Below are 144,179 nucleotides of genomic sequence, written 5' to 3'. Positions count from 1 at the left end.
TGCAGTTGCATAATTTTTCTATTTTTATTATTATTATTTTCTATTTATATGTATGTTGCTATGTTGTTCTGCACTCATTAGCTCTTGGTTTTTAAATTCACAGCTCAGTTAAATTCTTTGAAAAGAAAGCCTTAGAACATCAGCTTTCCTGGAGCTCAGGCTCAAAGGAGAGTATGAACCCAAGACCAGCCAGCAGAACAGAGCCCAGGACTGGATTCCAGGCCAGAAGTCTGCAGTTCTGGATCGCTCTCTGCCTCTCTCAAACTCTTGACCAGCTCTTGAAGTATAATAGATGGCTTGGATACAGACAGCCCTTGCTCATAATTTCATAACAAAACCTCAAAGAGTTCTCTGTGCTACCTCTGAGGAGACAGACAAGCTCAGAGGTCTTGGAGGCTTTAACCAGATCAGTGCCTCCTTACTAAAGTAAAAATCTGGCTTGCAACAGACTCTTTGCAAAATAAATTTAAATAACAATCAACTCTTTAGTGTAAAGTTAAAGAGGAGAATGAGAGCCCTGCTCATCTCTGCTCAGTTCTCAGGGTCCCATTGTCATTAATTAGTAATTCCTTTCCTTCTTGTCTTCCTTCCCTGTGCCTCCTCCCTGCTACCTTCTCTTCCTTCCCACCCCCTCCCTTCCTCCCTCCTTCCTTTCTTCTTTCCTTCCTTCCTTCCTGTCTTCCTGCCTTCCTGCCTTTAGCATCACCTATTTGGGAATAGGTACAAGGTCTTTGGACTTTTAAAACAAAGAAAGTAAGATAATAGACTCTGTTCCAAAGGTAGGCATAGAACACACATTCAGGAAATAATTTTTAAATTGGGTGGGGAGGAGGTTTGAAAGAAAAAGTTTTTAGCTGTTTTGATACATTTGCTTTCCACAGTTTAGCAAAAGGGAGCTCTGCCCAGAGGAGAGTTATTCATGTTTAAATTTTTGTGTATATATAAAAGTAGAAAAGGTGGTTTTCAAAAGTTAAGCAGTATAAAGCTGTGTAAAGCAAAGAGTAAAAGTGGCCGTGCACATGCAAGGGGGAAAGAAAAGAAGTCAAAATATTTCACTTCCCAGAGTAACAGTGTGCACCTGCCCTTGGAGACGTGTTTGCATGCCTGCGGATTTGTGACGTATATGTAACAACATGCTGCATGAATTCTCTCCCTTAGTCTTGAATGGCTAAAGTTCCAAAGCCACACATGGTAAACACAGCCCCAGGGAGCTGCCCCAACTCCCTTCAGCCTTCTAAAAGTTTGGCCAGAAAGAGCCCTGACCCTCAGCCCTGATCCATTCTCCAGAAACAGAAGGTCAGGCTCATGGAAGGACAAAAGGAGTCATCCAGGTAGTGAATAAGATCATATCCTATTAGGGTGGGTTCTTAATCCAGCGTGACTGGTGTTCTCAGGAAAAGAGGAGACAGGACAGAAACACAGGGAAGTGATGGTTTCAGGGCTAGCCGCCCCAGGGTGTTGCTGCGCTGGCAGGCACATTTCAAGCTGAAAACGACAGAGACCCAGAAGACTCAGGAAAACCCTTTGGATTTCCTCCTAACTGCCTTAAAGAGTGTAAGACAGGAAGCCTGTGCCAGGAGGAGCTTTGAGACCCTGTTGTCCATGGGATTCTCCAGGCAAGAATATTGGAGTAAGGTTGCCATTTCCTCCTCCAGAGGATCTTCCCAACTCAGGGATTGAACCCACATCTCCTGAGTTTCTTGCATTGCAGACAGATTCTTTACCAACTGAGCCATCAGGGAAGCCCCCATAGACAACTACAGTAAAGTATTAATGTCAGGTGTGGGGGACAGAGAGGAACCTAGTGAAGCCCATTTGATCCAAGTCCTCTCCTCGCCTCATCGTCCTTGAAGGGCCCACAAACATTCATTTACATTAACTCTCTTTATCTTCCTGTGAATTGCTTTGTGAGTGTGAAAGTATTAGTTGCCCAGTTCAGTTCAGTTCAGTTCAGTCGTGTCTGACTCTTTGCGACCCCATGGACTGCAGCACACTAGGCTTCCCGGTCCATCATCAGCTCCCGGATCTTACTCAAACTCAGGTCCCTTGAGTCGGTGATGCCATCCAACCATCTCATCCTCTGTTGTCCCCTTCTCCTCCTGCCCTCAATCTTTCCTAGCATCAGGGTCTTTTCCAAAGTCAGTTGTTCTGACTCTTTCCAGAGTCACTTCTTACCATCAGGTGGCCAAAGTATTGGAGTTTCAGCCTCAGCATCAGTCCTTGCAACGTATATTCAGCACTGATTTCCTTTAGGATTGACTATCTTCTTGCAGTCCAAGGGACTCTCAAGAGTCTTCTCCAACACCACAGTTCAGAAGCATCAATTCTTTGGAACTCAGCTTTCTTTATAGTCTAACTCTCACATCCAAACATGACTACTGGAAAAACCATAGCTTTGACTAGACGGATCTTTGTTGGCAAATCTCTGCTTTTTAATATGGTGTCTAGGTTGGTCATAGCTTTTCTCCCAAGGAGCAAGCGTCTTTTAATTTCATGGCTGCAGTCACCATCTGCAGTTATTTTGGAGCCCAAGAACAGTAATGTCTCTCCCTGTTAGTTCTTCAGTCATGTCCAATTCTTTATGATCTGTAGCCTGCCAGGCTCCCTGTCCATGAAATTTTCCAAGCAAGAATACTGGAGTGGGTAGCCATTCCCTTCTCCAAGGGATCTACTTCTGTTGCAGGAAGGAAGCAATTCTGACTCCATGTTGAAAACTGTTTCTTTGACTTGCTTTTATTATTATAATTCTACTCCATGGCTTGCCTGGAGGACCCTGCCCCTCTGCTGACTGTAAACTGACGTGCTTTTGTTCAGTTCAAGGAGAGATAGTTTGTCCCTGTCACCTGTGAATAGAAGAGATTAACACACCCCTTCTGAAGGTTGGACAGTCCCTTGGAGATTTTTGCAAGAATGAAGACCCTTTCACTTTACTTCCCCACTGCATCTCCGCCTCCATTCTGCCTTCTGACTTTAGTTCCTATTTGCTACTTTCTCTCTAATCAATAAAAAATCTGGCATCCAGACCCCAATAAGATGGTTATTTTGAGGCACTAGTCTGCCATCTTCTTGGTCCGCTGGCTCCCCAATTAAAGTCTCTTCCTTGCCTCAACACCTCAGCTCTTGGATTAATTGGCCTGTCGTGTGGCGAGCAGAGTGAGCTTGTAATCAGTAACCCTCAGACCCCTTTCTCCTTAGTCCAGAAAATACACTTTGCTTTACCTTGCTGTCATGGAAGTTCTTCACAGTTATGCAAATTCCTCATGCATACATAATAAATTTTGTTTTTTTCCTATTAATCTGCCTTGTGTCATTTTTATTGCCAGCAAAAGAACAAAGAAGAGAAAGAGGGGAAGTTTGCCCTCCCCCACAAGAGAACGCCACATGGCGACCAAGGCCGAGAGTACAGTGATACATCTGCCAGTCAAGGAGGCCAAGAGGACCAGAAACTAAGAGAAAGGCATGCACAGATTCTCCCCTAGAACTTCACAGAGAGCATGGCCCTGATGACTCCCTGGTTTTAGACTTCTAGTAAATCTCTGTGGCTTTAAGCCACCTCGTTTGTGGTACTTTGTAAGAGCAGACTTGGAAAACTAACATAGAGGCCAACTGATGTGTGGTCAAGAAGGAGAAGAGGGGCTTCCCTGGTGGTCCAGTGGTTAAGACCACAGGCTTCTGACACAGGAGGCACAAGTTTGAACCCTGGTCAGGGTACTAAGATCCCACATGCTATAGGGTGTGGCCAAATAAATTTAAAAAATTAAGAGGGCATCAAAGTGTTAGTCACTCAGTCATGTCTGTCTCTTTGGGACCCCATGGACTATAGCCCACCAGCCTCCTCTGTCCAACGGATTTTCCAGGCAAGAATATTGGAGTGGGTTGCCATTTCCTTCTCCACAATCTTCCTAGCCCAGGGATCGAACCTGGGTCTCCTGCATTGCAGGCAGATTCTTCACTGTGTGAGTAACCAGGGAAGTCCCAAAGGACATCAAACACGTTGCCAAATTGCACTATTTAAAAAAAAAGAAGACAACAGAGGAATCAAATGTGATCTAGATATGCCTGGCTGGGATCAGGTATAGAGGCCAGAGGTTACTACTGGGTAGAAGCTAGTGCTATAAGCAGATAGGGTAGGGGGTCCCGGAAAGAGAATCAGGCAGGGCTTTTTTGACTTAAGAGAAGCCATTTTTTGGCGTAAGCCTCTTTGTGGTGTAAGCCTCACTGTAACACTTGTCCTTTAACATGTCTCAGTAACTAACCATCCTAATAGAATGAAAGAATGCAAGAACAAACCACTGTTTTCAGGCAAGAGAAGTAACAATAGCAAAGATATTTTTGCTATGTTAATCAAAGTCTTTAAAGACCCCCAGTTCTGTTTCAATGTTAAAGATCAATTGAAACCTAAGGCATGATGGTGCTGAAACTTTCCTGACCCTCAGTGACATCAATCAACTAAAGCTTGTACCCTATCGGCCTTTGCCCCAGCTCTATGCTGGAATCCCCTCTGCTCATTCCCCATCACGAACAAGCATACACCACACACTCCCCTTCATGAATGGGCATGTACTCTTAGCTCAAAACTTCCCCCAGTTTTGCTGTTTGGGAGGACACCACTTTGGGAAAGATCCTCAGTGTTCTTCTTGCTTGCTGCAAGGAATAAGTCCTTCCTTCTCCCAATTGATCTCTGGCGTGGCTGTCTTTTGGCTTAATATCCTCCAAGAAGTGAAGCCAGATTTCCTCACAGTACCCTGAACTGTAGTAATGGCTATAGAAGATATACAAGGAGGGGCGGTCAGGTTGGGGTAGGACGTGAGCAATGAGTTCGGTGTCTGACATAGTGTAAGTCATAGCCCCATGGTCCGCTATTTAGATATGCCCAGTCTGTGTTCAGGAGAAGCTAAACTATCGCAAAGAGCCTAGAAGTACAGGTAATAATGGGAACTGTCAAATTCATTTGAAAAGTGTCCATGTTCGACCTGGAACACCTTTGTTCAGTTAAATTGACAGACTTTGCTTTTTGGTAGAGACACAAATTTCTTGGCAGATTTATACCCTGAACTGGCCTGGTGGGTTCTGGGAGCTAGCTCTATTTCCCACCCAGCAAGGATCCCTACCTTGAGCTGATAACTCTCTAGAGCCGATGTGGGTCTGCGCGGGCTCTGTCTGCCTCCGGGTGACACGGGCAGCCCAGGGGCCCAGACTGTATGGGACCCACTGCAGGAGGAGCGGGAGGTGGGGAGCCGGGGGACCAGTCCCTGACCATGGGGGCAGCCCTGGCCGGGATGCCGAACGCTCAGAATCCCGTTTCACAGTGAGAAACCACAGTGGCCAACAGACAAAGGAGAATGAGAACTGAAATCACCTCCCAGTCGGTAAAAGCAGGTTTTTTTACAGAGGAGGAAAATCAGACACAGAGAAGTTCAGTGGTTTATTCAAGGTCACCAACAATCAGGTTTCGGAGCTGAAGCTGGAATGCATTCTTTTCATTACAGCATTTCTAAGGTCTCTTTCAGCCTTTAAAACCTATGCTTTATAAAAGCAGTTTATAAATAGAATGGGGGTGCTAGAAGTTTCTAAATAGCACCACACACCAAACACTGCTATTTAAAAGAGAGAACTAATTGGAATTCATCAATCTCACAATTCAGACGCCTCACATTAATTTTGTGCATTGGAGCAAAACTCGAATGGCAGATCATTTGAATGCAGGTCAGATAGATTGCATTTTCAGATCTTCCAGAACATTCAAAAGCTCTTTCAAGCATGTGGGATTTTCACTGATCTTCCCTAGGACACAGCAACGGGGCTGGTAAAGAAGAAAAAAATTCCCCAAGATGTCCCCAGCTCAAAAAGGAAGAACAACTGCAGTGATAGCACACATTTATAGATAGATAAAGCCATTGTCTAGAAATAGTGAAAAAATAGCAACTGATGACTCCGCTGGCTGATGGACTCACTGGGAAGGGGCTTCCCTCAGGTCACACCAAGCCAGGCTTCCGGAGCTGGACTTGGAGTGAATCAGAGAGATGAAGGGTGGGGTCTCGAGAGGACCAGGCTGAGAGGCTCTCACCTGCCAGCTGCCGCCTGCAGATGCAATCACAGGCCCAGACTCGGCTGTGGCTGGAAGCTGCCAGCTATAGAGCCAACAGAGAATCTTCCAGAGAACAGGAGACAGGAAGGCAATATGTCCCTCCCTGACCCCATCTCATTTCCTCTCTCACTCTTTTCTCCGTCTGGGGTCACCTAAATTTCCCCTCCAACCCTTTCCTTTGTCTCATTCTTATTCTTCCTTCTCTGCCCCTCTTTCCCGTTCTTTTCCCCCTTTACCATGCCTCTTCTCCTGGTCTTCTCCTCCATCGTCACACTCAGTCAGTCGTGTCTGACTCTTCGAAAGTCAATGGACTCCTGTAGCCCGCCAGGCTCCTCTATCCATGGGATTTTCCAGACAAGAATACTGGAGTGGGTTGCCATGCCCTCCTCCAGGGGATCTTCCCAACCCAGGGATTGAACCCATGTCTCTTGCATCTCCTGCATCGCCGGGTAGATTCTTTACCACTACACCATCTGAGAAGCCCATCCTCTACTCCAACCCTGGTCTATTACTGGGTGCATAGAAATGAAGTTGCTTTCAATCAGTATAAGTCAATAATGTCAATGTCTTAAAAAGACTAGCTTTATGAATAATAAGTGGGACCTGTCCTTCCCTCCCAAAAGGCTCTAGTGACTCCAAGTGATCACGGACAGAGCCACCAAGGGATCAGGGACCACCAGCCCTAAGAGGTCACGCCAGGCTCCAGAAAGAGCACCATCTTGGTCCCCTGGTTGCCTGGATGGCCAAGCGTCAGAATCTTCAGAAGTTACCAATATGGGTTCTATGCTCCATTCTTAACTGAGATGCTAAACTGGACATATACAGGAACTACCCCTTCCAGCACATAGAATAGGTAGAAATACTGGGTTAAAAAAAATACATCTATTGTTTTTGTTTAGTAACTAAGGTGTGTCCAGATCTTTGTGACCCCATGGAATGTAGCCTGCCAGACTCCTCTGACCATGGGATTTCCCAGGCAAAAATACTGGAGGGGGTTGACATTCCCTTTATATATATAATTTGCTATATAACATATGTATATGCTGGATAACACAACCAGATCCAAAAGAAAGAAATAAAATCTTGAGAACAAGACCTCTAAGGACATAGCTGTGGAAAGATGTTTGACTCAGGTAATCCTCAGATGTCTTGGGGGGAGTTATGTGTCTCAGAACTGTTGCTCTAGAGTTTTAGCCCCAAGCCCTTATGTAATAGGTGGCTAAAACTAGGCTCCTTCCATAAAGCCAAGTGTGAAAAAGCCAAGTGCCACCCCTGATGAGTGACCAGAAAATTCTACTGCAAAGTGATAAAGTTACTAGCATTTCTTCCAATCACTTTTGAGGCTGATCAACCCATAACTCTAATAATGGGCCCTCTCTGAAAGTTTTAACCTATTCAGATGACAGAACCAGAAGAATCTTGCAATGAAACCTACTTTAATTCTGTACTTTGCATTGCATGGGCTTCCCAGGTGGTTCAGTAGTAAAGAGATGTAGGAAATGTGGGTTCCACCCCTGGGTTGGGAAGATCCCCTGGAGAAGGAAATGGTTACCCACTCCAGTATGGAAAATCCCATGGACCGAGGGGCCGGGTGGGCTACAGTCCGTAAGGTCGCAAAGAGTCGCAACTGAACACGGTGCGGCAACATACAGCAGTCAGCAAATAAGCAGTTAGAGAAAGAGGCGCATGGATGTCTCGAGCCATAGCCTTAGAATATCACCCAGGATCCATCGCTCTTTCATTTGCCCAGACCCGGTACCAGACACACGTCATATGTATCCAACAGGCACCCCTTATTGGGTTTTATGGATGTTAATTAAGAGCTTTATTGTTGGCAGGCCATTCAGAGACACTCCGCTGGAAAGAGGCAGCCTCACTGAGGTTGTAAATGTGTCTGAGCCTCCCACGGAGACTTAACGGAGCAGCAGCATGGTAGGATGACTCAGGCACATGTTGATTCTGCAGTGTGTCTGTGAAGCCAGGCCATCCAGGTCACTGAAATACGAATTTACAATGGGCTTTTCCATCCCCCCGGGTAGTAATGCCTTCATGGTAGAATTTGATGAGTTCGCTACATACTGTCACAAGATAAGCCAGCTCCTCTGAAGTAGGACATGGGGTCCTGGTTTCTAACCGCAAATGAGAAGAGGACAAGGAGGTTTGGCGACTTGCTCACCAAGAGCTGGGCTTGGGTCCAGGTTTCTGATTCACTACACCAGCAGCCCAGAGGGCTTTTCCTTCCAATGACCATGACCTTCTACTATCCTTCTCTTTATACGTTGACTTGAGCTATCCCACACTTGTTTTTTTATTGTAGTAAAATACACACAGCATATTCTAACCACCTTTAAATGTGCAGTGCAGTGACATTAAGTACATTTCCACTATTGTTCAACCAACAGCACCATCCACCTCCAGAACATTTTTCTCATCCCACACTGAAACTCTGTACCCGTTAAACAATAACCCTGCGTCGCCTCCTCTCCCAGTCCCTGTAACCGCTGCTCTACTCTGCATCTCCATGAATTTGATGATTCCAGGGGCCTCATGTAAAATCATACACTCTGTCCTTCTGCCTCTGGCTTATTTCACTTTGCATCATGTTTTCAGTTTCATCCATACAGAAGCAACGATCAGAATTTCCATCACTTGTTAAGGCCGAATAATATTCCATGGTATGCATAGACTACATTTTATTTATTGATCTGTTTAAGACGCCCTGGTCCGACAGGCACCCTACCACTTCCAGCTGTTTGCAGTGCCGCCCCCTAGTGGCCGTTACCACAATGGCGCTCCCACTTCCTACCCCAACTCTGCGGGGCATCTGGCCGTCCGGTGACTGCCCTAGTCTTTTGGGAACATCCACTGCCGGGTCCTAGCTCTTTCTGCTGCTGCTGCTAAGTCACTTAAGTCGTGTCCGACTCTTTCTAGACTTCGACAATTAACCAGGCCATGCCTCAGCCATACCTGATCCTGGCTGAACTATACAGCAAAGCCACCTCTCCTTACCGCCTGGTCCAAGCTCTTCTCAAGTCCTGTACGTAGTAAGTAAAATTAGCTATGTGCCAAGAAAACCCCATGAACAGAGGAGCCTCAAGGGTGGGGTCACAGAGAGCTAACACGACTGAGTACACACATGCATGCATGCATGTTCACTAGGATTTGTGAACTCCAATTCAGATGTAAAAGAATAATTCATGATTAGAGAGGAATTTCTCTTTCATTACTTGAGAAGCACTTTTGTCCTCAGTGTATATTTCCTCAGCTGGTCAAGAAACATTCATAATGAAGCCATCTTCAGCCTGATGAAAGTCACACTGTCCAGACGATAGAGACCAGGAGCCATAAACCCAGTGGCCGGATCTCACTCACTTCCCCTCCCTGAGGTCCACCGGGATTCCTGTGGGGACAGGCTACCCGGAGCCTCAATGCCCACCCAGCTCTCCCACTCCAGGACTCTCCCACTCCAGGACCCGCAAGGCAGCAGAGAAATGAAAGGCATCAGCTCTTCCTGCCTTCTGATACAGAGCAGCGCTGTGCAAAGAAACAGCCAGCCCCAAAGGAGTGCACATTTCCCCAGACACCTTCCATCACTGCACCAGGAAGGCATTCAGTGGACATCAGCTCATAGGCCAGGTCAATGCCAAGGACAATCAGCCGGGTTGGACTTTCCTTTTTTTTTTCTGTTCCTGCCCTTGAGCACAACTTGAAGGTACAGTGAGTTTCTCCTCATCCATCCCCATTCCCTGCCAGCAACCAGAACAAAACCACTCAGCCATTTCCTTGAAAACTGCACAGCCTGCAGAAAGGCCAAGTTCAGAAACCGCACCAGGGAACATTAGTTGTCACGCCACCTCACATGCTGTCTCAAGGATCTGTAACCTAATATGAGTCCCCATAATCTTCACATTTCATCTGACTTAGCAATACTCGGTGACAGATATGCATGTACAGATCACAGGGGAGCCCGTGATGCAAGCTCTGAGCACAGGTTGTTCCGATCCTATCTGAGAAATACCTAAGGGCGGGGGAGGTGGATCGAGGGGAGACTGTGTGATGATGCAGATCTTAAAAAAAATTCCAGAGACTGGCACACATATCAAATTACTCTGTAAAACACACCAAAAATAAAAAATGAAAAGAATGAGGTGTTCTACATCCCCAGTCCTGGATGAGGGGCTCCCAGCGGCATCAGGCACACAAATGCAGTACCCACTGCAGGCCCTCCGCCTGGTTCTGTAGAGAGGACTTCATACTGTTTGTAATAGGAGCCACCCCTACGTCCTCATCTCTGCTGAGCAGACATTTCCAGGACAGGAAAACAAATAATTATTATTTTGTTGTTGATGGTGGTGGTCATGCAGCTTGCAGAATCTCAGTTCTCCAGGAACTGAAGCCAGACCATGGCAGTGAAAGCTCAGAATCCTAACCACTAGGCCACCAGGGAACCCCCAAACAATTATCTCCCTAAAAAATTAAACCCTGAAAGCAAACGAAGGTGAGCAGGATGTGGTCCCAGAGCCCCCATCCCTGCCCTGCCCCCTACCACAGTTGTAAAGCACAATTCACTAATATCATTCCTACTGGAGAGGATTTGGGGCTGGGGATAACTAGGTCAACTCTGGACTCTATTTCCCCATGACCTTAAAGCAGTGGTCCCCAACCTTTTTGGCACCAGGGACCAGTAATGTGGAAGACAATGTTTCCACAGATGGAGGAGCGGGCGGATGGTTTGGGGATGATTCAAGCCGCATGAGATCTCAGAGGTTGCCTTAAAGCCACCTGCCTGTTGTTTAAGGACAGCCCAAACCTAGATAAACAAACCCCCTCCGAGCCAGCCAGGGCTCCCAGGCACCATCTCAGTGTCAGCGTTTTCCATGCATCAGACGGCAGAGCCAGCCACGTGGGGCTCAATGACTGAATGAGGCCAAGTAGGACTGAGGCAGAGTGAGCCCGTAACTCTGGTCAGTTGCAGGACATACGTCATTTCACAGCTCCAACAGAGGGCAGTGGGTATAGAAATATCTGCATCTTAAAATCCCACCCTAACATCTTTGAGGTCAACCCTGCTAGAGAAATGGAACAGTCTGTGAACTTAGGCTACAAAGGATTTACAAAGTTGTTGAAGTCTTTCTTATGAAACATGCACTTTCAGGGGTGCGATTATTTAATTCAGGAAATCTCCATTCAGTGCAAAACATCAGGTCAAGAATAAATATCCAAATGGGAAAACTCCACACCATAAAATAAATATCTAAGAGGCCAAGTAATGGTTAATGGGAGACCAGAAATTCCTAGAGGAAAGGAAACGAGGATGTGAAAGTCATCGTGAACCAATCAGCTCCCCGGAAGACAGCAAGTGTCCCCAAATTAAACAGAGATTCCCATGGCCCCAGTTAACCCACCTCCGAGGACCTGGTTTCTTTTAAGGAAACTCAGATTGAACGCAATTCACTCACAGTTACCTCGGGCTAGGCAAAGGGATGAGAGAGATGTCTGTTTAGAAGCATCCTCTAAACTCACCAATTCCCGAGGAATGGAATCATCCTAAGGGAAAGGGTAACAGCAATGCATTACTAAATTGTTTGCTTGGAAACACATTTCCTTTTCTAGCATTTCAGCATCTCACCCCTCAACAAAAACCTGTGCCTTTCCAGATCTTGATGATTTCCCTTCGCCTTGTGATAATATCCACCTTGCTTTGTATTGTATTTATTTACATGACTTCGTGTTACTTAATTCTGGTTCCGTTGTTTAGCCACCTTTTTCATTCTCCCTCACTTAAAAGCTCTGTGAAATGAAAGACTCAGAACCTGTTCTTTTTGAGTTCCATTGTCTGACCCTACAAATAGCAAGGGCGTTCAAAATATTCTCATTCAATATTGAAAATATAACACACTAAGAAATAAATCCTTGATGAAATCTCTGTTCTCAGTCATTACTGAAAAGATTCCTTTCAGATACAAAATCTTGAGAAAACTATGAAAAAATGTCCACTTCCATTTCACAGGACCTGGACTTCCTTCCACTTTACCATCACAGACTAATAAAAGTTAGGCTTGGTCAAGTCCCTGCGGGTAAGGTCAACTCCTTTTTTCATTGACCTTCTTAAAATGATGATTCTACCCACTAACATCCACTTTTTTCATTTCTGTTCTCGAACAAGCTTGGAACCCAGAGGTGCAGAATCTGTACTAGCCTTTGCATTTTATCTTTGCTCAGATGCCATTCTCTGAGTACACGGGGCCTTGAAAACCCAGTTTAAAAACCCCAATTACTCACAGCATCCACATCACTTGCCCTCCAACTGGGTGTGTTTTTCTCCCAGAATATTCTCATCCAAGCATAAATCCAAATATTTCTTCACTTAGCTGTAGTGGGCGTATTTTTTCTTTAAGTGATGGGAAATATACAAAATAAAGGGGAGGGACTTCTCTGGTGGTTCAGTGGTTAAGCATCTGCCTTGCAGTGCAGGGGACCGGGGTTCCATCCCTGGTCAGGAAACTAAGAACCTGCATGCTGCTCCACAACTAGAAAGCCTGCACCCTACGACTACTGAGCCTGCATGAGACACCCAAAGATCCTGTGTGCAGCCAAACAAATAAGTAAGCAAAAAAAGGGGGATCAACATATGCCAGGCTTCCCTGGGGGCTCAGATGATAAAGCATCCGCCTGCAATGCAGGAGACCAAGGTTCGACCCCTGGGTCGGGAAGATCCCCTGGAGTAGGGAGCAGCAACCCACTCCAGTGTCTTGCCTGGAGAATTCCATGGACAGAGGAGCCTGGTGGGCTACAGTCCATGGGGTCGCAAAGAGTCTGAGGCGACTAAGCGACAGTGAAATGAAAGACTCAGAACCTGTTCTTTTTGAGTTATGCCACGCCAAAGTATACTGCTTTGGTATAGGGATTATTTTGAACTGCAAACAAAATATTTACCAAAAAAAACAGGGCATAAATTCCTGTGTGAAGGTGTCTCCCGCCCTCTCCCAGACCGGAAAGAGAACAACCTTTATGAGACAGAGACAGTGCCTAGATGAGTCTGCGTGAACAAACCTTACAAAATAACCCTCATTTGCCATTCACTTCTGGAGGAGGAGATGGAAACCCGCTCCAGTATTCTTGCCTGGACAAGTTCAAGGACAGAAGAACCTGGGGGCTACAGTCCATGAGGTCTCAAAGGATCGGGCATGACTAAGCGACTCAGCACGCACACACTGTTAGCTTCCCGCGTGTATTTACCTTCCCACAAGTCACCATTCCCAGAAGCCCTAACTCTACCTCCTTCTTCGCTCCGTCCTTTCTCCACAATTTATCACCTTTGTTAAGATGGCATATAAGCCCTTCCCCCCAAGTATAACTCCTTTTTAGAAGGCTTCATTTTCTCTGGAGCCCTCATACTCATAAAATTGTGACGCCTTTGCTCTTGTTAATCTTTTGTCAGTTTAATATACAGGCCCCAGGTATAAACCTAAGAATATAGAGGAAAAGTGTTTTTTTTTTCCCCTATGCTACAGAAATAAGGTGAAAATTTTTATTTCTCATCCATGGATGGAATTCAGAATTTTGCATGTGTCACGATGAAGGAGCCATCATAATAAGAATGGGTTGAGGGAAGGAAAATAATGGCTTCAGGGTTTTCAGGAGATGAAAGTAGAACTTGTGAATGATATGTCCAAACTCTGGCCCCAGGGACTTTTCTGGTCCATGATGTCACCTCTTCATTGAATGGCTAGATCACCCCACTAAAAGGCTTCATTTTATAAGGTACAAATTATTGCTTTAATGAATTTAACCCAGAACACTTGAGTCAATACATATCTGATTTTAAATTCCCACAAAACCGTAGCTCATGCTGCCCGTTTAACATTTTGTCATTAGATTGACTTATCAGTACCTACACTCTCTCTTGTATCTTCAAGTACAAAGTGTTTCCCCCTCCTTCGGATCCCAGACACACATTTTGGAGAGTATTACAGAAATTCTATGAGTCACTCTAGACGACCTAAGGCAATGGTGGTACAACCATTGCCTTTCAGCCACACAGTGAAGCCTACGCCTTCCTGAGTGGTGGTCGAGAGGTGACATTTAATGAACTCTCTGAATGCTATGCGCCTGAACAGGACCTGGGCCAGGACACACCTCCTGGTTGGTCTGAGGGCCTGAATCCATTACCCGCCACTGGGGCCACAACCCTCTGCCAAGGAACAAGCAGCCTGGCTTCAGATGTTGCGTTGTCTGATGGGCCAGACACCTGGTTTCTGTACTCGTGTTTGTGGGATGGACAGGCCTACCCAGAAATCAGTCAAGATTAGCCTGACCATGGCAACTCAGCCTCAGCCTCACTGTAAACCAGGCATTGTTTCTCCAGAAAGAAAGACAGTTGATATAGTCATATAATGATCCTTATTTTTAAATTCAGTCTAAGTACAGTAAACTTATATTCAGGTTCCACTCTGTCAAAGGCACTGATCTAGGATCAGCAGGAATAAAGAAAAATCCTGGCATTCATCTAACATAAAATACAATCCCTGCCTTCCAGGAGTTTACAATCCACAGAGAATGAAACAACGTTGAAACTCATCTTCAGAGCACTGCATGGAAAACACACAGAGACACTGACGTGTTTCAAAATACATAAATGATGAAAAAAAAGCAGGGGGGAACAGGGCTGGGCCATCTTCAGATCCTTCAGAACTTGAAAATTAAATGCTGCCTTGTGCATGCTTGACCTCTAAAGCAATCCACATAGGATATACAAAGTTATCTATAGTTGCCAAGATTTAAGTCGTTTTTCCAAAATGGACTGATGAAGACAGAAGCAGGATTTTCCTGTAATGAAGGAGAGGTGAATGACAGGGTCAGTGTGCTGAACAGTCTGGAGCAATCACAGCATTTATTTCAGTTTCTAGGGCTATGTGAGTACTTGTGATGGATAGCAAAGCATAAACAACAGTCAAAAGGCAGAAATAGTAATTGCTCAGCTTATCATGCCAGGGACTGTCATATTCTTTACAATAAACAATATGGTTCAAAGGTTCACAAGGGTGAGAAGTCTGGCATGGGGCAATGTTTTCACTCCTCATCTTTTTTTGACAGTTACAAGAAATCTAGGGAAGGGATTTTCTTGTCTAATTGTTTCTAACCTTAAAGTTCATGGAGTTAGTCTTACTCAAGATTAGGATGCACTAGCAACATCCTGAGGAAAGGGTGCAGCACATTCCCTGGAACCACTGTCCAGGAGATGCGAACTCTCCGGCTTTATTTAGGCCATCAGAGGAAGGGCAGGGGGCAGAGCCAGTGCGGTCACAGCTCGGGGCAAGCGCTTTATGTCGCTTCCACCGGGAACAGGGCATGTCCATCCTGATGATGGAACGCAGTCTGACCGCGGACCACGAACTCAGCCCAAGTGCCGGCCAGGGGCCATGGGATCCCGAGGAGTTATAAATAACCCCTTCGAACTGCTTCCTGGTGATTTATTACTACTGAGTGTGAGAGTGTATTTCCCCGAAGATACCTGAAGTGAATGCAAAAATGGATTCCAGAAGCATGCATTTTGCTGAACTTGAAACATCAGAGAAATGATTTTAAAACCCAACCCCACCCCACCCCCCACCCAAAAGATAAATAAGATGATCATCAAGTTTTTACCTGTCTTAATGATTCTCACATGCTTTGATTTCGCAGGGATGTTGCAGGAAAATCAGATTTCTTCTGTTCAGAGACTCATCCGTCCCTGCTGTTCACTTCCCAGCAGCAGACCCTGTAATCGGATAAGCGGACCCCTTGAGAGGCTGCGGGCAGAGCGCTCAGCGCCCCGCAGCCACACGGGCAGCGGGCACCTGGCGCTCGGGGCGCCGCCCTTGCTGTCGGCACCGCGCAATACGGTCCAGGGCTCCCCCACCTCACCCCTGCCGCTCATCCACCCCTGACAGGCGCACCACCCTTGCTCAGAGTCCAGAAAGGGGTTCCCATCTCCTCCACCGTTCCCTATGTCTGAAATGGAAACATCGAAATGAAGTAACTTCTTTTACATAAAAACTCAAACTGTAATTAAGAACCTACCCCCTCCATCCCCATGTCTTATCCTCGGTGGAGACAGAGGCCAGCTGCTTACTACCTGTTGGAGGAAGTCCAAATACTTATCAGAACTTGCAATTATTTCCACTGTCCTCAGAATACCTCTACCTCTCCCGTGCTTGGATCTCTGCATGTCCAGTTCTACTGAGAGTCTCTGTTGGCTGTTAAGATCTTTGGCAGGTCAGGTAACCTCTCCGGGCCTCTGTGGTCCATGTGGGAGTAGGAGGGAACTGGACAGAGTGAGCTCAAGGTACCTGGCAACTCCACCTTGTTATGATTCAGTGACTCCCCCAGTCCTTACTGTTCCAAGGAGTATTTCTCAGTGCTTCGTTGAATACTGTTGAGTCACACTGGAATGGTAATTATGTGAGATTGGAGAACAATGATATCTCCTGAAATAAAGATTGGGCTGAGGAATGTGGATGAGGAGGCAATGAGGTGTGGGATGGGAAAGCTTCATCAGAGCAGGGAGATGGCATATCGGGGGCCAACAGACAAGATCAGGGCCAATTCTGGCCGCTTGATGAACGGCCAGCTGCAGTCAGAAATACGACTCTTCCCAGAAGAGCTACCTAGCGTTTGTTTGGCAGAAGCCATAGAGTGTTGATGCCAGTGGTTTGCACAAGGCCTCTGAGTGAGTCAGTACTGACGGTGGCGCTGACGAGCGTGGCCGCAGAAACTGACAATGTAAATGCTTGGGACCGACCGTTAGACTAATGAACCCCGGGACACATTCCAGAGGCTTGCTTTAGACACACATGAACATAATGTCTTCCTCAAAGTACACCCTGAAACGGGTCATCCGCAAAGCCTGCTATGAGGGGCTCATCAATGAGACATTCTGGGGTGGACCCACTCACTGTTAAAGGAGGCCACAGGAAGCTGCAGGCACCCCCAAGAAAAGGATTAAGCAAATTGCCAGGAGCTAAGCAAATCCAAAAGAAAGGACCGCACGCTTTGGAGATGTATTTTAAAACTATGGGCTCTGGCTTAGGGGAGCATTCACTACGGAGGGCCAGAAGGGCCTCTCACCCTCCTGTGTTCATAGGAGGGAAAGGACGGGTGAGACGGGAAGAGGGGTCTCCTGGGTCGGCCTCTCTAGAGCATCGTGCTGGACAGACAGGCAGCACTCAGGGTGCTGGAGGACATCTTCCAAGCTTAGTTCAGTTACGTTTCCAAAATCGTTTGACTTTAAAAATTGAAAACCAGTAACAGATATTGAGATATTCAAAATGTTCTTATTCAGTGGCTAAGTCATGTCCGACTGCAACCCCACGGACTGTAGCAAGCCAGTCTTTCTTCACTGTCTTCACTGTCTCCTGGAGTTTGCTCAAACTTATGTCCGTTGAGTCAGTGATGCTGTCTAACCATCTCATCCTCTGCCACTCTCTTCTCCTTTTGCCTTTAATCTTATATATTCAAAATATATAAATATTAATTTTAGTATTAAGTAGCGTGTAAGGCCCATAAAGATAGAAATGTGATTTTTATGTTACCGAAAATTTCCATCCAAAGAAAAGATTACGCTTTTACGCTTACCCCTTCAATTTTTCCAAGTCATGTCACATTTCATTTTGCCTTGTCTTATCATGCTATCTAAATAATTTTTTGTAATGGAAAAAATAAATAAATAAATAGTTTTTTTTGTTTCTTTTATTCTAATGGATAGAATAGCCTACATGTACTTGTTTACAGGTCTAAGATCGTCCAGATTATTAAACGTATTTTTAATCAATGTTCTCTAGTCACTATCTCCTGTCTTCCCTGTTCTAATTTGGGCCAACTGCTTTCTAGGCCTGATTAACAGCTGATAACTTGAAATGTCTTTCCATTTTATTCCTCAGACAGTTCTGGTCATTGCATTCAGTTTTCTTTTTCTATATCCCCAAGTCATTTCAGGAGGAGGACATAGAAGAAAATTTCTGAGACATCGGATAACTTACTTTGCCTTAATTCTGAAGTAACAGTTTGTTGGCTATTAAATGAGGCTCAATTTTCCCTGATAACTTTGAAGTCTTTCTCCACTGTCTTCTAGTATCAATAATATTCATATAAAGTAAGATGACAGTCTTCTAGGGCTCTTTTTGTGTTTTTTACTTTGTGTGGCCCTTTTTTTTTTTTTTTTTTTTTGGTAGATATTCTGGTAATTCTCTCTACAAGCTTTATATTAGGAATTTCAGATTTTCAACAGACTAGTAGTCAGCACTTGGTGAATATTTTCCATCTGAAACTTTTTTTTAGTTCAGGGAAATTATCTTTTCTAATTTATTTCATTACTCATTTTTGTTCTCTGAGCATGGATTAGTTACATATTAATAAGTTTCTAGATCTATCTGCCATCTCAGCTTTTGGATATTTTCCTTTTCAGTCATTCTGTACATTCTGAGCTATTTTCTCAACTTTATCTTCCAGATACTAATTTAGTTTTCAGTCAAACCAGTGATTCAGTTCTACTGAGTTTTAAAATGCATTTGGGGAATGTTTAATTTGTCGTTGCTTCTCTCCTGTTTTCTGCCTGCTCTTTTTTCATAGCAGCCTACCCTTTTGTCTGAATCCACTGTTGTCTCAGACCTCTCTGAAGATGCTAATTCAATTTTTTTTTGTCATTTTCCTTTTGTGTTTCTCCTGTGGTCCGTCACTTTTCACACATCTTGATATTTCTCTTTTACCAAATATTTGATGATCCCTGATTGGTCAGTAATATTTTTTAATAAAAAAGCATGCTGGCTGATTATTACAGGTAATTGGCAAAGTTATTCATTGCAGTTTGGAAGAACACTTTACCCATGAAACTCATCACTGAATGGGGACTAACTTTACACGTCTGAGTGTGAGGGGATCAGAGACAGGCTTCTTTTTAGGGTATGTGGACAGTCCAGGTTGTACCCTCATAACTATGAAAGTGACGAGAACTTCACCGTGGGAAGTGAAATTCTTTGGTGGATTTCACTGCTAGGTGGAGTTGCCTTTCCTTCCGCCTCCTCTGAGTTGCAAGCAAAGGGCCCGAGTTATCTCGGGCTCTGTGCCAACATCTCCCTTGATTTTTTATTTCAGTTCTGAGCAAACCCCACCCCCCACCCAAACCACCCCCCACACACACACACAAAGGCAGCACTCCGCTTGGGTGGAACTCTGTAGTGGGGTAGGCACAGACAAATATGGTACCCTTAGCTGGTATGAGATGGCTGGAGAAGGATAAGGTCTTATAATAAAACTCACCCACTTGGGACAGAACTGATGAGGAAAGGTCTAACAGGGGTGCTAAGACATTGTATCTAATGGATTGAAGAACTGAGAACCAAGGCAGTGGTGAGTTGAGGGAGAACAGCCTTTGGTCAAATCTGCATCCATGAGACTGCCATGTGAGCCCAGGGGAGCTTCTAGAGACCACAAGAGACCCAGAAGCAGGGAGATGGTCCCCAGGGTGTCTGTCGGCAGGAAGCAGGCACCTCCAGAAGGAAAATCCAGATCCTGGACAAGGCTGACTCCAAATTCCAGGGAGGAAAGATTCCCGGACAGAAAACCAGCATGTTGGGAGATGGGTATTCAGGCACCAGGAGCTAAGAGCTTCAGTTGTCAGAATTTGGACTGAAGATAGGACTTAGGTATTAGAAATAAGGATGAAGCTTGGGCCAGATCAACTACAAGAGTGAAGATGTAGATTCTTAGACACTGGAGCTACAGAATTTCTTCCTGCTGACACTCAGAATTGGTCCTAGACTTACCTGATCAAGGTCAAGGACCCTAGTCACAGAAGAGGGAAAGAGAGGAAAGGAGAGGGGGCAGAAGTTAGAAGCTAAGAACCAGGTGTAATCTGACACTACCACGTGACCTCAAAGGGACTTGTCATTTTCAGCATTTGTAAACAAGCCAACATATGCCAAATCCTACACAAAATGATACAGATTATTCTGTACGCCTGCCCCGATCCCCCATACATTGTGCAACCAATACACCGGGGCCCCAGGAAGCCCTCATTCCATCTTGCGACCCGTTCTGGGCACCCTCTGCACAGCCGGGCACTGGGCTGCGATCTGAGGCTTCAGAGGGGAGGAATTCCCGTCCCATCAGGAAGAGAGATGGGTGAACAGATAGTTTTGGTCAGCGTGGGAAGGACCGTACCAGAACTTGGGAAAGGGTTGGCTGCATAGATTGGGTTGCATGGCTGAGTGGAGTGAGGCAGGAGAGAGGAGGGAGGGGCAAAGTAGGACAGAGACACAGCGGGGAGACCCAGCACGACGTGTTCTACAAACCACTGAAGTGCGAAGTGATGGTTGCTCAGTTGTGTTCAAGCCTTTGTGACCCCGTGAACTGTAGCCCACCAGGCTCCGCTGTCCATGGGATTTTCCAGGCAAGAACACTGGTGTGGTTTGCCCTTCTCCAGGGGATCTTCCCCACCCAGGGATCAAACCCAGGTCTCCCCGTGTGGCAGGCAGATTCTTTACCATCTGAGCCACCACGGAAGCCGTAAGGACTTCATTTTTCTGAAACACCCAAGGTAAGCATGAAATGGCCAGAGATCATAGGGTATGGCGTCTGAGAGCCCTGGATTCAAGTCCTTCCTTTCCCCACATCATCTGTGGGACCTCGAATGTGCTACTTAATGTCCGTAAATCTCAGATTTCTCCTCTAAACATTGGGAGATTCAGGAAAAAAAAGCTAAGAGTATCACTGATACTCGGTAAAAAGTCTACGCTCCTAAGAGGATGAAGATAAGAATAAAGGACAATTCATGAAGAAGGTGACTGCTTGCTAAAATTGTTTAACATTTATTGTTTCCTTTAAGATTAGTAAAGTTTTTAAACTTTTCATTTTATACTAGGGTATAGTTAACAATTCTGTGATAGCTATAGGTAGACAGCAAAGAGACGCAGCCATACAGTATTCGAAAATTTTAAGTGTCCTGAGATACTACACTTTGAATTGGAATTGATTAGACTCCATAGTAGGAAAATATCAAACTCTCCTTGTTCTGAGTTTCTTCCAAAAGTAGTCATTATTTCATTTTCCTTTGTCCTCATAAAGATATATTTATTAGGGCCTATCATATATGGTTACTCTGACAAATCCCACATAAATTACATCATCAACATTCAAAACACCCTTGCATAATGAGGTACAGTCAATTACCAATGAGCCATGCCAGTGGCTGATGGGTGGAGAGACCATTTCTGCAATCTCCCCAAAGTTAGAGATTATGGTGATGTGTTTCCCTTTGGCTTTGTAGATTTTTTTTACCATATACTTGCAAATGAAAAAAAGAAACTAATTATCTGTGAATTTTTAAGAATTGAATCAAAATGATGAAACAATGAAAACACAACTTAGGAGGAGCCCAATGTTTGTGTGGCTTCCTTTGTATGCCTTCCTATTCGGAGATCTCTTCTTTGACTCCTCACTGAAAAGAGCATGCATCTTTTCACCAGTCGGTAAAAATACTGAGTACAGAGGATAAGCTATAGAGAGAATCTTCTGCTGAGTCAAGACTTGGCTGAAATGTATGCAGGGGTTCCTTTTCACCACACCGGACGACTGAATCTCCGCAGCCAGGCATCAGCTTCTGCGCTGGCCGAGGTCAGTGTTTAACAGTGATGGTTTTGACTTCAGTGAAGAATTCGTAAGAGTCTCTGGCCCCTTCTCTGCCCACCCCAGAACTCTTCATCCCCCCGAAAGGTAGGTTCAGCTCTCTAATGAGCCAGCAGTTGGTCCAGACCAAGCCTGACTGTAACCTCTTGGCCACCCGGTGGACACGCCCCACGTTGCCTGACCACACGGTGGCAGCCAGTCCATATTTAACGCCGTTGGCTCTTTGAATCACTTCCTCTTCACTATCAAAGGGGACGACACACGTCACCGGACCAAATATCTCTTCCTTCATGCAGCAGGACTCATCCTTAACATCTGTTATCACCGTGGGAAGCATGAAGTACCCTGCCTGATTCCTGGGGGGAAGGTTCAATTTATCCACTCCCTCGCCACACAGAATTTGGGCCCCTTCCAGGCGAGCTTTCTTGATGTAACTTCTGACCTGGGCAGATAAAAAAAACATAGTAACAACTTATCATTTGTCTTCACATAGCACAGAGAAAATTCAATATTTTTCAAGCACCTAGGAAAGACATATTGGAGTAGGAAATGGCAACCCACTCCAGCATTCTTGTTGGAGAATCCCACGGATGAAGGAGGCTGGCAGTCCATGGGGTCGCAAAGTCAAACACAACTGAGCATGCATGCACAGGAAAGACATATACGGTTATTCCCCCCACAAAATCTAAGGGTGATGATATTGTCACTCAGTTGCTAAGCCTGAGGGCAGAGAAGCCCTAACCATCATCTGGCCAGTCAGCCCTCACAGCTAAGAGCAGGAGAGTTGTGTATTTAATGTCTAAGTGCCAGGCATGTGGATAAGTGCTTTTAACACATTCTCACATAATTCTCTCAAAACTCTATTAGCTATATATTACTGTCCTCTATTTGCTGATGACATAAGTGAATCTCCTAAAGGGTACATAGTTCATACAGCTGATAAACAATAAAGCTAGAGTTCTCTTTCTCCTCCTCTCTTGCCCCTTTTGAAGCAGCACGCTCACGTTAATTAAAAGATGCCAAGAGGCAGCATTCTGTGTGAACAGGGTGTGTGCAGGTGAGTATCCAGAGGCCCGGCTGGATGCAGAGCCAGGACTTCCAGCAGCAATTCAAACAGTGCAAGGAGCGCTCTGCCTTCAGATGATCACGTCCAAGCAAAATCACACAATTCTCTCTTTGAAGCTTTTAGGATAATAAAATGTGAAGCGAAGTGTCGGTTTTCAAATTGCAAATTCATCGAATTTAGCATAGAAGGTGACTCACACGAAACTGAATTTCTTTTCTAGAGAAAATATCCCCAGATGACACAATGATATCTACACTCCTAGCCCAGAAAAACAGCCTTGTGACTGATAAAGGTGATACAAAATGGAATGAAATATTCCTCTAAGACCTTTCCTTGAGGGGAGAGAACAGAGAATAGTCAGCGCTTAGTCATTTTGGACATAAAAATCAAAGCCTGGAGGTTGGAAGAGTGGGCTTGGCAGCCTAGCAGTGCTCTGACCTCAGGTCCTTACCAGCTGAGGGATTCAAATGCTCTCGGCCGAGAGCCGAGATTCAACTGCTCTCGGTTTCCTCATCAGAAAAATGCCATTGACTGCGCCACCTCTTTCACAGGTTCTTGCAAAGACTAAATAAGATAATAAATGTAAAGTCCTTAGCATGATACCTGACACATAGTAAAACTTCTGAAGGTCAGATGCTGCTGTCTGTGTTGATGGTGGTGATGACAGTAGAATGCATAATCTGACATTCACAAGCTGTGAGACCTCAAGGATGTCCCCTACTATGTACATCAGCTTTCTTAACTGACAAAGGAGGACAGGAAGCTGGGTTTGGGGGAGAATGGAAGCATGTATATGTATGACTGAGTCCCTTCACTGCTCACCTGAAACTGTCACCACATTGCTAATTGGCTCTACCTCAATACAAAATGTTTTTGGTTTAAAAAAAAATAAAATAAAAGAGTGGACCTTAGTTAGACCCAAAGCTTGGCCTTCCTGGGGGATAAACCCATGAACTTCGTCTGTGCTTCCTCCAGCCTCACTGTCAACGTCCAGCACTCTCTCTCTAGTTTCTTGCATCTTTGGGAGGCTGACCTAGAGTCAGATTCTCCAGACAGTCAAGTAGGGGAGGATTCCAGAGAGTAAAAGCAAAAAGCACCCTGTGAAACAGACCAGGGAGACATTCCTGTATCCCCCGAGGATAAAATCACCTGCCATTCCCCTGCCTCCCCTGCCGTCCCTGGGAACCCACACCTGCACCTAGGAGCCCTTTGCCATATAGAGCACTCGTCACGTGCTCCAGTTGGATTCCTCTGTCACCGCCTCTCCATCTGTTGTGACAATCCCACAGAAATAGGGTGGACACAAAGATCCCGTGGCTAAGCTGGTTTGGAAAAGATAGAGATCTACTGCAGAAGAGGAGGGTTGGAACGCCAAGAGGGCAGCCGACCTGCCCTGGACTCACAGCCCCCAAAGCTTCCTGGTGAGAGGGGAGCAAACACGACCACCCGTGGAGCGTCTGCTGCCTCCTCGATCCCAGACCAAGGCTTGGCAGGCTGAACCGAGAAGAATCGCAGCCTGAAAAAGAGACACATATGCTTCCCGAGCTGCTTCGCCTGGCTCCCTCTCAAAGGGCAGAGACACACAGGGTCCCCTCACAAGACATGAGCTGTCAAAGCCCCCCTCCAGGGCTTCATGTGCCGAGAGACCCAGAGGGCAAAGCTGCGGCTCCTGGCATCCAGGCACACATGTTCTGGGCGGAGCAGTGAGGATGGCAGGGGTCCAGGGCCCCTCTGAACCTCAGCAGGATGGTTCTGAGACTTGGGGTGTGGTGGGGGGGTGACCACGAGCAGAGTTGAGAGATCTGCCCGTGGAACCACAAAACAAGGGGAACCCCACAGCCACCTGCACTTTTGCGTGCAAGAGGATAACGGAAATACCATCTGTATTGTTCTTCCCTAAAATATAAAAATAAATGGCTGAGGATGAATACTATTTTTAAGTTTTTAACTGTGAAAAAAAAATTTTTAACACCACAATATCTTCCAGTAGAACCTCAGAACTTTTTGAGGTGTGTGTGTGTGTATGTGTGTGTGTGAAGTCGCTCAGTCATGTCTGATTCTTTGCAACCCCATGAGGTACCCTCTTTTCAAGACGGATGTCTTAAAAGGGCAGTGTGGTTGAGCTTAGCACAACCAAACTTTAAGTGGCCCCCTCTTGACTGTCTGGTCATCATGAGGCATCATCCAAAGGGCGCCACAGAGTCAGACTCTGATGCTGGGAAAGACTGAGGGCAGGAGGAGAAGGGGGAAACAGGATGAGATGGCTGGACGGCATCACTGACACGACGGGCATGAGTTTGACAAGCTCCAGGAGTTGGTGATGGACAGGGGAGCCTGGTGTGCTGCAGCCCATGGGGTCGCAAAGAGTCGGACATGACTGAGCCATTGAACATCACAACAGCAGGGTCAGAAGCTGGCTTTGTTCACTCTTCTCCTCTGAATGGAACCAGGGCTCAGTAGACAAAGGTGAGGTAGTGTAGCTCACTCAGCCTGAGGCTGCTTGTTGTTGGAGAGGAGGGATGCCTGGAGGAGAACCTGTGGTGGAGTTCAGGAGGGTGTGGGGGTGGGGGGCTAAAGAGAGGGCAGGCCCCTTTGAGCCAGCAGGAATACACTGAGCATCGCAAATATTGCATTAACCCTCAGAGGAGCTACAATACGGGGAAACCCAGCAAGTCTCTATTTGGTCCGAGTTCACTATATGGAACAAAAGGGAGAAATAATCAGAATATGACCAAGAAAAGTCGTAACTACCAACAGGAGTCTGTGAATGGTGTCAGTTTCTCTCACACACACAAGACAGTTTGTGTGTGTGTGCATGCATGCGTGCACGTGCACACACATAGAGGGGCTACACATCATTCAACTGCTACAGGAAAGTCAAATGCTTTGATTTGCTTCACTGACGTACCTCCCCTCATTGGAGAACTTAATGGTTATGACAGCGCCTAGGATAGAAAAACAGTTTCTCTGCTGAGTTGATGAAGAGAGTTTTGAGTCTCCGGTGAGTTGGTGAATTGCACAGGGGACCTTAGATGGTGCCATGGCCTGAGCTTCCCTGATGGCTCAGTAAAGAATCCACCTGCAGTGTGGAAGCCCTGAGTTCAATCCCTGGGTTGGGAAGATCCCCTGAAGGAGGGCATCCAGCCCACTCCAGTATTGCTGCCTGGAGAATGCCATGGACAGAGGAACCTGGTGGGCTACAGTCCATGGAGGTGCAAAGAGCTGGACACAGCTGAGCAACTAAATACAGATGGCACACAGCCTGAGCTTAATGAAAGAAGCTCCTGGAAAGGTAATTTTGCTCCAGGAAGCAATTGGAAAGGGGCAAAAGTTACTTTTCACCACTTATTTGCATGTGTGGGTTTACAGCATGGACCCCTGAGTTCAGAACAGTCAGATGAGAGAGAACCCAGGGGCCTCTTACACCAGGTGACACCTCGCTTCACAAAAGTGGGACCGTCCACGGGTCCCCCAGGGGCACTCTGGGGACTGCCACCCGCAGGCCTGCCATCGTGGGGGTGCGTCTGACTGGAGGAAGACACAGCCATGCTGGCCAGCCTCCCTTTAAATCAATGACCGCATGCTTTGTTAGTGTGACCACAAGTCATCACAGCCCCGGGGGGAGCCCTTGGGGCTGCCTCGCTGACAATACAGTTACTTCAAGTCCATTTCTCTCTCTCTTGATCTCCTTGAAGACTGTCTCAGAACTTTTCCTCCTCCTTGAAACCTTCAACACCATCTCCCCTCCTCACTTTGCTTCCTATTTTACTGAGAAAACAAAAGAAGTAAGAAGAGACTGGGAAGATTGATGCTACATGTTCCTAACTGGGCGCATCTGCGCTTCAAAGTACCGTGAAAGTCACAGTTCACATTAGCAAGTCTGCTGAATCTGCGTAAATGCTCTGCCCCTCAGCGCTTAACCCATGGGGGTTATATCTCAAAACGAGACCTCTTAGCTCCAAAATTCTAGCACTTATTGTGGGAGTCTCATCAGGAAATGGAAACGATCTTAAAGACCCAAATTCCCCAAAGCACCCAGAGGACACCTTCTTCAATGGCTTCTCCCACGAAGACCCCTCAAGTCACCCCACCAGCTAAAGTCCACGTTGTGCAGACTGGATTCGCGCTCCCAGAATCCCGTGTGCTGTCACCCAGAGGCAGAACCTCACTGCCTGAGGACGGACTGGGAACACTTAACCTGTGGAAATACCTGCCACCCTCAGCCCACAACATTCTCGTCAGCTGGCCCTTATGCTTTGACATTTGCTTTCCTCCCTCCACGGACTGGCTCCATGGGAGTTAGACTCCACGCTGACTTCCCAAGTTTATTTATGTCATGTAGGCGCTGCTTTAACTTGACTGTATTTGTGTATCCATCTGTAACATTTTCAGACTCGGTACCCAGAGACAATTTCCCACAGATCATAATTTTTTAAAAAAAAGAATAGGGTAGTAATTTAACAGCATTTCAAAGATGGTGCTGCTATGCCTTGGCACTGAGTTTCTCTCCCCATAAGAATTCTTTCTGGACTCACAGATTTAAGAGGACAAATTCACGGTTGCCAAGGGGAAGGACCAGGGAAAGGGATAGTTGGGGAGTTTGGGGTGACCATGTACACTCTGCTGTATTTAAAACGGATAATCAACAAGGACCTGCTCTATAGATGGCCAACTGTTTGTGACTATCCCAGGGACTGTAGCCTGCCGGGCTTCCCTGTCCTTGGGGTTTTCCAGGCAAGAATACTGGAATGGGTTGCCACTTTCTCCTCCAGGGGATCTTCCTGACCCAGGGATCAAACCTGGGTCTCCCACAGTGCAGGCAGATTCCTTACCATCTGAGCCACCAGGGAAGCCCTGCACAGTACATGGAACATGGCTATATTTAAAGGAAAACTAACAAGGCCCTTCTGAACAGCACAGGGAACTCTGCTCAATGTCATATGGCAGCCTGGATGGCAGAGAGTTTGGGCGAGAATGATACATGGATATGTGTGGCTGAGTCACTCTGCTCTTCACCCAAAACTGTCACAACATTGTTAATTGGCTATACCCCAGTACAAAATTTTTTTTAAAAATTTAAGAATTCTTTCTGAAACTTACACAGAAGGTTTTACTTACTTTCTCCAGATGAGCTTTACTGATCAGAGCTCCCATGTCAGCCGATGGGTCAGAAGGAATACCAACTTTCCACTTTCTGGTCGCCTCTAAAAACCTCTTTAAAAATTCACTATAGATGCTCCTCTGGACAAAGATTCTGCTGGTACAGAGGCAGATTTCACCCTGCCAAGAATGACTCATGAGGACAAGGACGAGACAGGGGGCTCCACTCCATGGACGGATCACCCTGCACTTCTGAGTGTCCGCCACGATCCGGCACTGGGCTAGATAATGGGGAACAGTGGTAAACAAGACAAAGGCCCACCATCTGGAACACAGCGTCTTGTGGGGAACGCAATAAAGCTCAATAAATTATACAACTTCAGGCCACAACCAAAACAATACAGGAAAACTAAGCCGAGGACAAGAGTAGAAACGAGTGGGGAGGGAGAACTTTCACTCCCTTTTATTAAAGGGAGTCCTGGATGACACTGGTGAACAAGGAATGTTCGAACTGACCCTTGATTGATGCGAAGGAGCCAGATGGATAGAGGTACAGAATTCTCAGCAGTGAGTGTAGGGGACCTGCCAGAGAAATGAGCTTGGAGTGTGTGAGGAAAGCGAGGAAGGTGAGTGGGGCTGAGGGTGGGGGGTGGAGGCAGGGCTGGGGGTCAGAGCAACATGGGAGATACAGGCAGGAGGTGAGGAGCGAGGCAACATCATGCAGCATCTTGTAGGCTCACAGGCTCACAAGGACCTTGCATTTTATCCTCAGTATCATGAAAGGATCATGGACAGCTTTAAGCAGCAAGAAGAGGTGGTCGGGAGTTACATTTTTAAATGATCGTTCTGGCAGAGGTGTGGAGAACAGAACTGGAGAGGATTGAGAGTGGATTAGGAGGGCTTTTCAGACATGTGGGTGAGGGGAGGCACCTTGGACCAGGTGGAATCAATTGAGATGAGTGAAGGGGAAGGAGTCCACTGAGGTCAACAGATTCTTAAAGGGGCAAAGGGGACCCCAAAAGTGTAAAGAAACTGGCAAAGATGCTCTGAAGAAGATGCAGGATATACCTTAAAGACAGAACCAATAGGACCTACCGGTGGGTAAGGGAGGCTTAAGGAAAAGAGGAGGTTAGAACAAGGATGAGTCCCAGATTTCTGGCCCAAGCACACGGTGGATGATAGTCTCTTCTGCAGAATGGTAGACAAGGCAGGAAAATCAGAGATACTGCAGGGAAAGGAGAGGGAGGGAAATCAGAAGTCCTGCTTTGTTCAGGTGAAGTTTCAGATGACACTGGCCATCCAAACAGAGACACTGGGTGTTCCAGGGAGAGGCACCAACAGGTTTCTGAGTGAAAAGTCATCCTTACTATTATTTGAGCATAACATGTGACCGTCGACAAACCACATTCTGGACTTGTCAGTACTGTGTATGTGTGATGGCACCTGTACCCATAAACAAATATTTTCATCACACTGATACTGGATCTTCACAACAATTCTTCCAGTGACCGGGAAATACAAAGTTACTCGAGGCCCCTCCATGATTTCAAGGTAAGAAACCTGCTTGAGACTGATTCAAGTATTTATTTCTAAGTGTGTGAATGCATTTGAGGTACTTTTGGGTGAGGGCAGAGAATAAGGTTTCCAAGAGATAGGACTCTTGGACGGCAAGAAAAGACTGGGGAAATTATAAATAAACGAATAGAGAAGCCAGAAAGCAATCATTTGGCCCATGGCTGGTCCCCCATAAAAGATCTGAGAGCAAGAGGAGAAGAGGGTGACAGAGGATGAGAGGGTTGGATGGCATCACTGGCTCAATGGACATAAGTTTGAGCAAACTCCAGGAGATAGTGAAGGACAGGAAAGCCTGGATGGCATCATCGACTCAATGGACATGAGTTTGAGCAAACTCCAGGAGATGGTGAAGGACAGGGAAGTCCATGGGGTCACAAAGCGGGGGACCTGACTGAGCAACTGAATAGCTGGAGAAGAAGAGCTTGCTAAACAGGAGCTGTGATGCCACAATGCCTCCCAGTGACATTAAGATTGAACAGGCAGTCAAAAGGGTAACGCAACACAACCTTTCTTTCACTGAAAGAGCCCTGCATTGACCTACCCACCCCGGTTGTCACTGTGACGCCCCAGATGCAGTTTGGCAAGGCTGCTGAGTTAAAAACAAGCAAAAAAACAAAGGGGGAGGAAAAAACAGAGGACACACCTGGTTGGCAAAGCTGGACCTGACAGTCGTCGGGATGCACTCATCCAGGTTGGCATCTTCAAAGACGATGGCAGGGTTCTTGCCCCCCAACTCCAGCGAGAGCTTCTTGCAGTGGGGGGCACTCAGCTGTGTGATGCGCTCGGCAGTGGGCTGGCTCCCCGTGAAGGAGATGAGGGGTACGTCTGGGTGGGACACCAGGGCCTCGCCGACCCTGGGCCCTGTTCCAAAGACAACATTGACCACACCTGGCGGAACACCTGGATGGGAAGCAGGACCAGTTACAGCCATTCTTCTCAGCATGCCAAGGGCTCCAGCTTGCAGAGAGACTCTCCTTCAAAGTGTTTTGCTTGTTTGCTTTGTTTTGGGGTGGTGTTTTTGGCTCTTTTGGCAAAATGATTGCTGTCAATATTGTGTTAGTTTCTGTAGGTTGAATGGGGGTGGGAAGGGACGTTAATGGTTGTCTCTAGTACAACAAAAATCTTCACAACCCAGGTAATAACAATGGTGTGATCACTCACCTAGAGCCAGACATCTTGGAATGTGAAGTCAAGTGGCCCTTAGAAAGCATCACTATGAACAAAGCTAGTGGATGTGATGGAATTCCACTTGAGCTATTTCAAATCCTGAAAGATGATGCTGTGAAAGTGCTGCACTCAATATGTCAGCAAATTTGGAAAACTCAACAGTGGCCACAGGACTGGAAAAGGTCAGTTTTCATTCCAATCCCAAAGAAAGGCAATCCCAAAGAATGCTCTAACTACCGCACAATTACACTCATCTCACACGCTAGTAAAGAGATGCTCAAAATTCTCCAAGCCAGGCTTCAGTAATATGTGAAGCAAGAGCTTCCAGATGTTCAAGCTGGATTTAGAAAAGGCAGAGGAACCAGATATCAAATTGCTAACATCTGCTGGATCATAGAAAAAGCAAAAGAGTTCCAGAAAAACATCTATTTCTGCTTTATTGACTATGCCAAAACCTTCAACCGTGTGGATCAAAATAAACTGTGGAAAATTCTGAAAGAGATGGGAATACCAGACCACCTGACCTGCCTCTTGAGAAACCTATATGCAGGTCAAGAAGCAACAGTTAGAACTGGGCATGGAACAACAGACTGGTTCCAAATAGGAAAAGGACTACATCAAGACTGTATATTGTCACCCTGTTTATTTAACTTATATGCAGAGTACATCATGAGAAACACTGGGCTGGAAGAAGCATAAGCTGGAATCAAGATTGCCGGAAGAAATATCAATAACCTCAGATATGAAGATGACACCACCCTTATGGCAGAAAGTGAAGAGGAACTAAAAAACCTCTTGATGAAAGTGAAAGAAGAGAGTGAAAAAGTTGGCTTAAAGCTCAACATTCAGAAAACTAAGATCATGGCATCCAGTCCCATCACTTCATGGCAAATAGATGGGGAAACAGTGGAAACAGTGGCTGACTTTATTTTGGGGGGCTCCAAAATCACTGCAGATGGTGATTGCAGCCATGAAATTAAAAGACAGTTACTCCTTAGAAGGAAAGTTATGATCAACCTAGATAGCATATTAAAAAGCAGAGACATTACTTTGCCAACAAAGGTCTGTCTAGTCAAGGCTATGGTTTTACCAGAAGTCATGTATGGATGTGAGAGTTGGACTGTAAAGAAACCTGAGCACCAAAGAATTGATGCTTCTGAACTGTGGTGCTGGAGAAGACTCTTGAGAGCCCCTTGGACTGCAAGGAGATCCAACCAGTCCATCCTAAAGGAGATCAGTTCTGGGTGTTCATTGGAAGGACTGATGCTGAAGCTGAAACTCCAGTACTTTGGCCACCTGATGCAAACAGTTGACTCATTGGAAAAGACCCTGATGCTGGGAAAGATTGAGGGCAGGAGGAGAAGGGGACAACGGAAGATGTGATGGCTGGATGGCATCATCGACTCAATAGACATGAGTTTGAGTGAACTCCGGGAATTGGTGTTGGACAGGGAGGCCTGGCGTGCTGTGATTCATGGGGTCGCAAAGAGTCGGACACGACTGAGCGACTGAACTGAACTGAACTGAGTCAATAGCAAAGCAGAGACGACAGCATCCTCTCTGCCTGTATTATGCCCCCAGGTGGAATTTCTCTGGGTGCTTTGCCCTAGAAAATGCAGGGTTAAACGTCCTATGTAATTCATTCCAGAGTATTGACTAAGCCTCAGGGGCTGAGGATGCAGAGATACCCTCGGGCAGGTCAGGCCCTGTGAGACAGGAGAGCAAAGGTTAAGTGCAGGGTGTATTCACACTGCAGAAGCCAGAGAAGAGAGCGGCTACCTCCCTAGGAGAGAGAGGGAGGGTCCCCGGGGAAGGCAACTTTTGAGTTGAAAGTCCTGTTCCCCATGATCTGGATGCACCATCACCCTCTAAGACTGAGTATCCAAGAACACCCCCAAGTAGGTGCTCCAGGCTTTTCTATTACAAAAACTCACTGCCCTAAATCTGCATGTATTCATTATGTGTTTTATGGATTTTCCTGTTCATTGCACATCCCACTAGAAGGGGCACCAGCCAAGGGCAGACACGGGTCTGTGTTTTGCCCTCTGTTGTACCCTTGTGCCATGGCCTACTTTGCCAGATAGAATGAATATTCAATTTAAAAAAAAAATATTTTTTTGGCCATGCTATTGGTATATGGGATCTTAGTTTCTCAAACAGGGATCGAACTTAGCACCCACTGCATTTGACATGCAGGGTCTTAACCACCAGGCCGCCAGGGAAATCCCTAGAAAAATATTTTTAATGCATCAAATTTAAAATAGATCAATGAGAAAAGAAGATATAATGCTACATATATATGTTATTAAAATAATTTGAGCAATAATAAAAATAAAAATGTAAAGAGATGATACCAGTAAATGCTCACATTTATTGGGTGCTCACTGTGAATCAACTGTAACTATAAGTGTGTTACACCCTTTAGATCTCCCAATAGCTCTGTGAGGTCCATCATATTAATATCCTCACATCACCCATGAGAATACTGAGGCAAAGTGAGGTTAAATAAGAGCTTCCCAGGTGGTGCTAGTAGTAGAGAACCCACCTGCCAATGCAGGAGACATAAGAGACCCAGGTTTAATCCTGGGGTTAAATAACAACCAATAGGAGGCAAAACTAGGTGTTGGTTAGTAAGTAACCATTAAGTCAGTGAAGGTATGGATGTGCACCGTGTCCAATTCAGAAAAGGTTCCTGACTTTGGGAAGATTTAAGTGTTCAGAAAAAAAAAATCTATGTGCCATCGATTGCGTCCAGGAAACTCTTAGGGTTTGCCCAGAGGTAGCTGAGTATATTCCCTGTGTTTGCAGGTTTGAACAACAGAAGATGCAGAAATGCTCTTAGTAAGCTAACTGCTCTCTCGCTCCTCTCATTGTTCCCTTGCTCCGAGTTAGACATACTCTCTTGGATTAAAATCACCTCTTCAAGAATATGCTCTTAAGGTACACACGATAAGTCCTCACTGATGATCCATGATCACCAAGAAGCCCTTCCCTCAGAGCACAGGCTTCACCGTACCACCTCGAGGCCCTATCCAGGGGAGCCCCCAAGGAGGCCGTGGTCTGGCAGAGTCTCCCTCTGATGGCCCCACCTCTGCATTCAGCCTGCACACTTGTTTGAAATCCAGCTCAAGTGCATCCTGGATCATAAACACCATATGAGAACAGCTGGGCCATGGGTTGGGCCAAAAAGGAGGTGTGAGGGGGAGGTCCTGCCAGCTGATGATGGGGGAAACAGGGACAGAGTTTCCCATCATTCACGTCCTCGTGAGTCCTGCATCTCCATCGCTATCGAGCTTGTGGATATTTGCCTGGTATTCAAATGGTCAGTTGAGAGCCAGAGAATGTGGACTGTTGGCCTTTATGAATCCTGAAGGCAAAAAAATGGCTCAAATCACTTCTAATGCTTACTTTAGCATTTTTTAAAAGGGTGAGAGAAAACATAGAAATACCACATATTTATCATCACAGGAAAATGAGCTCATTTCAGCAGGCAGAGTGCCTTCTACACCACAGAATTTACATTTTGATTACATTTCCCTGAACTCCAATGTTAATACATTGAGTTAGGTGTCTAGTGGCTTGTATTTCTCAAAACCATTTTGCCATTTGATCCAGACATTAATGAAATTTTTCTAGAGACATTCACCCTTTACCCTTAAGAGATTCTGGTTATAAGGCAGGGAAGACAGTTTAATTGGCAAATAACAATTCACCAAAACTCAGAGTAGGTGGCCAAGAGAGAGCAAAGCGAAGGGAGGCCTGCCAGTGCCAGGATACGGCTGGATGGTGACAAGGAAAAATTTTAAGCTTAAATAGAGCAGAACAAAAATTAACAGGAAGGGCCAGAAACCTACCACCAGTGGCCACTTCAAGAATAAGGGCAAACATTTGGTGCACCCAAGATAAAAACAAATATTCTAAGACTTGCAAAGAGGTATTCATGGTGTACTTCAAAACATCTTAAATGATTTTTTATTTCAAAGGAAGTTCATCTTCCAAGTATGTTTGAACGCTCAGGACTAGAGGAGCTAGATCTTGCAATATCCAGACTGCATTAGCAGGTGGTTTTAGCTTTCTTACACAGCTGGAAGTTTCTCTTAGAGTGGTCTAAGCAGAATTAAGTAGATGAGGTTGACACCCCTATCCCAGTGGAGAAACTGAGGGCTCACGTCAGGTGTGATTGGGTCATCACACTCTCAGTGTGTGCTGGAGGAGGAGAGTTGGGCAAAAGCCAGCCCAGAGGGGGAGGGAGGGAAGGAGCATCTTGGTATAACAGGTTTATTCACCCATAGGAATAAGAGTGCAATGCTGTGCAAATAAATGGAAACATTAAACCCTCATGCAGACTGGGTTCTGGGTTATTTGAAAGGGGAGGGTGGTTAGACAAGAGCGATCCTCACAGATCAAGACGTAGCTGATTTTAAGACAGAGAAGCCTCCGGGATGCAGCTCTGTGGTCCCTCCCCACCTCCTCAGCATCCTCCCAACACAGGATGCAGCAGACCAGAGGCCCCGCTTCCGTCTCACATCAAGGAACCAGCGGGCGAGAGACAGGGAAGAAACCCCTTGGACCTTTGCAGATACTAGAGACTCAAGGGATAGAACACGGTCACCTTTGTAAGGAAAGGATGACATATTCTGGGACGCAAAGGAGGTAAGGATGTCCACTTCATCCTTACCAGTTTGGTAAGGATGTTTCCAGAGGTCCAGAGCAGCCATTGACGTCAATCCAGAGACCCAGGCTGGGCAGCCTCTTCCCTTCATAGGATAGGAGGCCCCATGAGTTTCCCTAAACAGGCAGCATCTAAGCTGTCATCTATACTCTGGAGTAAGGAACTGGCTCAGTTATCCTGGAAGCCAACACGTATGTTTTTGCTTTGAGAGCAAAGGTGTTCAGGACAGAGAGACAGGCTTTTAGCAACTTGCCCCCTCTATGGACGTGAGCGAGCTGGGAAGCACCTTCTCTGGGGGCTGGAAGGAAGCGGGCACAGCAGAGCCCGAGAGACGGCCTGCTCCCCTCCACCAGCTGCGGGTCATTCCAGCCCGGAGACGTGAGCTCCGAGCCTCGCAGTGAGGGGCTTCCTCGTGGGTTACAAGCTAGAGCCTCCTGCCTGTGACCTTCCAACCCTGGCCAGGTGTCGGCTCCACACTCCAGAATGAAGCCAGGAATGCACGTGGCCATTAAACCATCAGCAAGAGAAAGACAAGGAGCCACAGCGCATCATCGTCCGCGAGGTAGTGGGTCCCAACGCAGGGAAAACGAGGGGGTGTCTATTCAGCTCTGTTGAAAACGGGCTGCTTCTCCCAGGCATTCTGTACCTATGCAAATCAGAGTGGTATCTAGCAATATTTCCTTTTCATCAAGATCCACTCGTGGTGCCAAGGCAGGATTTAAAGTGATGGCTGGAGACACTGTCTGGGGCAGGCTGGGGGCGGATTCGGTAGGGCTCTCGTAGCCAGCCTCCCGGCCGCTCTCCCGCGCTCCGCCCGGCCGAGGAGCCCCGCAGGGAGCGCCGTCCCACAGCATCGCGTTCTGGGCAAGGATAAAGGCAGCGGCGGGAGCCAAAGCCCGCGGATCCGCTCAGAAGAGGGGATTTCACTTCTCAGAAGAGGTTAAGGAAGACAAATAACCAAAGATGTCCCTGGGATCTGCCGAGCAGATTTCTGTTCAGAACAACTTTTCAGATGTCCGTGGCCCCAGACATAGAGAAGCAATGTATGGACCCCAGGAGGGAAAGGGAGGGTGGGGTGCATCAGGGGGTTGGGACTGACTACACACCCTCAGTCTCGTCTGACTCTCTGGGACCCCGTGGACTGAAGCCTGCCAGGCTCCTCGGCCCATGGGGCTTCTCCAGGTACAAATACTGGAAAGTGTTGCCATTTCCCTCTCCAATGGAAACACCACTATGTGTAAAACAGATATAATGAGAACCTGCCGTACAGTACAAGGAGTCTACTCAGCGCCCTGCGGTGACCTAAACGGGAAGCAACTTTAAAACAGAGGAGACGTGTGGGTATGTATGTATAAGGCTTCCCTGATGGCTCAGAGGATAAAGCGTCTGCCTACAATGCAGCAGACTCGCGGTTGATCCCTGGGTCGGGAAGATCCTCTGGAGAAGGACGTGGCAACCCACTCCAGTGCTCTTGCCTGGAAAATCCCATGGACGGAGGGGCCTGGTGGGCTGCTATCCATGGGGTCGCACAGAGTCGGGCATGGTTGAGCGGCTTCCCTTTCACTATGTACACGTGTATCTGATTCACTTTTCTGTACAGTGAAACCAACATGACATTGCAAAGCGACTATACTCCCATAAATTTTTTTTTTCATTATCTTAAAAATGTCAGTAACCCTACAGTGGCTGAAGCCTACAAAACGTATATCTCCAAAGCCAATCATGTGCCTCTCCTCTGACACCCTAACGCTGATTACCTGCTTTCTCCAGGAGTCTGCACATCATCCACGCCGTCACGGAAGTCAGCTCGCTGGGCTTAGCTATCACTGTGTTGCCAGCCGCGATCGCTGGAGCGATCTTCCAGGTCAGCAGATAGAGGGGCAGATTCCAGGGACTGATCAGAGCCGCTAACAGAGGAGAAGAGAGGCATCGCCAGCAATGACATACCCTTCAGAGATGGGCCAGACCCGCTTTACTAATGAAAACTCCTTCATGCTACACCAAATGTCAGCTTGCTGTTCCAAAATCCCAATCGTGTGAAGAATTTCAATGCTTCAAAAAATTCCACAAAAGAATCTCCAGTCTTTTGTAGAATTTCTGTAGAATTTCAGAGAAATAAGTCTAAAATATATTACAGACAGCCATACCTTTAAAACTATAATCAATACACCTTACTCTTTTCTTGATGCCTCTCAATCATATTTATGAACAACAATATAAGTACCAGGGCTAAAATACTGTCACCTCTCCCCAAACAGTCTCAGAATGTGATCAGTTTTGAGGTTTGTAGGCTGATCTTTGCACTGTCTCAACAATCTTTTTTTATCTTTAAATGGTCTAGGCATTATTTCTTCTAAATTTTTCCACCTGTTTTTTTAATTGGTTGTGGATTGAGACATAAGATCTTAAATTGTTCACAATTATTTGTAATAAATAAGAGCAAATAGGTCCTGAGATATGAAATCCATTTTAGCTAACCCAGGGAATTTTTTAATAAATAAATTATCTCTAGGTTCTCACCTGTATCCTAACCAGATAGGTTTGCTGGCTAAGTAACATCTATAACATTTAGAATGTGTCTTCATGTAATATTCTGAAGCCATCCAGATTTCCGACCACAAAATGCTTAAAAATAAAACCCACGTTATGAAAAAATAAATGGAGTCACTTTATTTTATACTCTACCCTCAAACCTGAGCTATGGAAGTAAACATGCTTTATATATTATTAAATTTCCCACTGAAAAAAATCTGCTCTTCAGGGAGTAAGAGAATATTTTTGCAGCATAATATATTAGTATACTTCTTAGAAGGATACTAAAGTTTTGTTATACTGCCCTGAAAATGTTATTTCTGAAGGGTTCAGATAATCAAAGTGGCAAAATGTCCCATTTTCTTTTCTTTAACTTATCTTCTTTTATCCTATCATAAAATGGAACTAGTAAAATATGGACAGTTGATGGTTTTTTCTCACAGGAAACACTGACATCTAGTGGACATGTTGAGTCATTGCTTATATTTCTGAAGTGCAGGAACCACAGAAATAAGAGATAATACAGTCAGGGCTTATTTATCACAGTACCAGGCGCTGTTCTAAGTGCTCCACATCTATTAACTTGTATAATTCACATACAACATATATGGACAAAATTAAACTGTTCTCCCAGTTTCCAGATAACCATACTGAAGCACACAAAAGTGACACTTACCCCACTATGATTTTAACTGCACTACTTTCCTGAGAGTTTTTTTTTTTAATTACAAGGAACAAAAAGTCCTGGTTTATGAATTTATTCTCAGTGTCATTCCTTTCCCTGCGATTCCTCAAGAACAATGTAGGGATAAGTAGGGAATTTGACACAAACAAACTAGATTTAGATTTTTAAGGTCGTCAATTAAATTCCAGATAAACCAGAAGCTTCTTTTTTAAAGCCTGTCCCCTTAGGTCACTTCTGCAGGGCTGACCCAGCATCTCCACGTGCCACTGCAGCCCGGCTGTCATTGCCCAGCACCTACCGATGCCCACAGGGGCCCGCACTGTGTAATGCAGACAGCCCAAGTGGTCCATCTGCGTGCATTCAGACGTCTGGTGCAGGGTGGAGGAGGCGAAGAACCGGAAGTTCTGCACAGCCCGGGGAATGTCCATGGTTCTCGCCAGGGTTATGGTTTTCCCTGTAAGACGTCAACAGCAGAAGGCGCTGTCAGTGCACTTCACCTCGATCCCGGAGGGGACACTCCCGCGCACATATCCCAGCTCCCTCTGAAGCAGCTTCTGTTCCTTCCAGCCTGGGATGGGCATTGCTTGATCACAGAGAGTGTTGATCATGGTTTAACAAGACTATGAAATAATTAGATGTGAGATTATAAGATGAAGTAGAAGTGGTTAGAATTGAGTCAGATAATATTTGCTTATTAGACTGAACAATTCACAGCTATCATCATTCCAGATGTTACCACTTCACCCGATCCAGCTCTTTCAATTCAGAATCACCAAGTTTGGACATGCTGCAGAGGGGTTGGAATAATGGCTGTTAAGAGAGCTGTGTTTGCACATCACCAAGAAACATGTGCTGATATTAATTAACTCCTCAGCACACGGTGGAGCCATTAAGATGAACATGTGGCAGAACGCTGATGGGAACCAACCATGACAGGCTCCACGCACTTCCTAGACACACACCTGAATTGTCCCTTAGTTATCTTTAGGGATGCTAGGAGACTCTGCCATGTCAGGAAGCATTTTCTACTTAAGGGTTGGGGTAAAGCTGCTTTCTGACTTTAGGCCACTTTACAGCACACACATACATATACACGTACGTACATACATACATGTAGGGCTTCCCAGGTGGTAAAGAACCTGCCTGCCAATGCAGGAGACTTTAAGAGACGCAGGCTCGACCCCTGGATTGGGAAGATCCCCAGGAGGAGGGCATGGCAACCTCCAATATTCATGCCTGGAGAATCCTATGGACGGAGGAATCCGGTGGGCTATGGTCTACAGGGTTGCAGAGTCGAACACAGCTGAAGCAACTTAGCATCGGCATACATATACGTATATATACATACACGTATATACTAACATATCTTTACAAAGATTTAAGATGTTTACTCCATTACGATGACTTCTGGGAAGCAGTTTTAAAAATTGGGAAATTGTGTTGGGAGTGGAACAGTGACTGACATGTTGGAAATCTTTCTACATTACTTGACTGTGTGCCATTCAAATTATCTTTGCTTTTAGGAAACAAACTTGGGTTACCAAAGGGAAAAGGAGGGGAAAGAGATAAATTAGGAGCTTGGATAACATATACACACTCCTATATATAAAATAGATCACCAACAAAGACCTCCTGTAGGGCACTGGGGACTATACTCAATATCTTATAATAACCTATAGAGGGAAAGAATCTGAAAAAGAATATATATATATACGCACACACACACACACAGACTCTTGAGAGTCCCTTGGACTGCAAGGAATCAAACCAGTCAATCCAAAAGGAAATCAGTCCTGAATATTCATTGGAAGAACAGATGCTGAAGCTGAAGCTCCAGTACTCTTGCCACCTGGATGCGAAGAGTTGACTATTGAGAAAAGACCTTGATGCTGGGAAAGATTAAAGGCAGGAGGAGGAGAACACAGAGAAGATGGTTGGATGACTCAATGGACACAAGTTTTGAGCAAGCTCCAGGAGATGGTGAAGGACAGGGAAGCCTAGCATGCTGCAGTTCATGGGGCGGCAAGGAGTCAGACATGACTGAGCAGCTGAACAACACACACACACAGACACACACACACACACAGACACACACAGACACAGACACACAGACACACACAGACACAGACACAGACACACAGACACAGACACACAGACACACACAGACACACAGACACACACAGACACACACAGACACACACACACACAGACACACAGACACACACACACAACACACACACAGACACACACAGACACACACACACAGACACACACAAACACACACAGACACAGAGACAGACACACAGACACACACAGACACACACAGACACACACACACAGACACACACAGACACAGACACACACAGACACACACAGACACAGACACACAGACACACACAGACACACACAGACACACACACACAGACACACACAGACACAGACACACACAGACACACACACAGACACACACACAGACACACACGACAATCTGCAGCGCAGTCACACATCCACATGAACATGTATAGATGGGTATAACTGAATCACTGTGTTGTACCCCTGAAACCAACACAAAGTTTTATTTTTTTATTTTTTTTCATTTATTTTTATTAGTTGGAAGCTAATTACTTCACAACATTGCAGTGGGTTTTGTCATACATTGACATGAATCAGTCATGGAGTTACATGTATTCCCCATCCTGATCCCCCCTCCCACCTCCCCCTCCACCCGATTCCTCTGGGTCCTCCCAGTGCACCAGGCCCGAGCACTTGTCTCATGCATCCCACCTGGGCTGGTGATCTGTTTCACTATAGATAATATTCATGCTGTTCTCTCAAAACATCCCACCCTCACCTTCAACCTAGATGCCCATCAGCAGACGAATGGATAAGGAAGATGTGGTACATATACACCATGGAATATTGCTCAGCTATTAAAAAGAATTCCTTTGAATCAGTTCTAATGAGATGGATGAAACTGGAGCCCATTATACAGAGTGAAGTAAGCCAGAAAGATAAAGACCATTACAGTATACTAATACATATATATGGAATTTAGAAAGTGGTAATGATAACCCTATATGCAAAACAGAAAAAGAGACACAGATGTACAGAACAGACTATTGGACTCTGTGGGAGAAGGCGAGGGTGGGATGTTTCGAGAGAACAACACAAAGTTTTAAATCGACTACTTCAGTTTTTGTTTGTTTTGTTTGCTTTTGACTTTCTATTTTACACTGGAGTAAAGCCGACTGATGATGTTGTGGTAATTTCAGGTGCACAGCAGAGCCATTCAGCCCCTACACACACATGTATCCATTCTCCTCCAAACTCCCTCTCATCCAGGTTTAACATAACATTGAGCAGAGTTCCCTGTGCGATACAATAGGTCCTTGTTGGTTATTCATTTTAAATGTAGCAGTGCAACGATACTTCAATTTTAAAATATAATAAAAAAACAAATGAATAATGCAGTAAGAAAAAAAAAGAGAAGAGACAAAATTTTTTTTTTGGTTTGAAACTCTCTAGAACTGGTGGAGGGCTGCACTCTCAGCCTTCATGTTCTACCCCTCTCCCCAAATCCGTAGTTCCTTCTACCAACAGTGTGTATATTTCCCTGCCTCTTGAACTTGGGTTCAGCCTTGACTTGCTCTGACCATCAGAAGGAGGCAAAAGTGGGCCAGTTGCAAGCCTCAACCTTCAGAGGCCTCGGCTGGTCAGGCTTCCCAAGCTCTACCGCGGCCATGAGAAGCACGGGGTGGGCGGGCCTGATGGGCCCACAAGGGGGCACGTGAAGAAAGGGTCTGAGTTCCATTCATACGGGTAAGAGGCAAGAGATCCCCTGACAACTTGGAAGGAGGGTGTGAACGGGCAGATCTGAGTAAGCGCATTTCCACACAGGACGGGGCACGAATCCTGGCTCCACTAGACAGCGGGCGGGAGAGAGAGGGAAGAGGCTGGCACAGACCCCTCTCACCTTGGTCCCTGGACTCGGCCTGGGCCAGCTCCTCCAGGGACTGTTCCAGCAAGTCCGCCAGCCGCTGCAGCACCTGTGAGCGCTCCTGGGGGCTCCGGGAGGACCAGCCCGGAAAAGCTGCTCTGGCAGCCTCCACCGCGGCTTCGACCTTGCAGGAGCAAACAGAAGAGGTCACCTCACCCTGTTGCTCTCGAGGAGCAGAAGCTAAGAGCTTCCAGTAGTCACGTACAGATGTGAGACCTGGATCCTAAAAAAGGCTGAGCGCAAAAGAATTGATGCTTTCAAATTGTGGTGCTGGAAAAGACTCTTAAGAAGAGTCCCCTGGACAGCAAGGAGATCAAACCAGTCAATCCTAAAGGAAATCAATCCTGAATATTCATTGGAAGAACTGATGTTGAAGCTCCAATGCTTTGGCCACCTGATGTGAAGAGCTGATTCATTAGAAAAGATCCTCCTGATACTGGGAAAGATTGAGGGCAGGAGGAGAAGGGGATGACAGAGAAGGAGATGGTTGGATGGCATTACCGACTCAATGGACATGAGTTTGAGCAAGCTCCAGGAGATGGTGAAGGACAGGGAAGCCTGGCATGCTGCAGTCCATGGGGTTGCAAATAGCCGGACATGACTGTGCAACTGAACAACCACTCGAGGGTTGGATGAGTCCAGAACCCAGGTCTGTATATATCTCACTTTTTTTCTGCCTACTTCCAAATATTTGACACTTTGCAGTGCTGAGTTGCCCAAGAAGTGTTGTTTACTTAACCAGCAAAGCAGGGCACCACAAAAAAAACCCGAATTCTCCATTTCAATCCAGTTATCCAGAATGTGGTGATAATTGAAAGAAGCTATTTCAATAGCTGGTATACATTTTCAGTAATTTCAAAATACAGAAGTTTTTGAATATCATATGAGAGAGGAAACTTAAGGGTGTACTAAATCTCTAAACTCTTAAAGAAGTTTTGACATACTTGATAAAGTCTAAAAGTTTGAAATCACATCCCAGACTGTCATTCTGACTTGGAATGACTAGCCGTATTACTTATGTATTGACTATTTTTTGTATATAAACGAAGGTACTAAACGTTTTGCACAAATTATTTCATTAAACACTCTTTTAAGTTCTGTAACATGAGTATTGATAAGCCCATTTTACAGGTGAACAAACTGAAGCACAGAGAGCTCAAGTAACTTGCCAGAGGTCACACAGCTCATAAGTGGCAGAATCAGGATGTAAACCCAGGTCTTTGTAAGTTCCCAAGACCACAGCTGGCCTGCTATGGCATAACCACAGTCCCGGCCTCTGCCTGGCTCTACCCAGTGGAAGGGTCCTCTGTTGGAGACGAATTTGAACAGATGGCTTGGGGACTGGGTTTTAGAGCTAAATCCAAAGCAAACAATGAATGGGAAGATATGAGCAAGGTCAGTTCAGGCAGGCGGAATGAATTATCAGGGCATCTTCTGCCCCTCCAGGGTTCCCCTGATGGCCCAGTCAGTGACGAGTCCACTTGCAATGCAGGAGGCCACTTGCGATGCAAAAGATCTGAGTTCGATCCCTGGGTCTTGAAGATCCCCTGGAGAAGGAAATGGCCACCCACTCCAGTATTCTTGCCTGGAGAATCCCATGGACAGAGGAGCCTGGAGGGCTACAGTCCATGGAGTCACAAGGGTCGGACACGACTGAGCAGTCAAACCACTGCTGCCTTACTCCTCTCTTAAAATTGACTGAGGCATCATTATACAACTGTCGTTATCACTCACATTTTGCTTCCCTGGGTTTTTGTTCCAATCCTGTGTATGTTATAAAGGCAAGTTTATTTCTGTAAAATTTTCAAAAATGACGCATTGTGAAACTCTGAGTGAAGAAAAACTTTTTAGTGAATTTTAGACAGCTACTTTGTCTGTGTCTCAGAAGATGACAGTTCTGAGAATATAGTTCTGATTCAGATGACAATCAGAGGGACAATTCAGTTGCCCTCTCACTCCAAATCTGATCTACATGCCTTCCTGCTTTCTTTACGTAAACAAGGTCACTTTCAGATAAGCTAAAGGTATAAAAAATGATTCTCATCTTAATTATAAGTTTCTGGGAATTGGGAGGTTTCACCTCAAAAACCAAATCTCAAATCTCCACCAGAAGCTGTAGCCTCAGGGATGCCCTACTGCCAGCCAACAAGAGGAGACTGAATGTCAAATCTAGTCTTCCTCCAATTGTCCATGTAAAACTCTGATCTTTTTGAAAAGCAGAAAGTTCAAGTCCAGTCACATTTTCTAAGTTGTCTTTGGTCACATGTCCTATGTCTATTTAATACAGAACATGTGTTAATCCACTATATACAATAATAACAGCAAAAGCTAATACTTGGAAAGCTTTTACTGATGCTAGACACAAAGAGCTCTACATATGTTAGTGTGTTTACATGTTATTATGATCCCCATTTTATAGATAAAGAGCCTGAGGCACAGGGAGGCTCAGCTCAGAGTTCAGACCATACATAGTAAGTGGTGCGGCGGATCTTTGAAGCCAGACAGTCGAACCCAATCTGTACTTATGGCTGCAACACTACAGTGCAAATACTACCAAAGTGGGTGCCTGTGTGTGTATGTGTGATCACTGATACAAGCACGTTGTCATCTGTAAAATAAGGATGATGATAGAGTCTCATTTATAGGTGTTACAATGCTGATTTGGGACGATTTTTGTTCCACGGCTTAGTGAACGCACAGCACAAGGCAAATGCTGAAAGAATACGAACCCCCGCTGGCAGCATCGCAGCACTTTCTGTGAGTGACTTTTGGGGAACACTGGGCTTGTAGCTTGCATGACAACCATATTCTTCAAGCCAGAAAAACATGAGATTTGCGGGATCAGATGCAATGTTTGCAAGCTAGATTACTGGGAAATCCAAAATATACATTCCTCTACTGGCCAGTGTACTGATCCCTCTCTCTCTCATCTGAAAGGGCTGAGTCATTAGCTGCAGAAAAGATTTCACCTGAATTTGATGTACTTGTCATTTATATTTCAGAAAGGACTCAGACAGAGAGGCCTGGCAAACACAAAGCTGGATTTTCCCCATGTAATCCCAGGTCCTTTGAAACAGATAAAACTGTGGGTTACAGTTTAACCAACAAACTAGTCAATATTTGCAAACTTTAATCCAAAAGTCTAAAGGTTTTTTTTAATACAAGACAGATTTACAATATTATTAACAACAGAGAAAAAATATCTTAACCCTTTTTTAAAAAAACGCCTTGCATATACCACTTATTTGTTAATATATATAAAGACTACATTTATCTTTTAAATAATCTAGTTCTTTGTGCTTTACAAAATAAATTAAAATCTGTTAGGCTTTAGATGAGTATACACTCATCAGACACATTTATCACCTCAAATATATTTATTTTCTCAGTGCAATGAGATACTAATCAAATAGATCTTAAATATCTTACAAAACTCTTGAATAATATTAATTCTACATCACTGAAAAAAAGTTTTAACGTGTGTGTGTTTCCTTTGAGTAAGAAAACGTAATGTTAAATTTAACTCCAAAAATATGTAGGAATTTGATTCTGCATTTCATCATTCAAATGATCGGTTTTCACTTTATTAGATAATTTGAAGACATGAAGAATTACTAGAGGATAAGTTAAAATAAATTCCTGGGTTTAAAAATTTTGTTTATTTTAGTGAAGTAACACGTTTGTTTATTTTAGTGAAGTAACATGTTTCCTGGAAATGAATATAGTGGCAAATTCAGGCAAACTTGATCGAGAAAGGGAACACTTAGTAATATGATAATTCTTACAAATACTACTTTTTACTAGCAGCCACTGAGGAATGTCTGAGAGCTGTGGCTCTGTGTGAGGTTATCTAGATTATTAGTCACTTCTGCATATGATCACCTGAGATCTGTTCCACACATCATATATACCCAGCTACAAAATAAACCTTCTCAGGTTTATTTTGTAGACAGAAACTAAAAATCTTCTGTAGACAGAACTAAAAATCTTCCTTCGGCTAACCTTTAGCAATCCTCTTTGCTCCTCGAAAACTAAGTACCATAGGTCACTGCCAGGCTAAGCAGATTTCAGTCTCCTCCAACTGAAGGTACTCACCTCTTCTTCCCCACTGTCTGGCACGTGGCAGTACACTTCCCCTGTGGAGGGATCATAGGAATCTAGGTATGAGCTACAAGGTAAGAATTTTCCACCTATGAAGTTTTCCAGCATCAGAAGACTCCCTCTTCCAGCCATGCTAAAGGATTCGCCCGCCCTTGCCCTTGGCTTGGCTGGGTGATGTTACCGCCCCCCACTCCCTGAGTCCTGACTCCTCCCCACTTCCGGCCCCAGGGCCTCATCTGCCAATCACTGAAGGTGGGCGGCGACCTTACAGTCTGAGAGCACTTCCGTCTCCGAGCTTTGAATGAAGAGGTCCCGAATATGTCACAGCTGACATCCATTATGACAAATGGATAATAAAAATATATTCAAGTAGCATCAGCTATGGGTTCACCATCCTTCAAAATGGCCAAAAGGCATCTGTCTGTATCATGTTATTGGGTGCCAGGACCTGAGGCAGGCCGTTTACATGAATTTACTCATTTGTTCCACACAACAACCTATAGAAAGCAAATTTCCCCTCTTTTGTAGAAAAGCCAGCTTCGGAGAAGTCCAAAATGGCATCGTTGGTAAGGGTAAACAGTCATTTTGTCTCCAGGCTGCCTGTATTTTCCTCAGTACAACCATCACTGCCTTCAACAGCAGAGGTGGCTGAGGGCAGACTCTCTCTTTCCACCACCCACCATCTTCTCCCTTGACTGTCTTGTCGCTACACTGCCCATCCTGAAACCAGGGTGGTCGCTGCAGCGACATCTTCCCAGACGTGCTATGAAGATGAGGACATCAGCCAAAACGATGTATGATGTGTATAACACAACCAGGATCCATGCCCATGACGTAAGACTTTCTGCAAATAGGTAAGAGAAATGAACAACCCCATAGAAAAGATAAGCAAAGGATAGTGTGAAAGTGTTAAGCCTCTCAGTCGTGTCCAAATCCTCATGACCCCGTGGACTGTAGCCTGCCAGGCTCCTCTGTCCATGAAATTCTCTAGGCAAGAATACTGGACTGGGTTGCCACTTCCTTCTCCAGGGGATCTTCCCGACCCAGGGATCAAACCCAGGTGTCCTGCATTTCAGGCAGATCCTTCACCTTCTGAGCCACCAGAGCAGCCCCACGCAAAGGGAAGGAAAAAGCGATTCACAGCAAGGGGAACAGAGCAGGCTAATGAGGGCGTGAAAAGATGCTACCTGTCACTGTTAGGCAGGGAATGTGGGAGACCAAGAGGAGCTATGTTGTCAAGCCAAGTGGAGAACAGTTTCTTTTTTGTTTTTTTAATATGGCATTTTTCTTACTTATTTGTTTGATTTTTGGTTGCACTGGGTCCTTGTTGCTGCATGCAGGCTTTCTCTAGTTGCAGCGCATTGGCTTCCGGCATCACTGGCTTCTCTTACTGTGGAGCGCAGGCTCCAGGCACACATGCTACAGTAGCTGCAGCTCTCAGCCTTAGTTCCCCCACGGCTTGTGGAATCTTCCGCGATCAGGGATCCAGCCCATGTCCCCTGCATTGGCAGGCAGATTCTCACTCAATTGTAGTACCAGGGAAGCCCCAAAGCAGTTTCTTTTTATGTTGAAGTATAGTTGATTTACAACGTTGTGTTAGTTTCGGATGTATACTCTTTTTAAGACTCCTTCCCCTTGTAGATCATTATAAGATACTGAACAGAGTTCCCTGTGCCACACAGTATGACCTCGCTGCTTATCTATTTTATATATGCTGCTAAGTATCTTCAGTTGTTTCTGACTCTTTGTGACCCTATGGACCATGGACCACCCCTCTTGTATATGAGATTCTCCAGGCAAGAATACTGGAGTGGGTTGCCATGCCCTCCTCCAGGGGATCTTCCCAACCCAGGGATGGAACCTGCGTCTCTCGCATCTCTTGCATCTCCTGCATTGCCAGGCAGGTTCTTTAACCACTAGTGCCACGTGGGAAGCCCATTATGATCAAATTGCCAACATCTGCTGGATCATCAAAAAAGCAAGAGAGTTCCAGAAAAACATCTATTTCTGCTTTATTGACTATGCCAAAGTCTTTGATCACAATAATCTCTGGAAAACTCTGAAAGAGATGGGAATACCAGACCACCTGACCTGCCTCTTGAGAAATCTGTATGCAGGTCAGGAAGCAACGGTTAGAACTGGACATGGAACAATAGACTGGTTCCAAATAGGAAAAGGAGTACGTCAAGGCTGTATATTGTCACCCTGCTTATTTAACTTATATGCAGAGTGCATCACAAGAAACGCTGGGCTGGATGAAGCACAAACAAATCAAGATTGCCGGGAGACGTATCAATAACCTCAGACACCACCCTTATGGCAGAAAGTGAAGAAAAACTATAGAGCCTCTTGATGAAAGTGAAAGAGGAGAGTGAAAATGTTGGCTTAAAGCTCAACATTCAGAAAACTAAGATCATGGCATCCGGTCCCATCACTTCATGGCAAATAGATGGAGAAACAGTGGAACCAGTGGCAGACTTTATTTTTGGGGGCTCCAAAGTCATTGCAGATGGTGACTACAGTCATGAAATTAAAAGGCACTTACTCCTTGGAAGGAAGGAAAGTTATAATCAACCTAGACAGCATATTAAAAAGCAGAGACATTACTTTGTCAACAAAGGTCTGGCTAGTAAGGCTGTGGGTTTTTCCAGTAGTCATGTATGGATATGAGAGTTGGACTAAAGAAAGCTGAGCACCGAAGAATTGATGCTTTTGAAATGTGATGTTGGAGAAGACTCTTTGAGAGTCCCTTGGCCTGCAAGGAGATCCAACCAACCCATCCTAAAGGAAATCAGTCCTGAATATTCATTGGAAGCACTGATGTTGAAGCTGAAACTCCAATACTTTGGCCACCTGATTTGAAGAGCTGACTCATTGGAAAAGACCCTGATGCTGGGAAAGATTGAAGGCAGGAGAAGAGGATGACAGAGGATGAGATGGTTGGATGGCCAACTCAATGGACATGGGTTTGGTTGGACACTGGGAGTTGGTGATGGACAGGGAGGCCTGGCATGCTGCACTTCATGGGGTCGCAAAGAGTCGGACACAACTGAGCAACTGAACTGAACTGAAGTGTGTATCTGTATCCAATTCATCCTCCCCCCCCCTTCCCCTTTGGTAATCATAAAGTTTGTTTTGTGAGTCTGTTTGTAAATAAATTCATTTGTATCACTTTTTTAGATTTCACATACAAGTGGTATTATATGATATTTGTCTTTCGCTGTCTTATTTAATACTTCACTCAGTATGACCATCTCTAGGCCCATCCGTATTGCTGCAAAGGGCATTATTTCATTCTTTTTTATGGTGGAGTGATATTCCATCATGTGTGCATACCACATCTTTACTCAGTCATCAGTCAATGGGCATTTAGCTTGTTCCCATGTCTGGGCTTTTGTAAATAGTGTTACCATATTTATTTCATTTACTTCACTATTAATTTCAGTGGTTTCAATATAAGAGAAATGGGATCTTTTGAAAGCTAAAAGCTGACCTGGCACTCACAGCTGGGCCCTGGTGTTCTCCTATTGGACACTGATAATTCTTTTTTTTTTTTTTTTTTTTTTTTTAATATTATTTTATTAGTTGGAGGCCAATCACTTTACAACATTTCAGTGGGTTTTGTCATACATTGGCATGAATCAGTGATAATTCTTAAGTCTCTCACATCAACAAGTTTATTCGGCGCTCCTGATGAAGTGAGTCTGAGCAGATTAACATCGCCCTCTTGTGGCTAACATGGACAAGTGCTGCTGCTTTAGGTGGCTCAGATGGTAAAGCATCTGCCTGCAATGCAGGCGACTCAGGTTCAATCCCTGGGTCGGGAAGATCCCCTGGAGAAGGAAATGGCAACCTACTCCAGCATTCTTGCCTGGAAAATCCCATGGTCAGAGTAGCCTGATAGGTTACAGTCCATGGGGTCGCAAAGAGTCGGACACAACTAAGAGACTTCACTGTCACTTTCTTCTACTTCCTAGATGAAAGTTGAGCAACTGTGGAATTACTCCCCACTTTCTGACAATGCCCAATCCAGAAGAAACCATTGTTCACTTGAGCCCTCCCTCCCAATTACCTACATGTGCTCAATTCTTTACACCTTCTTATTGTAAAGTACCTAGACTCCACAGCGTGTGGTCTCTGTGACAAGTGTCAAAAAAATACTTTGACTATAGTTGTGTCCTGTGGCCTTGATGACATCCATAAATGATGAGCATCAACACACGCTTGCTAAGGAATTGTCTACCATAATATCCCCAATCTAAGTTGGGAGCTACCTCTTTATGATCTCAGCATTTTAAATCCTGCCTCCCCAATCCCTCACCCCTCTCCTAGGACATCTTTTGAGATTCTTACCCCAACCTATAAATAATGTCATAGCTGAATAATCAATGTGTGGGTTACGGTCCCTTTAAGTTGTATTTAGCTTCTGTGTCCTTTTGTATTTTAGAGTTTAGTGTTGTAGAAAAATCTAAGGCTAATTTTTTGTTTAAGATGAATTTTGGGAGAATTTTGTATTGTTCCCAAGGCTTGTTTAATCTGGTTCTAATTCTTTTGTGATGTTTTCAATAAAATGTGGCGCAATCTTGGGTTTTCCTGTTCATTATTTTCACTTATCTGCATTCTAGGAGTGGTTTTCTAGGACAACTTCTGTACTATCAATTTTCCTGCAACTGATATCTATTTTACAGCCTTTGCTGAATATTTAAATTTTGCTATTATGAATTAGGCTCCATGTAGTCTCTTCTAACCTGTCCTGATCCTTTTCTCAACTCATCAGTATTTCCTTACATCTTATAGACACCGTGGACCAGTTATTGAAAGAAAACTTTTGGGTCCTGCAATTCACCTGAAAAGTTTTTGTCTGCATGTGCTCAATTACTACAGATTTTAACTGCAGGTCTGTTATATATTAAACATTATTTTTGAACCTTCTTTAAATAAACAGAAATATACCCAAGCCCAGAATTGGAAAGCACTGATGTGTCAGTTACCCACACCATCTCACAGGCCACCGTGAGATCTAGGAGAATCCCCAGCAGCCCACTGATTGCTCATTACCTTTCTGAACTGCAAGCATGTTTGACTCTTCCAGGCTCAAGAGGGTCACCCCAGTTCAGGAAAGACATCAAATGTGGGCTGTGGTTCGCCAGACAAGACGGCAGACAAAAGCAGCTTTAAAGTTTGTTTCTAACAAATTTTCTTTTTCCTTCACTATAAAAAAATTGCCCCTTCACACACAGCATTATAATAGAAATAAAAGCTTGTAATCCTCTGACAATACAGATGCAAAGAAACGAGAATCACTGATAACATTACCACCAGGATTCTTTCATTCATTTAACAATTGCACATATGAAGGACCACACCTGTTGCTGAAACAGAATCAGAAGGAAAACAGGTCTCTTTCCTCTTGGAATTTACATTTCAGTGGAAGGAGAAAACAATAATCATAAAATCAATATACAGTTGAACCCTGAAAGTACCCCAAGGAGAGAGGCAGTTCCCATGAAAGCACATTTTATTAGTAACTCATTTTCCTTACACTAGTCAGAGGCCAGGGGCTCCCTGGAAAAGGGCTTTGAGCTGGAACACAGGATCAGGACCTAATGTCCCACAGTGCTCTGATTAATTATTATCACATATGGTTATATGGTTCATCTCATCCCTAGTGAGTCTATATTTTTTTCCTTTTAGAAGTTTTGAATACCTTTGGAATTTCAAAGAACCAGGTTGTAAATTACTTGATCCTTTCTACTTTCGCTCTGCCAGCAAGATCCTAGGCCCTCTAAGAAGGGCTCCAAGTATCTTCAACGAGGGTCATTGGTGGCCTCCTCGTCTTGCCACTTGGACCGTCCCTCACGTCGGTGTTGTTCTGCTGATTTGGGCCAGCTGTGGCCCCACTGTTAAGATTCTCACTGGTGTGGCTCTGGTTCCTGGAGGTGGATGGGTTCTAAAGGATGGTTTTCAGTGTTGGTGGGATCTTAAGTTGCTGCTGCAGCATCCACGTTGCCCTCTTGGATGATTTTGCCAATGCAAAACATGACCTGTCTCCCTCCACAAACTGTGACTTGGTCGGAGATTGTGGTTTACAGGCTGGATTACTTTAACACAAGAGGCTCTCGTATGTTAAGCACAAACTTACTTCAACGTTAGGGGCTCTCCTCTTCACCTAGTCCCTTCTGCATTGCATTCAGGATGCATTCCTCCTGAATGCCTTCACAGGTTAATTCTCACTTGCAGTTTGTAGTACCAAGACCCCCTGGCTCAACTGTCAGCCCCACAAAGACCTAAGCTGCAGAGCTCTCTTCTGTGCCTGGAATATAGCAAACTCACACTAGGGAGGAAAGAAGGAATGTTTTTGTATTTACAGAGTTCTCTGGATGTTTTAGAGGGAAGCTGGAAAACAGTGACCTAGTAATTTTTATTGAGTCTTCTTATCTAGAAGCTTTTTATAACTCTTGACTGTTGCTGAAGCTCCAATACTTTGGCCACCTGATGTCAAGAGCTTCCCCGTTGGAAAAGACCCTGATGTTGGGCAAGACTGAAGGCAGGAGAAGGGGGTGGCAGAGGATGAGATAGTTAGATCGCCTTACCAACTGAATGGACATGAGTTTGAGCAAACTCTGGGAGACAGTGGAGAACAGAGGAGCCTGGCACGCTACAGTCCATGAGGTTGCAAAGAATCAGACATGACTTAGGAACTCAACAAGAGCATAATCTTGACTAACTCCTATACACTGATGTTTGTAATTTTATATTTTTAAATAATTTTTAAAGCTATAGTTCTGTAAAAAAAAAAACAAAAAACCTTGATTATGTTATAAAATGAAAAGATCCCGACTAATGATCACAACTCAAAAAAAAGTATGCATGAGAGACAGAAAAAAACACATGAAAACTTTAGCAGCAGTAACATTTAGGCAGTACTACAATGGGTGAATTTTACTCTTCCTTCTACTTTTCTGTATTTTCCAAATTTTCCAGAGTGAATGATTACATTTTAGCAATAGTTAAAGTTACTAGTTTGTTGTATTCACGGGAGAAAAAAAGGACTACGTCCAGAAGCTGTTTTCTAAACCAATATTTGAGTTTCTAAAATTCAAGAATGAAAGTGCAGAAAAACACTATCAAGTCAAACTGTGGATCTGAAATTTTTTCAAGCCAGGTTACCAAACAGGCAACTGATCCAGTGGAGACCCATGAACAGTTGAGATAAGAGGACAAAGCCATTTGTGTGAAGAAACACAGTGGCCATAAATAGGAAGCAGCAGCAGAGACAAGAAGTACCTGAAGCGAAATGACCCAAAATGAACATACTCTTTTGTGTGGGTAAGTCTCAGGGGAAGGATTTCAGACCAAACTAAGCTTGGGCATGCTTGCTGGACGCCCTGTCACTTATCCTTAACCTCTCACAGTGGGTCCTCTTATCACCACCCCCTCAACAATTCATATAATGTAAATAAAAGGATCACTCTATCACAATTGAATGAAGAAATAAACTCATTTCTACTACTGCTACTATTACTTGTTTTATGCTAAATTTTTACTTAAAATTCTTAATGCTATACTATCGTGCCCTTATATATGTACAGAGCGGATGTCTGTTTTCGCATCCCTCCCCTCCACATCCCCCCACTCCCCAATCCATTTCCCCTTCCTCATAGCATCCTGAATTTCCTTCCATCCCTTCCACAATCCTCAGCTATGTGCTTTGGGTGAGATTTACACCATATCCAAAGGATGCGCCAAGGAAAAAAATTAAACAGAATTAGAGTCAGTGGTAAGATGTTTTTAGGCCTTGTGGAAAAGACATGTTTTAGCCTGTCTGTGTGCTTGATGCAGGGTCTGAGGATCTAAATGTGGAACCACAGGGGTTCTGTATGGAGTCTGAGGGTAACACCCACACTGGAAAAGGGAGAGTACAGAGAAGTTTTGTATGACTCTGTGACTCAAGCAAGGCCAGGGCTGAAAGCCAGGGCTACTGCTGAAAAACCAGGGCTACTGCTAGTCTTTCTTTTTTGCTTAATTCACTTAGTTAGGTTTCCATCAGACTACCCATAATGTGCTTAGTCACTCAGTCGTGTCTGACTCTTCTCGACCCTTTGGACTGTAGCTTGCCAGGTTCCTCTGTCCATGGGATTTTTCAGGCAAGAATACTGGAGTGGGTAGAAATTTCCTTCTCTAGGGGATCTTTCCAACCCAGGGATCAAACCCATGTCTCCGGTGTCTCCTACATTGCAGGCAGATGCTTTACCTGCTGCGCCATTCTGTCAGATGTATTTGTTAAATTTCTGACTAATGTAGTGTATAAACAAAACACTTTCTTGCCTTAGTTTACTCTCGTGACAGCTACACATATATTTTTCAGTTAAAAAACGTGCTCATCTTGTGATGGTCCACCAAGCAGCACATTTATGTTCTGTACATCTTACCAGACTTACTCTTCAATTAAGAAGAAATGCTATTGAATATGGCAAGCCATCAATATACAAATCACATCATTCCCCAGTAAAAAAGAAAAAAATTCTATCATATGGTCCATCAGATCATATGATGGGTCCCAGGCTCAGTTGAGGACAAAATCTACTCCAAAGCAATAGTACCCTGGAGGGAGCTCAACAAATATTTGCTCACTAAATATATCTTGGAGTCTGCTCAAACTTTAAAGAAAAACATGATTCTTATTCATAGGGGACTTATAAAGTATACGAGATGAAGTCATTATACATGGAATTATGGAAGTGAGAATGGGAAAAATAAAGTTATGGTTAGAAATGAATGAGATTAAATTTGCTCTATTAGGATCAAAAGCAAGAATTCACATGAAAGAGTCGGGAAACTCACAGGCGAAAAAGATCCCATAAAACCCAAGTCCCACTTAGAAATATCATAAACATCAGTGAAACCACAACACATTTTGTTGTTATGCTCAAACTAAGACATTTTATTAGCTAGCTTTACATCTTAAATATCATCTGTTACCAAAGGAACAATTTCCACTAATTCCAAACTAAGCTTTCAAATGGTTGCTTGCTGAAGGAAGAATACTCTTATGCTCAACACCAAATACCTTAATTATAACCTTCAACAAATCTTTTCTTAGAGTTAACTAAAAAACTATTCAGTTCAAATATTAACTACCTCAATAATCCATTTTAGTTATTTTTCCTTAAAAATGTGTGTTGTAGAGTTGAAATCAAAAGAGAAAACTGTAAACATTTGTAGTTTGGTTGGAAGTAGAGTTCACTTCATGATGATTCAATGTCTTCTAACATATTTCTGATAGCTTCCATAAATCTCAGTAAGGTAAATCCATTCCTAATATTTCAAAGGAAAAAGCTAGTTTTTAAAATCAAAGTGCAGTATTAGCCTTTCTTTGTCAGTTGGCAACTTGAAATTTTTGTAGGGCTGATGAATACTTCTTTGTGGTTGATCATAACTTTAATTTTCTCTCTCATTTAAAAAAAAAATCAATTGCACATTGTTGCTTTAACTGAGTAACTGGATTCTTTCAAAACGGAGGTTAGCTATCTCATTACATTTAGAAACAAGGTAGAAATTCTGACCCATCAATCTTTTATCTGTAAAAGAGAAAAAAAAGTATTTGCTACAATTTAACCAATCCCATTACACAGAAGGAACGACCACCAACAAACAAAAGGAAAATGGCAGGAGAGTAATCATTATATCAGACAGCACTTTTTGTTTTTCCTGCAACTTTTCTCCTTTCCTAGTCATGCTATTTGAGATTTTCTATAATCTCTCCATTATTTTCCACAAGAAACTGCATCTTATTTTTAGAATGCTCTTTTATAAAGAATGTTTTGACAAATTAAATGCAAGGCTAATGACAAAGATATTAGGTAACATTTACTGAATTCTTTCTAAATGTCAATCACTGTGTCAAGTGCCTTACACAGATCATCCCGTTTCACAGCTCCAGAAAGGAGATTCTTGCCCTGTTCTCACGGATGAACCAGTGACAGGAGAAATGCTATGCTTCTGTAGCTAGGCATCAGTGGGGCAATAATTCAAACAGGGGCTGATGTTTAAGGCCAGAGCCTTCTATACGACACGGGTATGGATAACTGAATTTTGATGCAACATGAAGTCCATGTCAAAAGTTATCCATCCAGTTAAATGAAGTGAGTAATTTTTATGCAGAAAACAATCATATGAAGTAATCAAGCCCCTTTTAAAAATACATGCATACCTCAGAGATATTGTGGGTTTGATCCCAGACCACTTCAATAAAGTGAGAATCACAATAAAGTGAGTCACAGGAATTTTTTTTTGTTTCCCACTGCATAGAAAAGTTACATTTATACTATGCCATAGTCTATTAAGAGTGTAATAGCATTATGTTTAAAAAAAAATGTACATACCTTAACTTAAAAACACTTCATTGCTAAAAATTGCTAATCATCATCTGAGTCTTGGGTGAGTCATAATTTTTTTTGTAACAGCAACATCAAAGATTACTGATCACAGACAGCCATAACAAATATAATGCAAGTGAGTATCAAAGTCACTGTCGTATTCAACTCTTTGTGATTCCATGGACTGTGGCCCACCAGGCTCCTCTGTCCATGGAATTCTCCAGGCAAGAATATGGAGTGGGTAGCCATTTCCTTCTCCAGAGGATCTTCCCAACCCAGGGACTGAATTCAGGTCTCCTGCTTTAAGGCAGATTGTTGACAATCTGAGCCATCAGGGAAGCTCAACAAAGATAACAAAAAATGCAAAAGTCTGAAATATCTCAAGAATTACCAAAATGTGAAACAGAGACATGAAGTGAGCAAGTGCTGTTGGGAAAATGGCGCCTATAGACTTGCTTGAGGCAAAGTTGCCATAAACCTTTATTTCTAAAAGAATGCAATATCTGCAAAGTGTAATAAAATGAGGCATGCTCATATTCGTAAGATCTATATTAACACATCATACTGTGGAAGAAAATTAAAGTTAATGAAATTCTGGTTCATTTCTGGCTATCTTCTCCAAAACTCAGCTGTACCTTACCTTATCCTTACAGATTAGGTATGTTTCAGAAACATTACTGGTATGTTAACTGAACTTTCTGAATGAATGCATTAAGAGCTAGTTATTTAAAGAAAAAAAGTAATGAGGGTGTTTCTATTAAACAAAACGACTACCCCCAATTCATTGACTCTTAAAGTCTATATTTTCATGATTTGTATTGCATACTTACATATCTATTTTTCAGTGGATTTCCTTTAATTTTGAGCAATATTACTGGTGGAGAAGATAATCTGGAAGTCTTATTATGAGACGATCTAAGACCAAACATTTTCCTCTCATCATTCTTTTAATTTTTTAATATAATTTTTAAAATGCTGTTCTAATATCATAACTGTTCCCCTTATGCCATAAAATCTCAGGAATCATTCTTAAAAAGTAGAAAAAGAAAAGACATAATAACCAGGGACACATAATCAGTCACTTTAAAATACCTCAGTCACTACACCAGCAGCTATGGTGGAACCACTGTAGCGCAGCATGAATCTCCCCAGCTCTTTAAAGTCTTTGTACAGCTCAAGAGCCACTGGTCTTTGTGTCTGTAGCTCCACTAATGCATTCTGGCCTTTGGTCAACAATCTATCATGAAAAATAAAATAAAAGAAACCAACGGATATCTAATAGAGGTAAAAAATGTAATTAAAACCTGCAAAATAAACATTTCACATTCCATCTATAAATCAACTTAGTTTTTAAAAAAACTTAAAAAGAAAAAAGGGATTTTCTTTAAATGAAAAATATGCTTTTAAATTTGGGGCAGTTAGTTGAAAGAAATGAGAAGAGTAGTTCTAGATTTAAGAAATATTAGCTAGTTCATACATGTGTATGCACATATATATATACACACACATACATACATATACACGTTTTTTTTAAACAATCCTCCAAATATAACTCTACCCCTTCAAGGATCCTATAATCTAAAATACTCAGGACCTCTGCATAATAAGCCTTCTCTTTCATTCCTTCATGAAATTAAAGAAAATGATGCATTTTAAAAGTGGAATGCAATGTCCTATGTCTTCCCCAGTAAAGTCGTAATTAGTAGATTATGTGTTAAAAAGTTATCTTTAAAGAGGACACTTTCCTAGTGTCAACACGCTACCTGAGAGTTCTCTCTCTCTCCTTCCCTCCTCTCTCTTTTCTCACCTGGAAACAGTGGTTCTTTAACAGACAGTTCAAGATAAAAACACATAAAATTTTCCCACAACATGCTGTTTGTAGGAAATGAAGGCAGATGAGGCATGGGCCTGACTGTAAACAACTCCACACAAATAAGCAAACAAAAATCCTTGTGCATGGGCCCCACCAGCTTACTAAAAGAAGTAGAACCCAAAGGGGACATTTAGAAACATTCTCTAATTCAATTTTGATGTATTCTAGAAGGCTAGAGGACAGCAATCAAAAACTCCCCTTCTGAAAGATTGCTTTAGGGATAGAAAGATAGAATAAACCAAGGTTTCCAAAAAAGTATGCCAAAAATTCTAAATACTGGTTTTGGGCAATTTCAGCTTAAGGTCCCATTTGTTAGGAAGGGGAACATTTAATATACTCATAATTTGCAGTTAAGTTTGGTTCTAGAAAGTCTGACTCCATCCCATATAAATCAATCGAGTCTACAACGTGCCTCAAGTGGAAGCAAAGCAGAAAGGCTAAATGATGTTGGTGCAAAATAAAAGGACAAAGCTACAGATATGGTGATTGGAAAAACTAGCATGATAATATATTAAGACCTAGTGTCAGTATCACTGAGCTAGGACTCTGCAGCAGGAGTAGGGAGAGGAAAATTCAGGATTAGACCTGATGAATCAGTATCAGATTGAGAACTTTCCAAATCACTTATATCTCAGTCCAACAGTCTGGGTCCTGCAAAAAATATAATTTATGTGAACAAACTGACTGGATTAGAATCTTGAGCCTGCCACTTGCTAGCTTTGTGATCTTGAACATGTTATACAATCTCTCTAAGCCTCAGTTTCCTTATCTGAAAAATGGGAAGCATAATATTTGATTCATATTGTAGCTGAGAATGTAAACTACACAAAAGCACTTATGACAGAACCAAGAGAATAGTGGTCCTCAAGAAACATCAGTCATGATCAGTTCTGTGACAATACTCAGTACGTTATGGCAGGCACTCATGCTAGAAGCTAGAGATTCGGGTTAAAAATAAAGAACTATCTTTAAAAGAGGGGTTAAGTAGCCTCCTTTTTCTAAGTAATGGAGAAACAGACATGGGTGTTAGAGTAGTGTGAAGTTCTGTCTTCTACTTGCAACCAACCCTAAATTAACCCTCTTACCACCTTGGCCTCTTACACAGGTGCAAATGAGGAGGAATACCCCAGGACTTAAGAAAGGGGATTTTGGGTGGGATTCCCCATAGGGCTGAAGTGAGGAAAACCCCAATGCTGAAGCAGCCAAGCCAATCTGTGGTCAGTCTTTTGTTGAATTAGAGTAAGAAACTCAAGGTTCTCAGGAAGCACTTCCTCTGAAAAATCCCAAGCCTATCCCAGCCAAAGGGGAATTGTCCACACGCAGACTTAGATACTAACGGTAATCAGAGGGGACCGACTTGTGATCACCTCGGCCCAAGGCACCAGGCGACTTTGAGGAGGAAAAAAGGACACCTCCCAGGTGGGAAAAAAAACAGTGTGTACCTCACTCTCTCCTTGAGGTATTCTCAGCACAGGGCATGATTCTCACGAGGGGGTAACAAGATAGTACAGAAGAACAATCAGTTGGAATTTGGGACAAGTGGCTAGGCATAAATCAAACTCATCTTCAAAAATGTAAGACTGATTTTTTTAAAATGACTTCATTTTTACATCATCGGTATCTAGGGCTTGATAGTTAAATAAAAACTTATATTTATATTTTTATTTACAATTCACACCCATCACTATCATATGTAACAGAAATTATATCAAGCATTCCTACCTAAAATAGGAGCTTAAATATTTGTTTTTGTGTTTTCACCCAGTCCTTTAAAAAAATGATTTCTGGAACAAGTTAAACTTATCACAAAGAGAGTTCACTTATCACAAAGAGAAATATTATACAAATGAATTCATCTGTAAGAAATGTACTTACTTGTGTTTGTTATTTACGCATTAAAATACTTACTTGGGCTTTTTCTTTGTGACTTCACCAGTGCTTTTGCTTAAGACACTAATCAATCTTTTAATAACAGCAGGTTCACTGACGGTTTGGTAGTGTAACAGCACCTGAAAAAAGAATCATAACACAAAAAGCTGCTGGCTGCAGCATCTCTGGCCTCCTACTCTGGCACTCACACAGCATCACATCAGCCTCGGAACTAATGCCTGGAGTCGCAGGGTCTCCAGCTGCTTCCTTGAAGCTCCACCACTCTCATCAAGTGGTCCCTTAACTCACGAGGGGTAAGGTCATGGGAAGCAGTTCCAATCGCTCCTCCACCACTACGGTGGAGACCTGGGTAAGTTACATAACCTTCCTTACATGGTTATGATGAGAATGAAATAACATCAGAGACGGTGCCTGGTACAGTAGGTGTTCAGCAAACATGAACGGTTTCTTCATAAAAACGAGGGAAGGGAGACTATATAACATTCAGCAGTAATGAATAGTATTTATTGTTGGATAATGAGACTAAAGTATTAAATGAATGTTTAGACAGGCTCTGAAGTCAGGCAGACCTGAATTTGAATCCTTACTCCACACGTTCTGGGCATGTGAGCTGGGACAAGTCCTGTAATAACCCTTCCCGCCCCTCCACCCCCGATATCCCCGGTCTCAGTTCCCTTGTCACTAAGTGAGGAACACCAGACAATGTTACTTCAAAGTGGTGTCCTATACATGGTAAAGCTGAAGTAAACTGATGACTTTATATATTAGCTATTATTTCCCATGTTTCACATGTAAGGAAATTAGTATCAAATAGGTTAGGCAGCAATAACAGTGCCAAAACCACCAACAGAGAAAGAACAGTCTTTTCAACAAATAGAACTAGGAAAATGGGATATTGAGATCCAACAGAATGAAGATGAAGCCTTATACCATAAACAAAAATTAACTCAAAGTGGTGCAAAGACCTAAATAAAAGGACTAGAACTATGAGACTCTTAGAAGAAAATAGAAGGGGAAATCTTCTCAGTGTTGAATCTGGCAATGACTTTTTGGATATGACACCAAAAGTAAAGCAAAAAAAAGAAAAAGAGAATGCTAATAAACTGGACATCAGCAGAGTTTAAGGTTTTTGTGCATCAAAGGACAGGAGTAAAAAGTAAACCCACAGAATGGAAGAAGGTATCTGCAAATGATACACTGATATGAAATTAAAACCTAAAATATATTTTTTAAAAAAATGAAAAGATGCTCAACAACAATAGTCATTAAGGAAGGACAAATCAAACACTACAGTGATACATCCCTTCAAAATCATTAGTTTACCTAGTACAAACAACAAATGAAAAGTCATCCCCCACACACACAAGAAAGGAAAATAAATGTTGATGAGACAGAGGAGAAATCAGAACCCCTGTGTACTGCTGGTAGGAATGCAAAATTGGTATAGCTGCTGTGGAAAAGTTTAGTGGCTCCTCAAGAGTTAAACACAGAATTTCCACATGATCAAGCAATTCCACTACTAGATATATACCCAAAAGAATTGAAAGCAGAGGCTCAAACAGATACTTGTATGCCGATGTTCATAGAAGCATCATTTACATCTGTCAGAAGATGGAAACAGCCCAAATATCCATCAACAGATGAATGGATAAACAAAAAGTGGTACATACTTACAATGAAATATTACTCAGTCTTAAAAAGAAACAAAACCCTGATACATGCTACAGCATGGATGAACCTCAAAAGCATTATGTTAAGTGAAACAAGTCAGACACAAAAGGACAAATATTGTATAATCCCACTTACATGAGGGATGTAGAGCAGGCAAATTCAGAGAGAGGCAAAGCAGAACTGTGGTTACCAGAGGATGGGAGAAAGTGTAATAGCAGAGTGACTGTTTAATGGGATAAGGAAAAAGTTCTGGGGGTGGATAATGGTTACACAACAAGGTGAATGTACTCTAATGACACTGAACTGCATTAAAAATGGTTAAAATGGTAAATTTTCCATTATAAATATTTTATCACAATAAAAAAATAAAAATAAAAACATGAAATTCAAAGTCTAATTCATTCGTGTGTTTTTTCCTTCTTAAATATATAGAGTTTACCATATAAACAAGAGAAACAAAAAATATGTATTAAAGGACTAGTCCCTAAACAGCGGTATTTTAACTGCTCAGGAAGCCTTTTCTCGGTTAAACTTTTAAAAATTGTGAGTTTTTTCCCCACAGAGAATGGATTAAATGACAAAACGTGACCAATGTTTTCTGAGACAAATTTCATCTTGGTATTCGTCAATCGACATAGGTGAGTGGAATCTCATAAAGCGGCACTGAAAAACGTTTAATTCATAAAAGAAACTACAGTACACAGGAAGACAGTATTACTATTCAAAGTAATTACTGACTTCTTGACCTCTCTACCTCTCCACTGGCAAAGACTTGCTGCATGAGTGAAAGCACAGTAACCAACTTCTCCAGCTTCTCCTCACTGGACATGCTGCTTTCTAAGAATGAGTGCAAGTCACTCATTGCAATTTCTTTCCTACCAACATGTGAATTCTGAATATTTAAAAATCAAGTATTTGGAAAGAAACTTTTGCCTCCTATTTTTTTTTTTAGCATGGGAGAAATGAAATATGATTATAAAATTAAAATGCTTAAATGATATCTTACAAATATACTTTCATAAGATCAAATTTACAAAGAAATCATTATACAGAACTATATCAAAGCATATAGTTACCTCAAATAAAGGTGCAGAGGTATAAAATAAATTTAAATGAGCTAAATAAATTTATTTCCAATCTTAAAATACTATCACTAATTTAAATAAAGTTTAAAGGTCAATTACTATTACTGCCTTACTTTTATTTCAGAGCTGCATCAAATGGAGGAAATGATCTGTCTATATTTTCAGGGGCAAGCCATTTAATTCCACCGAGAAACATTTTTTTTGTCGTGGAGAACCTGTACTATATAAGCTGATCAAGAAAAGAAAGATAAGTCTAGTGGGAAAAATGCCCATTTGTTAAACAGCAAAAGCAAGGTACCAAACTCCCAAATATCTGAAAAAAAATTACACATAAAACAAAAACCTTTCCTAGATAAGTAACAATACAGTATATTGATCCGTAGTTTTTTATATATACACACACACACACACATGAGTGAGTGAGTGAGTGAAAATCGCTCAGTTGTGTCCAACTCTTTGTGAACCCATGGAAATCCTATATACACATACACACACATATATAGATCCATCTATATACATATACAGATCCATATATATATAATTATAGATCCATCAATATAACATATAGATCCATAGTAAGATCTGATTTTGGAGAAGGAAATGGCAACCTACTCCAGTATTCTTGCCTGGAGGATCCCATGCACAGAGGAGCCTGATGGGCTACAGTCCATGGGGTTGCAAGAGTTGGACACGACTAGCGACTAAACCACCACCACTATCCCTCTTCCCATAAATGTTATGTTCAAATGGTGCTAGTCAATGATGACCTGCAAACCAACCTCACAGCTTCAGCACAAAGTTTACCTTATGTCAAGTATCTCCAAAATATACCAGATACCAACGTACACAAAAAAATACTCTGAAATGTAGAGAATAGATATTTATAGGTTGTGCCATTATAGAATGTTATTGCTTTTATTTTTGTGTTTCCCAAAATTCCAAAAAAACAAAGACACAATCTAAGAAGCAATCTTTAGAATTCAGCAAAAAAGTAATCTACCAATTTCCTTAAATGAATTTTTTTTACTATCATCACTTTGTATCCTATTGATTATTAAATTTCTTCTCACTGACTCTTTGAAAATAAATGCCAGACTTACGGATCAAAATAAAAAGCAAAACATGATTTTCAAATTCTAATTTCATGTTTTTATGGATTAGAGTAATACAATGGTAGTTGAAAATAACAATAGCATCATCAGTTATAACGACAGTTACCACTTCCTAGGACAAAGTTACAGTGAATTTACAAAAACAGTAACAAACATTTTGAAACTTACAGGAAATCCTTTAGTGATAGGAATTTCAATATTAAAGATGAGGATTCGGGCTCTGAAACGAGTGCAAACCTTAATGGGTTCTTTGGGGACACAAAATATGCAGCCAACACTGTAACAACAACAACAAGAAAAAACAAAAAAGGAGAGTAAAAAAAAAGGAGAGCAGGTAGTTGGGGGAATAATTAAACACATATCAAATACCTCTAAAACCATTTACAAAGTAAAACAATCAAGTAAATTAGGGATTTTTAAATATTCCCTTCTAGGTTAAAGCATGGCTTTACACCATTATTAACCTGATATCATTTTCACACACTACAGTTTTCCCTCAAAGAACACATCAGGTATACCTGCTGACGTGTATTAATTTAAATTTTAGTAGGTTTTACTTATTCTTATACTTCCACAAGTGCCTATTTTTGGCCAAAGGAGATTCAGAATTAACACTCATTCTTTCATTTGAGCTGGTAAACTGCAAATTTTATGTGTTTTGAGGTTCTATATCCATAACAATGGTTGCTTAAACTCATTTTCTCACTCACTTGATTTTGATGATATCCATTCCAACCAACGTAAGACTAACATGATCTCCTGCTGCCGCCCAGTCGACAGGTTCATCGTGCAGAGTGATTCCTGGAAATGAGTAAGAACTAAAGCATACAGTGAAACACCTCAATATCAAACCATAACAACCAAAGGAGTCTGGCTGATTTGTACCTCATCAGTCACTACTCATCATTTTCAATATGAATGGATTGAGAGTGAGAAGTGTTAACTGTGAGCGTTGAGGAAAACACACTTCCTCCAGACTTGACTCTTCTGGACCACCACCCTAAACATAGAGTGACTTGCATCTGTCCTTCTGGACCACCACCCTAAACACAGTGTGACTTGCATTTGTCCATAAAAGGCTGATTTCTACTTACTTAACCAAAATTTTTAAAACTCATTTACACAACTAGTATACTCATTATACAGGCCCCACAGCAATACCTCTCTTACATTAATGGATGCAGGCATAAAAGAACAGCTCCAATTATTTTTAATAACATAAAAGACGAAACTGGGGGAGATGCTTAGCAATATTTTATTCTCTCGAGCACTGCTTTAATTAAACAACCACGTCAATAATCTCCTGTGTTCTCTGAGTAACCTACAGGGCGCCAGTACTCAGTCAGATGGTGCCCTTAGCACGCCCCTTCACTATTCCCAGCTCAAGAGAACTGCTTCTCAGAGAGAGATCCACAGCAATAAACAGTTATATGAATAGGAGATTCATAGTGTAAAAAAATTTTTAAATGATCTCAGTTGTTGCTATATACCTTTATTACCTAGGGAAAATCCTGGAGTACAAAGGCAAAGGACAATAATACTCAGGTATTTAAATAAAGGCTTTTAAAAAGTTGTTCATATTTTATGATTCTGCAGGGTAAATTCCTTTCCACTGTAACTTGAGTCTTCTGCAGAAAAAAGTATGTAGGCCAACCACTGGGGAACAGTTCTTGATTGACATGCTTTTAGTAAATTACAATTCACCCATCTATTCCTCAAAGCACTTATCTTTCCCATGTAGCATCCTCTTAAGTGAGTTTCTTTGAGACTCTCTGAGAGTTCAAGGAGAACTTTAAGGGCTCTGAGACAAGCTAAAGCTTTATTCAAAATTTCATGTAGGTGTACATCTGCATTAATCTGAGAAGAGGGGCCATAACTTTCATCAAGGTATCAAAGAGGTTCCTGACTCCCAAAATGTTAACAATTATGATATTTTTAAATGCTGGTTACAATTTAAACTAATTAAATTTAGTTTTTTCATGTAAATTTAAAATGACCATATGTGATTTTCGGTTTGAAATGTGGAATTGAAATCAGGAGCTACTCACAGACTAAAGATTGCCTTCAGATTAGAATTAAGAGTTTTCATACTAGAAGTTCAATTACAAAATTTTCTCAAGATAACATATAATCTGATTTCCTTCCCCCAAACATGTTATACTGTCCTATACAGTGATATTTACTTTCTTAAGAACATTTTTCATTGGAGTAAGTTCTTTTTTAACACTCTAAGTGAAAATGTAATTTAGAATTTCCATTTGTTGGTAGCAGATTCAGTCAGTTCTCTTTTTTAGGATATTACTGGTTAGTGAGCCACAGCAGTACTTAAAGTGTTCAGGTAGAAGGTGCATTAAACAATCAAGTAAACCAAGCAAAAGCATTAGAGTGAGAAACTGGGCGAGAAGGGTGATTCTCACAGAGTTAAGCGGTGCTTCTGACATGGCTTCCCTTTAAGAACCACTGGACTAAAGAGAAGTGGTTGGAATTTTTCTGGTGGGGTAGAAATAGGATGGGAAGAGACGAAGAACATGGAACTCTCAGAAGTGACCAAATTATAATCTGGAAGTTCACAAAGGAGCCAATCTGTAAGGTCCATGACCATGGTTTATGATCATGGTTTGAATTCATGTCTAAATGATTATATAAAAAAATTTCCTATTCTTAAAAAGCTCCTTAACATATAAAGAAACCAGCATTTCAAAAGTATTTCAGCTCTTGACCACTTTAAGAGACAAAGCAGAGATTTAAACTTGCAAATTACAGGATTATGAAAAATGATTCCTTTTTAAAATGCGTAAAATAACTTTGGCTTTCATTCCCTTATTCATCCTTAAATTTAAAGTCTGTTACCTAGCAGATACTCATTAATTTCTTCTTAATCCTTAAGGAAGCAGTTTTTAAAGTAAACAGAGCAATTCAAAAAACATACATTTGAATTCATAAGCTAGTTAGGTACAACTCTGGTTATAACCTACAAATAAGAGTAACAGACGGACATGACTCAGCAACTAAACAACAATAAACAGAAGGAAAAGTAGAAAATTTTTTTTAAATTTTAACATTACCAGTAGGTTATAATTAGCTTAAAATTGTTACAAATATTTACAGTTTAAAGATCTTCAGTTTAATGTTGAAGTCAGAAATTTAGTTGGAAGCTAGATTAAGGTAAGAACAGAATTATAAACTTAAAAGTAGAATTCAAAAAAGAAGAACATGTACACATGGTCAAATGATAAGAAGAAAGAAACAGTTACTAGCTATTATGAAAAGTCATGCGTGCAAAAGCAGTAATTGTGGCATTTAAAACTAGCTCAATTTCTCTTTTCATCATCAGGATTCTCTGCATTTGCATCTTATTTTCTTACTTAGGTCTTCCTGTAAAAAAATTTTTGGGGTATAAACATGATATAGATTGATAACATAGTAATTCTGAAATACACATTTCAAAACAACAGACTGTAGCAGTCTGCTTTGCCACTGACTGTTCAGTGCCAGGATGGGGTCAGACTTAATTTCTGCTACTGAATACTACTTTAAATGTATCTGACAGGTGTCTATACATCTGGTTCAGTCCTATCCAGGCTTCTCAAATCAACATCAAGAAAAAAGAAAAATGCTATCACAGTAAGAATGTTATATATACATTTATACACACATAGTCACAACTGAAAAAAATCGTTTAATGTTTTCACATTTTTATCTTTAACAGTTAGTATCATTTTGACAGTCAGTTACAATTTCAGTAAGAGGTTATTTACTCTGGAGTTAATAACTAAACTACTTTTAAAAATTTGCTGTCTCAATGTAAGGGTTGTTTAACAAAAGAATTTTGCAGAGGAATACCTTTTGCAGTACAAGTTTCATTAGGAGGCATTGCTAGTAGTCGGTCACCAGTTTGGATATAACCAGCTTCAATTTTGCCAGTTACACAAAATCCAGATCCTTGATCTGCAAAACATGCCAAATTTTGTTATGGTCTACTTAACGTATCATCTGATGCTTAACACTGCTAGATATACTTAGTTCCCTGTATACTGTGCTAAGCGACTTCAGTTGTGTCTGCTTCTTTGTGACCCTATGAACTGCAGCCCACCAGGCTCCCCCATCCCTGGGATTCTTCAGGCAAGAATACTGGAGTGGGCTGCCACGCCCTCCTCCAGGGGATCTTCCTGACCCGCTGGGTCGAACCCGCCTCTCTGACGTCTCCTGCATTGACAGGTGGGTTCTTTACCACTAATGCCACCATTTCCTACTAGTTATATGAAAGCAGCAGTTCAATGAACATTAAGCAATGATTGTTTCAGAATTTTTAATGTATCTATTAAATATGGTACACCACATTCTATTTTCTTATAAATAAAAATATTTAAGTAAGAAAAGGTAGGAATTCCTTCTTCAAGTATTTATTAATGCTTACTAAATACCAGGCATTGTGCTAAACTCTGGGAATAAAGAGATAAAAATATAAGCCTCTACCTAGAAGGAGTTTATACCAGTGAAGAGAAAGGCAAAAATAATTACACTGTCCCAAGACAAGAATTATTTATAATGTGCAACAGAAACAAAACAAGATGCGTCAAAGAATCCCTGATAATGGGCAATGACTACACTTCAGCCAGGAACTTAGAAGAGAAAGAGTCAGGAGTCTAGCAGGCAGACTGTAGGCGTGTACAAAGGCACAGTCATAAACGGACGTGGGGTGTGCTAAGACCCACGTGTCACTTACATGGAATCTGTACGGGACCGTATGGAATAATGAGGGGAAGCCAAGAGAGGAAGCAAAGGATGCAGACACAGAACAAATAATAATGGTGCCTCATAAATCATGCTTAGGGTTTGAATTTCATCCTCAGCTAAGTAACTGGAAACTAGTGAGGAATTGTGAAATGGAGAAGTGACATGATGGTATTTGTGTGTCAGAGTGGAGAAGTTGACTGAAATGCGTATGTTAACTGTAAAAAGAGAAGAAACTCAAGAATCTGAGAATAAGGTATGACAGATTTAAGGTGATAAGGTAAGTGGGGAATAATGGCAAAACAAGAGAAATCTGAGATGATATGTATTAACCGTGAGATAGAAAATTAAAGAACATGATTCATTTTAGCTTTGGTGAATCTGAAGTGTTTGTAAGGCAGACAGGTGAAGAAGATGCATTCAAGGGGGCCCCAATCATACCAAATCCACGAGAACGGAGCCCTTGGAGCACACTCCCTGTGGAGATGCCCAGCAGCAGTCAGCAGATGTATCTGCAGGGTGAGAACAGGTTTGGGTGGAAGATTTGGGGTGCATCAAGATGTAGGAGATAGAAGAAATCATGAATGTTGGTCAAAAGAAGCATGCAGAGTAAGAGAAGTGAAGTGACAGAACGCAAGTTAAAGGACAGAGAAAGAGGAGGCCAGAGGCGATAGAGAGAGGTCAAACAGTGGAGCAGGAGAAAGTGGGTCACGGAAACCAAGGGGGAAAAGCTTCAGGGTGGATGTGGCTAGCAGCCTCAGAGGAAATGCCAAATTCAAGTAAGATGGAAGTAAGACAGAACTGAAAAAGGCATACTGACGCTGGCAACCAAGGAGTCATTTGATAACCTCAGTGGGAACACTGAGGAGGCAATGCAGGCGGAAGCCAGGGAGCAGCCTGAAGAAAGAAGAGGGGGTAAAAAGTAATCAGCAAAGGCTGTTAGTCAGAAAAAGAATTAAGCACATCTTATTTTTTAAATAGATAATAGTAGCATTTTGAAAAGCATTACCATAATTTCTCTTCTACTAGAATGCTGGAAGATGATAATAATAAATTTCAATTTCACTGAATGATTTTTGTGAAGCACCTTCATTTATTCATTTATTAAACATTTATTAAGTATGTGTTATATGCCAACCACTGGGCTAGGTGCTGCAAATATTGAAATAGAAGTGACAGTACTTCCTCTCAAGGAGTTCACAATCTAAAGGAAATAAACAGCACAGAAACAAGTATAACTGCATGAAAAATGCAACGAGAGCACACACAGAGACCTCAGAGGAACACCTAAGGGTGCGTGTGTGGACGACCACACTTATCACCTCCAAACTGTCCATTTATAGCTGCTCAGTTCCAAATCTACTCTTTACTGCCCACTCTGTGGTAATGAAAATTTGGGGAATAACTGACATCTTTACCATACTGATTATTCCAATATGTTAAGTACATTATATTCTTCTATTTATTAAGAACTTTTATTTCATTTCCATGTTCTATTTTTTATGTAAGGCCTTGTAAACATTAAATTAGATGTATTCTTAGACATTTAATACAATACCTCCTCTAACACCTCTTCTAAGTTTGTCCTTCCTTGGGTTCACATCATCAGTCCTAGGGTCCCATATAGTCCCTGGTATCTTACAGTCACTCTTTTTTATCATATTAATAATTCTCTATATTAAACTTCCTATTTTACCTATGTGTCACATCTGTTTCCTGACCAAAACTGCTACACATGGGTAGGAAATGAACAAGTGAAGAGAGAGAAGAGCACAAGATGGGTAGACACAGTGGCAATAAAACCCCTATATGATTAAGAAACACTGAATGATCCAGTTTGGCTGAAGGATACAGAAACTAAAGGAATCTAAAGGGAGAAAAAACAAAACTATAAGGCTAGAAGGATAAAAAACTGGGTTTTTTTACACTTGGAAGATGAGTAAGATATAAAAGTGAAGGTCACTCAGTCGTGTCTGACTCTTTGCGACCCCATGGACTATACAATCCATGGAACTATCCAGGCCAGAATACTGGAGTGGGTAACCTTCCCCTTCTCCAGGGGATCTTCCCAAACCAGGGATCGAACCCAAGTCTCCCGCATCGAGGGCGGATTCTTTACCAGCTGAGCCACAAGGGAAGCCTAAGTAAGATGTGAGGAAATGGTAAGTAAACTGAAGATTTTTCTGGGTGGGGGCATTAAGTAACTAGAATTATGTACCACTAGCATAAAGAAGGGAGAATCTGAAGACAACATCATAATTTTGTTCAACAACAGAGGTCAAGAGAAAATGGAAAGGCAGGGGCCATACTGGAGAAGGCCAATAGAGGTAGCACTTACCTTTGAAAACATCAGATACACATAATCTAAAAGGCTTATCTATAGATCTCAGAGGAGGCTTGAAGGAATCTGGGAAAAAATGGTAAATATAGAAAGATTTAATTTAAAAGTAATTTTTGATTCATGTCCGATGAGTCCACTATACTCCTTTGTCTCCTAGAAAATATTTTTAATACTAATAGCAAATTGACTGTGATTCATATAATACTTTGTAGTTTGCGAAATGTTTTCACACATTTCTTATTTAATTTCACAACAGTGTGTGAGGTAGGTGGAGTAGGCATTAATTAAACAGGAAAAATTTGGCACCAATTTGAATATTCATATAATTCTAAAACTGGTAATCTCACTCCTGAGTATAAACACTATCCATTTTCACATAAATCACTGTCCTCTATAAAGAACTCTAAATAATAATTACTATCACGTTTATAAAGTATTAAAATTAATATGGCAGTAGTCTTACCAATTTGTTCTAATAAACATAGTCCTTTATACCATTTTGTAAGTTCACTTGATTGAGATCTTGTGATTAGATTTTCACCACTGAGACCACTTGTAGGGATAAAAGCTACATCACTTTCCTATAAAAAAGAATTGAACACATGAAACTCAACACAACGTTGTTTACCTTTTTTTTTGCTTGCCTGTGCCATAGGCATGTGAGATCTTAGTTTCACAACCAAGGATTGCACCGATGTCCCCTGCACTGGAAGCAAGGACTTCTAACCACATACAGCCAGAGAATTCCCAGTACAACATTATTTTTAAAAAGCTAGAAGGTTCACTATTACCATAACTGTGTCAAGTTTGCAAAAGTAACAATGTACTTTTCAAAAAGTAACTTAAATCATAGAACTACTGCCCTGCTGTTATCTGATCCAACAGTTTCCAACCTTTTTTATTTTGTGGGAAACTTACAAGTCTGTTCCAAAACACTCAGGCATTTTTACCTAGTAACATAGGTATATTTCATACTTTTGCTGGAGAAATTTCTCTACTTGTTTCTACACTCCTCTGTGACCTCCCTAAACCAATACATCTAATAAGTGGAGAAAAAGTCTTCTACTTATACTAAATCCAGGCCAATTTATGCAATTTTCTAAAACAAAGTAATCCAAAGAACATAAGATACATATAATACCAGGGATAAATAAAAACAAAAAGGATTAAACACACTGAACAAGACAAGAATATCAAAGTAGTTTTTTCTCTCTTATCAGTAAGATGAGACTTAAGAAAAGTAACCAAATAAATTTAAAATTACCTTACCTTAAAACCTGCTTGCTTAAGAAAGTGCCCAAGTTTTCCAGTAATCTCTTGAAACCTTTCTTGTTGCCAATTAACCTGACAAAGATTCAATTTATTTTTAAAACTATGCATAAGACCATGCTATATATAAAAAATTTTAATTTCTGAAATAAAATATAATTAAAACTGTGAAATATAATTATAAAATCTATGAAAATATGAAATCTACTTAAAATTAAAGCTCAGAATGTCAGATCTTAGTATTAAAATGATTGAAAAGTAGCTTTTCCTACAACAGAAAGCCTGGAAACAAACACCAAAACAGAATTTTTTGTGTATGCTAATTTTGTTTTTGTTGTTCAGTTGCTAAGTCATGTCCAACTCTGTAACCTATGGACTGTAGCCCAACAGGTTCCTCTGTCCATGAGATATTCTAGGCAAGAATACTGGAGTGGGCTGCCTCTAAAAGTGAATTCAAATGTGAGGAGAAAAAGTGTTACTTATTAAATTTGTGCTTGGACCAATTGCTTGACCAAATGAAATAACATAAAATTATTGACACCTACTCAAGTCAACTAGACTTCTTAGTATATGTATACATACATATACTAATACTTCTTAGTATATGTAATGTTCATATGTGATATGAATTCTAGGTAACTATTCCCATGCTATAGTATTCAGGGGTAAATGTAAAAATGACTTGTAAGTTACTTGTAAGTTACATGGAAAGTCGTGTCAAAATAAGATGGATTAATGGATGGACACAGTGGTAGACAGACAAAAATGAGATCAAGCAAGTGGAAGAATATTATGTAGGAGGTATATTCTGGGTGTCTACTGCAAAATTCTTCCAACTTTGCTTTATGTCTGAATATTTTCATACTAAAACATTGGGGGGAAAATAAAAGGTATATGTAATGATGATACCATAAAAGAACTATGTAGAAAATTTAGGTGAATATGTATTTGATCCCAGGATAAGAAAATACCTATGCATAAAGAAAGAAATTAAAAGGAAATAGTAATGTCTTTAATAAATAAATTATGCTTACAAATCACTCAGTTTTAAAACTTTAAAAAAATCAAATACAAATTCAAAAAAATACAAATGATAAATAAATACACAAAGAATGTGCGTCCATGTGTGTGGGCTAAGTCACCTCAGTCATATCCAGCTTTTTTCAACCATGAGGACTGTAGCCTGCCACGCTCCTCTGTCCACGGGATTCCCCAGGCAAGAAAACTGGAGTGGGCTGCCATGCCCTCCTCCAGGGGATCTCCCAGACCCAGGGATCAAACTCACATCTCCTATGTCTCCTGCATGGACAGGTGGGTTCTTTAGCACTAGCACCACCTGGGAAGCCCTTCTGATCATGTACAATAAGACTTAAAAGTATATATATCCTTAGGCCCAGAAATTTCCACAGAATAAACTATTTCTAAATACACGCACAAAACTGAAAACATTCACAAGTAAGGAGCTGTCTGAATAAAGTATATCTTCAAAATATATTAGAATAAAGCTGTAAAAACCTCTTTACATAAAAAGTATTAGTTACTTAGAAACAAAAATAAGAATATTGCCAATTTTTTGAAAAAAGTAGATAATGAAGCAGACTAGAACCCAATGTAATAAAGAAAAAAATTTTTATGTGCAAAAATAAACTGAATGAAAGTACAAAATGAAAAGTTAAAAATGTGCAGGAGGGGGAGGCTGGAAATATAGTTATTTCCGGTTTTCCTCATAGAATAAATAAAGCATTTTTATAACTAAAAATGATTTTAAGATTTATAAGTTAATTCTGAAAGTAAAAATTTATCTTCTTGCTTAATACTACTAATACCTCATTTTAATATCAGCATCATGTATTTATTCTTTAAAATATGACAACTGGGCTAAGAAAATGTATACTAGTCACACCTGAGGTCATCAACACGGCAGAACATCATCTTAATCAGCATCTAAAATGAATACTCAAAACGCTTTTAAATACCTGATCCCCCCCCCAAAAAAATACCTGATCCATTTTATTGACGGCAACTGCGAGTTGGGTCACTCCAAGAGAACGAACCAAGAGGCCATGCTCTCGTGTTTGTCCCCCAGTCTCAAATCCAGCTTCAAACTCTCCCCTGCTGGCATCTACAACTAAAACAGCTACATCTGCCTAAAAAAAAAAAAAAAAACTAAGCTAGAACAGTGTCACAGCATTTGAATTCAAAGGACAGACTATTGAAGTAATTGTGCAGCTCAGATTTTAAAGGAAGACTCTAACATGACATCAAACACAAGCAAATCAAAGGAGTCACACAGATGGATTAAAACTTTAAAGAGAAGAAGTACTAGCATGTGGTCAAAAAATAATGACATAAAGAATAAAACCTTCCCATGTTTGATTACATAACAATTATGATAACTGGGCAAAGGAAGAAAAACATAAAATTAAAACCTAAGTAAACAGGGATGAACAATTGTGTTATGAACTCTCCATATTTTCTAATAATCATCTATTACAAAAGAAATCAGTGTTCCATATGTCTAATGCTATTTTCATTGTTTTAATTAAAGTTATTATCTTTGAATTTCTTTTTCAGTACCCTTATTAAGAATCATGTACATTTAATACCATTAAGACCACAGGGGGAAAACTCCCAAGGTTCCCTATTTCTGCATAAATAAGCTCTTTAAAAAGATACAGGACTCAAATACTAATATAAATGTAACAAAAAACTTATATTGAAATATTCACTCCAATTTATTAATAAATGAAATACAAAGTTATGCCTCATCAAGCCCCTACCATTATTTTTACTAAAGAAACTTGTGACTTTTATACATTTACTACTTTGTAATAAATTACAATTCTAAGGTTTTATACAGTACCAATAAATAGACAATGAAAAATACAATATTTCTCTATTTTTTTCAAATTTTTCAAAAGGTTAGAACTTTAGTATTTCAAGTTATAATCCTAGAATTATAACCTCAGCATCAGGACATTTTATTTACATTCACTGTACTTTGGTTAAGGAAATATCTGGTACCTGGGCTGCTCCTGTAATCATATTTGGAATGAAATCCTTATGGCCTGGAGCATCCATTAATGTAATAACTTTGGTTTTCGTCTCAAACTTTGTCATACCAACATCCATTGTTACCCCCCTTAAAGAAAACATAAAATGGTTAGAACAACTATAGAAATAATCAAGCTTTAGAGATTAAGTTACTTAATAATATAGGGAAAATAACAGCCTAAATTCTTAAGTAATAGTGAGAATTCTATTATATAATCTGTTATTTTGAATAATTAGGTTATCTGGAATTTCTGCTGGTATGGCTTCAAAACAAGGTTGTAGACACAACAAGAACTTAATCAAAATGATTGAGGTTTCCCATTCTCTTTCTTTTTTTTTCTCAGTAAGAAGCAGTATAAATTGCGAAGGAAGAAAGAAATATAGGGACATCTCTGGAGTGGGAAACAAATACTGCACATGAGATAAGATAAAAATGAAGAATGAGGTACTATCAAGAGGAACTTTTCCTTATCTTCTTACATTTATGTTTCAGTAATTATAGAAATAAGCTTGTGAAACTTTCATTTGCAAGGTTGTTCAGCATGTTACACATTTATCAAACGAGACATAACAAAGGAGATGCACAATTTCTTAAAAATTGAGAGAGACAAAGAGAGACAAAGAGGTTTTGCATCCCATGTAATCTTCTTGGAGTCCAACACAGTACTCTTCTTAGCCACAAAAACAGAGTCAGATTATAAGAAAGTTCAGGACTTTTTACAAAAGTAGCAAGTCTTTCTAAACTTGAGGAGTTTAGAAAGTGAAATCAAGCGGGCAATAAATTAGGTAATTATTCATCCTGGTTTGCCCTGAAAAATCCAGAATAAGGAATGAGCACTCTTTTACTAGCAGTATCGCAACAATTATGCTGGTAAATTACATGTTCATCTTAGCAGTAAAGTAACTGTGGGTCTTCTTAGTCACATTATTCTAGTTTAATCTGAAACCATGGGCCATTTAAGCTTGTAAAAACGATACTTAATTCTCTTTAATAATCTCCAAATAATTATCTGAGAATAGTGATGAACCAAGACTGAGCCTAAACTCCTCCTTGGATCACTTTGATCATATGCTTTGGACCTATCTTTACTCTGCATGTGTAACCAAAAGAATATGAAAATGTCACTCAGGCTACTATTAATTTCTGTTCAACACATGAGCAGAACAGAGGATTTACAAGCATTTAACACGGTGGGATATGCAATTCACTGCATTTTCAAACTGTTACTAAGGAATATAGTGGTAAGTTAAAACTCCCATTATGTATATGGAAGCTTCTACGATCTACAGGAGGAAGGAATGTCCTAAAAATTGCAGCATGCTGAGCAACAACAGAGAACTACCAGTAGCAAAAGTTATTAACAGCCAACCAGCAGGTTTATTATTTAAAAACATTAAAGTTATTAATTATTCTAAGAAAGAGAAAAATTATTACCTTACTTGTCTGCTCAACTCACATATGAAATAAATTAAAACAAGCTCACTTTCACTTAAATGATACAATTCTCAATCTCTCTACCTACTTGACAGATGGCATAAAGGAAACTAAAAAGCTATATATATATACTTCAATAATCTACTTGATATGCTGACAGGTAAAAATTATTTACAAAATTCAAACCACTACGATGTAAAATTCTACTTATCAAAAGAGGTAAGGAATATTGTGACCAGCTTTACTGAAAATAAAATAAAATAAAATTATTATAATGTAGATTACCCAATACTCCAAGAAAATAAACACACATATTTTTAATGCTCTCTAATCATATTCAAAATGAAGACATCACAGGACACAGTAATTTCTTAGTTGATTTATGACTTTCAGAAGGCTGTAGAGTATTAATTTGAGATTGTAGGTATAATTGCCATTTCACTTAATTATCAGGTATCCTCTTTCTTTCCAGACAAAGGTGCCATTGGGTCCCCCATCCTTAACAGTTCTAACATGAGATATATTACCAGGCTAAAAAGACCTCAAAAGAAATACTTTGGTCAGAGGGTATGAGTGGCTATATTCTCCTAGAATCTTCCCAGAGTTAGCACTGAACACAGTTACATGTTCAGGAGTAATCCACTGGATTAGATCTGCATAGCAGGAGATAGATTTAACTACTTGTTTGTTGACTGTGTCTCATAAAAACATAGTAAAGAAAGTATAAAGATGAATTAAATCTTGTAATTGAATTTACTAGTCATTTTCATTTCAGACAAAAGATAGTATACTACAAAAAGTTACTTTTCCTTTATAAACTGATATTATAATAACTCTACATATATATAGGATATATATATTTAACACTATATATACTAATTTTAAATTAAGAGTCTTTCTCATAATGTTAATTCAAAATCAAGACAATTTGACATATACTCAGGGAAGTGACAAGCAAAACTTCTCCCACAGAATAATTAACTAAGAGATTTTACTCCCTTTTTCTGTATGTGTTTTTCTTTCAGTTTTTTATAAACATACTTTCAAACTATTTCCATAGAATTTAAAGGAGTAAAACATTGTATGTTGTAGTCTACTACAACCAAAACTGCAATAAAAATACTTCCCTGATAACTGAAAGTTTTCTAAAAATAGTATCTAAAATATTTCATGATTTGTTTCATGCATATTCAACACATACTACACAATCATTTAAAAAACTATATAAATTTCGAATGAAAATTTTACATATAATGACTACCTTTCCCTTTCTTCACCAGTCTCATCCAATACCCATGCATATGCAAACGAAGCTTTGCCAGCCTTCTTAGACTCTTGTTCATACTTATGCATAGTTCTTTTGTTTACGTCACCCAGAAGATAAAGCAAATGTCCCATCAGAGTACTTTTCCCAGCATCAACATGACCTAAGGAAAATTGATTCAAGATTTAAAAAAAGGTACATTTTCCAGATGTTGTTCACATTGAGGCATCGCATGAATTTGTAATTCAATAGTTTAGAGCAATAAACAACAATTTTTATCAAATAATAGTTTGCCAATAAGTTGTTAAAATGGAGGAAAAAGAGCATATCTCTTTAGAGGGGAGAAAGTTTTCTTGATTTCTGGAAATCAAAATGATCATCAACAAGACATGCCATTTTCCAATATTCATAAAATGAAAAGGCCACAACCAAGTCCAATGACCTCTTTGGCGACTTGGCATTATTTCACCCCAAGTGACCTTGACAACTCAACATTACGGTACCATGCCCTCTTGCTTCATGTCTATTACACCCACACAGAAACTCGGAGTGGAGTGTATTCCCATGCTGCCACTAGACAGTTACTGGGCTCAAGCAGCTGACTGACAATCCAGAGGAACAAAAGGCATTACCAATGACCACTAGGTTGAGCAGCTGCTTTCCTCCTTGCCGCTTCTCCAGTTCCGCTTTGATATCTATTTGTTGCCTCAGCTTGCTAGACTTTTTCACTGGTATTGGTGTTGAACTCTGCTCTTCTGATGCTTGAATGGTGTAGGATGGAAGAGCTGATTTAGAAGCACTTTCAAGTACATCAGAAGAAACAAGGTTGGTATCTTCACTAGAGTGTCCTTTTTGAGGTGTGTGGAAACTATGACCATTTTCTTCAGCAGTTACTCTACAGAAGGCAGAGACAGGAATAAAGACTATTTAAACCGGGTCTGGCGACCACCCTTGAAGAACTGCTGCTTTCCCAGAGGTGCTGGGATATTTCTTGGGAGTGTTAGCAGAGAAGCCAAGTAGTGAAGTCACATGCCGACATAGAGAATAATCCGAGATCAAGCACTGAGCCTTTGGAGTGGGAGCACTGATTCCAAGACCCTAGACTACCAGAGAACTAACCCTAGGGAGTATCAAATAGTGAGAACTCACAAAAAGGAAACCACTTGAATACAAGACCCGGCATCACCCAACCACCAGTAGCACCTTGAAATCATTCCACCTACAATCAGGAACAAGACAAGGGTGTACACTTTTGCCACTATTATTCAACATAGTTCTGGAAGTACTAGCTATAGCCATCAGAGAAGAAAAAGAAATAAAAGGAATCCAGATTGAGAAAGAAGAAGTAAAGCTCTCACTGTTTGCAGATGACATGATACTGTACATGGAAAATCCTAAAAATAGTATCAGAAAATTACTAGAGCTAATCAGTGAATTTAGCAAAGTTGCAGGATACAAAATCAATACACAGAAATCACTTGCATGTCTATATACTAACAATGAAAACTCAGAGAAATTAAGGAATCAATCCCATTCATCACTGCAACAAAAAGAATTAAGTATCTAGGAATAAACTTACCTAACGAGACAAAAGAACTGTACACAGAAAATTATAAGACACTGATAAAAGAAATCAAAGGGGACATAAACAGATGGAGAGATATTCCATGTTCTTGGGTAGGAAGAATCAATATTGTGAAAATGACTATACTACCAAACGCAATCTACATAGTCAATGCAATCCCTATCAAATTACCAATGGCATTTTTTCACAGAACTAGAACTAAAAATTTCACAATTCATATGGAAATACAAAAGACCCCAAATAGACAAAGCAGTCTTGAGAAAGAAGAATGGAGCTGGAGGAATCAACCTTCCTGATGTCAGATTATACACAAAGCTACAGTCATCAGGACAGCATGGTGCTGGCACAAAAACAGAAATATAGACCTATGGAACAAGATAGAAAGCCCAGAAATAAACCCAGGCACCTACGGGTACCTTATTTTTTGACAAAGGAGGCAAGAATATTAAATGGGGCAAAGACAGACTCTTCAATAAATGGTGCTGGGAAAACTGGACAAATACATGTAAAAGAATGAAATTAGAACACTTCCTAACACCATACACAAAGATAAACTCAAAATGGATGAAAGACCTAAATGTAAGATCAGAAACTATAAAACTCTTAAGAGGAAAACATAGGCAGAACACTCGATGACACAAATCAAAGTAAGATCCTCTATGACCCACCTCCTAGAGTAATGGAAATAAAAACAAAAGTAAATAAGTGGGACCTGATTAAACTTACAAGCACAGCAAAGGAAACTATAAGCAAGATGAAAAGACAACCCTCAGACTGGGAGAAAATTAATAGCAAATGAAACAACTAACAAAGGATTCATTTCCAAAATATACAAGTAGCTCATACAACTCAATGCCAAAAAACCAAACAATCCAATCAAAAAGTGGGGAAAAGACCTAAAGAGACATTTCTCCAAAGAAAACATAAAGATGGCCAACAAACACATGAAAAGATGCTCAACATCACTCATTATTAGAGAAATGCAAATCAAAAACCACAATGAGATAACACTTCACACTGGTCAGAATGGCCATCATCAAAAAGCCTACAAACAATAAACGCTGGAGAAGGTGTGGAGAAAAGGGACTGCTCTTGCACTGGTGGGAATGTAAACTGATACAGCCACTATGGAAGATGGTATGGAGATTCCTTTAAAAACTTGGAATAAAACCACCATATGACCCAGCAATCCCACTCCTAGGCATATACCCTGAGAAAACCAGGGTTGAAAAAGACACATGTATCCCACTGTTCATTGCAGCACTATTTACAATAGTTAGAAGATGGAAGCAATCTAGATGTCTACTGACAGATGAATGGATAAAGAAGTTGTAGTATACAATGTAATATTACTCAGTCATAAAAAAGGAACACATTTCAGTCAGTTCTGATGAAGTGGATGAACCTAAAACCTGTTATACGAGTGAAGTGAGTCAGAAAGAAAGATAAATATCATATTCTAACGCACATATATGGGATCTAGAAAAATGGTACTGAAGAATTTATTTACAGGGCAGCAAGGGAGAAACAGACATAGAGAAGAGACTTATGGACATGGGGAGAGGGGAGCAGATGGTGAGATGTGTGTAAAGAGTAACATGGAAACTTACATTCCCATATGTGAAATACAGAGCCAACGGGAAGTTGCTATATGGCTCAGGAAACTCAAACGGGGGCTGTTTCAACCTAGAGGGGTGGGATGGGGAGGGAGATGGGAGGGAGGTTCAAAAGCGAGGGGATATATATATATATGTATACCTATGACTGATTCATGTTGAGATTTGACAGAAAACAACAAAATTCTGTAAAGCAATTATCCTTCAATAAAAAAATAAATTAGAAAAAAAAAGAATATTTAAACCAATTTGACTGACATCCTATAATGTCAGAAGGGCAGAGACATCTCTTTATATTCCTTACATCTGCAGACCAAAAAATAATCTCCGCTAAGTGGCTAGAGTCTGTTAAGGTGGAAATGATAAGCAGTTAGACCCAAACCACACAAATACAGACTTAGAAGATTCCAGGAGAAAAACAGACTACTAAAAACTAAGATAAGAAGAAAATATCCCATAAAGTAACTGAAACTCAATGTCTAAGCCCATAGCTCAGCCATACAGTCCTATCAAAACAGGTGGCATAAAGGAGATATTTTGTAAAAATTGGTACCAAACGTGTTCCAGCAGATAAATTCGTATTAAAAAAAAAAAACAATAGCTTTATCAGTTTTTAATCCCTAACTCATTCCTCCAACAGCACAGAGACTCACAATCTTCTTTTGCTCAAACACTGTCCTTGAAGGAAGTATCTCTAAATGTCTACATTTTTATTACTTTTGGCAAAGGGGTTTTAATTCATTAATTCAATAGATACTTGATTCACTAAAAACTGTAACATACACTAGTCACTGATGCTGAGAAGAAAAGATATAGAAACAAAAAAGTTATCAATTGATCCCAAAAGTTTACAATCTAGTAAGGAACTCAGATATCAGATATGTAAAACAGAAAAAAGACCATCTGGCTTATTTCTTCCTTGACAATGACAGTGCCTCCAAAAGTAAACACTGCTCTTATTGAGTTCTTCATTAGCTCCTTGACTGTCCTCCATGGAAATCATATCAGTGCTATCCTGTGGATAACTATGAAAGATGTAATGTAATCAAACAGACTTATGATGTGCTTTACCTTTCCTTCAATGACACAAATAGGACAAAGAACAGGTTAAATTTCAAGTTATTAGAATGAAACCAATTAGACCCATCTTAATGTGGAGCTGGCAGAGAAGAATTACATATAGAAAGAAGTTTACAAAGATCACTTAAGGATTGTACTGTGATGGAGATGTGTACCAACAGCAAATCTCTTTTCTTCCTGCCCAGCATAACAAAAACAGATTCACTGTTCTCTCTCTTGGTATTTTTTAAATGCTCAACACTGATTCTCATCCCATGCCTCAGGAAAGAATCACATTAGTTATATTTTCAACTTTATTAAAAGCCTCTTATCCACTCCTGTTTTATTTTGCTTTAGCAAATCTCCACTAACTTGAGCAGTCACTGCTTAGACATATTAGCTTCACCTCGAACTACAGGGAAAAAATTTAAGTATCTGGAAACTGTTCCCACTCTTAAAAGAGTCCAACAAACCAAGCTAAGTAAATGAAATTTAAACTGAAATTTTTAAACATTTATTTGAATGTCCAGAACTAGTTCTCTAAAACAAAAACATGACAACTCTGTATTTCGAGGAGTAAAGAAAAAAAACAAACCCTACAAATTACTGTCAAAGTACTCAACCAGAATAACTAGTCACAAACTCTGGTTCTGATCAGGCCTGGGAAAAATCACAATCTCTGGCTTCAAATCTTTCTGTTTTTAGTGAGACTTTTCTTCAAAGGAAAACTCATGGTAACTCCAACACAGAAAACAGACAGAAGCAGAACAGCTCTGATCTGACACAGTGGGCTGAGGGCTGAAGCTGGGCTCACCCACAAAGTAGGCAGCCCTCCTCAGGATAGGAAGAGCACCAGAAACGCGGTCTGTCTTGATTATCTCATTTACAGTTCAGCAACATGGAAGATTTGCTTTTCTCTAACTCTCACAACATTTCTTCAAGTAAATTTTAGGAAAACTGCATTTTAATTCACTAACCCGTGCAGTGTTAGAGCAAAGCGCCAATGTAGCTAGAAAGCATTCTAGGTAAGTCTGTACTGAGTAAAAACTTCTGCATGTTATAAAGTAAAAGTTAATGTATTAAATTTTGAAAAATCTCTTAAGATGAGGTAAAGTAACTATTAGGAGTTCAGAGCTATAATTACTGACTGAAAGAAAGAAAGTATGGAAGAATAAGCTTGTGCATATTTTTTAAGTGCTTTAACACATAACTGTTTAACCTTATCTCTTACTATAAAATGACTGATCTGCTTTTTTAAACCATCTTTCCAAAATTGAGAATATTTCCACATGTTTCGAGAGGCTTCATGTTTCTTTGTGAGTTCTTTAAATGATACTGAAAAGTTAATTATTTAGATTGAAGAGGTTAACCACAGAGTTATTTGTTCTCTACGCAACGTTCTAATGATTTTTATTCACTGCATTTTCGAGAGAGGTATTTACTATCTTTACTAATAGTAAAGAAAAAGTTGGCTCTTTCACTTTATTCTAGGAAATGCATTACCCTTTTTTTTTAATAAGCAGTCACTGGGAATCACATTATATAGAAACCTATGATGCTGAAATCTTGACTCAAAAGTGTTTAATTATATTCCTCTGTGCTTTCTTGAGACTAAATAAAAACAACAGCCTAAGTATTATCCTTACTATAAATTTCCCAAAAAATCCTATAAAAGTATTTGATGTAAATATAGCTTGGTCCTTGAGCAATATATATGCATTTCTAAGTATTTTCCATCTGTACCTGTAGACCTTTCACATTCTGATGACTTCTTCTACAGAGCCACATCAAAATACTAGCTCACAGGTCTGCTTTTTACTATTTCCAGGTTTTTTTTTTTTTTTTTTAATGTATTTGCCCAAGGACTCTGATCGATAAATACTTAAACAACTATTCTATGAAAAGAAAATAGTGATTAACACTAATGGTCCCTGTCCTCATGAAGCATATAGTCTTATAAACTCTGAAAAGTTTGCATTATACTTGTAAAGCATAAAGGTAGTATTCTAAGAATTACTACTTGAATTGAGCATTTTTTCTTGATCATTAATTACTATATTAATAATTTCAATTAATAATTTAAAAATAATTTTAATTAATTATTATTACTGTTATAAATACTTACAAACATAACTATGTATTTACTTCTGATATATAGTACCCCGTGGGCTGTAATATATAGACAAATATACATAGACAAGTCTAGAATCAAGCCCATTTTCTCATTCTCTTTTCTTTGTACTAGGCTCATTTGCATGTTGCTTTCTAAGCCTCTAAAACCTTTTGCATAAGATTTTAAAATCCTTAGAACAAGGAACTGCATATTTTATTTATTTTTTCCTTGCTCAATGGAAATAATTTCATAATAGGATTAAATGGCACTCAAGACATGAGAATAAAAAGGTATTTATGATTCCAACAACCCAAGCCTAATTCAGAGAGAAAAGACATACACTAAGCTTTTTGTTACTGAATCAGGATGCAAAATTATTTTAATGGGCTAAAGTTACTCAAATTAAAAATTAACTTTTTCATTCATCCATTCATTCAACTAACATATACTGAATGCCTACTATGTCCTAGATATGGAGTTCTTTCCCTCACTAAATTTGAAATCTAATGAATAAATCTGGCTTCTATAAAATAAAAATAAATAAAATGAACGAAATAATCATTAACATTCGTCCCAACAGACACTCATGGATATTTCTATTAATTTACATTAAGAAATGCTGTAAAGGAGAAAAAAATGGCTGCTGAGGTTGTATTTCCTGAAATTGAAAAAATATATATATTTTGTTTATATTTGATAAGTGTTTCTTGTCTAACTGGCAGACAAAACATATATAATTAAAGTTATGACTCTGCTGTTATGTCTCAAGCAACCCACTCTCCTCATCTATAGAAACTCTTGACAGAATTCTAAAGATTGTGAAAAGAAAGAATAAATGAGTAATATCTAAGTATGACTTATTATCATTTCTCATTAGATATCTGTGAGTCTAGGTATGCTTTATTTTATACTTTGTCTTTGTTATACTGATCCATTTTATTCAGTATCAAAGTCTAAAAGAGTTTAAAGGTAATAGCAAAAATATTTAATTAATGATTGCATGATTCACCAGCTACATTTAACTGCAAACACTGCCTGTTTACGCCATCTAGTGGCATAAGGAAGCCCTAGCTCACAGTGCTCGATTTCACAAAATCACAGGCTTTTGACAGCAAAGAAGATATACCTTATTTGTATGAGGAAATTGACAATGAGGTAGATTAACACACATAGATCAATTTAGAGTCAAGCCTAATTTCTCATCCCCTTTTCTTTGCATTATGCCATACTGAGGATCTATTGTACTTCAATGACTATATTATGCAAAATTGAAACAGATTCTTACAGTCTAACAAGGAGACAATACTAATTTCAAAAGAAGGAGGAAGAGTTAAAAACCTTACCTGGGCACTTCAAATCCCATAGTTTGCTTCTTTCCAGATACAGTCATCTTAGTAACTTTTGGCACAATCTCAGATTCACTTGGAGATGACTGGGAATCTATTGATTTTCCTAATTAAAGAGTAAAATATAAAAAGCACATTAATTCAAGTTGATTCCTAGAAACATTATATATTAAATACATATTATGACAATTTTCATAGAACCACATCTTTAAACATGTCTTTTTCTCTAAAAAAAAATTCAGTGAAATATTAAAATGTTGAAAGAAATTCTTCTGTCACCCTGTTCTGGGAAATCCCCTCCTGTCAGGACTCTTCTATGCTTAACCCTCCACCAACCACCAAATCTCTTCCTAATTTTGAACTGACTCTTAAGTTTCAATATTAAGAGGTCACAAGGTGGTTTCTGCACTGAGCCTCGTTCTGACATTATACCTAGACCCTCTCTCTCTCTCTCTCTCCTACCACGCCCTTTCACAACACTAAAAGTGTTCAGTCAGTTAGCAGATGGTTAAACTATTTTTAATCATGATACCTACAAACTGATGAGCAAGTTGAGAGTCTGCTGAATTGTACTAGACACTGGATATATTTTACTTGGTCATAATACTAGACTTAGTAAGATACTTCATTTGTTGCTCAGTCACTCAGTCGTGTCCCACTCTTTGCGACCCCATGGACTGCGGCACACAAGTATAGATACTTGATATCTATATAGAACACGGGCAAAGAGGCCAAAATTGAAAAATTAAGAACATGAAGGAAGATAAAATTATGAGCTAGGTCAAAGTAAGACTTTTATGCATCTGAACCTTTAAAAAATATATATATACACACATACATATATATATATATATTTAATTCATGGAATTCTTTAGAATGAACTTTTATTATTTTCAGTAAGAGTACCATCAGGATTTTGCCCACATAAAACTAAGGAAACTGCACTGCTGCACTGGTAAGTGTATATACAGAAATTATGTTTAAAAATTATAAAAGGCAAATTAATGTATATAATTCATTCAAAACATTTGTTATCTGCCTACTGTATGCCAAGCATTATGCTGGAAATAAAATGTTGAACAAGAGCAAACATAATCCTTGTACTGAGAAAGTCTAGTGGAGAATAGGTACTAACTGACCACAAAAAAATAAGTAAAATTAAAACCGTCACTAGTGTTATAATCCATATATGATTTGGTGACAAGGAACATGAAAACAAGGGTTAAGATGCAAAACAAATGAATAGGAATAAACTGCAAAGAAGAGCATTTCAAACAGAGAGAGTGAAAGTGGAGGGGAGAGGGAGCAGAGTTAAATGAAGCTGAAGGAGGAGGCGATGGGTCGGGCAACGCAGGACCTTTAAGTCACAGCAAAGAACCCAATGTTCATTCTAACACAACTGGAAGCCCAGAAAATGATGTAAGAACATGAGGGGGAAGGGAACTAGAGGAAAAGATAAAATAAATGGTCACTCTCAAAGAAGAAGTCTGGGCTGGAGTATATATTTGTGACTCATCAGCACATAATCAGTTGCTGAAGGCACTGACATAAGTGAGATCACCGCAGAGAATACTGAGGAAGAAAACAACTGGCCTGAGAACAAAGCCTTGGAAGAAGCGCAACCTTTAATCATTAAGACAGAAGACAGTAAGAAAGAGGACAAGGCCTGCAAAAAGGTGAGAGAGGAAGGCTGGGGGTGAATGGTGCCCAAAGCTAAGGGGATTTGGCATCACCAGAGTCTGAGGCTGCTGTTCAAGCAGGTGAGACGAATGAAAACATTCACCAGTGGTGAGAGCCCTTTAGATAAAGGTCATTAGTAGAGTTAGCAAGAATCATTTGAGAGACATGAGGGGAGGAAACGTTAGAACGGGTTAAAAAGAAAATGAAGTTGAGAAAACAGAAGTAGCTGCAAGTGCATATTCACTCTCTCTTAGGCATGATTCCAAAGTCCAAAAGTTCTAAAAAAAATCAAGTTTTTTTAAATCTCATTTGGAAGTAAAACCTGACCTGGACTGAAGTGAAGCTTTTTGCAGCCCTTACTTCACTTAAAGTGAAAAGCCACACATTCCAGGGCAGAAATAACAATGTGATGATCATAGGGTGCTGCCCCAAATCCCATCGGGGATATCACACTACAGGTGTTAATGCTTTCTGAAATCCAAAAACTTCTGATTTCTGAGTCAAATCTGGTCCCAAGGGCTTAGATAAGCAATTGTGTAGATATATGAACCAATGACTCTTTTAAAAAAATCTGACTGGAAATGGGGGGAACGTGGTAGAATGGTAGCAAAAATGTTATATGGGATCATCTGATGGAGAAAGTAAAATTGAGAAGGCCTGGTTCAAAGTATCAGGAAGAAACAAGATCATGTCAGGTGTTTTAGAATTTCTGACAATGCAGAAAGGGATGGGCCATAAAGCACAGGTAGAAACTGAACTAAAATAAGAGAAAGGCACTTTTACTACAATAGAAACCAGACTGGTATGTTAAGAAGCTGCCATTGCTGCTGCTGCTGCTGCTAAGTCATTTCAGTCGTGTCCGACTCTGTGCGACCCCTTAGACAGCAGCCCACCAGGCTCCGCCGTCCCTGGGATTCTCCAGACAAGAATACTGGAGTGGGCTGCCATTTCCTTCTCCAATGCATGAAAGTGAAAAGTGAAAGTGAAGTCACTCAGTCGTGTCCGACTCTGCACCACCCCATGGACTGCAGCCCACCAGGCTCCTCTGCCCATGGGATTTTCCAGGCAAGAGTACTGGAGTGGGTTGCCATTGCCTTCATGTTGAGAAGCTAGAAGATGAAAACTCCTAATAGCTAGTTCCTATTTTCTCCATAACATAGCAACCAGTTAACTAGTGAGACTGAGGGTGACTGAAAAAAGTTAAAAAACACTGGTGAAGCAAATGAGGCTTTCAATAATTTTTGCACAAGAAATGAGTTGAACACACACCAAAATAGGGGAACTGTTGGGTAGTACTGACATTTACAGTATTTAAGATTGAGATTTGCCCATTTAAGATTTGCAATAATGAATGTGCAGTGGAATCAATCTGCCTGTCCATATGACTTTTTCTAGCAACGCTCAGTAATTCAGGAACAGGTACAGAGAAGATACTGACTGCATCATTCAGACGTAGGTTTCTACTCAACAGATACAAAAAACGGGCAAAGAAAAAAGGGTGGTTGAAGGTAACGGCAACAAAAAAGGGGAGTTATTGAAATTATAAATCACTAACTCTAAGCTGGATTAAACAAAATGATAAAGGAAGAGTGCTGATGCACTGAAAGTTGGGGTCCAAAGGTCAAGAAAAGTCCATGACGTAAGAAATACAAAGAAGTGGTTGTAGTCAGAATGGGACAAGTGATTTCATGATTTGAGGGGAGAGGAAGTTGAAGGGAGGGAATTCATCAGTGAATTGCTGATGAAAGGTGAAGGTCACTGGAAATGAGCTGGTCAAGGAATTGCCAAGTTCAGAGCACTGGACTTGTTTTCCCACATGAATGCACAAGCTATGATCATGAAGAGCTCACAGCACAGAAGAAAACTGTAAGTCAGCTGCCAAAGTCTTAGTGCTCAAGGAACAGTGACTGTGAGGTTGTTCAGGAGAGGACAGCAGTGAAGATGAATTAAAGGCTGGTTAGGGAAAAGACAGAGGCTTCAAAGGAGCCGAGATTTAAGGGGGAAAAGAAAGCGAAGGGATATGGTTGGAAATGGCAGAAAAGAAAATAAAGTTGACTTTCTAGACCTTGGAGTTTGAGAGGATATACACGAACTAAGCAAGGAAGTGGAAAAAACACTAAGAAAACAGGTTGAGAATTCTGGAGGGGTTTGATTTCCATGATAAAAGCAGTTTCAAAATTCTAGCAAACGTAGGAAGGGGTGAGTGAATGAAAAGGGAGGAGACTGAGAGCATGATGAGGATGATGATGTGTGTGTGTGTGGGGGGGGGGGGTTGGATGAGGGAGTGGTGTGTGTAGGTGGGGAGAACACCCTGACTGATACAGAAGCATGGCAGGTTTTGGACTCTGTCAAAATAGAGGAAAAGCTCTGCATAAAAATGTCTCAATCCAAGTAATACAAGGTTAATTCCCACTTCTCCTGCCTTTTTTCCCCCACCTGATTATAAAATACTTATTAAGGTATACTTTAGGGAATATAGTGAATATAAAACTTAAGATAATTAAAACTAATTTTAATACCTTCTATTTTGTGTGTAAAAAATCCCTTGACTCACTTATACATTTAGTACATTGAAATACTTTAATGGTGAGTTTTATAAAAATTAGTTGGGTCATAAAATGAAATAAAAGGTCTTTAAGCATAAAGAAAAGTCACAATATGAATTCATACTATTTCTGGCTGTGCTTAGTCGCTCAGTTGTGTCCAACTCTTTGTGACCCCATGGACTGTAGCCCGCCAGACTCTTCTATCCATGGGGATTCTCCAGGTAAGAATACTAGAGTGGGTTGCCATGCCTTCCTCCGGGGGATCTTCCGAACCCAGGGATCGAACCCAGGTCTCCTGCATTGCCCATCGATTCTTTACCATCTGAGCCACCAGGGCTGTTTCTGGGAATGCAGTAAATATTTTCATTTCTGGTGATTTCTATCTACAGGATATCAAACCTCAAACCAAAGATGCAGTATTTCAAAAATTTGGTTATACAAATGAAAGCCTTATTTAGAAAAAAAAAAAAAAAAGAATCTGAATATCAACCATTAAAGCAATGGTTCATAAATCTTCTTATTTCGGTCAGATACTCCTTTGAAAAAGCTATTGAGAATAATGGGACACTTTTGACAGAAAAATACACAGCACACAAAATTCTGCATGCTATTTCAGCAGGTTCAGTAATTCCAACCCTAGAACTCTCCCCTTGAGAGAGAACCTTGCTTCAGCCTATTTTGGAAATACACTAATTCAATTTGAATGTTATCCGTAGTCAACAAAAGCATATGCTCAATACATTTTCTATTAAGCTGTTATTAATAGCAGTGTGATGTGGTTCCATTTATCCAACCACATTACACAGTTCCCTTCATAACTAGCATCAAGCTGATGACAGGTAAAACCTACTGACACAGGTCAGAAATGAACTAATAACTAAAATAACCAGTCATGGACCAATAAGAGATACATATATCCATCACATAAAGATGTAAAATGTTTACTGTATTCCCTCATCTTCCCCAACCAACTAGAAATTCATTTTCTGTATAACAACCTCAAGAAATTGAGCATTACATTTTCAAGAAGTCCCAAAGTAATGGTAATGGCAGTATGGAATGAGTCCTGGATGGAAAAAAGGAGCTTGGACTCCATACTGCTCTACCACGAATTAAGTGTTGTCTACCTTACAGCTTAAAGTTTGTTTAATTTCACTAACTTCAGTTTTCCCATCTACACAATGAAGTAAATTAAAAGGTTTCTAGTTCTGTGAATGCGTCTATTATTCCCAAACCATTAAGATATCCCTTAAATCAAACAGTCCCTTAGAAGGTAAAGAAAAATGTACCACTCCAAAGAAAAATTATCAAAGTCCTCCCCCAAGTTATGTAAAACCCACCCACCAAATCATGCTCACAAAAAGAAACATATTCTGAAGAGTCATATATTAGTGATTAGTGTTTGGTCTCTAGCAGGATGAAGAACTGACCACCTTTTAGATTCTTCTTTTCGATGAAAATAACAGCTATCCGGTCAATCAAGGCAAACCAGCTTGTTACATAAACCAAAAAAAAAAAAAAAAGTCCCCCAAACAAAAACAAGGAACAAAGAAGTGACCACCTTAGTCGCAGGGTCTGTACTGAATCAGCCTGCCTACTTGTCCAGTTCACATCTCTCTCTAGAGCAAAGCCTTCTTCTTTGCTAGTGGTTACCTAGTTCCTAGTGGTTACCCCTTGCTGGGCTGCTTCCTCCAGAACTGCTTCCACTTCCTTCCTGGGGGCTAAAATCTAAGTAGCAGAAACCATTTAGATCTGTCTCTTGAACATGCAATTACCCAGGTCTCTCATCCTGAAGTCATATATTCAATGTATACTCCTTCCTAAAGGATTCAAAGCTAAATCTCCCTAGCTCTATGCAACTGTAACAGACTTGCTAAACTTAATGAAACTTGCCATTTACATATCCACAAGATTACCCTCTTCTGATTCATTCCTTTGGTCTTTAAAACACAATCAGTACTAGAATACTACGCCTCTCTGAGGGCAGGGACTGCCTTATACACCTGTACACACAGAGCCCAGCACAGACACAGGGCTCTGCTCACAACTAGCATTCAAGAAAGAGTTGAATGATAAAGCCTTGAGGGTTTAAAATTTCAAACCACGAGTTCATCCCTGTTGCTTTTGCAAGTTATCTTAGTTCTCTTCTTCAGGCAATAACCTCAGCTTACTTTCTGCCTACCTCTTGCACTTACTACCAGCCACCTCCTAATGCTTAGAGACCTGGGCTCCAGAAGCCAGTCTGACTCTTGCTATGGGTACTCATGTACACTCTTCTCCCAGGGGTTGTTATGCTCTTTTACCTTCACAACAACCACAAAAGTGAGTATAATTATTCCTACTTTAGAGAAACTAAGGTTCAAAACAGTTGCTTTGTCAGGATTATACAACCTTGGGCAGTGACACAGCTAGATTAAAAAAAAAAAAAAGATGTATCACATGGTGATTAAAGAGTTTATACACTATTCTGAGACAATTATAAAAGCTGTGGAGATTAAGTTGTAGAAGCAACAGAATTCTAAGTATGCATCTGAGTAATTAGGAACAACTTAACAAATGAAATGAGATTTGACCTGAACCTGGAAAATAACACGAGAAAAGTCATTTTTAAGTGTTAATCGGGCAAAAGTTCTGAAAAAGAATGGGCAGTGACAAAAGACATTTTTAAAGACTCTATAACACTGAAGCTTTGAAGGAAAGCATTCTTTAAAAAAAAAATCTTTCATAGATGTATTTTCAAGGGCTATTTTCTCATTCAATAAGTAGAGAGTAAAACAAATAATATTAAATATACTAAGTTAGGGAGGATAATACTGTTTAAAATGGGAAAAGCTAAATTAAGAGGAGGTAAAACAAAAACCATAAAAACTTATATGTAATAATGATTTCTCCATAAAATATGCTGCCATCTCTCATCTGTTTATAATTCCTTAACTTTTCCCTAGCCATTTATAAGGCATCCACTTCTTCATTCCTAGGATGCTTTAAACGCTATAGGTATCTTCCACCTTGCAGTAATCAATTCTAGTATGTCTAGAAATCTAAGTCTCTGCCACCAGAAAGGTCATGAACTTGAGCCTAGACTGAGTTTATCCCATGGGCAAAATAAGGATATCACTACCTAAACCCTCTACCTGACAACAATTTTATAATAAATATTGTATTTGTAGAAGCACACCAACTATTTTAAAATACTGTCAACTAAAAAAAAAAAAAAATTGTCAGATCTTATTCTTTGAAATTATCTCATCATTGTTCATAGAACATCCTTGCCAGAAAACTTCTAAATCAAAAATAACTGCTGAAATTCGTGGTCAATACACATTTACTGTCAAGTATCTTTAGCTTCACTGGATACTGCTGTACCCATTAACCTCTCTTATTTTTTTAAGTGATTTTAGCCAATTACAGGATCAAAAAGTGCTGGAATAAATATGTACCTAGTCATAAACAGGAACACAAAATTTATACTTCAACTTGACTTGAACCTAGTGTGTTTTTTTAAATTTGCTTAAGTGTCTTTACAGGTGGTGCCGTTGGTAAAGAATCCACCTGCCAATGCAGGAGACATAAGAGACCTGGGTTCAATCCCTGGGTCAGGACAATCCCCTGGCGGATTACATGGCAACTGACTCCAGTATTCTTGCCTCGAGAATCCCATGGACAGAGCAGCCTGGATGGCTACAGTCCATAGGACTGCAAAGAGTTAGACACGACTGAAGTGACTTAGCATATAGCATATACAAGGAAGTCTAAAGAGTACGTTAAAAAAAATGAGATGGTATTACAAAATCCAATGGGACTACTGTGGGGGAAAACATGCTAAGCTAATGTTCACCTGAAAGAGTAATGTGAGAGAATGACCAATAAAATTTTTCAACTTAAGGATAATGATAGTTGACTGGAACTACCAGATATCAGTCATAAAGCTGAAATAATTTAAATGTGGTAATGGCACAAAAACAGCCTGAGGAATTAGAATAGAGCATCTGCAAATGAACCAATAGGAATATATTTATGTTTGAGATACATAAAAATAAGAATTAAATGTATGGAAAAATACATATGAATATATAGGTTACAAGGGGCTTCCCTCATGGCTCAGCAGTGAAGAATCCGGCTGCCAATGCAGGAGACACGGGTTCGATCCTGGGTCAGTAAGATCCCCTGGAGAAGGAAATGGAAACACGCTCCAGCATTTTTGCCTGGAAAAATCCCATGGATAGTAGAGACTGGTGGACTATAGTCCATGGGGTCCCAAGTCGGACATGACTTAAGTGACTCAACAACAAAAATACAGGTTATACACAGTCTTCTAAAAAAGTAGAAATTCAACATGTGCCAAGAAATGTCTCAAATCAGCAGGAAAAGAATGGGCTATATTCAATATTGTATTGGGAATACTGGCTATCCATTTGGGGAAAAGACCCTATCATAGGTTTACAGTGTATCATATATAAATTCCTTAATGACTAAAGATACGAACATAAAGAAAAAATAAAAATATATTTAATTTTCAGGTAAGGAAATCTGACAAATTTTACATAAAAATTTTTAAATGTTTCCAATTAAAGATACCACAAGCAAATATAGTGCATGTGGGGAAATACACAGAAGGGGTTAATATACATAAAGAGCTCCTACAAACCAATAAACAGACCAGTTCAAAATACACCACTCAAAGAAAGGTGTGGCAAAGGAAATGGAGGAGCAGGGAGGGACAAGCAGAAGGGAGAGGAGGACTGAAGAGAGGAGATGGTAAAAGAAGGGGGGGCAGAGGGTTAAAGGGGGCAGAGGAATAAGTAGGATTTCTACTTTTTTTTATTGGCATCCAGCATTGCAAAGGAAAATGGAAAAAGAGCACTATCTGACACCACTGGCAAGAGTACAGCCTTTGGCAGGGTTATTTGATAAAAATAAAAAAGTTTACTATATACACTGTATTTCTGGAAATGTGTCCTACAGAAATACTAACACTACTGTGCGACAATATATGAACAAGATTATTTACTGTGGTGCTGTTTGTAATGGCAAAAAGAATGTAGATGTGCCTCAATGAGGAAATGGTTAACAAATTATGATGCATCAAAACAAAGAAAAAATTTGCTTCAGAAAAAATAGTAACCCTATATGTATGGAAAGAAAACCATGACACATTAAATGGGAAAAGCAATTGCAATATTATACAGCATAGATGCTATACCATTATGCTATTGGCATTAAAATGTCTACAAGAATGTAAGTGAACTTTTAAAGTGATTACTTCGAGAGACTGATATTAGGAAAGAGGAAGGACTTTTCATCTCAAAATTTACAGACATCTATGCTACAATGACTACATATACTTTTTATAATTAAAAATGTTTAAGTGAAAAGCATATATAACACTCAAAACATTAAAAACTCATTTCTGTACTATTCTTCAGAGATGCTCTGAATTTTTATTTCATGTTTGGAAACAAAGGTACAAAGTTCACCCAATCAATCATCCAATGATTACTTTACATTCAGAATGCTCTAGTAAGGCTGAAAGTAACATTCTAAAGTTTTGTCTTTTTGTGTTAAGTAACCCCTTGTTAGGTTCCAAGGCTTCCTGACAGCAAGGACTGAATCTTTTGAATTTTTCTATTTCTGCAACTGAAGTACTTGATACAATGCACATCATTTATACAGGTTTGCTAAATGCTGAACTGAACAAACAAAATCATTTCCTAGTAAATTCCTAAAGGAATGAAGGTGAAAACTAAAGGGAATTATAAATGTGACATCTTTGAACATGGAATCTTTTATTGGGAAAAAAAAATCATGGTAAAATCTATCCTACACTCTTACATTTTCTAAAGCAGGATTTCTCACTCTTAACTACTGACATCTCGGACAGGATATTTTTTTGTTGAAGGTGAAGCAGGGTATTACAGGATGCTTAGCAGCATCCCCCAAACGTCTACAGACAGAGCCAAATGTCAGCTGTGGGGCAACATCACCTCCAGTTGAGTACTGCTCTAAAGAGTTAGTAGCAAAAGAATTAAATACGTATGATACACCCAATAACCATTCCATGTCAAAATCCTCCAGTCAACTCTCACTTGAGAGTATAGTAATGGGGGTAAGTCTACCTGCTGCCAGGCAGTCTGGGTTGAATCCAGGCCCTGAAACTTTACTGACTAACTTCAAATGAATCACTTCACTTCTCTCTGTGCCTAGTTTCCTTGTCTATAAAGTGATAACAATATTAAAACCTACCTAATAGATTAAGAGAATTTAATGAGTTAACACATGTAAAGTGCTTAGAGCAATATCTGGCATATATTAAGTACTCAATGATTCATACCACACTGAATCTATAGACACAAATCAATTTCTGACAATCATGTATTAATTCATGACGGACAGGAGGGAAATGTTGGGTGACTCTCTCTGCTAAGTACTAGAATAGAGAGATCAGAGACATGATACTTAGGTGGCACCAGTGTCAAGAACCTGCCTGCTAATGCAGGTAGACGTAAGAGAGGTGAGTTTGATCCTTGGGTTGGGAAGATCCCCTGGAGGAGGGCATGGCAGCCTACTCCAGTGGGTCCACAGGGTTGCAAAAAGTCGGACACGACTGAAGTGACTTAGCATGCACACACACATAGCCTCAAGAAACTTTATGTCTAACAGAGATACCACACAAACATTATTACAGTATAAAGCAGACACAGAGACAGTGCATAGGAAAAGTCCTAACCCACGATACTAGAAGAATTAGACAAGTTTCCTTCAAAAGATTCCTAGTGAATCCTGGAGGGAAAAATAAGGAACAGGGACTCAGAACCTGACACAAGCATACAGCTGACAGCACATCAGCATAGTTGGAAATGAGAGAGTAACTGCGTGGGAAGGACAGAAAAACTGGCAACTCATTAAGACCACGTGTAACATTAGGTATTTAACTTGATTTTGAAATTAAAGAGCCACTAAAAGAATTTCAACACTGGTAAGACATACCATACTGTGAATTAAAATGAATTGTGGAGGAAAGACTGAGGAAGAGCAGTTAGAAAAGTGTTGTACTGACATGCATAAGAAATTCTATTAACTGCCCTAAGAATGATGGAGATGGAGAAAGGGTTATTTAAAACCTATTACAAGATAAAATTAGGGACATTTACTGCCTGAATGTATGTAAGAAAGTTAAGAGTAAGAACAGCTGCCAAATTTTCTAGCAAGGAAAAGTAGATTGCTATGTCATTACCAAATAAATATATTACAGAGAACTAAAAGAAGTCTACTAGTCAGGATCTTTCTTCTCTTGGATGGTCTCTTATTCAAGTGCAAAATTAAGAGCAGTCTATTCAGGGACTGCTGCCTCCTAAATAGAGAGATTGCCTATTTCATGTTTTTTTTAAACACTGCTTAGACACCATCTCAGGTCTTTAGAGTTTTTCCAAGGTAAATTATAACATGTACTTGGCACTGGAGACACAAAGGTGATTAACAGTCTGTTTTCAGGCAGCTTTCATTCTAGATGTGATGGACCTGTAAAATGGCAAAGCTGACAGAAAATATAAACCAAGAAATGAAGAGAATATGGCAGGTGATCACAAGTGCTATGACTATAACTAACTGAGTACCAGAGCACATGAAATAAATAAGAGGGGACAAGCATGAAAGATAATACATTAATAAAATATGGTGATGAGCTAGATGAAAATACAGATGTTAATCCCTATGACTCCAAATTAGATATGAATATAGAACATACTGGATCTGATATTTTCTTTCAAGACAAATAGAGATTGGATAGAAAGCTCAATAATCAAGTTTGCAAAGCCAAATGCGAGCACTATTAAAACACAAGTAACTTGAGACCTGGGAATGGATGAAATAACTTACAGAAAATGAAAGGTGAGAAGGTAGTGAAGGTCCAATGAATGTACACTAATAAAGGAAGAAAATAAGCACCCACATTCCTTGTACAGTCCTTACATGAATTGAGGTTCATACAATCATGCAAATTTGCTGGTTGTATTATTGGAGATCATTTGGTGTTGTCCATCATTTTATAGGTGAAAATTTAAGTGGATTTTGGAAGATCATATGCCTGATAAATGAGTTTTTTCCCTCCAGGCTATTTCACAGGCACCCTCTCCTTTCCACCCTGTTTCTGATTGCACGTCCTCAGAACTTCATGGAAGTACATTTCCCAAGGTAACCAAATCACATCTGTTTTGAAGTTAAAAAAGTATACAAAACTTGCTAAGTCAAGCACCTCTATAAAATCTTAATGCTCTGTCTAGATTATGATTTTCTGATTTTAGTTATCTACTCAGATACTTCTGATCATATTAAATTAGTAATTCTGATTTCAATTAATATTTGCATTTCAAAATCTGATAAGTCTAGAAGTTAAATCATTCTCAGCTTAACATAGAAGTTTCCAATTAGCAGAATTTTAATTTTCAGTGGGAAACTAGAAGGGTACGCTAGGCTGCCTCTAATAACAAACATCTGGATACAATCTTCTTAACCTTTTGCTTTTGCTTATTTTAGGTGGGAAATGGAATATTTAGGGCCTAAAACATACATTACAGCATAATGCTATCAAATTTAGGTCACACACGATAATCCCAAATTCTTGAAAATGATAATTCCAGACCAAAATGATATGACTTGAAATAAAAAACCTTTATTGTAAATCTTCATGTAGCATATATCATTTCTCATCTGTCTGTCAGTATAAGTATGTGCCTTACCTCTCCAACTAACCTCTGAGCTCCAGAAGGATATTTTTAAATTTCTTTTCCACAAGAGCAAGTCCACTGGCCTAATATATACTAAATACTTGAATATTCACTAAGATTACATAATCTTATATATGGAAAGAAGCAATAGGTTCCCTGACTCCATGATTCGCAGCTTGCAAGAAGGCAGGTGCAAGCACCCGCTTGCCCTCTTCCCCTCTGACAATCATTGTCACTGACAGGTACCAATCCTGACAACAAAGTGGTACATCTCAGGTGTCCTGAGCTAAAAAAATTACTGTGAATGACTTGTCTAGCATAAAACTAGTCCTACAGATGAAGAAGTGAGGTTCACAATTTGTCCAACCCTGGTTAACATTCTTTGCAGATTATATCTATCTACCTTTTGTTGACTGGTTTCAGGTTCATAACTAAAAATGTTTGAAGATGTCTCAAGTCAGGAAATTAGTTCAGATGACCTTTTACTGTGGCCCTCATACTATTTTTAAAAATAAATACATAGCCTGTTCAGTGAGAATCTCTTCCCCACATATACATATCATTAAATCTCTAAAATGTTTGAACATTTTAATACTATTAGCCACATCAAATAGGATACTAGGTAATGAAAAACTGTTCTCTAGGAAGTAATATTCTTAAATTCAATTAAAAAAAACCAAGGTTTGTTTGTTATAAAGGCTATAACTAAACATGAGAGGTATTACCAGGGACATTTTAAGAAAATAAACTTATTTATTTACTGATTGTGTTAAGTAATTTCAAATTTAAACAGGACCTATAAAGATGTGAAAACACTGTAACATTAATTTATTTTAAATTTTATTATTTTTAATAAATATTTTTAAAGTATTCTCTGAATCAAACTGGGATTAAAAATTGACTCCACTTTTAAAGATGTGTGCAAGTAGGAAGAAAATGAAGACAGGGAAAACACAGCATACAAAACTGCATGTAAACTTGTATGCACAAACCTTATTAACATAAAGAATAAAAATAGGAAAACCTAAAATGATGTGGCAAAACACAACATTTTGTCTTTGGGTAAGAAAATCATAAGTGACTTTTCCCTCTTTTACTACATTAAATATTTAGGAAAATAAGTTAATGGAGATTTGAGAAACTTCAAAAGGAAGAAATTATTTTTCATATTTATATGGTTAAGACAGAAATTTACAATTTAAAATCACTCAAATCAAAACATCTATAGAGTTTTAAAAATATATATTTTAGGTTATTGTTTTTTAACTGAGGCTTTCTAGGTAAATATTTTTGCCATGAATCATTATAGCTCCTATAAGTGTTTCAATACAGAAACACATACAAAAAAAAGATTTCCAAAGAAACAGCGTTAAATTTTCAATGAAAAATTACTTCAAATAGAAAATCATTTCATTGAATCTGAACACACATATAAATTCTAGTTACTAGATATACATTTAGAAAGCACAACGAGGCTACAGAGAATAAACCACTAAACCACTTTCTTCAATATTACAACCACACTGTGATTTGTTAAGTGTATTTTTTCATTTTAAGATATCCCTCATATAGCATAACCTGCCTCATCAAATCCATCACGCTGTATCCATCTCCTATGATTCAGAAGAAAAATGTTTATCCTAAAAAATATTCATTGGGATCAGCTTTCAATTTTCTATAAATATCACTGAGCCAGCAATCTTAAAAAGTAGAAACTTTTGATGAATGGATTTCAACTTTATATTAGGCTGGATTATATGCTTTGAAGTAGCATCCACAAAATTTTATAATCTCATATATGTAATTATTTTAAATTATATTAGGAGCAATAAGAGTTCTATCCCCTGGAAGAGAAAATGGCAACCACTCCAGTATTCTTGCCTGGAACATCACTGTACAGTACAGGGAACTATGCTCAATATCTTATAATAATCTACAAGGAGAAAGAATCTGAAAATGACTATATATATATACACACACATATATATATATCAAACTGAACTGCTTTGCTGTACAGCTGAAACCAATGCAGCATTGTAAATTAACTACAATTTAAAAAAAAAGACACACAGTGAGTCATAACCATCTCCAAACATCTTCGTGGGGCAGTCATTCCTAAATAACTTAAGAAAACTTGGTAATATCCAATATTATCCAATATCCAGAAATAACTCCATAATAATGAATGTAATGAACTTTCAAACAATTAGTAAAGGAAAAGAAAGGGAAACTAGTATTGTTTTAAGACACTACTACATGGAACAAGCTGGGTTAAAGATAAATCATCTTAATATTTTGAGACAGAATATTTTTACAATTTCAAAGAAAAATTCAAGTCTCAGAGAAATCCAGTAATTTTACTAAGGTCATGCAGACAGCAAATCAAAGAGCCAGGTTACAAAACAGTATTAATCTAATTCAAGGGCTATCATCCTTTTCTGCTGTATTACATGCTACCAGTCAGAGCATACAAACTGTTCAATCTTTTAAATTCTAATGAAAATCTGAAAGAAAATACAAATTCGACTATTTTTTAACACTTCACACAGAAACAAATTTTAGAGGAATTAAAAGTCTTAAGCTCATATAATTTTCCCAAAGGAAAACATTATATGCATAACTTAGGCTTGATTTTTTTTTTTAATCCAAGACTGCAACCTGTTAAAACAGAATCATAAGAAGTTTTTAAATTTTTCTGTAGAGACCATAAATAAATAAAATGAAAAGATTGGAAACATTTACAATGTATATGCTAATAAAAGGTTAATATCTGTAATATAAAAGTATTTTAATTAATAAGAAAAAGACAGCCTAATTAAAAATGGGTAAAATATACAAAACTAGCAATTCACAGAACAAGTTTAATGGCAAGTGAATATGTGAAAACATATTCAACTTCATTACGAAGCAATGAGACATTAATTTCTTACCTGTCAGACTCCAAAATCAAGATAAATAATGACACTAACTGCTGGGGGAGGGATGAACCAAAGTACCGCTCATAAAGCAAAGGCTGTATCTATTGGAAAGCAAGCAGTATACCTTTAAACCCAGCAATTCCACCACAGGGATCTATCTCACAGAATCAAGAGCCCCAGTTTTTAAGGATACGTACACAGACGTTCTATAAACCGAACAATTCATAGAACCAAAAAGTGGAAATAAAATTAATATCCTTCAGTATGCAATATTCTGACTAAATGGCAGCACAGCCGTCCCACAGAATATGACATAATTACCAAAAAGGATGGGCTTCCCTGGTGGCTCAGTGGTGAACAATCCACCTGCCAATGCAGGAGACCAGGTATGATCCCTGGGTAGGGAAGAGACCCTGGAGAAGGAAATGTCAACCCACTCTAGTGTTACTGCCTGGGAAATCCCAAGAGCTTGAAGGGCTACAGTCTATGGGGTTACAAAAGCGTCTGACACGACTAAACAACAACAAAGACTACAATGGAAAGATTCCGGTTAACAGTGTATTACAAGGAAAATGAAAATCATAGTACATCTTTTCTTTTTATAATAGTAATGAAAAATCCCTCTATGTATATTTGTTTATTTTTATATATGATTATATAAAAAGAAATACATGGAAGAATTTATATCAGGCTGTTAAAAATGGCTAAGAGAGAAGATAAGTCATCTCCCCAAAAGGGCTTACATAAAAACATCATGAATGACTTTTAAAAAAACCCAAAAAATTCAGTGGAAGTAAATGTAAGTCCCTTAATGCATTAGACTTTAATATATAATCACTTTTTAAGGCACTTGCTCCTTAGATAGTAGTAAGAAAAGCCTTTATTTCTTTGAATCAAGTTCAGTTATCATTTGTTGAGCATTCTTTACGTGCCAGACACTGTGCCCACTTTATCACATGGCTGCTTTACTTAGGAGTGTGTGCTCAGTCATGTCTGACTCCGTGCGGCCCAGTGCACTGTGGCCCGCCAGGCAAGAATACTGGAGAGGAGTGCCATTTCCTACTCCAGGGGGTCTTCCCAAACCAGGTATCGAACCTGTCTCTTGCATCTCCTCCACTGGCAGGCAGATTCTCTACCACTAGCACCACCTGAACTTCTAAAGTTAGGTACTGTCTTCTCATGAATCAAAGTGAAGTCCAAGTATTAGTCACTCAGTCATGTCCGACTCTGTGACCCCATGGACCGTAGTCTGCCAGGCTCCTCTGGAATTCTCTAAGAATACTGAAGTTCCAGGGGATGATCCTGACTCAGGGACCAAACCTGGCTCTCCTGCATTGCCCACAGATTCTTTACCATCTGAGCCAACAGGGAATAAATGACATTTTAGACAATGTCAACCTATAAAACTGCACAATGCACCTTGGATACAATTTTTAGGGACACAAAAATGACTGTCATCACAACTGCCCCCTCCCACCAAAGGAATAATCTCTCTCTCTTATCTACTCTATGAATGAAAACATCAATAATATAAAATCCTTCCTTTATAAAAAATGCTATCAATGCTATTATGATTAACAATTAAATGAAAGAAATTAGTATAATCTTCCTGAAAGTAACTTCACAATATGTACTAAAAGCATCAAAACTGTTTTTATCTTTTTATCCGGCAATATTACTCTTAAAAAGCCTTTTATGAGATAATTGAAAAAAAAAATGCACAAAAATGTTTACTGAAGCATTTTTGGTAAAATTACATTGAAAAACTTAAGTCCTACAATAGGTGTTTAGTTACATAAAATAATAATATTATGCAGCCTAAATTTATTGGCATACCAACAAAGGTCTGAGTGGCTGCTGGGACTTGAGAACGGGAAAATGTAGAGTTGCTAAACGCGTACTGAGTTTCAGTTTATAAGATGGAAAAGTTCTGGAGACTGGTGGCATAACAATGTGAATATACTTAACACTACTGAACTATATGCTTAAAAAGAGTGAATAAATTTCATGCTATCTGTATTTTACCACAATTGAAAACAGAATTTACCAAAGTAAAAAAATTTTAAAGCCTGTGGCACATGATTAAGTTAAATGCGTTAAAAAATGAAGTGGCCCATTTTTAAAGAAAAAGAACTAATATTCCCTATATGAAGAAAAACATACACAAACTATAAAGGAGGACTTTAGCATATTAGAAGCATTTTATTCTGAATTTTGGCTCCACCATTTACTAGTTTTATGGTCCTGGGTAAGGTGTTTAGCCATTTTTCAGCCTCAGAGCCTCCTGGTGACACTAGGATTGAAAAAAAAAAAATCCCTACCCAACATGATTTATTAAATATTGAATACATTAAATATGATAAGTGAATATTAAATAAGTATAAAGAGTTTAATACAATATTTGGTGTGCAGTAAGTGTTCATCAATCTTGCCTACCATTACTGTGTAAATGCATCAAAACACAAACAGTTCTGAATTCTGAACAAAGGGATTAAGTATCATTGGGTTATCCGGACTTTCTGGCTCTACTAATGAACACTCATTTATTATTTAAGCATGTGCTTAAAGATGGCACCGAGCTAACAACTATTAAAAAACTAAATCCTTCAGGATTTTTAAATCAAACATAATCAAAGACAACACAGTGATTTAAAATTTAATGAACTGCAATAGGACTTATTATAGGACCACTAATTTACAAGGATTTAAAAACTGATACCAATTCTCTATATAGGTATGCCAAAACCTCTAAGTAATATAGTAGAAAAAATAGTTGAAAATAATTTTGAAGTACCTCACTAATGATAAAGCTGATTCCCCCAACAAGAGATTTAATTTTATCCTTAAGTTACACAAAGAACCACAAAACAAGATTAAGTTTACAATATAAAAACTTATTGCAAGCAATATATAACAATGAAAAGTGTGTTCAATTAACACAATAGTGTAAATTAACTATACTTCAATTTTAAATAAGTCAAAATTTAAAAAAAAATTTTAAAGGATGTCCAAGTTCAAAAGAACTCAATTTGAGTTACAATTTGCCTCTTAATAGCTGTGAAGTACAGCAAATTATTTCATATGAGCCTCAGTTTCTTCCACCTACCTCACAGATTCTCATAAAAACAAAATAAAATATATACAAAGCCTGACACAAAGTTTACCTTCAATGCATTAATTCACTTCCCTATCTCCCCTTGAGAAGTGATAGCTTTCAGAACAGAACACTTTTACACATAGCCAAGAAAAAGAAAGAGCCAACATGTTCAGAGGGAAAACACCTTGGCTCTATTTGGTGCTTCTATTGAATCAGACTTAGCTCCTGAGGGGCTACTATAAAATTCTAGGGAAAAATCTGGGGCATAAATCTATGTCTCCAAAGGCTACCATATTTTTCTGACAAAAAGTAAACATGCAATAAATGCTAGCTAAATTGAACTGTATTTATCAGTTCCTATTCTAATCCATCCTAATCCCTAGCTAAATACTTAAGCAATTCTTTCACCCAAAAAAATATTTTAAAGGATTTATAATTGCCTTGGAATGAAATAAGAAAGTGTATACACATACATGCAATCTGATTATAATTTTATGGCTTAAAAAAAGCAAGGTAATTAGGATGAAAAGAAAACTGTATTTAACATTCATGCAGTTCTTACATGGTACTGGCTATACAAAGAAGACAGGCTGTTTTGAGAGTCTAAAGCAAATTATTTTTAAATTAAGCAATTAGTGCTTCAGTTTTTCCAGTGTAGGTGTATACACAAAGAGAATCTTAAGACATATCTGAGAACATTCTGAACTACTTAAGTTTTTTAACTGAAATAAACCACTTCCTTTCAAAAGCCCACATAATTTTAAAGCAGAAAGCCAATTAGTCTGAAGCTTTCTGTGCAAGTATAAAATTCTTCTAACTGCTTCAATAAAATTACTCAGTGACAGAAAAATTAATGAGAAGACTTTTCAAAGAAAAACATACTTAAAAGAGGAAATCAAAAAATTCCAGCTAAATACACCTAAACTCCCTATAAAAATATTAAAGCAAAATAAAATATATATTTATGTACATTACTGAAAGGTTCATATAGATTCAGAACTGTTCATAACAAGCTGTATTAATAATTTTTCTTTGTAAGGTATACTTTTCAAGTTAATCATAGTCTTTACTTCAAGGATAAAATCTCATAATATATTTGACCTGAGAAGGGAGAAAAAGAGGTTACATATCTTCCTAAAAATTTAGTATCACTATTACGTCTATTTAGTTACTTAGATTATGCTGAAGAAAGAGACAAATACAGCACAGTAAGTTAAAAAAAAAAGTCTTGTTGCAAGTGTCTACAGCTCTTATCTTTAATTTCTTGTAATCTTCTCTAGGGAACAATTTACCACTGAGAAGCAAGACTAGACTATGATAATCATCTGAGTACAGTTACAAATAATACTTTACAGATATCCAAATAGTAGTATACACTATAGTAGATATCCACTATATGACATTTGTTTAAGAGACTATTAATACTACAAAACTAGCAAAACAATGCCTGCAAATTAACTATATCCCCATGTAAAATTAGGCTCTATTTTGTAAATGAAAACTTCACTTGAAAGGTAAAACCAGAAGAAATTCAAAAGGGAAAGGAAAATGATGCATAATAGGTTTCTAAACAATATGGGCAAACCAATTCTACTCAAGACAAATTTTAGTATTCAAGTATATTTCTCCAAATACAGAAATAAAATATATTTCTCCAAGCACAGCAATCAAAGGAGTTAAATCTCATTTTACAAAGAAGCATTCATTCTGTTGAAAACTTTCTCTTCCAAGTTGGTTGACTAATTATAAATTTTAGGGCATAAATAGTAAGATTCTTCTGCCCCCCCCCCCCCCAAAGAATTCTTCTGCCCAGAATTTTCCTTTCAAATAATAATAATATGCGCATTCCATTCTCTGGATTTCTTTGTGGGAAAAAAAAATGCTACTTAGTTTTATAGTTTTGGTAGTGAATCCCTCCTCTCCTGGTAGGTTTAAGGTGACAAAGAAACTATCAACAGAAAACAGATTGTACCATGATTTTAATCCCTAAATATATACTCCTTTGGCAGTTCACCCACACAAATGCATAGCAAAATGATATGATAACCTAGTCTACGGTTATTTATATTTGTTATAATGGTTCACTATTACATATGTTTATAAAATGAACTCAAATGTTATCTAAGTTAAGGAGACACATAAATATTTAATACATCACCTTAGAAATTGAAGAGTTCTAACTTATTACAGGATAAAGGTTAATTTTCACATAGATATTAAGTTCTCGTTCCAATTCTAAGAATGCAAATACACTGAGGTAATTCCCTGTTAGTAGAGTGGTTAAAGAATCCACCTTCCAATGCAGGGGATGTGGGTTTGATCCCAGACTGGACAACTAAGCCCATCATACTCAATGCCACAACGACTGAGCCCGAGCACGCTAGAGCTCAAGTGCTACAACTAGAGAAGGCCTGGTGTGCCGCAAAAAAGCGCCCGCACACCTCAGAGGGCCCAGTGCAGCCAAAACATGTGTGTGTGTGTACATACTCCCAAATAAACATAGTAACAAAAAGCTTTCTCTTAGACTTCAGTGGTATGCCACCACAAAGACAGGATGCTATGGGCAGGGGAATTATTATACCTAAGCATCTAAGCTTTTGGAATAAGGTCTGTCATATCACAGATCCGAAAAGAAATTATTCACAAACTTCTCACCTTATCTAGCTTCACCGCTGTTTGCGGCATTTAATCTAATCAAGTGTTACTGGGAAGACTGTTGTTACTTAGTTGCTAAGTCTGACTCTTCTGAGACCCCATGGACTGTAGCCCACCAGGCTCCTCTGTCTATGGGATTTCCCAGGCAAGAAAACTGGAATGGGTTTGCTGGAAAGATATATCCAGTTAAAAAGACAAAGTAAAGATGTTTCCATCTCACTTTTCCACTCAAAAAACATACCACACACACACACACACACACACACACACACACACACACACACACACACACACACACACACACACACACACACACACACACAGATATCCAGTTAAAAAGACAAAGTAAAGATGTTTCTATCTCACTTTTCCGCTCAACACACACACACACACACACACAGATATATCCAGTCAAAAAACATACCCTACACACACACACACACACACACACACACACACACACACACACACACACACACACAGATATCCAGTTAAAAAGACAAAGTAAAGATGTTTCTATCTCACTTTTCCGCTCAACACACACACACACACACACACACACAGATATATCCAGTTAAAAAGACAAAGTAAAGATGTTTCTATCTCACTTTTCCGCTCAAAAAACATACCCTACACACACACACACACACACACACACACACACACACACACACGATAAAAGAAAATAAAACCAAACAGAAGAAAAATGTAAAAAATAAGCCAGCAGAGCTCACAAGAAATACAAACTGAAAAAATCAAAACAAACAAAAAATACAACTACTTTCAGAAATTTAAAAAGCCATGCTAGAAGTACATATGATAGAAAACTGTAGAGTAATGACTGCAAGACCCTCCAGAAAAAAAGACAAACCAAGGACTATTATTTATAATGCAGATATGTCACAGAACCATTTTCATATATTCAACAACTTGGGGAAAATTTCAAATGTATATTTGGGGGGGGGGCGGCGAGAGATGGAAAAGATGTCAAAGTCAAACAAGTGATAAATATAGGCCTAATCATGAGAAACCAATCAAGCTTAATGTAACTACAGTTGGTTTAAAAACTAAGGAAAATTTGAGTACAGAATCTAAGAAAAGTGTTAAAATTTTTGGCACTACATTAAATAATATGACTAAAATCACCAGGAGATAAAGGGAGAGAAGAGGTCAAGTATGAAAAGTGTAACTCTGATGAGCTCAACTTTTAAAGTGAGACTCATCAAAGAACTGATTAAAATTAGTAATTCAGTTAACAAGGTTTAAAAAAGAGGTATAAAGATAAATATTTCCCCTAAAAACTTAAAATATTAATAAAAATTATAAGAAAAAGGAGGTGAAGTATGTGTTAATTTCTTCATCTTTCATGAGAGATCAGCACATACATACTGTTTAAAGTGGACAAATTTTTTAAAAATCTATCCTGTAAAATCTGAAAAGTAACAGAAATATATTTTGGATTAGTCAGACAGAATTTATATTCCTGACATTAGCCTATGAAATAACAATAAAACTACATTGGACTACAAAGAAAAACTGAATAAACTTTAAAAAGTAAAATGTACCAACCACATTCTCTGATGACAGTACAATGAAATAAAAAATTATAAGAAAAATAGCAAATAAAAATCCCACAGCAAAATGGGATTTAAGAAAAAAATAACACTTCGATTCTTGGCTTAAAATCAAAATTAAAATGGGGATTATCCAGAAAATAACAATAGCTCTAAAAGAACCCAGCAAATAGTAACTAAAAGAATCCACATGTTACAGCAAATACAGTTTTCATAAGAAAGTAGCTACAGAGACAAAAGTAAGAGAGAATGGGAACAATGCATGTCAACTGCAAGGGAGTGGGGAGAAACAAGAAAAGTGCAGAACTCGGATGTCTATCTAACAATATATTTCTTAGAACAAAGACAAACAAGTACCAGAAATGTGTAATGTAAAATGCTATCTTCTGTTGAATCTAAATGGCAAGTTCGTAAGTACTTGATACATTAGTCTCTGTGTTTGACATTTCATAAATGAATACTACTACTAATAATAATAATAGACAATGTTTGCTACAATGCAAAACAAAATCATTTGTCAACCAGATGAAATGGATCATTTACTCAGAAAATTAAAACTTCCCAAGCAGACCTTAGAATATTGAGAAAAATAATTCCTATCATAAAACAAGTAATTTCACTGTCTTTCAAATTATAAGAATAAAGAAAAACTCTCTAAATTCTCTAAAAAAACTATCACAAGAGAAACCAAAGCATGACAAAGAACACATACGCACAATTGTAAATTAATTTTATGAACAGACAAAACAATTTTAAATAAAGTATTTTCAAATAAAATCCATTCCATTAAAAAAAAAAAAATTCACCACGACCAATTAGGAATGTTCCAATAATACAAGACTAGGCCAATGCTAGAAACTCCATTTAATAATGTAATGTTTAGTACCTAACGAAGACAGTTTATTTTTTTCTCACCTTTGACAGTGTGGATCACAATAAACCATGGAAAATTCTTATAGAGATGGGAATACAGACCACCTGACCTGCCTCCTGTATGCAGGTCAAGGGGCAACGGTTGGAACTGGACAGGAACAATGGGCTGGTTCAAAATCAGGAAAGGAGTAGGTCAAGGCTCGATACTGTCACCCTTATTTAACTCCTATGCAGAGTACATCGTGTGGGATACCAGGCTAGATGAATCACAAGCTGGAACCAAGATTGCCGGGAGAAATTTCAGCAACCTCAGGTATGCAGATGATACCACCCTATGGCAGAAAGCAAAGAGGAACTAAAGAGCCTCTTAATGAAGGTGAAAGAGGAGAGTGAAAAAAGGAATATCATGGCACCTGGGCTGATCACTTCATGGCAAATGAAGAAATGAAGTGAAGTCGCTAAGTCATGTCCAACTCTGTGCGACACCATGGACTGTAGCCTACCAGGATCCTCAGTCCATGGGATTTTCCAGGCAAAAATACTGGAGTAAGTTGCCATTTCCTTCTCATGGCAAACAGATGGGGGAAAATGAAAACTGTGACAGACTTTATTTTCTTGGGCTCCAAAATCACTGCGGATGGTGACTGCGGCCATGAAATTAAAAGACACTTGCTCCTTGGAAGAAAAGCTATAACAAACTAAAACATTGTATTAAAAAGCAGAGACTTCACTTTGCCAACAGAGGTCCATATAGTGAAAGGTATGGTCTCTCCAGGAGTCATGTACCAATATGAAAGTTGGACCACGAAGAAGGCTGAGTACACAAGAATTAATGTCTTTGAACTGTGGTGCTGGAGAAGACTCTCAAGAGTTCCTTGGACACCAAGGAGACTCAACCAGTCAATCCTAAAAGAAATCAACCTTGAATATTTATTGGCAGGACTGATGCTGAAGTTGAACCTCCAATACTTTGGCTACATGATGTGAAGAGCCAATTCACTGGAAAAGAACCTGATGCTGGAAAACACTGAAGGCAGGAGGAGAAGGGGACGACAGAGGACGAGATAGTTGGATGGCATCATTGATTCAATGGACATGAGTTTATGCAAACTCTGGGAGATGGTGAAGGACAGGGAAGCCTGGCATGCTGCAGTACATGGGGTGACAAAGAGTCAGACACAACTTAGCAAATGAACAACAATAAATGAAAAAGAAGAGTAAAAAACAAGGCAAGCTATAAGGTATTTAAAAATGAACAGTAATATAAAGCTACAGTAAGTGAAAATTTGATACTGGCACAGAACAAGACAAAGAAAGAGAATAGCACGGAGTCTCAAAAAAGGCAAGACAGATGGAGAGAGGAAAATTTAGCATATGTCAAAAATGGCATTTCAAATCAGGTTAAAGAAGAAAAAGGATGTGTAATACAACAAAAAGTAATTGTGAGAAATTGAGCTATCGAAAAAGAAAAGATGTTGGTAGAAAAACTGTATTTCTTCCTTACCCCCTGTAGCAGCTAAATCAAACACTCAAATGTTTTTTTTTAAAAAAGAGAACCTGCTAAACACAGAGAAGAAGCAATTTTTTTAAAAATTATCTTGTACTAAAGTAGAACTTTCAAACAAAAACCCATAAAAGATTAGTAAACTTTCATATACTTTATTAAATTTACTTTTGATATACTTTATTATTAAGATCAAATTATTGTTATATTATGAATATTAAAATTTTAATATAGTTTATTAATTTACTTTATAAACTTTAATATAAATTAGAAACTTTTAATACAAAATTTTAATATTGATTTTATGTATATAAAATCGGCAATTTGTCTTATAAATGACCTAAAAGATGACAAAGAAAAAATATTTTCCATGCATATAACAAAAGGACTAATTTTCTTAGAATTTAAATATAAAAATCAAATACATTAAATACACACACACACATATGCCTAGAAGTCATTATGAAAGATAGCCAGCAGAAAAATCATCCAAGATTAGGAATAGGTAGTTCTAAGAAATACAAACAGATTCAAATGTGTGACAAAGTAGTCAGTTTCACTCATTTAAGACATATAAACAAATGAAAAAAATACTTTCCAATTAGCAGGTTGGCATAATACCCAAAAGAGCAATGATCCTATATGTGAAAATTTGAACAAAACGCACTCATAAACTTGTGTGGGAAGGAAATCAGCACAGGTTCTATTAAGGACAATTAGACAATATCTATCAAAAATTTTAAAGTACATACTTATGGGCCTAGAAAATCAATCAGCAGAGACATAGGATGTTCATTCAGGAGTCAATAGTGATAAGAAGTTAAAATGTTAACAGGGGCTATTTAATGCATAAACATATGGAATTCTACATGGCTTTTAAAAAGAATGAGATTGACCTCTATATGCTGGTAAGGAAAAACCTGCAATATACTTAGCATGCTAAGTGATACAGATATTGAAGTGTTACTGTATCCTCCCATTTGTGTAATGATATGTATACAAATTTGCTATGTCTAACACACAAATAGTTTCTACAGCAGTATAAAATATTTTTTTACAGATTTGTTTTACAGCTTTCTGTAGGGAATAAGATGTGGGACAGTATTTAAGAGTGAAACTCACTTTTTACTTTAAATTCTTTCCTACATGTATGTGCCAGATATTGTCTAAGCTGGGACTATAGCAATAAAGACCTTACATTCACAGAAGTTGCACTGTGGTGGGCGGGGCGGGGTACGGGGGATTACAGGGAAGAGGAGGGAAATAAAGCTGTGCGCACACACCCTGTCAGATGATGTAAGGGTTGTGAGGAACAATAAATCAGGGTTACCAGAGAAAGGGGCTAAATGTATGGCAGAGGTTATGATTTTACATGAGGTGGTAATAAAAAGGAATGCAGAGAATTACGGGTACACAGGACTGTTCCCCTATCCCAGGCTTAGGAGTAAAGTGACATGTAAACTACAGCCTCAGGAGCTAACTGCCAGGAGGAGAGATGGAGGGGAAAGGGCAAAGGGCTACAGAAGCAGAGGAGACTCAGGCAGCTCTTCTTGGGAGGGTTGGGCAGTGGGTAACACAGAGAAACCAGATGGCAAGAGGTCCTACAGTAAGATAAAGGGTTTAAACAGGGGAACAGACAGTCAGGACTACATTTTGGAAAGGTCACTCTACCTGTATTGTAGAAAGTGTCTGAGAGACAATTAACTGAGAAGTTAAGAAGCCAGATAAACATTTTAGGAATTCTGCCCAAAGCTAATAGTCTTTAAGAGAAAAAGTAGTAATAAGAACAAAGAAAATGGACAATCAATCTGTACTTGAGGATTCCATATTCATGGATGCAGCTAGTCACTAAAAACCATGACTTTCAGCACTTTTGCAGTCTCTTGTGGACAGTGTAGAGCAGTAAAAAATTTTAGTAGCCCAACATTCATGTTCCCAACTGAGGTCAAATAAGATGCATTTTGCCTTCTTGTTTCAGATCTCATAAAGCAGTATCCTTTTTCTGCTGCTGCTGCTACTAAGTCACTTCAGTCGTGTCCGACTCTCTGCGACCCCATAGACGGCAGCCCACGAGGCTTGCCCATTCCTGGGATTCTCCAGGCAAGAACACTGGAGTGGTTGCCATTTCCATCTCCAATGCAGGAAAGTGAAAAGGAAAAGTGAAGCTGCTCAGTCATGTCCAACTCTTCCCAATCCTATGGACTGCAGCCTACCAGGCTCCTCCGTCCATGGGATTTTCCAGGCAAGAGTACTGCAGTGGGGTGCCATTGCCTTCTCTAGTATCCTTTTTCACAACCTCTTAAATGCCGCATTTTTCACCCTGTGATATTAGTTGGTGATTTTGCTGTTTAAAATGGTCCCCAAGAGTAGTCTGAAGCTCTGTCTAGTGTTAAGCACAAAGCAGCTGTGATGCGCCTTACAAAGATGCAGGTTAGATACTGTTAGTGTTAGGCATTAAGTTACAGTGCTACTGGTTATGTGTTCAATTTCAATGAATCAATAATATATGAATAATATGTATTAAATAAAGTGTCTTTAAACATACATAAAACAAGGTCATGTATTGACTGTTTGACAAAAATGTTGTGACCAGACAGACGATCACAGGAACCTAACCTCGTATTTCTTATGGGAGCAATGGTTCAGTTTTTGCTAAGTCAGCGTCTGCCTATTTCATTCAGTGTTCACTCATTTATGACTTTATAAAATCTAACTACCACATACAAGAACAATCAACTGTATATGTACACACATATAATTACTTATTTGTAAAGAAGAAATAATAGGACTGGAATCAATTACAGGGCTTTCCAGGGGCCTCAGTGGTAAAGAATCTGCCTGCTAAGGCAGGAGACTTGGATTTGATCTCTGGGTCGGGAAAATCCCCCAGAAAAGGAAATGGCAATCTACTCCAGTATTCTTGCCTGGGAAATCCCATGGACAGAGCCTGGACAGGCTATATAGTCCACGGGGTCACAAAAGAGTTGGATATATTTTAGCAACTAAACAACAACAATCAGTGATAAGAAGTAAATGAGGGAGCAAAATCAATGATGATGCTACTAGGTTTCTGGCTTAAGCAACTGGGATGATGCTGATATTGCTAATAAAGAGAGAAAACAGGAGGAGGTGACAGCTTGGATCAGGAAGACAAAGACATCAGCTTCAGAGAGTGTAATGTCATGCATGCCATACACACTGCAATAAATATAACTATGTGTTTAAGTACCCATTTTCCCATCCCATTTGAGAATCACATTTTTGATCATCTCCAGCTATGTCCTATAACTAGAAGCATGCTTTCTCTCCTTTAAGTCATATAAACCAGGCATGTCAACATCAAAACTGTGTACTTTCTCAAATGTTTTATTTTCACTGCCATCTTTGCAATTGTATTATCCATATTCACCATGATCTATACTTTAAGAATGTTTCTATTTGAGTCCTCAAAAGTAAAAGTAAACATATATAAATTCTACCTTTTGGAAAATAAGAATTCTAAATGACAAATATCTTCAAAGAAAGTCTGCACAACCAGGCAGTGCATTTTTCAACTTGTTTACAGAAACCTTTATCATAAATTATTAAAATATCACTCTGAAATATTGAGCTTACATAAAAAATCCTAATGGATCAATTGTGATGTTTTCACACCTGATTTTAGAAAACCCCAGAATTATAATTTATTTCCATGTACATTCAAAATGTGACAAATCTTTTGCATCCTACAAATTAAAATTACAATATACAACTGCATACACTGAGCATATTAGTAAAGGATTCATATCAATCCCTCCCTATCCAGTCAGCATTACCTTCATTTATAAAAGTAATAGAAAACAATTTCTAGGCTACTATTAAACTAATTTTATAATATACACTTATATGAACACCAAACAGAAACCTGATACATAGTTATTCCTCAATGTATAACTGTAAACTTGCTAATTTGCAATGGTCCATATATTTAAAAGCACTGGAGTAGTTTTACCCTTGGTATGGCAATTAATTGTATGATCTCCCACTGACCACAAGAAATTAAATATAGTAGACTGGGAGCAGTTATTACTATTTATATGAGGGGAAAAAAGGCTGAAAGAAAAGTTCAAGAAAGAAAGATTCAAAGCTAAGGTTGGGGGGAGAGGTTAGAATACCAGTTCAGTTAACCAAGAAATAGGAAAAAGATAGAATAACTAAGAAAGAAATCATAAGCAAAGTGTTCTGTACAGAAGTGATACCTTGTTCTTTGCAATTAATGGGAAGAACTGTAACCAAAAAGACCAACCAAATGCAAGACAGAAAAACATCTGTGAACAACAGCTCTTTTAAAAAATCAAAAAAAGTGAACAGGAAAATGGTCATTTTAAACATCTTGTATTTTGTATCATTTAGAATATAATTACAACATTATTTCTAGTCTTAAAGTATACTATTAATATTTGAGCATAACACAAATAAAAATGGCTCTGTATGTCAAAGTCGACATCTGAACTGGAAAATAGACCAAAAACACTTAGCATACCTGAGCTACCAAGACAGCAGTCAATCAATAAACAGCAGCTGGTGCAGAAGATGCACTTAGTGCAAGCATCTGTCCTCACTAGGAAAATACCCACGAATAAGCAGGCACTAGTCTCTTTACCAAAGGCCAATGGCCAAAGGTAGAAGGGGCACTGGGTCTTCCTGGTTCCACTCTCTGAATCTCAGAGACTGTGACACTTCCTTAGTCAATGGGGCAAGTGCCTGTCAGGTATGTGCCTAACGGCCCAGTAGCCATCACAACAGAAATACGGAGATGTATTTAAAAATTGTTACCTTCCCTATCACCTTGTAATATAGAATGTTTTTCCCCTAAAATCATAATACCTTAAATAGTAGTCACAATCCTGATCATCCAACAAAGGCAGATCTAGTTCACTCTACAAGATCTACTATATGGCTTTAAAAGTACTGTATTTCCACTTGAAAATTAGTTTGCTATAAAAGATAATATAACAGTAATGCTGTTCAATTTCAATATGGATAAATATGTATTTGTGGATTTATGTGCAAAGGGACCACTTGGGCAGCATTTAATCTATCAAGAATTATTGTCAGTTCTAAACAAACACTTAGAATACAATTCACTTCTAAACTGGAGACTGCCTACAGTATATAAATTTAGTTGATGAGTCACGGACTAATAGTTCAAAATTACTAAAATATCCAATTAAAGTTCAAGACTAGAAAAACAAAATCAGCAGTTGGGGTAATTCAAACTTCAAAACTGATCACAAAATATAACTTGTAATTTATATGATCTAAGCATCAGTAGGATACGCACTGAAATCTGCAGTTAGAAACAAAAAGTGAAGATGTCACAAAGTGTTTAGTCAAGAACAACAAGTACATAAGGCTGGCTTCAGCTCTCTCACCAAAACAGTGGACATAAAAACATCATATACAACTAAAAATATTGGGATATTGGGATGTCATTCTGAAAATAAACAGAAACAAGAAATATTTTAAAAAATTATCAAACGCAGACTAGAGTAGTAGTCAGAGAACAACATTTTTACTGGGAAAATATAGCTATTTTGTTCTCATTAAGAAACAACATTTTAAAGACTACTCTTTTCCTGCAAGAAATAACTAATAGCATTATCTTCTAACAAAAAAGGTGTTAATTCCTAATTAGCAATATTCCTTGGTATTCCTAATTACTAGAAAATACAAATTAAAAATTCAAGTTGGCCAGGTGTTATTCCTAGCATTAGTAATTCCTTTCATTCTACTGATTTCCTTAAAGGAGCGATTCTCAAGTAGAAACAACCCATCAGAATTAACTGGGGACCATCCTGAAAACATACATTTCCAAATGTCATCCCTCAGAAATGACTCGCCATGTCTGGAGTGAAGTCACAATAGCTGTGTTTTGAAAAAAATTTCCCCAGTGATTCTGACTGCTGGTTGAGGACGACTGCTTTAAGAGATGAATTACCTACTTGTTCTACCAACTAGAAGAGATCTTACTCAGTCAACTACTGCTGAAACTTTGTCCTTATAGCGCACAGAGCTGTGAGTAGCAAAGAGGAAAACGCCACATTTCATTACTTACAGTAAAAAGAAAAAATGAAAAGAGATCTGGCAGGATTACTCAAGGAACATGCAACCATACTTGAAAAGACTTTCTACATATTTATTTTAAAGTGTTCATTCAGGACAAATGGTTTTGAAAATGTATAAAAATAAATTATGTATTAAACCATCTTCAGTATGTACATGGTCCCTTAAAAGGATTTATATTTTATTATCATGAAAAATGTATTTCAACAACCTCCACAGTATTCTTAAAAGTTAGGAATTTTAAGATTTTCTAATAAAAAACTTTTAGTATTCACTGGCAGAAAAATAATGAAACTTGGAATGATTTCATTAATATTTCAAAATATAACACTGTCTTGGCTATGCTATGCCATATATCACAAGAAAAATCTTCATCATTAAACTATACTAATCCCAAGTGGTGGCATTTTCATTTAAGAACAAAGCACAAAAATATTTTATAAAAGAAAATATCTCATCATAAAAACTTTCAAAGCTGAATGTTTTAAACAAAAATAGCTGAGGTTTGATTTCACAATATCAAGTTACCATAAGCACTTTGTAAACATACACCTATTACAGTCTATCAACTTAACCAGTTATCACTATAAGAAGATATAGCAAAAAGAAATTTCAGTGCAAAAGCATTTATCAACTAAAGTTATCAACTGACTTAAGACAATTTTAATATAAAAATCACAACTTAAATCCCATAATATAAAGTAACCCTATAAAAGTTTAAAATTTTTAAATTAATTTAAAAGATAAAGCTCTACAACAGTTAGCAAGTTTTCCTTTTGTTACTATTCTCTAGTAAAAGCTTTCTTTTGATTAGCTTTCACAATGTCATCAGGAGATGCTGATTTGAAGTCAAATGGTGTTATTGCTATAAGAGGACTTATTTCCTTGTCTTTTACGTCTTGAACTTGTCTACTATAAAGAAAAGCCTTATAGAGATAAAAGGTACGTCGTTTGCAGCTTTTCAATGGGTAACGAAGACACAGGGTTGAAGCGAAAGCTGACGGTCTGGCAGCAAGGGCCTTGGTCCAAGAGAGAGAAAAAGGTGGTTTCCTAGGCAGAGAGCTTTTACTGTTTCTCTTATTATCCTTAGCAGAATTGGAATTTTTCCCTAATTTTGAACTCAGAACTTTAGTTTCTGGTATTGGAGCAACTGATTGGTCTACTACAGGTTTGGGAACAAAATCTGGGGCTTTTATGAGGACACTAAGATCAATATTTGAGTCTATTCCAGGTGACCTCATTTCAGATAAACTGAGCATACAGGAATCTTTCTTAATCTGAGGGTTGTCTATATCAATCGTTTCTGCAATCAAATCAGAAAGTGACAAATTCTCAAGGTCTCTTGTTGGAGAAGCTTTATGAAATGCCAAAGATGATAGAGATCCTGTTAACTCTGATATTCCAGTTGAAGATTGATACCGATTTGCTAGTTGTGACAAGGGAAAAGATCCCAAACTGAGATCTGTGAAACTGGCAGATGGTTGGTGACAAAAATCAGGTAAAGTAAAGCACTGGCTTGGATTGTTTTCCTTGTGTTCCTGAAACAATTCAGCTAGGGATGGACTTTCACACTGAGAAAACCGCAAGTTGTCGTTCTTTAACATGCAATTCTTGTTGCTTTGTTCAACTGAAGAAACAACTCCAACTTCAGTCGTTTTACTAGCGTTTAAATTATCAACAGCCATATTTTCCACTGAGTTGGTTAACAGCAAAGGATTATTTAAACTTCCTAAACTGTTCTGTACTGGAATGTTTTGCAAATCAGGTACTGAATCATTTTGAATAAATAATGAGTTATTAGGTGCCGTGTTTTTTATCATTAAGGCTTTTAAATCTGGTATGCCTTTGAAGGCAGAATCATCTTTGGAAATACACTCAGACACATGAGGTCTTAACAAATCACCATCTAGACTCTTTGAAGGTAGACTCTCCACACTATCTGTGGGTGGTAATCTGACTGAAGGCTGACTTTTATAAGAATCTCTTGGCATATCATCGATTAGGTCAGCTAGGGACAACTCTTTTGTTAACTTACATGATTCTAGTTTCTTTTCACTTTTAGGTCTGTCAAGTTTCTTTTTTTTATGGAGTAAACAGTGACTTGGTATAACTGAGGAATTATGATATAATCCATATTTTGCTACTGGGCCAGAAAAATCAAAGGATTTGCTGCTGCAATCCAAATGGTTTGCAGACTGATGACAAGAGCTGTGAACATTATCAGCTGAAACTTCAGAGGAAGATAATAAGACTCCTTACCTTACAAGAGCCATTAATTTTCAGATGAATAGGTTGACATATGCAGAAGACAGTCACAGCAACCAAAAGGAAACATGAAACGAGGCATTTAATTACTAAATGTTTCTTTTGATTATGACATGAATAAAGTGATACTTGATCATTATTTAATAAAAAGTGAACACTCTAAAAAAAAATAAAGGATTTTACCTTCCTTTAACCATCATAAGTGACCTTCATACTTTGTTCACTGATATATACAAAGGTAATTACCAAGTTAGTAAATCTGCTAATATTTACAAATTTATGTGAGGTTTTAAGTTAATCATGATCAAATTCAAAACATCTGAAGAATCAATGGAAAGAACTAGGTTCACCTATATTTTTAATGTATTAAAAACAGGTAAACAAATAATACCATATAACTTCCACTGTGATCTGGGGTAAACTATTATTATAGTTGTCACATTATAGACTTATTCTCATACTATTGGTCAGTTAAAAGTGAATCCCAGTGCCCTCCCCCAAATTAAAAAAATTTCATTTACATAAAAACAACCCTTATTTCATAGTAACAGGCTGCACACATTTTCACTGTGGCAAAAATCTAGACTCCAGGTTATAAGAAATATCAATCCAGTTAACAAATGACCATGCTTCCACTGACAGATACCAGTTAAGATAATTAGTTCCTTTCTCATGTGGGCTAAGTTATAAATTTAACCTCAAATTCTAAACATTTAAAATTAAAGATCTGGCTATGAAATGAAAGAGTACTAGAATTATAATACTTAGGATATTTAAGGAAATCTAAATTATATTCATAAAATGCTATAAGCATCGGAGGGATTTTTCTGACATTGTCTGGCTATTAATTTCCATCTCCCAACCCTTTAGTTTAAAAAAAAACCATCAATAATTAAAAAGATCTTCAAGACACTAACAAGAAGCAAAAAGTGTTTTGTCTTTCTTTTATCTAATTTTATTTCCCTTATATTCTGTCAGCTGCAAAAATAAGCAGGGAAATGATCAAAAAATAGGCTTTAACAGACTGAAGAGAACATGGCCAATCAGCTTAAAAATTCACAAACTGCAAAATCAATTGATAACAATCAAGAACTATTGTAACATGTAAAAATTTCTGCCCATTTTTCTTAACAGCTCGATCAAAATCAAAGCCTCTTTTAAAGCATTAATTGTAAAACTAAAAGAGAACAAATAAAAGCATACCTTTTGCTATTTTTCCTGTAGATATTGCTCCCTCACTCCTGACTTTCAAATTCTGCACTTTATCTTGCTCCAGAACCACTGACAAAGCCTTCTGCACATCAAACTTGTTCTTCAGAACTGCTTCAATCAATATGTCATCTGGCACAGCATCTCCAAGTACCTCTCTCATGTGATCAAGGCATGAATAAAGACGAGCTAGAACAGACAACAATAATTACAAGCTATACTCAGTGGTGTCATGAAAGATCCCTGAATCTTCAAAACTGAAACAAAGGATTTGAATTTACAGTAGGATGTTCATTTCTTGTAATTTGCCTTGGCAAAAATTATAATGATTATATTTTTATCCACAATATACCCAGATTCCCTGATCAAAGGAACAATTTCAGTAACCATTATAATAAATGTCTCCAAAGTAATACTGATTAACGCTTGAAAAAAGTGTCAATTGTGAATCTTCCTGCAATGCAGGAGATGCAGACTCGATCTCTGGGTCAGGAAGACTCCCTGGAGGAGTGCATGGCAACTCACTCCAGTATTCTTGCCTGAAAAACCCCATGGACAGAGAAGCAAGGCCGGCTACAGTTCATAGGTAGCAAAGCCAAACATGACAGAAGCAACTGAGTATGTACCCACACACACACAAAGTCTATTTCAGTCAATGAGGATGATGAGGTCCATACCGATGATTTTTTACATGCGTAGAAAGGGTTAATTTTGAAAATATTTCTAACTTACTAGTGAATGGACACGATAACTTGGTACAAAAATGCCATAAAAATTAGGAAATCCAGTAGATTAATGAGGAAAATGAACATTCATTTTAAACACAAACATTTAAATCTGGGTGACTAAAATCTTTAAGGATGTTTATTTTCTGATGACTATTTTATGGGGGGGAAGATCCAGAGGAATCGGGTGGAGAGGGAGGTGGGATGGGAGACCGGGATGGGGAATTCGTGTAATTCTATGGCTGATTCATATCAATGTATGACAAAACCCACTGAAAAATAAAAAAAAAATAAAATAAAGTAATTACTAATAATATTAAAAATGGAAGTTCCATGAGAACAAAGGCTTTATATCCCCAGACCTTAAAATAGTATGTGAGACTACTGAATAAAAATGCATGAATATGTTAACTTATATTTGTACAGCAGTTGAGAATATTCAAAATACTTTACTTATACACACACACACACACATCTTCTGTAATCCTCACAGTAACTCTATGACTTAGATATATCAAACTGCAAGTCATAAAGAGGACTGAAAATCATGGCACTACTTAGTTTAGCAGTAATCAAAATAAAACTCAGGTTTTCAGATTCCCTAATCCATGAAATCAGTCCACAGAATGCATTTTACATTACATTTTACATGCTTACATACTGAACAAGGTATCTACTGGCAATATCCTTTAAGTATGTAATACTTTCTCCATTGCTCTTTTTTAATTATTAAAAGTAAATTCTTCAAATATTTGGGTAATTCTGCTTTCCTTTAGTCCAAAATTAATTTTAGGCTAATAAGATAAACTTGAAAAACTATACCTATTTCATAAAAACATGAATTACTAAAACGGGAACAGAATACTTAGTATATAGCTAGCATCATGGTCTATTCTAATTAATTATAGCAACTGTTGTCCACACATACACAAAGGGTAGAGATATGAAGTCAGGCTATGTTGTTTCATACCCAAATGCCACTTACTAAGCAGTACAACTGCCCCCAAGTGACTTGGTGTCTCATTTTCCTCCCCTACAGAATGAGGACAATAGCTGGCCTATCTCACAAGGTTGTCATGAGGATTAAATATGCTAATACATGAACAGTACCCAGCAATTAGTAGAGGCTAGTTACAATCACTATTGTTACCATGCAATTTTTTTCATGCAATTATTAATACTTACATATGTCAGGTGGGAATGATTAACTTTCATTCTCAAACATAACTCTGAATTTCATACCTCCTTAATCATTCTGAGGCACAGCAGAGAAAGCATAAGACTTCTACTTTATTCCTACCTTCTCCCCCCCTACAATGACAACTGTACACATTCTTTGAATATAATCAAAACTATGGAGGAATTTATATAGCAGTTCCTCTATGAACTTTTATCCCACTTGCCAAATGTATCTGCAAAGTTGATAAAGAAATTTTTTAATTCTCTGTTGTTTCCCTTTCTGTTTTATAATTTTGTCTGTCTGTGCTTTCTCTCCATTTTTCTTGGTTTGGGTAGCAGCTGACATATACTGTACCAATTTATGCAAAGATCAACTCTCAGATTTATATACTCCCTCTTTCCTGTTTTCAAATTGTTATAAATTTTATATTGTTATCAATCTGTTATCAATTTTAAAATATTCATAGAACAAAGCCAGAGAAAGAGTACACTCCAGAGAAGGAGCAAACAAGCTGAGCCCTGTTCAGTACCAACAGACAGCATGACTTTTACACCTGGTGATTTTGGTTCTACAACACTATTCATCAACCTGTGACTGGAGCAGTATGTCTGAAATTATGTCACATTTGAAATTTATTTATAAAAGACAAAAGTCAAACTATAAAATATCTTTGTTAAAATGTTTAAGAGAACTAAAAAGAAGCAACCTCAGAACCAAAGCCATTACTGTTTACAAGTTCTATCTTGAAATTTAATTTACATGACTGACCAATCAGGACATTTGTATAGTGTTACTCTGCACCTTTTTTTTTCATAAAAACCAGTCTTTTCGAACCTAACATTTTGCAAGGAAATGAGCTTCTGTAATCTAACCATAAGCTCTATACAGAGCTTATAAAACAATAAATACTGATAAAAGAAAACGAATCACGGAAGTTTCTCTCCTAAGGAGATTTCAATCACAAATTCCAGTTACTGAATAACAGCCACACAATCAATTTTTCAACCATATAGTTAACCATACAGTCTTCACAAGACATAATTAACAAGATGTAAATTTTTGTTGAAGATACAAGATATAATGGTAGTTCATATCATTACTACCCATGATCAATATTATGAACAATAAAACTGATAAATAGCTTTGGCAAATTTCAGTAAATTATTAATCATTTTCGGATAAGAAACATACTAATTCTTACTATTACTATACCTTGATCAATTCCACTTAGCTGATGATTCACAAGAGAACTGGAGAATTCTTTCAAATCTTCATAATCATATTCTTCTACGGGTTCAACAGCTGAAGGTTTGTCACGTCGTGAGTAAATAAACTGAGCAGCTAGAATATAAAATGATGGAAGAATGCTGTTATAACCATTTCCCATTAACTTTTTTTTACACAACGCAAAGTAAAAATTAAAGATTCTGACCTCCTACCTAAAGTCATTTGCCCACAGTCATAATAATGGATGAAAAGAGAAAAAAACTAAGACAAAACATATCATACCCCAAATTCTGCCCAAATGTCCTTACTAACCATTTGCTAATCTCTTCTAATTGTCTTCATTCTTTTCTCCTGTCTCATAAACACTGAGCTTACCTTCTCCACAGTTCTCAAAAATTATCTTTCCTAATATCTCATGTTTGCTGAGCGCCGAAGAATTGATGTTTTTGAACTATGGTGTTGGAAAAGACTCTTGAGAGTCCCTTGGACTGCAAGGAGGTCCAACCAGTCCATCCTAAAGGAGATCAGTCCTGAGTGTTCACTGGAAGGATTGATGTTGAAGCTGAAACTCCAATACTTTGGCCACCTCATTTGAAGAGCTGACTCACTGGAAAAGACCCTGCTGCTGGGAGGGATTGGGGGCAGGAGGAGAAGGGGACGACAGAGGATGAGATGGCTGGATGGCATCACCGACTCGATGGACATGGATTTGAGTAAACTCCAGGAGTTGGTGATGGACAGGGAGGCTTGGCGTGCAGTGATTCACGGGGTTGCAAAGACTCAGACACGACTGAGCGACTGAACTGAACTGAACTGAATACCTCATGCTTGCCTACTACTCTAGCTTCCCTGAAATTTTCTTCTCTATGGTACAAACATTTTAAAACTCATATCAAATTTGCTCATTTGCATAATTAAGAATACTAAAAACAGGCTAGTTCAATTTTCACTTTCCAGGAACTACTAATTTTGCTTGAACCCAAGAGCTGACCAAAATCACAGGCTTTAACTTTTAAACAATTTATACTTCAATCATACACTGACACTGTATATTAGTGCCACATACCTAACTTTCAGGCAGAAGTCTGTGCTACTTTGCATACTGGCAATGTCATTACTCAACACATAACTGCGCATTATGTATTTCATTAAGAGGCAGAAAGACAAAATATCAAAGTGACAATGTATGTTTGAATATCATACACAAAAATACAAGTGACCAAAGGAGAAAAGCATCAAGCATGCCCAAAGTGTTCACTCTTCCACATCAACTGAATGCCCACTGAACTCAATTCTTCAAGATTGTGTTCACAATTGTGAAGGAATAAAATTAAAGTATTAAGTTTAAGAAGGATAAAAACATCAATACAGTTTTCTAAAGGCAAGGTGTCATCAGAGATTTAGCTTTCTGGAAGAGCATATAACATGCATCTCTATTGCTCAGCATTCCCACTTTTGACTTCTGGGCATGTTTTCAGGAAAGCACTACCCATAAATGTAAGGGAATCTAGCTACATTCAAAATTTGTAGGTAAAGCATATACACACAATAGAAAATACTACAGCTTAGTGTAACACCTACACTCAGAAAGCTATGGTGTAATTCATAGTATATGAATAAAGCTAATAAATAAAATAAAGCTATGATTTATTCATAGTATAAATCAATGATGGCCTGACAGATTAGCAGGAAAGGCAAAAAAAGAAAAGGTAGTGACAAATTTTAAAAAGCCAAACAATTAGTACAGATGACAAGTCCGACAGAAGTACAAAAGATTAAGTGATCACTGAAGACTGGAGCACTTACAATAAAGAAGGCAAGAACAGAATAAGAGAAATACAGAGCGGCTGAAAGAATTTAATCTATTCTGCTATAATGCATGTTTCCTTAACATACACTAGTTTATACCAAATGGTCAATAGGGGAATGACGAGGGTATAACATTCAAGACGCTTTTGTTTATGAGATTCTCCCCACCCCCAACACTTTGTAAGGCAAATACTAAGTTCAACCACAGAGCTTTATACTGTAATTGGAATTGTACTGTAAAGTTAGATAGCCCCACACTTGTCCTCTTGGCTCAGTTTGGCCCTGTGTCCTGTTCTGTGCTTGCTTCCTGCTTGGCTCTCTAAGACCTGTCAGCATTTTGCCTTTGCAACATCATTCACTAGTTTCAACTCTTCCTACAGGTTTATCAAGCTTTCACCTTGCAGACATGTAACAAAATGTAAACATTTATCAAAAATAGTTTGTTAAATGTAAAAAAATACATTGTTAAATTTAAACATTTAACAAAAACATTTCCTGGAATATAACTTTATTTGGAAATTAACATAACTTTCTAAATATGCAAGCATTTTTATTAGATGATTTTTTTTTATTAGTACTTTATAGGCTGAGTGATCTGTCATGACCCTGTTTTTTCCCCACAGGCTTTGTTATTTTTTAGAATACAAATTTGAGGACTGCAGTTTTTCAAGAATGCACATATTATGCTGTATATATATCACCATTTCCCCCATCCTGCACAAGTAAAATACAATATTGCCATTATAAAGTCAGCATGGTTAAATGGTAAGAAAAATATCCTATTTCACAGATTTTCTAAGATGAACAGTTTCACATAAAAAAAAAATCTCAGAATGAGGGATATGTCTTACAATCAAGTGGTATCTTAGTATTATGTAATACTTAGATTGACAGCTGATTTTTAACTGGTATGTAAAGTAACAGTATGTCTTACAATCTATGGCATCTTAGATACAATAAAATGTGGTAGTACTAAAAAATGTAAACCAGGTCATTTTGTGCTCAATGATTTTCAAATTACTTTCCTGGCTGTAAACTGTATTCAGTTTAGCCTAAAGGTAACAAATATACTTTCCCCAACTTCCTCTCATAGCTCTGAACTGTAAGGAAAAACCTAAGACAAATCAAAAATTAAGTGAGAGAGGAAATCAGATACTTCTATCAACAATTTTCACTTAAAAAATATTGACAAAGAAAATGGAAGGTGTCAAAATCCAGGCTTCCACTCTACCTCCAAGGAGCACCCTCCCAAACATAAATCCAACTCAGAAACCTATATTGTGGCCACTGTTTTAGAAGTAAATGATGACTGGATTTGTTGAAGAGTGGGGAGAGATAGCAGACAGGAAAATTCCCCAGGGACAATAGCTACCGGGAAAAAAGCAGCATCCAGACCTCTGAAATTGAAATGAGAGCCAAAAGGCAAAAAAAAAAAAAAAAAAAAAGAGTGAGATAAAAGCAATGGAGAGAAAAGGATAAATATAAAATGCTCTTCTATTCTAAAAATTTAAATCACAAACTTTGACAGAAACGCTTTCTGAAAAACTGAACACCATAATGACTTGCAAATTTTTCAAGTATTCTGATAAACATAAAAATTCAGAGAATTCAAAACCTTGACTCCTGTAACTGCCTAACACTGTTTCCTAAATATAAAATAAAAATCATGTGAGGCACTCATTAAAGATACAGCTTTCTAGGCTTCTTCCCCTGGAGATTCTGGTTAAGTGGTGCTAACAAGGAATCTGTATTTTTAGAAAACAATTACTCAGCTGATTGGTATCATCAGAGAAGGTAGGAAACAGCTTACAAGTCTCCCCTTTCATCCAAATGTAGTCCACTTTGCTTACCATCATCAGTTAATTTCCTAAAACGTGACCCCTTAATTAAAAAGCCTTCAATAAACTGATATTACACAGCTAAAATTAAAAACTGCCTTCCACAATCTGGCTATTTCCTTTCCAAGCCCTCTTTGTGCTCCAACTGCATTCATCATATGAGTCTTCCCAAATACGCCTCACTTAAGAGACCACTGTTCAAGCACTATAGTTTCCTTTCTCTAGGATGCCACTCTTACTCCCAAATTCACCAGTTCCAATTCCGTCTCCTTCCAGAAATCTTTCCCACCTTCTTCAGGCAGGACTCTTTACCCACCATATTATCGTTTGAAGGGAATTTTTAACAAGCTTCTTTACAAGTTAACTGATGCTCAATAAAGGCTCTGAGTTGGAATGGACTGAATAAGGATATCTACTGTTAAAGTAATCATACAAGGAGGTCAGGAGACTGAAGTGGCTCTAATGCCTTGGCTGCAAAGGTAAAACCAATCCAGAGTCAATTCCTGTAAAGGTCTCAGGATTAAGAGCATCCAATCACAAAAAGCCTATTATTCTCTCACAAATAATGTGTTTTAAGCTGTAAGCCAATCAAATAATTTCCTTGCTTTGTTTTGTGTATTCCCTATAAAAACCCTGCCCCAACTTCTGTTGATGGAGTGCTCCTAACCACTTCCCATTTGGAGCTGATTCAAATTGATGCTTGTGCAAATAAACTCTGAAAAAAAATGTTAGCGAGCCTCAGTTTATCTTTTAACACTTCTAATTATATAGCTGAAACAAGATTAAAAACTGCAAAGTTCTATTTATAGGCTCTTTTTGCTATCCCTTTTTTGCTATCTTTCTGCAGCTCCCTAATATAAGTTAAATATTCAGTATCAAAGCAATATTCAGTCAATCTTTCTAAAGGAAAAAGAAGCTATAACATTTAGCAATCACCTTACCATAAAGAAAACTGTATTTAGTAGAATTTTTAAAAACAGAATTTCTCTAAATTTTGGAGAAATTCCTATTAATTGATAAAGTCATTCAATTACTAGAATTCATTAGATCATAAATACAATTATTTCTTCAATGAATGCCATTAGCTGCTTCTTTAAGAACGAAAGTATCCTTCTAAAACTATTTCTTTTTTAATTGAAAATTCCTGGGAAGAATACACCACTAAAGAGGAATATTAAGTGTCTGATCTGATATTACTGATATTTTATACATGTTTTAGAAAATTTAACAATCCTAAACCATGCGCTTTTGTTAAAAATACCAGTTTGTCACAGAGGAAAGTCAAAACTATTTAACTATCTCCTGCTCTAATAGTCGATTTCACTTCCTGGAGCATACAAAGGTACTCTCAAATAGACTGTTCTGAATATGAACCAAACACAATACACATATCAAGAGCTGTGAGAGAGAAGGGATAAACTATGACCTCAAGAAAGGTAGGTCACAAAAGCAAATCTCAGAAAAACACCTTCAGAATGCCTGACCCTTGTGTACTGATGGCTCATTACTCAACATTAAGCATGAATTAGTTCAACAAGCCTAGATAAATGAACGTATTAATCTGCAGTATGAAGATGTTTTTCAGTAGTCCCTCCCTCCATGAAGCTTTCCTGTGCAAGTCATAGTCAACCAACTTCCAAGTCCAGTAGTCTTTAGCTCCTATAATTATCTCTTGAATCTATTTCCAAATCCACCGCTATCACCTCTATCCTAAACAAATAGTTCTCAAAGCAGTACCTGTGCCCCACTGAATATGAGATGGGGCCAAGAAATACTTTTCTAACAAATTCTCAAGTGATGCAAATGGCACATGGACCACATTTTGAGAACACTGTCCTGAGATAGTTTTCTAGATTAATATAATAGTCTCCTAACTATTCTAAGTTCAACCACTTAGGTACCACCTTTAATCCAGTTTCTACTGCATATATTAAAAAAAAAAAAAAAAAAAAAACTCAAATCTAATTACCACACCCATATTATCATCAGTCTCATGAACATGCCATGATCTTTACTTCATTCATAGTATTAACTAGTGCTACCAGACACTACTTCATCACCTAGTCAACTGATTATGATGAACTGTAGGCACCCCAAAAGGTTAACCCACAGAGTTGTTTTTTTTTTAACATACTGCAAATGACAAGTGCTTGTGAGGCCCCTCAGAAAAACTGAAATTTCTTTTATCCCTAATCTCAACAAAATATGGCTTTTCTGAATCACTGAATAATAAGCTTAAAAGAAATGCTGGTTAAGTCACCTCTCCACTTTTAAGCCAGTCTTCTTTGCTCTGTGATGCTGAGGTTGAAGTCTCTGCAAAGCATATTTCTTCAGACAGCTGGTTCCCTTTTAGGTTCAGCCAACATGGAGATAATAAAAGGAGACTAGGCCAGAGGAGGAACACACGTGTTCCTTTCCTTTTTGCTTCTTATCTAGTTACCATGACTCCAGCAACATTTCACCTTAGCAAAATCATTTGTTCCAGTAATCATAATCAGTATCAGGTTTTCCAAAAGTCCCAGAACCAACTTCAACCATGACCAGACTGCTGGATAGAATGCCCTCTTTAAAAGGCTGAACCTCAGCTTCCCAGGGTCCCTTCAGAGACACCAGTACCAACCACGCAACATTCCCCTTCTCAGGTCTGAGCCCCAGCTCCACAGTCCCTTCTCTTAACTTCAATGGCAAAGCAACAAGGCAGAATCTTCCTGCCACACCCCTAGGTCCTAGCTCCAAGGAGCCCCCCCACAAGGTCCTAAAAGGTTGGCTCCATCCCTGTCTGCTGATTCCCCTAGGAGCTAGAGATGATAAATGCTTCCTGAAGCTACTACCTCCTTGATATTCTCGTTTGCACTTTGTGTTCTCTAACACCTAGTTAACTTTTTATATTAAAATCTCTCTGGCAAAATAACCAGTGCAATTTCTATCTCCTGACAAAATCGTGACTGATAACGGTGTAGCACTGAAGAAAGAGAGGAAAGGCTCTGATTAGTCAGGCTAAATGAGCAAAGTACCCATAAAGAGCTAGATGCATTACAGAGTAATAAGTAATAGGACAAAGACGTAAGGCAGAGTAGGGATGCTAAGACAACTCCCACGGCACCTGTGCCTTTACAAAAAGAAGAAATTCTAAAAAGTCAGAAGGGACATGCTTAGTCTTCAGAAACTATGAAGAGGCTTAAAGCAGGGAAAGGCTTACAAGACAGTTGAACAAACTGTAAGGTATTAAAGACAAGGCAGACTGGTGGAAATTTCAATTACTACATTAAACCTTCAACTTGTGAAAAATGAACTCTATGAGTTTATTTATGCTGTACACAACTATATTTAATTGGACCCACTTTTATGGCATAGTAAAATTCAGCAGAGCATTTTAACCAGTTGTTTATAGAGTAGGATAAAATTTGAAGATAAATGCACTGTTGGGAGGATTAGTAAGAAAAAGGTCTGGATCAAAGACACTGTCTCTGCCGCCAACACAGGAAATGTTTTCATTATGTGATTGCAGAGAAGTTTTTCAGCAAATGAGACAAAAGGTGCAGCTCTGATGTGGAATCCTACAGGAATTTGAACTCTAAATCATTTTGCGGCTCCATCACAAGTTTGAACTATGTACTGGGTTTATTTACAGTAGATAAAATACTATATGAAGGGAAGTTTATGCATAATTCAGTGTTTCTAATATTCAAGATTTTCCTGGGGATATAAGACTAACTGCTTTCTGTCTTTAGAAGTTTAGATTTTCATTACTGACTAAATTATCATTTTAGTCAATTTAGATTAATTGCATACTGCAAAGAATACTGGAAAACCATAGTTTTGAGAGTCTTCTTCAAATTGTATAAAGCTAAATGAAGGAATCAAAACTTTATATTCTATTCATAAGTAATGAAATTATTTTATATACCTTTAAAGTTAACAAACAATTATCTTTCTAAATGGTACATATTATAGTCTTCTAGAACACACCAGTTCTAGAATGACAATAATACTTAGTTAACATTTTAAAATACTCAAATAATGAAAATCAAATTTTTTTAAAAACTCACCTGTTGATGGCGAAATACAATAATCATCCTCTACAGACTGGCCATAGAGGTCATCATCTTCAAAATCTAAAATAAAAATACAAGAGATAAAAGTATTTACAAGTTTGTCTTCTATTCTTAGTTATTAATGAGGAAGCATTTAAATTCTCTCCAAAATAAATTACTGTTCACCTAAATTAAAGGAACTTAGAATGTCTACTTTTCAAAAAAAAAAAATCCAAACATTGTACCAAAAGTTGGTATTTACTGACTTTACATATTTATAAAGACATATGTGTTTTTAGATTTTTAATTGACAAAGATCTGAAATAAGCCACCCACCCATTGTACTCAGCAAGTGCCTGCTCTAAGTAAAGCATTTATTTTTCATACAACTGACTAGCGCAGGGTATACAATCAGACCACAAAGGCAGTTTCTCTTCATGTAAAGCTAGGCAACGTACAAAACCCAGCTTATCCTAAACTCCTCTCTGCTCTAGCTAGTTGGTCTTTTTCCCTACTGATTAGAATATGGTCTTTGCCGAGGTTTTCCTAAGGCTGTTTCCTTCTCCCAGCTAAGGTTCCAGTTCAAACATCATCTATTTGTGGACGTCTTCCCTTTACACTCCGGGTAAAGCAGCAAGCCCCTCCCCTACCGCCTGCATTCTCTAGCACTCTCCTCTAACTGACCGTCTTCAAAGCACCACACCTGGTTCACTCCACGAGACTATAAGCTCCTTCAGGGCAAGACTCTCTAGACAACTACCTGACACGGGCCTGACATAAATTAATACTTGCTTTATTATCAATTAATGAATCAAACAATCTATTAAGTAAAAGTCCCTAAGGAACATAAGCATGCTTCCGTAAGTGTATTCAGTCACTGGACAAATACTGACAGTGACAGGGGCTAGCGGAGGCATTTGGGGAACAAGACTGAGCGACAGGCACATTCCCCGATCTCTGCAAACCTAAAATCAGAGGGAGACAGAAACCGGGGGTTACAAAGCTATGTAACAAGATGTAACAAGTGTCTGACACATGATCAAGAATGACTCTGGAACACACACAAGAACAACAAAAACAGAACTGGCAGTGGGGTGGCTAGGGAAAGATCCCTCGGAATATCATGTTGTGAACCAGTTCTGAAGGATAGTTAGCTAATTTCTGAGGGTACTCATGTAGCAGCAGCAAGAACTGTTCAAAGGCTGAGACCAAATACTTATGACAAATACAAATTACATAAATGTTATTACTCAACAAAAACATGCAATATTCAATAAACTTAATAATTTATTAAATCATTAAACAATAATCACCATCCTGAGTTGATAAAAATTATTAGCAAATAAATGAGAAGCCAGTCACAAAAAACTTGTATATTAAAGAAAACAATTTCTTTTTATACTGGGTCAGTTTTTTTTACACTGAAATGGACCCTGAAATTGTTACAATTATTAAAAGATAAAAACAATCCTTTCCTATGATCGCTGTAAAATGGTTCTTTTTCTCAACAATATTCTGGAGTATTTACTGCATAAAAAGCACTATGCTGGCTACTGGAATAAATATAAAGCATGGGTTTTGCGTTCCTGGGATTTGTATTAATTAATGGGTGAGACTAGAGATATCTTCAAGAAAATGAGAGATACCAAGGGAACTTTTCATCCAAAGACGGGCACAATTAAGGACAGAAATGGTATGGACCTAACAGAAGCAGAAGATATTAAGAAGAGGTGGCAAGAATACACAGAACCACACAAACAAGATCTTCACGACCCAGGTAAGCAGAATGGTGTGATCACTCACCTAGAGCCAGACATCCTGGAATGTGAAATCAAGTGGGCCTTAGGAAGCATCACTATGAACAAAGCTAGTGGAGGTGATGGAATTCCAGCTGAGCTATTACAAATCCTCAGATGATGCTGTGAAACTGCTGCACTCAATATGCCAGCAAATTTGGAAAACTCAGCAGTGGCCATAGGACTGGAAAAGGTCAGTTTTAATTCCAATCCCAAAGCAGGGCAACACCAAAGAATGTTCAAACTACCACACAATTGCACTCATCTCGCACACTAGCAAAGTAATGCTCAAAATTCTCCAAGTCAGGCTTCAACATTATGTGAACCATGAACTCCCAGATGTTCAAGATGGATTGAGAGAAGGCAGAGGAACCAGAGATCAAACTGCCAACATACATTGGATCATAGAAAAAGCAAGGGAATTCCAGAAAAACATCTATTTCTGCTTTATTGACTACTCCAAAATGTCTGATAATGTATATCACAACAAACTGTGGAAAACTCTGAAAGAGATGAGAATACCAGACCACCTTACCTGTCTCCTGAGAAATCTGTATGCAAGTCAAGAAGCAACAGTTATAATTGGACATGGAACAACAGACTGGTTTCAAACTGGGAAAGGAGTATGTCAAGGCTGTGTATTGTCACCCTGTTTATTTAACTTATATGCAGAGTACATCATGTGAAATACCAGGCTGGATATAACACAAACTGGAATCAAGATTGCCAAGAGACACATCAATAACCTCAGATATGCAGATGACACCATCCTTATGGTAGAAAGCAAAGAGGAACTAAAGAGCACCTTGATGAAAGTGAAAGAGGAGAGTGAAAAAGATGGCTTAAAGCTCAACATTCAAAAAACTAAGACCAGGGCATCTAGTCCCATCACTTCATGGCAAATAAATATGGAAACAGTGAGAGACTTTATTTTCTTGGGCTCCAAAATCACTGCAGATGGTGACTGCAGCCATGAAATTAGAAGACTTACTTGCTCCTTGTAAGAAAAGCTATGACCAACCTAGAGAGCATATTAAAAAGCAGAGACATTACTTTGCCAACAAAACTCCATCTAGTCAAAGCTATGGTTGTACGGATGTGAGAGCTGGATTATAAAGAAAGCTGAGCGCCAAAGAATTGATGCTTTTGAACTATGGTGTTGGAGAAGACTCTCTAGAGTCCCTTGGAATGTAAGGAAATCAAACCAGTCCATCCTAAAGGAAATCAGTCCTGAAACTCCAACAGTTTAGCCACTTGATTTGAAGAACTGATTCATTGTAAAAGACTCTGATGCTGAGAAAGACTGAAGGCAGGAGGAGAAGGGAATGACATAGGATGAGATGGTTGGATGGCATCACCAACTCGATGGACATGAGTCTGAGCAAGTTCCAGGGGTTGGTGATAGACAGGGAAGCTTGGCATGCTGCAGTCCACGGGGTCACAAAGAGTTGAACATGACTGAGTGACTGAACTGACTGACTGAGGCAGTCATGTAAAGTACTACCCATATATCAGAGAAAAACAAAATCAAAGTTAAATAGAGGAACCAATAAGTCTGGGAGCACAAAATCTCTGTAATGAAGTTACAGAACTTTTGAGAATTCTTAAATTATTATCTGAGAGAAGGAAAAGCTTAACAGGGAAGACAAGAAATAAACCAGACACTTAAAATAAATAGAACTTTTACAAACAGGAAAAGGGGATGAACCTCTGATGCTATAGGAACAGCTTGGTTATGATGTCAACAACTGTTCCAAATAATCTGACAACCTGACCACTTGATCTGGGGTCACTAAGGTGCGAAGATACTTGGCACTCACTCCCTCCAGGCAAGCACCTCTCCTTCAGGATGCCTTCCTTCACACAGAAGTTCTGCTGAACTCCTCCAATTCATTCTCAACAGTGCAATCACTTAAGTAGCTCCCACAGCACTTCATAAGCACGCTCTGTAGCATTTCATGATCATCTGCTACTTGTGTATTTTCCCCTTTAGACTCTCTCAAACATCTTACTGTTGGTCCCCAAAACTCTCTAACAGTTCTCTAAGCACTCAGTTAATGTTGATTGAGGACACAACATCTATTAAAGAAATGAACAACTGTGATGACCTAGAGAGGTGGAATGGGGGGAAGGGAGAGAGGCTTAAGAGGGAGGGAATATATTCAATGACTGATTGGCATTGTTGTACAATAGAAACCAACACAACAGTTCAGTTCACTTCAGTTGCTCAGTCGTGTCCGACTCTTTGCGACACCATGAACCACAGCACGCCAGGCCTCCCTATCCATCAGCAACTCCCAGAGTCCACCCAAACCCATGTCCATTGAGTTGGTGATGCCATCCAACCACCTCATCCTCTGTCACCCCTTCTCCTCCTGCCCTCAATCTTCCCCAGCATCAGGGTCTTGTCAAATGAGTCAGCTCTTCGCATGAGGTGGCCAAAGTATTGGAGTTTCAGCTTCAACATCAGTCCTTCCAATGAACACCCAGGACTGATCTCTTATATATAATGACTGATTGGCCTTGTTGTACGATAGAAATCAACACAACACTGTAAAGCAATTTTTCACCAATTAAAAAAATTGTAAAAAGAAATGAATAAGTAGTAATTAGGCCTATTCATGTCTCTTACAACATATCTGCAAAAATATCTCCCAGGCTAAAGTCATTTCTCAGGTAATAGTGCTCCACAGGCAATACTTAACACCCACTACAATATTTAAAAAGACTTCTTAAGTGATCCCCAGGAACCTAACATGTGCCAGGTTGACTGGATCACTGTCTGGAAATGCAGCACAGGGTATTAGCTTCCCTCCACTATGATTAGCTTAGAGATGTTCTAGAATAAGTTGCTGGGAATGCTAGTAACGATCACCAATACACTAAGCATGTTTCACACTCTGTACTCAGCAAAGCGACTGATCTTTATTCATTTGCATTCCTTCATATTTATAATTTTACCTTGTATGATGCTAGGTGATGCCGATAACTATCCACTGCTTAGAACTGTTTGTCCCAAACTAATTATCTTTTTAAACTCCTGGACAACATTCACATTTTTCCCCTTTATTTCACTTTTAAAATCAGCAAGTCCTTTTCAAAGCCCCCTTTCTTCTAATGCTACTTTTTACCCCCTAAAGTACATTTATATTGAGCATGACCAACCAAGAATTAAATACACGCGTCAAAATCTGATCAACTTACTCTCTGGGCCTTTTTAATACGTATTTTCTTCTACCATCTCCTAAGTTTCCAATTTAATTTGAAAAGCACATAAAATAAGTTAGCTAACTCAAGGCAGATTCTGCACTAAGTGTGTATGAACAAACACACAAGATTTACCAAGTAAACCTGACAGTTACAGCAGAACAGCTGAGTATAAGCGTTAAATCAATCAGTGCTCTACAAATAAAGCCTCATAGGCACTTCTGAAAGAAGGGTCGAGAGGAGCTACATAAAACTATGTAACCGACCTGGGATGAAACAATGGCAGTGGTGATAATGCTTACGTGTGTAAGTATCACCGAATCCCAGCCTCTTCAAATGTCCTTCCCAAATGAGGCCCAGCAGCACTTCCCCCGCCCCAAATAAAATCAATCCCAGAGGACAAAAATCAGGACTTTAAAACAACGCCATGTAACAACGCCATTCGCTGGCACTCAGACGACCTGTAACTTTTCCCAAATAAGCCTCCTCTGAACTCCAACTGACGAGAAACTAACATATGGAAGGTGGTGCCAACCGTCTGCGAGCCCGGCTGGAACGGTGAGCGTAACGTCCTGGCATGACCCTGCCACCTACCTTCATCGTAGTTATAGCCTCGGACATTCCGATGCCTGGCCATGACAGCGGAGAGGGCGTTTGCCACAGTCCCTTACAAACTATCCGCTCAGATACTGGTAACGCGCCAACTGCAGCCCGAAGTACACCTATACGCCATCTTGAATTCCCGCAGGCCTTAGCGCCTGCGCATGCGCAGCGTCTTATCTGCGTACGGCAACCTCTCAGGGTCAGCCGCCTCCCGGAGGACGCGTGCGTACTACTGGAACTCAAGGGAGGGGTAGGTTTCGGCGTGGCCCCGCCCACAGATAGCTTGATTGACGGGACGTTCGAAAGAGAAGACTTCCACCACGGAGAGTTTGTTGTTTTGAACCGAGTATTTCGCCCGGGATTCTTTTACCTACACCAGCGTTCCCAATTATTTTCCAAATTTGGCTTCTGATAATCTAGTGAAAGATGACTGTGCTCAATAAGAGCAGGAACCTTGTCTTATCCAACTTTCATCTTTGAGGCCTATTTAGGCTCTAATAGGAGTTAAACTTTAAGTTTGGTATAAGAATTAGTTAAAATTTTAAAGACTAAAAAGACTCTTATTAAATGGCTGTATTTTCATTAATAACCTAGCTATGATAGGTCACCATGCATTTGTATATGTAATTCGTGTTTTCATGTATATGCCCCAGTCTGCATTAAATCTTCTGATAAACAGCTGTCTGTCTTTAGCTATGGATGGAAAGGATTATCATCAGCGTCATAAAGGGTTTATTGACCGTTCATTGAACACAATAACATGCTAAGAGTACTCAATACAGCTTTCAGACACAGTACTGGTCCTAAATGGTGGTGAATGTTACTAATGAACAAATCTATAACCTTTTATTAAATGTCATTTCTTAGATCACAAAGTGAATGATGCTATGTAAAAAACCAACCTCTTTATTATACTGAAGAACTACACTTAGTTTTTGAAGTAGTGATACTTTACATTAAATTATAGAAATAAAAAGCTTACTTTCAGCTTTTTATTATCCATAATTGAAAGAGAAAATAATGATACGAATTCAATTCATATTTGAAACTGTCTTGAACGTAATTTTTACATGTGTTTGAAAGTGTCTATCAAATGTTTAATTTTACACAAAAATAGTTGCTAATTTTATATGATATAAGTGTTTCTTTATTTTACACTTTTCAATTCAGTTAAATTCAGTCGCTCAGTGGTGTCTTGACTATTTGCGACCCCATGAACTGCAGCACACCAGGCCTCCCTTTCCATCACCAACTCCCAGAGCCCACCCAAACCCATGTCCTTTGACTCAGTGATGCCATCCAACCATCTCATCCTCTGTCGTCCCCTTCTTCTCCTGCCCTCAGTCTCTCCCAGGATCAGGGTCTTTTCCAATGAATCAGCTCTTTGCATCAGGTGGCCAAAGAATTGGAGTTTCAGCTTCAACATCAGTCCTTCCAATGAACACCCAGGACTGATCTCCTTTAGGATGGACTAGTTGGATCTCCTCGCAGTCCAAGGGGCTCTCTAGAGTCTTCTCCAACACCACAGCTCAAAAATATCAATTCTTCAGCGTTCAGCTTTCTTCACCGTCCAACTCTCACATCCATACATGACCACTGGAAAAGCCATAGCCTTGACTAGATGGACCTTTGCTGACAAAGTAATGTCTCTGCTTTTATATATGCTGTCTAAGTTGGTCATAACTTTCCTTCCAAGTAGTAAGCGTCTTTTAATTTCATGGCTGCAATCACCATCTGCAGTGATTTTGGAGCCCAAGAAAATAAAGTCAGCCACTGTTTCCACTGTTTCCCCATCTATTTCCCATGAAGTGATGGAACCGAATGCCGTGATCTTAGTTTTCTGAATGTTGAGCTTTAAGCCAACTTTTTCACTCCCCTCTTTTACTTTCATCAAGAGGCTCTTTAGTTCTTCTTCTCTTTCTGCCATAAAAGTGGTGTCAATATCTGAGGTTATTGATATTTCTCCCAGCAATCTTGATTCCAGCTTGTGCTTCCTCTGCCCAGCGTTTCTCATGCTGTACTCTGCATATAAGTTAAATAAGTAGGGTGACAATATACAGCCTTGACATACTCCTTTTCTTACTTGGAACCAGTCTGTTGTTCCATGTCCAGTTCTAACTGTTGCTTCTTGACCTGCATACAGATTTCTCAAGAGGCAGGTCAGGTGGTCTGATATTCTCATCTCTTTAAGAATTTTCCACACTTTATTGTGATCCTCACAGTCAAAGGCTTTGGCATAGTCAATAAAGCAAAAATAGATGTTTTGCTGGAACTCTCTTGCTTTTTCGATGATCCAGCAGATGTTGGCAATTTGATCTCTGGTTCCTCTGCCTTTTCTAAAACCAGCTTGAACATCTGGAATTTCACGGTTCACGTACTGTTGAAGCCTGGCTTGGAGAATTTTGAGCATTACTTTACTAGCGTGTGAGATGAGTGCAATTGTGCAGTAGTCTGAGCATTCTTTGGCATTGCCTTTCTTTGGGATTGGAAAGAAAACTGACCTTTTCCAGTCCTGTGGCCACTGCTGAGTTTTCCAAATTTGCTGGCATATTGAGTGCAGCACTTTCACAGCATCATCTTTCAGGATTTGAAATAACTCAACTGGAATTCCATCACCTCCACTAGCTTTGTTCATAGTGATGCTTCCTAAGGCCCACTTGACTTCACATTCCAGGATGTCTGGCTCTAGGTGAGTGATCACGCCATCATGATTATCTAGGTTGTGAAGATCTTTTTGTATACTTTTAGGTACTCTTTATGTTGTAGCCTGTTTCTTCATCTGTAAAATGGAGATAGTGATAGTGTCTAACTCAGGCATATTCTATACCAGCTGAGTCACCAGAGGAACGTCTAAAACATAGAGTTGTGAATAATAATTTACACGTGAAATGAATAATAATTCCATGTAGAAGGATTTCACACAGATGAGACAAAGGATTTGAGCTATGGGTTGTAAATTTTAGGGAAGTGCTAAGTATTCTGGAAGAAGGGAGGGGCTACAAAACCATTGAAAGATAGGGGATGTTTCAGTAAGTTTATACAATCCATTTCAGCATCAACTCCTGGTATAGGAAGGACACTTTTTTCATGAGCAAATTTTATGATGTACTGCTAGGTGGAAAGAAAAAAATCTGAGAGCCTTTCTTGGTGTTTCTCCAGTTACTTCAACTCAAAATTAATCAGTATACCAAAGAATATTTTTGGGTGACATGCTCTGAACTCCTTTGGTACTCAGTAAATGCTAATTCTCTACACCACTAGTTGGAATGCTTTATATCTGCTTCTCCAGCACCCTAATGTCTGGCACTTTGAACATTTGCTAAATAAAATAATGAATTTTATTATATTTATACAATAAATATAGCTATATAAATTATATTAAGAATAGCTATATAAATTATTGTTTATATAATAATTTATTTTTATATTAATATAAAATTTGTAAAATTTATATTATATAAATTATAAATAATTTATATTATTTATATAATAATTTATAGCTATAAGATATTTAATAAATACCACAAACTATACAAATGATTTATTTTGCTATCAATTTTTTTAAAAATTAAAAGTGAAAGCATAATTACATCATAAAGTTTTTAGCACCTTTATTGAAGAATCATTGACAAGGAATAAGCTGGTTTTTTTTTTTTTTGTCTTCACTTTGCAGCTTGCAGTTTCTTAGGATTCATTTGGCAATATGTCAGTATTTCCTGGAGTGCAGTTTGTTTTCTGTTATCTATTCTAAACTGATCATTTTAAACTTAAATTTAAAATTTTCCCATGTTTCTGAAACAACATTGCTCTTGACAGCTACTGAAATACTCAATAGAAATTTTGGAAAATACATTATGATGACTTCTATACTCAATAATTCTTTTTTTTTTTTTTTTTTTTGGTCTACATCTCGAAGAGGTTTGCATGATCTTAGTTACTCCACACAGATCAAACCCATTTCTCCTGAAGTGGAAAGATCAGAGTCCTACCCACTAGACACCCAGAGAATTCCTTGTAATTCTTAAAATGAAATAAAGGAATTGATCTTAATCATTAAGAAAGGAACAGCTGGAAAAGAGGGAGAATCATTGTAATTCTGGCAGTAGACTCAGCATATGAGAAAAGTTCTAGAGTTTTCTAATTAAGTGCCTATACTCCAAACAATAAAATGAGGTATGTAAGTAGAGGATCTGTTTGGGGGGTCCTTTGCAGTTCTGTGATTATGATTATACATTAATAATGTACATGTATAGTCATCTTTATCATTTCTAAATGTCTGTAATACCATAGACAAATGACTTAATTTTCTTCCTGAGCTTCTAAATTAGTTCTATAACCCTCTGTCTGACCTAATAATATTCTTACACAGCTCTTTGGAATTTCCTCTGACTACCTTCATGTGTAATCCTTTCTTTCTTTCTTTCTTTCTGTCTGTCTGTCCATCTCTCTCTCTCTCTTTTAAAAATCATTTAGCTGAGTGAAAACTGGCAAGATCCAATGAATAGATTCTTAATCAAGATAGAGTTTTGCCCCCAAAGGGTTTGAGGCCGTCCAGGGGTTCCGTATTCCACAGAAGCACTGACAGCATAACTAAACAAACAAGAAGGTATTCAGGGAAGCTAAAACAGATCTTCAAAGGAATTCGGTAGGTGCTTTTTAGATTTCTGTGTGGTATTATTGAGCTTAATGCAGAACGTATCAAAACTTTGAAAAGTCAATGGTAGGGTCATGAACTTCATAAGGCAGAATGACTCTACAAGAACAAAATAAAAGTCAAAGTGTTCTATATTTAGTTGTGAACTACACTTGATAGGGAATACCAGAAAAGTAATAATGCCCAGGCAATACCTTCTTCTTACACAGATATATTCTTTCAACCACCAGTCCTGGGCTGTCAAGCACTCTGTCATGAAATACAATAATAAATATGGTTCAGGAATTCTTTATAAGATTCACTTTCTCAAGGTTCATGTTATTCTAAGTGTTATAGAAATAACTAATCCTCCAGTTTAAATTCTTTCAATGGAGCCACATTGCTTACAAAATAAGTTTGAATCCTTGGAAAGACATCACCTTCCTTTGTAATTTCACCGCTGGTTGATTTTATGCCTCACCAGATACCACTCCACCGCCGTGCCTGAGGCAATGTATGCCACAGTCCTACTTTTAGTGTTTCAAACTCTTCCTGCCCCAGGACATTTGCACATACTATCCTTTCCGCTAGAATTCCCTTCAATGTTCATGTCCCCTTTGGTTACTCAGGAGAGTCACAGTAGCATCACACATTCTGTGATGCCTTCCTTGACTCTGACAGAATAAGCACCCCTACTCTGAACATTCATAGTACCCTTTGATTGTTTCTGCTGTAATATACATTAATGATATTCTAATTGTTTATGTTCTAGATATAAATTCCGTATCAGCAGAACATCCTTTAGCTTATTTTGTATCTCCAGCATCCAATATAGTAGATAATACAAAACTCATTTTGTTGAATGAATTTGTAACATGTAAAATATATTTGTAAAGTAGAAGAATTTCATAAGTTTGGAGACATCACTATCAGTAGGATTCTGGAAAAAGAAACTGTTGGCAAGGTGAAAAAGAGAGAGTGGGCAATATGGAAATATAGGCTGTGAATAGAAATTTCTACATTACAAATCTCTGTTTTTGTATACCTCCAAAAAAACAAAACATTTGTTCACACAAAAAGTTGTACACAAGTGTTCACAGCAGCATTATTCACGATAGTCACAAGTCATGATAAACTCAAATGTTCATTAGCTGATGAATGATTTTTTAAAAAGTGGTAGATTCATAAAATAGAATATTATTTGACAATAAAAAGAATAAATACTGATGATATGCTACCACTTGAATGAATCTTAGAAACATTAAATGAAAGAAATCAGTAGCAAATCAAATATTGCATGACTCCATTTTTATGAAATGTCCAACAAAGCAAATCTAGAGGCAGAAGGTAGGTTAAGGACTGCATAGGGCTAGAAATGTTGGGGGCAAATGGGGAGTGACTGCTAATGGGAGTGATAGAAATGTTCTAAAATTGATTGTGGTGATGGTTACACATCTCTGAAAATACAACAAAAAATACAACAAAAACTGTAAAAATTGTACACTT

The 144,179-nt window shown here is 39.1% G+C and overlaps 2 protein-coding genes and 1 long non-coding RNA gene across 6 annotated transcripts; all 3 read right to left on the bottom strand.

The window, feature by feature from the left end:
- Positions 1–13,112: 13,112 nt before the first annotated feature.
- LOC136163334 (uncharacterized) lies at positions 13,113–19,219 on the bottom strand. The gene is made up of 3 exons (XR_010662220.1): positions 16,151–19,219; positions 15,737–15,848; positions 13,113–14,917 (listed from the first exon to the last, which is right to left on the bottom strand). It is a non-coding gene; the product is annotated as an uncharacterized lncRNA (long non-coding RNA).
- Positions 19,220–20,917: 1,698 nt separating this feature from the next.
- ALDH8A1 (aldehyde dehydrogenase 8 family member A1) lies at positions 20,918–46,828 on the bottom strand. Its single transcript, XM_065931310.1, has 7 exons — positions 46,641–46,828; positions 42,522–42,669; positions 38,847–39,002; positions 37,089–37,238; positions 30,136–30,392; positions 27,936–28,097; positions 20,918–22,193 (listed from the first exon to the last, which is right to left on the bottom strand). The coding sequence occupies exons 1-7, from the start codon at positions 46,776–46,778 to the stop codon at positions 21,741–21,743; spliced, it is 1,464 nt and encodes a 487-aa protein (XP_065787382.1). The 5' UTR covers positions 46,779–46,828; the 3' UTR covers positions 20,918–21,740.
- Positions 46,829–55,602: 8,774 nt separating this feature from the next.
- HBS1L (HBS1 like translational GTPase) lies at positions 55,603–138,206 on the bottom strand. 4 transcript variants are annotated; one of them, XM_065931305.1, is made up of 18 exons: positions 138,032–138,199; positions 132,450–132,515; positions 124,739–124,867; positions 121,616–121,810; positions 86,470–86,578; positions 79,386–79,648; positions 78,751–78,916; positions 76,025–76,142; positions 75,001–75,147; positions 73,001–73,075; positions 72,195–72,312; positions 71,729–71,797; positions 68,500–68,604; positions 65,367–65,457; positions 64,825–64,933; positions 60,807–60,907; positions 58,118–58,262; positions 55,603–56,227 (listed from the first exon to the last, which is right to left on the bottom strand). In XM_065931305.1, exons 1-18 carry the CDS (start codon positions 138,072–138,074, stop codon positions 56,216–56,218), a joined length of 2,061 nt encoding a protein of 686 aa, XP_065787377.1. In that variant the 5' UTR covers positions 138,075–138,199; the 3' UTR covers positions 55,603–56,215. The 4 variants fall into 4 exon arrangements, with proteins under 4 accessions (XP_065787377.1, XP_065787378.1, XP_065787381.1 ...); XM_065931306.1 differs by having other exon boundaries at positions 86,470–86,566; XM_065931309.1 differs by lacking the exons at positions 121,616–121,810; positions 124,739–124,867; positions 132,450–132,515; positions 138,032–138,199 and adding an exon at positions 120,183–120,273.
- Between the last annotated feature and the right edge of the window lie 5,973 nt (positions 138,207–144,179).

The sequence above is a fragment of the Muntiacus reevesi genome, chromosome 3 (genome assembly GCF_963930625.1).
Source record: "Muntiacus reevesi chromosome 3, mMunRee1.1, whole genome shotgun sequence".
In the NCBI taxonomy this organism is placed as follows: Eukaryota; Metazoa; Chordata; class Mammalia; order Artiodactyla; family Cervidae; genus Muntiacus; species Muntiacus reevesi.
Note: the sequence above shows the minus strand (reverse complement) of the source record. Positions and strands in the feature narration are given on the sequence as shown.

Coding starts and splice junctions, on each gene's coding strand:
- ALDH8A1 (XM_065931310.1), bottom strand. CDS start 46,778: ATGGCTGGAAGAGGGAGTCTTCTGATGCTGGAAAACTTCATAGGTGGA. Junction 42,670..46,640: donor CAGACAGTGGGGAAGAAGAG/GTGAGTACCTTC, acceptor TGCTCCTGCAAG/GTCGAAGCCGCGGTGGAGGC. Junction 28,098..30,135: donor GGTCCAGCTTTGCCAACCAG/GTGTGTCCTCTG, acceptor CATTCTTGGCAG/GGTGAAATCTGCCTCTGTAC.
- HBS1L (XM_065931305.1), bottom strand. CDS start 138,074: ATGGCCAGGCATCGGAATGTCCGAGGCTATAACTACGATGAAG. Junction 78,917..79,385: donor GCTCAACCTAGTGGTCATTG/GTAATGCCTTTT, acceptor AATTTTCCTTAG/GTCATGTTGATGCTGGGAAA. Junction 72,313..73,000: donor TTAAGCAAGCAGGTTTTAAG/GTAAGGTAATTT, acceptor TCTTTTTTATAG/GAAAGTGATGTAGCTTTTAT.